The sequence below is a fragment of the Portunus trituberculatus genome, chromosome 46, assembly GCF_017591435.1.
Source record: "Portunus trituberculatus isolate SZX2019 chromosome 46, ASM1759143v1, whole genome shotgun sequence".
Classification (NCBI taxonomy): Eukaryota; Metazoa; Arthropoda; class Malacostraca; order Decapoda; family Portunidae; genus Portunus; species Portunus trituberculatus.
In genome coordinates this window covers 19,525,101-19,669,279 of record NC_059300.1, presented here as the reverse complement: position 1 = coordinate 19,669,279, position 144,179 = coordinate 19,525,101, and the positions used below count along the sequence as shown (strand labels likewise).

Sequence of the window (144,179 nt, the reverse complement as noted above, 5' to 3'; positions counted from 1 at the left end):
TTGTGGTGCAAGAAACAGAAAATTAGAAAATTACTAGAAAAAGTAGATGTAAGAAAGGCAATGGGATGGAGTGTCAGGATGGACACTGATAGAATGTAAAGAATGACTACTGGAACCAATTTGGGATATAATCAACAACTCTCTAATGGAAGGGAAGGTATCAAAGGAGTGGAAAAGAGCAAATATAGTCCCAATATACAAAGGAGGAAGCCCCCAAATTATAGATGAGTGTCACTATCTTGTGGGAAAAATCTGTGAAATTGTTATAAATGAAAAATGGTTGGAATATCTGGAGGGAAATGAAATAATAACTCCCAATTTGGTTTCAGAAAAGGATAATCATGCATAACAAATTTACTAAGCTTTTATACAAGAGTAATAGATGAAGTACAAGGGAGAGATGGATGGGTTTACACGGTGTATGTAGATACAGTATAAACCCCCGATTATCCGAAACGAAAGGGGGGAAGCCTCTTTCGGAAAAGCCGATTTTTTGGATAATCCAGATTGATGATTTTTTACCTAAAAAAAATACTAATTTTTTAGGTAAAAAAAAAAAAAAAATCATAAAAACTACTGTTACGAACAGTTATCTCCCGACACCAGTCTTACCATGCTATATGATAAGGATGACTTTCTTCCTTTTCCCAGTTTCTTTGGGCACCTTAGGCATGGTGATGATGAAAGAAACGAGGTGGAAACACAGGTTGTAGGATGCGACTGGCGAGTGTAAACACAGTGGCGTGACTGTCGATTTTAAACAATGAAAGAAGACAAATGCACGATACGATGAACAAAGCACGATTGAAACGTGTTTATTTTAATTGTTCTTATTAATTTTAAATGTAATTAAAATCAGCTAAAGTAGTTGAAGAGTAAGTTGAAAAGCAAAAGAAAAAAAAGAAAATCACATCAGAATATAGCTCACCTTCCGAAAAGTTTTTTTCCCGGTAATGAAAAGTCTTTAGTTTAAGAGTGTTCCCCTTAGCAAGCTATGATGAAACAAATTAGGCTATCAAATGATAGGACAAGGAAAACAAAAAAGGCTACCAAGTACTGATATACCTTAAATCAAATGAAAAACCAAAGACAAATTACCGACCACGCCCAAATATGCAAAAACGAATTACAGAACCCAAACCGAAGCGACAGAATTACACGAACAGAATTAATCATTTCACTATGAGCAGGCAAAAAAAAAGTTAACGAGGGATGCCAATCAGTCATAATGCATATTCGCCAAATTACAAACTCCAAATATGGAGAAACGAAACAAAGTTCATGAGATAGTTTTAATAATGTGTTGATAGTACATTATGTAGTTATTTTTTTATTTATTTTCATATTTTTTATGTTTTAGAACGTTTTAGTATAGAAAAAAATATGAATTTTAATTGCATTATCCAGATCGATTTCGGATAATCCCGTTTTTCGGATAATCCGCTTTCAGGTAATCGGGTGTTTACTGTATTAAGAAGGCTTTTGACAGAATACCACATAGAAGACTCCTATGGAAAGTAGAACACATGGGAGGAATAAAGGGAAATATCTGAAATTGGATGACAGATTTAGAAAAGAGGAGAATGGTAAGAGACACCCTATCAAGCTGGAGCACTGTTACCAGTGGCTTATCACAGGTTTCGGTGCTGGCTTCTATTATGTTCCAAGTATATATTAACGATATACAAGAGGGTTTGAGTAACTACATAATTGTTTTTGCAGATGATGCGAAACTTTTGAGTGTAATAAGGAACATCGGTGATTGTATGGAATTGCAGAAAAATATTGACAAGATCTGGGAATGGAGTCAAAAGTGGAAAATAAAATTTGATACTAGGAAATGCCATGTAATGGAAATGGGTAAAAATAATAAAAGACTTACGTGGGAATATAAAATGGGAGAAGAGATTATAATGAAAAGGAATGAAGAGAAAAACCTGGGAGTGATTATACAAGACACCCTGACTCCGGAAGGACACATAAATGGATTATTTGCTTTAACATGCAAGGCACTAACTATTGTCAGAGTGTCGTTCAGTTACATGGATAAGAGTATGATGAAAAGATCATAACCATTATGTCTATGATAAGACCTAGACTAGAATATGCAACAGTGGTATGGTCCCCATACAGGCGGAAAGACATCAAGAAACGAAAAAGAATCCAAAATACTGACGGAAATGGAATTACCAATTTGAGGGATAGACGGAAAAGAGGAGACTTAATAACGATGTATGAGTTAGTAAACCATATGGAAAAGATAAATAGGCAAGACTGGTAATACTGATGGAGGATGGAGATAGACGAACAAGAGGACGTTCCAAGATCATGAAAAGTCAGTGTCTCAGGAACATTAAGAAGTTCAATTTTCCATACAGGATGGTGGACATCTGGAGTCGATTGAGTGAAGAGACTGTAACAGCAGAAAGTGTACACAAATTTAAGGAAAAGTTAGATAAATGTAGATATGGAGACAGGTCACTATGAACCAGATTTTTTGGGAACTTGCATTTGAAGTGGGCCTTTTTTTTCTGTTGCGCTTGGCTAGTTTCTGGCTTTTGGTTCACGGCTTAAATATGTTTGAGAATTATCTTGTTCATAGTATAGGGCCAATAGGTCAGGCACCCACACATTGTCGCTGAAATTGTACATATAGCAGTCAGAGGAAAGAGAAGCTGCTGATGTCGCATCACCAACGATTAACATTTATTATTTCAATAATTATAGAATCATCTATACTTTCAGAGAGAGAGAGAGAGAGTATTTTTCCTTCTCATTTATTTGCCTTTTCCAAAAGAAAAAGAAAAGATATTTCATGGAATGACAAAGTTCTTACTCGACAATCTCTCTCTCTCTCTCTCTCTCTCTCTCTCTCTCTCTCTCTCTCTCTCTCTCTCTCTCTCTCTCTCTCTCTCTCTCTCTCACACACACACACACACACACACACACACACACACACACACACGGCGAGGCAAATGGGCATGCCTCTTAATGTGTAGCCCCAGTTCACTTAGCAGTAAATAGGTACGTGATGTAATTTGAGGGGTTGTGGCCTCGCTTTCCCGGTGTGTGGAGTGTGCTGCAGTCTCAGTCCTACCCGAAGATCGGTCTCTGAGCTCTGAGCTCGCTTCGTAATGGGGAAGACTGGCTGGATGACCAGTAGACGACCGTGGTGGTGATTAATTACACTAGCTAAGTTAATTGTTATGGTTGACATCATTTTATTATTATTATTATTATTATTATTATTATTATTGTTGTTGTTGTTGTTGTTGTTGTTGCTGCTGTTGTGGTTGTTGTTCTTATCATTATCGCTACCACCTCAAAACCTTCAATAATTTAATCGTATTATTTTCTCAGTCGCTGGTTTCATGTGATCTCGTTGTTGCAACACGCTAAAGTTAGTACCGTACTTACTTAAGTGCTTCACTCCATTACTGCGATGAAGCTGCTAGCCCGTCACAGTTGTTATAGGTAAGAGTTGCACGTCTCAACTTTTTCTTCAACTCTTCCACAGCCCTTCGTCTGGTGCAGCGTTTCTTAACCTGATTTCAGGTGGAAGAAATTCTGCGTCACCTGTACCATCAAGATCAAGACTGGGAAATGGCGGTAAAATATCACTATTCCTAGCACAGGTGACCAGTACTAAAGAAACACTTTATATATATATATATATATATATATATATATATATATATATATATATATATATATATATATATATATATATATATCCTTGTAGTAACACAATGTTAGCCAAAAATTAAGGGCTACTAGACTGCCTACACATCACTATACATGTAGGGATGCTGAGGTTAGAAATGGTTAAGAAACGCTGGTCTAATAATTGTATTGAGTTATTTATTTCTCTGCTTGACCTGTTGCTCGTGTGTGAATGCATGAGCATGTTATCAGTAACTCCCTAATTTAGCAAACCATACCTTCGTTCCTTTGAATGTCATATTTTTTTTAAACTTGTTCACTCTCACTCTCTCTCTCTCTCTCTCTCTCTCTCTCTCTCTCTCTCTCTCTCTCTCTCTCTCTCTCTCTCTCTCTCTCTCTCTCTCTCTCTCTCTTATTGTAGCATAGAAAAACGTTGCTAATTAAAAGGAAAAAATCTGTGAATTTGAAATTTAATGCAACTCCTGTAGCAGGTCAACACAATCTGTTCTGTCTCGTGGCTTCGTCGAGTACAAACTGCACCTGCAGTCACCAGCGTCCCGCTGCCTTTCCCTTCATGTCATGAATTACATGTTTTACCTCTTTAAAGAAAAAAAAAAAAAAAAAAAGATATTTCCTCGTGATTTTTTTTTTTTTTTTTTTACGGTAAGGCCTATAGCGCCTGTAGGCACACTTGAAGAGTGTATGGGAAGCGCTGTTCAGCTTTCGCCCATTAGTGGCGCAGGCAATTTTATTTATAGTGGTACCTATATTAGGGCCCATATCACCGCCCAAGCTCAACTTGAGTGTAACCACCTAGAACCTGGGTATCATGGTGATATGTAGGTATCTTTGAACCATTCGACAAATGGCAAAATGTTTTTTATTTTAAGGCTGTACGTGGTGGGCTTCGAACCTACGCGTAGACGTCTGTCCGATCCCACGCTCACCACCTTATCCACTATGCCACCGCCTCCCTAGTAGTCAGTGTTGAGTCAAAAGAGAGCTTTAAAAGAAGGTTGGATAAATTCATGGATGGGGGAAGACATATGGAATTAGGTAGATTAAGCACACTGGGACTGCCTCGTATAGGCCTGGCGGCCACTTGCAGCTTCCCTCCTTTCTTATGTTCTTATTCCATCTAGTCATCAGTATAAACAGTGTGTTGTTGCACCGGCAGTGGAGAATAGTTATATATTTAAAGTATATAAACCTACCGGTGAACACACACACACACACACACACACACACCAAGTAGTGTAGCAGTTAACATTCTTGACTCGCAACTGAGAAGAGTTGGGTTCGAGTCTTGGGTGCAGCGAGGCAAATAGGCGAGTCTCTTAATGTGTAGCCCCTATTCACCTAGCAGTAAGTAGGTACAGAATGTAATTCGAGGGGTTGTGGCCTCGCTATCCCAGTGTGTGGTTTGTGGTGTGGTCTCAGTCCTATTCGTAGGTCGGACAGAACGAGCTCTAAGCTCTTTCCGTATGGGAACGACCGTGGTGAATTACCATTTAATATGGATTCAGTGCAAGCTTCAGAAATGAAGGAGGTGGAACAGTAAGTTACGCTACGCTGCGATTGCTCAATGCGATTGGAGATTGCTCTGTGTCGCATGCTTGTCATGTTTCAGTGGAGGATATAGTAGACACTTACCAAAACGATAATTTACTCCCAGCGAAGTCGAATAGTGCTAGTTCTCATCTGGACCTGTTCTGGTCTGGATCAGTTCAGGGGGTGCTGTGAAATCTATGAACGTTTCCCTTTTTGCCTCATAACTCAAGGGGCAGTCACACCCTTCCCTCTAAAGACAACTCGCTCCCTTTACACAAAGCTAAAAGCACTTCCTGCATACACTCATCCTTCACTTAATATTAAAAAATGGTGACTCCTACATCATCCTCGGAGTCACCTTTTGGGAAGGGAACCATAAATGTTCTCAGGTTAGACTGCTTTTTCTTCATTAACTTCTGCAACATTCTTGTCTTATATATGATTTTCACCTCTCCTCTGCTAAGCCTCATCTTCTTTTACTCACCGAAACACAAGTGTCTGAGGCAACTGACAGTGACCTCTTTTTTGTTCCCTCCTACTTTCTCTATTCTCATTTTCGCTTCAAAGCTGGATGTTGCGTCTATGTATGCAATGACTTGACTTGCTCTAGTGGCCACACTCTTGATTCGACTCAAAAGTCACTCTAACTAAATTTTTCTGTGCTGTCTATCTCTTCCCTAACTCCAAAGTGGAGCACATTCTATCCCTCTATCCTTTTGTGGAGATTTCCATCTTAGAGATTTCCGCTAGCTTTGGTTTTCCTCTCCCTTCACTGACCATCCTGGTAAACTAGCCTTCAACTTTGCTATCCTACATGAACTAAAGCAAATGGTGCAACACCATCCTCGTATTCCTGACGGACTTGGAGATACGCCCAACATTTTTTTTCTTTTTCTTGCCTCTAATCCTTCTGCTTATGCTGTTACGTTTTCTTCTCTGTGGGGGTTTTCTGGCCATAATCTCATATCTGCATCTTGTCTCACTTCTCCAGTCCCTCCTCAGGCGGAGGTGCCTCTGGTGTCTTGTCTCTGCCAGTTGGGGGGACCTGAGGAGATATTATACTCATTTTCCCGAGAATGATTACTGTTTCCGTGTCAGAGACCCATCTCTGTGTGATGAACATATAACAGAGGTGATAGTGTCTGCCATGGAGGCATATATTCCTCACTCTTTTTTTCAACCTAAACCCTCTAAACTTTGGTTTAACTCAACCTGTTTCCGTGCTACATAAAAGGTACTTGAGCCTTCCGTCACCTGAGTCTTATGCACTTTATATTTCCGTCTGAAATCATGCTAAGTCCGTTCTTCAACTTGCCTAACACTCCTTTATAAATAGAAAATGTAAAAAAATTTCAAACTCCAACTCCTCTCGAAACTTTTGGCATCTGGCTAAAAACATCTCCAACAACTTTACTTGTTCATCTTTCCCTCTTCTATTTCATCCTGATGTCACCACTGCCATTATTTCTATCACTAAAGCTGAAATCTTCTCTTAAACCTTTGCTAATGGATGATTCTGGATTTGTTCCTCCCTCTCATCTTACCTCTGACTATTTCATGCTATCAATTAAAGTTCTTCATAATGATGTTTTCCTTGTTCTCGCTGGCTTAAACCCTCAGAAGGCTTATGGACCTAATGGAGTTCCTCCTATTGTTCTCAAAAACTTTTTTTCCGTGCTTGCACTCTTTCAACTATGTCTATGGACTTCTACCTTTCCTTCATGCTGGACTTTTCCCTACTTTCAGGCTGTTCCTAAAAAAGGTGACCGTTTTAATCCTTCAAACTCCTGCCTTATAGCTTTAATTTCTTGTTTGTTGTCTAAAGCTTTTTAATCTATCCTCAATAGGAAGATTCTTAAACATCTGTCACTTCACAATCTCCTATCTTATCACCGGTATGGGTTCCGTCAAGGCCAGTCTACTGCTTATCTTCTGTCTTTCCATACTGGGTCATCCTCTTTTAGAGATTTCGGTGAAAATCTTGCTGTCGCATTACATATACCAAAAGCTTTTGATAGAGTCTGGCACAAAGCTTTGGTCTCAAAACTGTCATCCTACGGTTTCACCCATCTCTGCAACTTCATCTCTTATTTCCTCTCCAACCGTTCTATATCTGCTGTGGTAGAGGGCCGCTGTTCTCCTAAATCTATTAACAGTGGTGTTCCTCAGGGTTCTGTCTTGTCACCCACTCTCTTCCTATTATTAATTAATGATCTTCTTAACCAAACTTCTTGCCCTATCCACTCCTACGCTGGTAATACCATCTTACACTTTTCCACGTCTTTTTTCAGAGACGACCAACACTTCAGGAAGTCAACAGATCACGCAGGGACGCCACAGAACGCCTAACTTCTGATCTTTCTAAAATTTTTGATTGGAGCAGAGAAAACCTAGTAGTGTTCAATGCCTCAAAAACTCAATTCCTCCATCTATCAACTCGACACAATCTTCCAGACAACTATCCCCTCTTCTTCAATGACATTCCTCTTCTTCTACATTGAATATCCTTGGCTTATCCTTTACTCATAATCTAAACTAGAAACTTCTTATCTCATCTCTTGCTAAAACAGTTTCTATGAAATTAGGCGTTCTGAGGCGTCTCCGCCAGTTCTTCTCGCCTCCCCAGATGCTAACTATGTACAAGAGTCTTATCCACCCATGTATGGAGTCCTCTTAGCATGTTTTGGGTGGGCCGGTTCCACTCACACAGTTTTATTAGATAGGGTGAAATCAAAAGCTTTTCGTCTCATCATTTCCTCCTCCTCTAAGTGACTGTCTTCAGCCTCTTTCTCACCGCCTGAATGTTGCATCTCTAGTTTCATGCTAACTGCTAGTTTGATCTTGCTAACTGCATGGCTCCCCTCCTCCTGCGGCCTTGCTGCACAAGGCTTTCTTCTTCTCACCCCTATTTTGGATATTCACTGCAGAAGAGGGGGACAGTTGAAAGTCATTAAAGAAGAGGGAATAGTTGTCTGAAAGGTTGAGTAAAAAAATGGAGGCATTGAACACCACTAAGTCTTCTTGATCCCAATCAAAAATTTTAGAGTGATCATACAGAAGTCAAGTGTCCTTTGGCGCCCCTACATTACATCCTGTAGGTATGCTCATCTGTGAAGAGACATGGAAAAGAGTAGGGTGATATCATCAGCATAAGAATTGATAGGACAAGAAGTTTGGTTTAGAAGATCATTGATGAATAATAGGAAGAGAGTGGATAACAGGACAAAAAACCCTAAGTAACACTACTGTTAATAGATTTAGGAGATGAAGTGTGTCAATCTACTACAGCAGAAATAAAACGGTCAGAAAGGAAACTTGTCTCCCTATAAATGCCATAGGTGCATAGTTAGGAAATCAAAGCTTTGTGTCAGATTCTATTAAAAGCTTTAGATATGTCTATGGCAACAGCAAAAGTTTTATCAAAATCTCCAAAACAGGATGACCAAGACTCAGTAAGGAAAGTCAGAAGATCGCCAGTATTAAGTAGCCCTGGTGGACGCCATACTGGTGATCAGATAGAAGATTGTGAAGTGATAGAAGTTTAGGATTCTTCCTATTCAGGAAAGATTCATAGACTAGACAACCAGGAAATCAAAACCATAAGGTAGTATTTTTATGGATTAGAAAGGTAACCTTTTTTTAGGAACACACTGAATGTGTGCAAACATCCATTAAGAAGGAAAGGTAGAGGTCGAAAGATAGAGTTGAAAGAGTTTGACTAGCCAAAGTGCAAACATGAAGACACAGTTTCTAAAAACATTAGGAGAGACTCCACCAGGTTCATATACTTTTGGAGGGTCAAGGCCAGCTATAATTTTTGATTTTTTTTTTTTTTTTTCTTATGAAGGCAAGAGGCAAAAAAAAAAAAAAAAAAGATAAAAAGCCCACCTGAGTGTAGGGAAAAACTTCAGCCAGAATTAGGGAGCAAATGCCTCGAATGTCTTAAAAAGGAGACAAGTCACAGGAAGTTGGAAATACAGATGCAGGAAGGGAGTTCCAGACTTTACCAGTGAAAGGTATGAATGAGTGAGAGTACTGGTTAACTCTTGCATTAAAGAGTTGGACAGAATAGGGATGAGAGGAAAAAGCGAGGCCGCACGAGGAGGGGAGGCATGCAGTTAGCAAGATCAGTAGAACAGTTAGCATGAAAATAGCGATATAAAATAGAGATGCAACATTGCTGAGGTGAGAAAGAGGCTGAAGATAGCTAGTCAGAGGAGGGGAGTTGATGAGACGAAAAGCTTTTGATTCCACCTTATTTAATGAAACTGTGTGACTGGAACCCTCCCAAACATGCGAAGAGTACTCCATACAGGGGCAGATAAGGTCCTTATGTAGAATAAGCAGTTGGAGGGGCAAGAAAAACTGGCGGAGACGCCTCAAAACGCCTAATTTCATAGAAGCTGTTTTAGCAAGAGATGAGATGTGAAGTTTCCAGTTAAGATAATGAGTAAAGGACAGACTGAGGATATTCAGTGTATAGGAGAGAGACAGTTGAGTCTCATTGAAGAAGAGGGGATAGTTGACTGGAAGGTTATGTTGAGTTGATAGATGGAGGAATTAAGTTTTTTAGGCATTGAAAACTGTTAGATTTTCTCTGCCCCAATCAGAAATCTTAGAAAGATCGGAAGTCATGCGTTCTGTGGCGTCCGTGCGTGACCTGTTGACTTCCTGAAGGGTTGGTTGTCTCTGAAAGGACGTGGAACGATGTAGGGTGGTATCATCAGCGTAGGAGTAGATAGGGCAAGAAGTTTGGTTAAGAAGGTTATTAATGAATAATAGAAAGATAGGACAGAAACTTGAGAAACATCTCTGTTAATAAATTTAGGAGAAGAACAGTGGCAGTCTACCACGGCTGCAATAGAACAGTCAGAAAGGAAACTTGAGATAAAATTGCAGTTTTGAAATCAAAGCTTTATGCCAGACTCTATCAAAAGCTTTTGATATATGTCTAACGCTACAGCAAAAGTTTCAGCGAAATATTTAAAAGAGGATGACCAAGACTCAGTAAGGAAAGTCAGAAGATCACTAGTAGAGCGACCTTGACGGAAGCCATAGTGGCGATCAGATAGATTGTGAAGTGACAGATATTTGAGAATCTTCTTATTCAGGATAGATTAAAAAAACTTTAGACAAGCAAGAGATTAAAGCTATAGAACGGTAGTTTGAGGGATTAGAACGATCACCCTTTTTAGGAACAGGCTGAATGTAGGCAAACTTCCAGCAGGAAGGAAAGGTAGAAGTCGTTAGACAAAGTTGAAAGAGTTTGGCCAGTCAAGGTGCAAGCACGGAAGCACAGTTTTTTTAGAACAATAGGAGGGAACCCATCAGGTTCATAAGCCTTCCGAGGGTTTAGTCCAGCGAGGGCATGGAAAACATCATTACAAAGAATTTTGATTGTAGACATGAAATAGTGTGAGGAAAGAGGAGAGTGAGGGACAAGCCCAAAATCATCCAAGATAGAATTATGAGCAAAGGTTTGAGAGAAGAGTTCAGCTTTAGAGACAAAAGAGATGGCAGTGGTGCCATCAAGATGAAATAAAGGAGGGAAAGATGAAGAAGTGAAGTTATTGGAGATGTTTTGGGTAGATGCCAGAAGTCTTGGTGGGAGTTTGAGTTTGAAAGATTTTGACATTTTCTTTTTATGAAGGAGTGTTTGGCAAGTTGAAGAACAGGCTTGGCATGATTCAGGACAGAGATATAAAGTGCATGAGATTCAGGAGATGGAAGGCTCAAGTTCCTTTTGTGAGCAACCTCTCTATCATGTATAGCACGAGAACAGGCCGAGTTAAACCAAGGTTTAGAAGGTTTAGGTTGAGAAAAAGAATGAGAAATGTACGCCTCTATTATGCGTTCAGCACAAAGAGATGGGTATCTGACACGGAAACAGTAATCATTCCAGGGAAAATCAGCATAATACCTCTTCAAGACCCTTCAGCTGGCAGAGACAAAAGAGCCAGAGGGACCTTCACTTTGGGGGATCCTGTGGAGGGATTGGAGAAATAGGACAAGATGAGATTGTATCAGAGGAGCCCAACGGAGATGAAAGAGTGACAGCATAAGCAGAAGGATTATAGGTAAGGAAGAGATCAAGAATGTTGGATGTATCCAAGATGGTCAGGAACACGAGTAGGGTGTTCCATCAGCTGCTCTAGATCATTGAAGATAGCAAAGTTGAAGGCTAGTTCACCAAGATGGTCAGTGAAGGGAGATGAAAACCAAAGCTGGTGGTGAACATTGAAATCTCCAAGAACGGAAATCTCTGCGAAAGGGTAGAGGGACAGAATGTGCTCCACTTTGGAAGTTAACTAGTCGAAGAATTTACCATATTCAGAGGAGTTAGGGGAGAGATAGACAGCACAGATGAATTTAGTTAGAGAGTAACTGTTGAGTCTCAGCCAGATAGTGGAAAACTCAGAAGATTCAAGAGCGTGGGCACGAGAGCAAGTTGCGTACATAGACGCAACATCCAGCTTTGGAACGAAAATGAGAATAGAGAAAGTAGGAGGGAACAGAGAAGGGGTTACTGCTTACGTTATTTCATCTGCTTTCTCATTCCTTTTCTATGAACTCCAAAAATGATATAAAGAGAAGTTTTAGAAGGAAGGCTGTTTTACGCATCAGTTACTACAGCACCGCGTTTTGTTTTAATTTTTTCATGTTTGGGGGTTTTAGGGTTGTTAAGGTTTCCAGTCACTTGACACTAAAGTTATATAGATCCCAAGTCAAATTATCCTTAATGTGAGATTTCTCTTCAACAACAGCAAAGGTCAGGCCACAAGCAGACAAGCCTGCTTTAATGACTTATTGTGTAGTTGGTAAGCATTAAGCTCAACCCTTTCCTTAAGAAAGATCGGCTAAAGTTCAAAGAGGCCTCAAGACGTTTGGTGCTCGAGCCACATGGTCCCCGGACTGAAGGCTTAATAAAGACACACACACACACACACACACACACACACACACACACACACACACACACACACACACACACACACACACAATGTTACGTTCACCGGTTAAACGGGTAAAATTGGCATCGGGGAGCCGGTGAACAATAACAATAAAAAAACACTGCAGGTCCAACTGGTGAGGAAATGCAAAGGGGGCACTTAAGAAGCTATTTAATAACCCAATAACAATGAAACTGACATACACATATAGATATAACGAAACACATGAAACTGACATACACACATATATATAACACACAAATAAATATAACAATAGAGAACCCAACTTAACAATACCTAACAATAATACTGATCCTATATGGAGGCAATGTGGAAAAAAACGGGACGAGGAGAAATGATACTTATGAGGTGTCGCAGTGAAGTGCTGGGTGAGGTGAATCCCACAGTAGTCCAAGAGGCGTTGTGTTCACTGGTTGAGGCCTTGACCTCGACTGACTTCCAGAAATCAGGGGGCTCGCTTAACACTTCCGCTTGAGTCGAATGGGCCCGCGTGAATCCAACTTCGGGACAGTAGCGGGGCTTCATGAGACGGTGACGTGGAAGGTTCATGAGACAGTAACGTGGAGGGAAGGTGAAGAGGTGGCGAACGAGGTAGCAAGCGGAGGAGGTGATGGTAGTGGAGTATGTTACGGGCGAGCCGTAACAACACACACACACACGCACGCACACAAACACAAACACAAACACACACACACCAATATAATGTTCACTGCTTAATATATACCACTTAATTTATATATCCACCGAACCATTTAACCATATCAACCCACTCACATCCTTCCAGCCAGAATCATAACCTCATCTATCTGTCCACCGGGTCACCGTCTCACGCTCATCTACTTATCATCTCCTTTGTGTAACTCACTTGTCTAGCCACCATTTTACTTCATTCATCCATCTACCCACCACAAATTATATATATATATATATATATATATATATATATATATATATATATATATATATATATATATATATATATATTATACTTACAGACCTACTCACCCATCCCCCACCTAGCCACCTATATCCACTTACCAACCCATCCACCTTACCTACATTGACACACTTTCACAGTCACAACCACTCAGTAATCCACCCATTGTCCACAGATCCATCAGTCTACTCACTCATTCGTACTTATCCATCCATCCATCTACTCTTTACTCTCTACCCTCTACCCTGTCCTCCATTCACATAAGGATCTACCGATTTATTTATCTATTCACACATCCAAATATCCATTCACAAACCAATCCATCCACCCACCCATTTTTTTTCACGCACTGACATATCTACCTAAGCTTCCCCGTGTATAGCCAAGGTTTGTGCTATTGTTGCAGCTACTTCCTCCCGAATATCTTGTAAAGAACGCCATTGTTGTCTGGCCAGCGATACTCTCTGTAGCAAGAGTGTGATATACTCTCTCTCTCTCTCTCTCTCTCTCTCTCTCTCTCTCTCTCTCTCTCTCTCTCTCTCTCTCTCTCTCTCTCTCATTTAAATTGCCTTATATTGAATATCTGCTTATTCAAGTTATTCAGCCAGTCAAATCTATTATTGGAATTATTTACAGACCGCCAAATGCAAATTTCAGTGAATTTATTTCTTCAATTAATGATATTTCTGATATTTTAGTTAGAGAAAATTCACCATGCTATTTGATGGGAGATTTAAATGTCAATTTATTACGAAATGATAGGAAAACCTCTGAATGTCTTTTATATTCTTATCTCTTTTTTCCAACAATTACAAAACCCACAAGAGTTACTACACAATCAGTTACTCTAATTGACAATATCTGGACAAATGATTTAGAACACCATCCAGTAAGTGGCATTTATCATATATCTATCAGTGACCATTTCCCAGTTTTCAGTTTCTTTTCCCTAAATTTTAGTCATATTCGATCAGAACATATAAAGATATCAAAAAGATTTTATGATGATTTATCAATGCAAGCATTCAGAAATGATCTGGTAACCATTCATTGGAAATCTGTAATGGTTCAGAATTATACAAACAAAACCTTTGATAATTACATGTCAGGATTTTCATATCTGTATGACAAGCATTTTCCAATAAAGACTTTTACATGTAAAGAGAAACATCATAATAAACTATACATAACTGCCGGTATAAAAAAAAATCAATAAAACATCGTAATAAACTTCAAAAATTATATGCTAAATGGCCTTTTACTTATGGGAAAATTAATTCTATTTTCGGTAAAACCTCTAGAAAGCTTCCTGACTGTATTTTTTTCGAAGACAAAATGTTGAATGACTCAAAGGACATTGCTGAACCATTTAATAATGATTTTTGTAATGTTGCAGAGATATTAGCTGACCAGGTTCAACAATCATCTGTACCATGTACTTCGTTTATGCCAGAACCAATGCCATATTCTTTCTTTCTTCGACTAACTACGCTGTCAGAGATACAAACCATAATTAAGGATCTTAAGATCACTTCACCAGGTTTTGACAATATTAGAATGTTCTAATGAAATTTCCCCCTTTCTTGCCATATAATTAACAGTTCCTTTAAAGAAGGTTCTTTTCCTCAACAATTGCAGATTGCTAAAGTTATCCCTGTTTATAAAAAAGGGGAAAAAACTCTTCACTTAAATTATAGGCCTATATCTATACTTCCAAGTTTCAGTAAAATTTTTGAAAAGGTTGTTGTTGTAAGATTGTTTAATTATATCTCGAATTGTAAAATTCTAACTGATGTTCAGTACAGGTTCCGTCATGGCTATTCCACTGAGCTTGCTGTTTATCAGTTGTGCAAAAATATAAATAATACTATTGATAATAAGGAATTTCAAATCTCGTTATTCTGTGATCTTTCTAAAGCCTTTGATTGTATATCACATTCAATTTTGATAAAGAAACTAAATATTTATGGTTTTCAGGGAATAGCTCTCCAATGGTTTAAAAGTTACCTTGGCTCTCGAAAACAATGTACAGTTGTTAATAATTCTGTGTCATCATTTTCTCCTCTCACCCATGGTGTACCTCAGGGATCAATTTTTGGTCCAATTTTATTTTTATTGTATATAAATGACATAACGCGCACTACTAATAAATTAAAATTTCTTTTGTTTGCCGACGACACCACCATATATATACAAGGTAATAATTTGCATGAATTAAAGAATATCCTAAATTCAGAAATGTTGAAAGTTTTAAATTGGATTAGAAGCAACAAACTAACAATTAATGTTTCCAAAACTCATTATATGATCTCTTCATCATTATTACATCAATCACCACCTATAGAAATATATTTAGATAACGTATTACTAGAGCAAGTGGAACAATGTAAATTTTTAGGAGTAACTATAGACAGCAAGTTGAGCTGGAGTGGTCATGTCAATGAGACCTGTACGAGGCTCAGTAAGATAATTGGTATATTATACAAAATACGCAGGTCTTTAACAGTGGATTGTATTAGGCAAATATACTTAGCTTTAGCATATCCTCATCTTATGTACTGTTGTGCAATTTGGGTGGGACTATAAAAACTAACATTGAAGCCTTATCTATTATTCAAAAAAAAAAATTGCTACGTGTCATGTCCAGCAGTAATAGGTATGCACATACACAACCGCTTTTCGAAAACTTTAATTTGTTAAAACTATGATATCATAACTTTGCAAACGTGTGACTTTATTTATAAATCAGTTCATAATTTTTAAGTTGACTGTGGTTTTCAGTTTATGCCAAATACCTATAATAATTCTCGTAGGACAAATAACTTAATACTACCATTGTATAGAACATCACATGCTCAAAGGTATATAACATATAGAAGAGTGAACCAGTGGAACCAACTTCCCGAAGACGTGAAAGATACCCCTTCTTGTAATGTATTTAAAAATAAGTTAAAGAAAATGTACTTAGAGAACACACTTTAATAGTATTTATTGTAAGTAATTGTAAATTGTGTAATACTTTGTGTATATATATATATATATATATATATATATATATATATATATATATATATATATATATATATATATATATATATATATATATATATATATATATTTTTTTTTTTTTTTTTTTTTTCTTCTTAGTTATTGTTAGAAGGCCCGTTTTGCCCTTGTAGGCTAATGACTCTTAGTATATAATTCAGAAGGTCTGTTTAAGAGCTTAACTCAACAGACCTAGCCCTATGATTTGTATATAATATATTTGTATATAATATGATACTGATACTGATACATTTTATTGGCCCAAGAAAAGAATCATACAATATCAGTATCAGTATCACTATCTCTCTCTCTCTCTCTCTCTCTCTCTCTCTCTCTCTCTCTCTCTCTCTCTCTCTCTCTCTCTCTCTCTCTCCCTGAAGGGTGTGTGGAAGGGTGATTGCGCATGGGTAGGTAGACGCGTAGATTGATTGATTTGTGGATAGTGGGTGGTGTGGAAGTGTGTGGATGGATACTTGGTGAGGTGGAGAGATGATAAAAGCAATGTGTGAATGGGTAGATGCACTGATGGATGGATGGATGGATGAATGGGTGAATGGATTGATGGATGAATGAATTGCACTCATAGCTAGGAATGTAGGCTAATGGATAGATGGGTGGGTCATTGGGTGGGTATGTAGATGAGTGTGTGAATGTTTATGTTGGGTGAGTGGATGGATGAAAAGAGTGGGTGCTGCTCTTCGCTACTGTCACGGTCGCCAATATTGTTATTGTTCACCGGCTCCCCGATGCCAATCTTACCAGTTTAACCGGTGAACGTAACAATTGGCGACCGTGACAGGACCATTATAACCCATGTTCAGTGTTCCATTTTTCCAGTGACTTTTTTTCTGTGATTACATTATTTTTTTGTTTCTGTGGTGTTGTGACTCTGATGTGTGTTTTTTTTTTCTGTGACTTACTCTGCGTGTGGTTTAAATTTACCTTTGTGCGATCAAGTGGCTCCTTTTGGGTTAAACGTGCTTCGTGACTTTCATTGGTATCGCATAGCAGTGGTAGAGCAGGAAACCAGGTAGAAAGGCGTGTTCACCGATAGCACTTATCTCTATTTTTTGCACATAGGCAGGTGTGTAATAAGTGTTATCCAAGTGTTGGGATCATCATATGTTCATGCGAACCCTCAATCCCTCACTTCGCGGATCATTTTTCTCGCTAGTTAGAATCGGCCATTTTAACTAGTCTCTCAGACTAATCCGCCTCCTTATCAATAACAAGTCTCAGTACAATTCGCTCCTCACTCTCAAGTCTCGTAACTAGAGTAATCCGGATCCCTCTTAATGCCGTAACTCTCTAGTTTACCCCTCATTAGTGATTGTACTCATAAGTGTTTACTTAAGTATAATCTAGGTAATTTCCAAGGTTGCCTTTATTATCACTCTGCCAAGTTCCTCACTTAAGTAATTCGCTTATCATTTTTTTTTGTTGTGGTTTAACATCTATTTAATATGGCTTCCGCTCAGTTTAACGTTGAAGATTTTTGTGCCGACCCTTCTCTGGAACAACTTAAAGATGCTAATATCAAGAAGGACCAATGGAAGACCATCGCTAAACATTTTGATGTTCCCATCACGTCTCAGATGACTAAAGAGGTCATTAAGAATGTAGTTGTTGAACATCTAGTGCAAGAAGGTCAGTTGCTAGGAAATGCCATAGAAGAGTTAACTCCCATGTCAGCCTCTATGAGGACTATAATACACAGTCCCCAGGAAGAACAGGATAAGAGTAGGATAAGTCAATGGAAAATTGAGAAGCTTAAACTAGAATACCGGATGCATGAAAAACAAATGCAACTACAGACAGAAAAGAAGCGAAAGAAATGCAATTACAGGCAGAAAAAGAAGCAAAAGAAATGCAACTACAGGCAGAAAAAGAAATGAAAGAAATGCAATTACAGGCAGAAAAAAAGCAAAAGAAATGCAACTACAGGCAGAAAAAGAAGATAAAGAGAGAGAATTTCAGTTACAACTTAGAAGGCAGGAGAAAGAGTTAGAAATTCAGGAGTTAGCCCTACGAAATGACGCTAAGTTTAGAGGGGAAGAAATAGATATAAAGAAACAGTTAGCAAGCTTTAATCCTACTATAGCTGCTCCGCTAGTTCCCCCTTTTGATGAATCTGATGTTGACGGGTCATTTCGCGCTTTTGAGAGCATTGCTAATAGGAATAAATGGCCCAAGGATCAGTGGGTGTCTCTCCTTGTCCCTAAGCTAGTAGAAAAACCTTATAGGGTATACAACGTCCTTAGTGATGAGGTAGAATATGAAGAGATCAAAGGTAACATTCTAGACGCCTACTCTATCACTTCTGATGGATACAGACAGCAGTTTCGAAAGTATGTGAAACCAGAGTCTCACACCTATGTTGAATTCGCTAGTGAGAAACTAAGACAATTTAAGAAATGGTTAGCCGCCCTTAACATTACCACCTTTTCGGAGTTGCTCAATCTAATGGTCCTGGAAGAATGGAAGAACAAGTTACCCTTTAATATTCTGAGGCATGTGGAAGAACGGGAGAGAGTGATCTTATGTCTGCCGCTAAAGTGGCTGATGCGTTTGCTTTGTTGATGGGATCCCTGGGTAGTAGAGGTCGTGGTTCACTATCTAATGTTAGGTCCTCCTTTGGGGAAGGTTTTGGGGCGCGGGTGGTAAGCCAACCGGATTCTCGCCAAATGCATATAATTCCCCCTGGTGTACATACTGTAAGAAGCCAGGTCACACGATCCAAAAATGTAGACACCCAAATTGCAAGGCCTCTCAACGTCAACTTTCTTTTGTGGCCCCTAAACCTAACACATTTGAGAACAAGAAACCAGTGGCCCTAGCTAACCCTGTCAACTCTCCTCTAGAACTTTATGACTCGTACATGTATCAAGGTAAAGTGTCCCTGACTGATGGTAAAGACAAGGCAATAAATATCAAGGTTCTGCGTGATACAGGTGCTGCCCAATCCATCTTAAGGGAAGATGTCATCCCTAACATCAAACAGGCTTTCACTGGGAGAAGGTGATCCTTACAGGTCTCGAATCACAGCTCTCCTATCCCTTGGCTAAAATTAGCTTACAGTGCCCGTTCATTTCAGGAGAGGTTGTGGTAGCCATTAAACCTGGTGAACTGCCAGTACCGGGGGTACATCTTGTACTGGGTAATGATCTTGCGGGTAACTTGGCTGTTCCAAACTTAATTGTTCTTGATTCTCCCTTAACAGAAAGTCCCACTAAGACCCTGGACGAAACATCCCTCACTTCTTCCCAGTGTGTGCAGTCACCAGGTCTCAGTCCAAGTCCCCTGCCCTTTCATCACCTCCTCCACCAATGATTGCCTCTACTGACAACTTGTATAATGACATCATTTCAAAGGAGAATTTGATTAATGCTCAGGAACAGGATCTCACTTTGGCTAAGATCAGACATGTTGCCAGTGAGACAAAGGATATGTCTAAATTGCCTTGTTTTTATTATCAGGAAGGAGTCCTGATGCGTGCCTACAGACCTCCTGAACTGAAACAACTAAACACCTGGTCAGAAACACATCAAGTTGTCATTCCCTTGTCTGTAAGACCAGCCATTATAGAACTAGCTCATGATGGATTGTCAGGTCATCTAGGCATCCAAAAAACCTACAAGAAGGCTCTTCAACATTTTTTTTTTGGCCAGGAATGAAAAAGGATGTGTCACACTATGTAAAAACATGTCACATGTCAAATTGTGGGTAAGCCTAACGAACGCCTTGTGCCAGCTCCTCTGACGCCTATTCCAGTTCAGACGGAGCCCTTCGAAAAGATCATTCTAGACTGCGTAGGGCCCTTACCCAAAACCAAACGAGGGAATCAGTATTTGTTAACCCTCATGGATCCCACTACCAGGTACCCTGAAGCATTCCCTCTTAAGAACATCACATCAAAGACCATTGTAAAACATCTAATACATATTTTCACCTCGGTAGGAATTCCAAAACAAATTCAGTCTGACAAGGGTAGCAATTTCACTAGCCATTTTTTCCAACAGATAGTGAATGAGCTAAACATCGACCATGTTACCTCCTCGGCTTACCACCCCAATCCCAAGGCTGTCTGGAGCGGTTTCACCAAACATTAAAATCCATGATGAAGAAGTATTGCTTGGAGCATCAAGGAGACTGGGATGAAAGTATTTCTTTCCTTCTCTTCGCTTTAAGAGAATCTCCTCAAGATTCTTTAGGTTACTCCCTTTTGAATTACTCTATGGTAGACAGATCAGGGGCCTCTCAAAATATTAAAGGATCAATGGTTTACTCAAAATACTCCTTCAAGCCCCAGTGTGTCTGACTACATCAGTAACCTTAAGAATAAAATCAGTGAAGTCAGATCTTTTGCTAAATCAAACTTCCTCAAATCTCAAACTAAAATGCAACAGAATTCTCTTCCCAAATCTGTCATGAGAAGTTTCAAACCAGGAGACAAGGTTTTACTTTTTCTCCCCACTCCAGGCAATGCTCTTCACAGTAAGTTCATGGGACCTTATGTTGTGGCTCAAAAACTAAGTCCATTAAATTATGTGGTCCACACTCCTGACCGTCGTAAGGATTCCCAACTAGTTCATATTAATCTAATGAAACCTTACCACTCCAGAGAACCAGAGGACGACTTGTCTCGCACTGTACCTGTATGTCTGGTAGGGAAGGAGTCTGGTCCTGTGCCCCCCGAGGAAGAGTCCGACATCGAATTCCTCTTCTCGTCACCTAAAGGACGCCCCTCAAACAGCCAAATCATGTCCAACCTTGATGAGGTGTTTCTTTCCTTAACACCTTCACAACAGTCTGATCTTAAAAAGTTATTGCTAGACTTTTCTGAAATCACAGGTGACCTTCCAGGAGTTTGTAATACTATCCAACATGACATAACATTAATATCTAATGACATCAAGCCTATAAGACAACCAGCCTATCGCATTTCACCCATTAAAAGAGACTTGATGAAAAAAGAGGTAGACTATCTGCTCTGTCATCACCTTGCAGAACCTAGTATATCTCCTGGGCTTCTCCTGCCTGTTAACATCTAAGCCAGATGGTAGTAGTCGATTTTGCACCGACTACAGGAAATTAAATAAAGTGACGGTGCCAGACTCCTACCCATTGCCCTTGATAGAGGATCTTATAGATAGTATAGGAGTAGCCAAATTTGTAACCACTATAGACATACTTAAAGGTTACTACCAGATTCCCCTCTCGGACGAGGCCCAAATAATATCCGCCTTCATCACCCCCTTCGGACTATACCAATACACAGTGATGCCCTTTGGCTTGTCTAATGCTCCCGCCACCTTCCAGAGGGCTATAAATTACATCACTTAGGACTTGGAGGGAACATCTGCATACCTGGACGACCTGGTGGTGACTGCGGACGACTGGGCGACACATCTGACCCGTCTTCGGAGGCTGATGGGTCGGTTGCAGGAAGCCGGGCTTACAATCAACCTGGCCAAGTCCACCTTCGGGAAGTCTACGGTGGTCTACCTGGGACATGTGGTGGGGAACGGCAAGGTTCACCCCAAGAGAGCTAACGTGGAGGCCATCCTTGGCTTCCCTGTCCCTACCACCAGGAAAGCTCTCATGAGGTTCTTGGGGATGGCTGGTTTCTACAGAAGATTCTGTAGGAACTTCTCCACCCTGGCCGCCCCCGTGACGGACCTTATCAGCACTTCCGTCCCCTTCCACTGGACCCCGACCTGTGACCAAGCCTTCCAACACCTCAAGGCGTTTCTCTCCTCGGAACCAGTGGTCTGGACGCTGGATCACTCCCGCCCCTTCCATCTACAAGTGGACGCGAGTGGAGTTGGAGTGGGTGCTGTCCTACTACAAACGGACCCTACAAGCAGCATCCTCCATCCCATCGCCTATCACTCTGCCAAGCTGAAAAAACATCAACTCAACTACTCCACCATCGAGAAGGAAGCTCTGGCACTCGTCCTGGCGCTCCAACGTTTTGAGTGCTATCTTCATCCTGGTCCTCAAACTACGAAGGTCTTCACCGATCACAATCCTCTGGCCTTCCTTCACGCCATGAAGAACCGAAACCAACGCATTCTTAGGTGGGCCTTGTTAACTCAACCCTTCAACTTGGAAGTCCACCATATCAAGGGGGTGGACAATATCATTGCCAACGCCTTATCAAGATCTCCCGTCTCACCACCTTCATGAGCCCATTACGGAGGTCTTAGGGGGGAGGAAATGTTACGGCCCGCCCGTAACATACATTACTACCATCACCTCCTCCGCTTGTTACCTCGTTCGCCCTTCCACGTCACCGTCTCGTGAACCTTCCACGCCACCGTTTCATGAACCCTCCACGTCACCGTTTCATGAAGCCCCGCTACTGTCCCGAAGTTGGATTCACGCGGCCCCATTCGACTCGACCGGAAGTGTTGAGCCAGCTCTTGGTTTTCTGAAAAGCAAGTTGAGATCCAAGCCTCAACCAGTGAACACAACGCCTCTTGGGTCTACCGTGGGATCAACCATCACCCAGCACTTCACCACTGCGACACCGCATAAGTATCACTTCCCCTCGTCCGTGTTTTCCACATTGCCTCCATATAGGATTAGGATTATTGTTAGGTATTAAGTTGGCATTTATTGTTGTATTTATTACTGTGTTATATGTATATGTGTATGTCATTTTCCTGTGTTTCATTTTATATATCTGTGTTTCATGTTTCATGTTATATCTATGTGTGTCAATATCATTATGGGTTATTAAAATAGCTTTTTAAAGTGCCCCCTTTGCACTTCCTCACCAGTTGAACCTGCAGTGTTTTTTTTTATTGTTATTGTTCACCGGCTCCCCGATGCCAATCTTACCAGTTTAACCGGTGAACGTAACACACTCCAAGACACAAAAAATATGTAGCACATCAGTTAGTCGTGCTTAGATCTTCCTACACATGAAAAGGGGAAGAATAATGCACGTACTCTCTCTCTCTCTCTCTCTCTCTCTCTCTCTCTCTCTCTCTCTCTCTCTCTCTCTCTCTCTCTCTCATTAAATTTTCGTAATTATCTCAATATGAAACGAATCTAAACTAGTCCACTGTCATTTTTCCTGCCTTTTCCCTCCTCCATCTTATGGAAAAGCCCCTGCCTGTCATGTCCCCTTTTCCTGCCTTAGCTTCCTTTCCCTTTTCTGCCTTTTTATTTCACTTTTTCCTCCCCCATAGATATTCTTGCACCGTTTCCTGTCGCCTGATGGAAGCCTCACTCTTGCTCTTCCAAACGGCAAAGCGATTCCCCTCCACGCTACCACCGTCCTTCTGTAACACTCACAAAGACCAATTCCCCCGTCATTCTTCGCGAAACCGCTTCCGTGGGAACTTGAAACTTGGTCGAAATATACTTCAGCAGAGAGAGGGAGAAGAAAGAAGACAATTTTTGATGGACATTTTATAGGCCTATAAAAAAAAAAAAACATTGATACTGATGACCTTGTTCACTAGGATGCAGATGGGAGGTGAACGAGAGAGAGAGAGAGAGAGAGAGAGAGAGAGAGAGAGAGAGAGAGAGAGAGAGAGAGAGAGAGAGAGAATACTTTTACACAAGAATGCCTGGCTTCAGTCTTCGGCGCGGCGAGGTATAGATGGCCAAGCCTCCTAATGTACACCAGCATCAAGTAGATACTGGATATGAGCCGAGGAGTTGTGACTTCACTGTCCCAGCTTGTGGCATGTGAGTGTCCTCAGTATACCACTCAAAGATCGGTTGCTATGAGCTCTTTCCGTAGAGGAATAGCTGTATGGGTAACCAGCAGACGACCATAGATGAGTAACACATACACAAATACGCATGTGCCCTCCCTTCCTCCCGCACACACACACACACACACACACACACACACACACACACACACACACACACACACACACACACATACACACACACATTCAAGAGAGAGAGAGAGAGCGAGCATGGGAAAAGGGGGAATTTAATCCGGGCTTTACTGGTGCCTTATAAGGATGGAAGAAGAGGAAGCTAGCGATGCCTATGTATGAAGGAAGCCTCTGAGATAAAAGGAACTGGAAGTGAGTGTCGTGGGATGTACAGTTCATAGAATTTTTATGTAATCTTACTGCAATGACTAGGTGACTATGATGGTTAACAGACTGATTAATTGGAAGGATGAATGATTCGGCGGTTAAACACATGACTGGAAACTTATTGAACAAACTAATCCATTAATTGAATGTCTTACTTATTTACTGACTGATTACCAGACTTTCGTAGAGGTGTAGTGAAGATGCTAAGTTACTAAATGACTGCAGGAAGTGTGTAATTTACTGATAATTAGTTATCGGACTGACCGCCGTATTAATTTAAATAATCACGGAAGGATCACTGATTTGCTGACCACAAAATAGCAATGGTAGATGGTACTTAGTTATCCATGCTTTTTCATTAATTTGAATGAGTTATACTATTGAGGTTCAAAGGAAAAGGACTTAAGTTTTCTAAACGACTTGCTCTTTCATCGGGACACAGATAATTTTCCGGTTTTAATGGGCATCTTTCCTTTGATGATGTGTGAAAAAAAAAGACTTGAAACACTGACAAGTTTAACAGAAGCATGTCAGAAATAAGACCAAATTCCGCCAATTTCTGGTCGCACGATTATTCCATATATGGTGAGATTTGTTGACGATTCCGGCTGTCGGATCCGGCGGTCGAAACGTTTATAGGAACAGGCCTGGGAAACTACATAAGCCGATGGGAACGATAACACCAGCAGGAAGAAGAACCCAATATATTTTTAATATTCATTCTGAACAAAGGCTGCAAAGAAAGTGTTATATTGTTATGTTATATTAGTTATATTAGTGTTTTATTAGTATGTTATATATATTGGTATGTAAACATTGAAATTTATATATCTATTAAATTATTTTTTGTAGTTCTAGCAGTAGTAGTATTAATAGTAGTAATAGTAGTAGTGGTAGTAGTAGTAGTACTAGTAGTAGTAGTAGTAGTAGTAGTAGTAGTACTAGTACTAGTAGTAGTAGTAGTAGTAGCAGTAGAATTAATAGTAGTAGTAGTAGTAATAGTAGTAGCAGTAGAATTAATAGTAGTAGTAGTAATAGTAGTAGTAGTAGTAGTAGTAGTAGAAGTAGTACTACTAGTAGTAGTAGTAGTGGTAGTAGTAGTAAGTAGTAGTAGTAAGTAGTAGTAGTAGTAGCAGTAGTAGTAGCAGAAGAGTTAATAGTAGTAGTAGTAGTAGAAGTAGTAGTAGTGGTGGTGTTAGTAGTAGTAGTAAGAAGTAGTAGTAGTAGTAGCAGTAGTAGTAGTAGTAGTAGAAAATTGAGAAATTTCTTAAAGAGGAAACGGAAAATTGAATAAGATGTGAAAGTATCGAAAAAAAAAAACGGGAAGTTTGATTATGCAGCTTGACAATGCTCTTAAAGTAAAGTGAATATGTTTTATTGGTGGAGAGGAGGAAGGCAGTGTAAGGAGGCAGTAAATGGTGAATGATCTCAGCAGGACCAAAGTGTTAGAAAAAAAGAGAAAAGGCAATCGTGCAATGATATCTCTTCCAAAATTTAATCGTAAAGGACATGAAATGAAGATGGACACATGAAAGAAAAGCAAGATGGATATTGGAAAGAGAGAGAGAGAGAGAGAGAGAGAGAGAGAGAGAGAGAGATAATAAAGATTGACTACTAACAAACTGACGCAGTGCAGACCAGACAAAAAATAAATAAATAAAATAAAATAATAATGCTTGGAATACACTGTGCATGGTGTGTGTGTGTGTGTGTGTGTGTGTGTGTGTGTGATTTACTGTTTGATCTGCTGCAGTCTCTGACGAGACAGCCAGACGTTACCCTACGGAACGAGCTCAGAGCCCATTATTTCCGATCTTCGGATAGGCCTGAGACCAGGCACACACCACACACCGGGACAACAAAGTCACAACTCCTCGATTTACATCCCGTACCTACTCACTGCTAGGTGAACAAGGACTACACGTGAAAAGAGACACACCCAAATATCTCCACTCGGCCGGGGAATCGAACCCCGGTCATCTGGCTTGTGAAGCCTGCGCTCTAACCACTGAGTTACCGGGCGTGTGTGTATTTATCTATTTGTGTATTACAGGGCCCGAGCTAAGCTCTCTGTGTCCTGTCTCCTTGTCCATTCCCGTCATATCTCTCTTTCATCTGATTGACACACACCGCGTGAACGACATGACTGCTCAGTTTATTCCACTTATCAATGCTACGATGCGGGAAACTGTATTTTCTCACGTCATTTAGACAGATGTCCTTTATTAGCTATTTTTCATGTCCTCGGAGATGATTACTTGTGGTCACCTTTATCAACTCTCTATCCAGTATGTTAATCTTGTTCACCAATTTATACATAGTTATCATGTCTCCTCTTGTTCTTCTCTCATCTAATGTGGTCAGCCCCAGCTTCCTCAGTCTTTCCTCATAGTCTAACTCCCTGAGTCCTGGTACCATCCTTGTTGCCAGCCTTTGTAGCCTTTCTATCTTCTTCACATTTTTCTTCATATGCGGTGACCAGACACATGTTGCATATTCTAGCTGGGGTCTTATTAAGGTACATAATATCTTCTTCATCATTCCTTCATCTAGGTAGTAGAATGCAAGGCCAATATTTTGAAGCATGTTGTATGTTTTCCAAAAAATCTTGTTAATGTGTTTCTCCGGTGACAAAGTGTTTTGCACGGTTACTCCTAAGTCTTTCTCCTCATTGGTCTCTTTAATTTTCTCATCACCCAGTCTGTAATCCCAGTTTGGTCTGTATCTACTTCTTCCCATTTTCATAACATGGGTCTTGTCTATATTAAATTCCATCTGCCACTCTTTACTCCACTCATATATTTTATCAAGATCTTCCTGTAACTTGTTACAATCTTCCACATTCTTTACTCTCCTCATAATTTTAGTATCGTCCGCAAACATGTTCATATAACTGTCAATTCCTACTGGCATATCATTAACATAAATCAAAAACATGATGGGACCCAGCACTGACCCTTGTGGAACTCCACTGGTTACCTTCTTCCACTCGGACTTCCTTCCTCTCACCACTGTTCTCATTTTTCTTCCCATTAAGTAATTTTCCATCCATTTTGCTAGTTTATCATTTACTCCTCCAATCTTCTTTAGTTTCCACATCAGTCTATTGTGTGGTACTTTATCAAAGGCCTTTCTCAAGTCCAGGTAGATAGCATCCACCCATCCCTCTCTATGTTGTAGTATGTCAGTCACTCTTGAATAAAAACATTATAAATTGGATACACACGATCTTCCTTTTCTGAAACCAAACTGCCTTTCACTAAGAATGTTTTCACTTTCTAGATACTCACTCCACTTAGTTTTAATTACTTCTTCACATACCTTGCACAATATACTAGTCAACGATACTGGTCTATAATTTAGCGGTTCCATTCTACTACCATTCTTATATATAGGCACAATGTCAGCTCTTTTCCACTCTTTCGGGACTAATCCTGTTCGTATGGAGGTTTCCACAATATCAAATATGGGGTTCAACAATTGATCCTTACATTCCTTTAGCAACCTCCCAGATATGCCATCAGGCCCCATCGATTTATTAATATCCAGATTGTTTATAATTTTCCTTACGTCTTCCTTAGTAACCATGATGTCCTGCATTTGCTTTATTTCCGTAGGCCTTCCTCCCATAAAATGCTTCTCCTTTGTAAACACTTTGCAAAAGTTGTCGTTCAAAATTTCAGCTATCTCTCCAGCATCTTCATATACTTCATATACTTCTCCTCCCTTTTATTTAGTTTTCCATTTATGAATTTGTAAAACATTTTTGGGTCACTATCACAGTTTTTCACCACCCTCTGTTCATATTCCTTCTGTGCTGTTCTCATTACTTCAACATATCTATTCCTTACTGTTTTGTAGCCTTCCCTTGATAATACATCACTGTTTTTCTAAAGTTTCTTCCATGCCTTTTCTTTGTTCTTTTTTGCTTCTTCACAATTTCTATTAAACCACTGTTTATTATTTAAAGTCCCCTTTCTGTAATAAGGCACAAACTTTTTCACAGCAGAGTTATACAAATCCATAAATTTATCGTACTTCAATTGCATATCTCTTTCCTGGTATACCACGGACCAGTCAATTTCATTAAAGAACTCCCTTATATGGTTATAATTTGCCCTAGTATAATTTAATTTTTCCTCCTTGCGTTCCACAATCTTATTCGTGCTTAATTCTGTATCCAGCTCAAAGCTTAGGACATCATGATCGCTTTTCCCCAAGGGACTTTCATGTTCAATTTCCTCTTTTAGAGAGATTCCCCTAATAAATACCAAATCTAACCTTGCTGCAACATCTTGTCCCCTGCACCTTGTTGGTGATCTCACCCACTGTGTCATCAAGTTATTTGTTGCTACCTTTAACAATTCTTCTGCCCACTCACCACCATTCACCACTTCGTAGTCTTCCCACACTATTTCTTTGCAATTAAAGTCTCCAACTATCATCACTCTATCCTTTCTGATGAGTTCTTGCTTCATTCTGTCTAGAGTATTTCTCATCACCATTTGGTACTGTTCATATTCCCAAACACTGGTTCTGGGTGGTATGTATACTGTGTATGTGTGTGTGTGTGTGTGTGTGTGTGTGTGTGTGTGTGTGTGTGTGTGTGTGTGTGTGTGTGTGCGTGCATGTGCATGTTTCAGTCCTAAAAGTAATTTAAGAAAATGTACTATATTTTACCAATTTGTTTTATAAAGTTTACATTCACACGATGTTGAGTTTGCTTTTTACTTGTGTCGTGTGGAAATCTTGGATGAGCGATGGAAAGTCCGCTACTCAGTGATGTAAGACGAATGTAACTGATAATGTGTGTGTGTGTGTGTGTGTGTGTGTGTGTGTGTATGTATGTATGGTATTTACGCTCGCCTGCTATAGTCACCAGCCAGCCTTTCCCACTAAGGAGCGAGCGCTCAAACACCAACATTTGAATAGGACTGAGACCACACCACACTCCACACACCAGGACAATGGGACCACAATTTCTCTATTATATCCTGTACCTTCTTGCTGTTAAGTGAACAGGGGCTACACATTAAGAGGTTAGCTCCCTTGCCTCACCGTGCCCGGGAGTGGAACCCTGGCCTTCTTGGTTGTGAGCCGAGTGCGCTAAACACTATACACTACGCTATGTAATTCACCTAGTTGTAATTTTACAGGGCCTGGGTATCATACTCGTGTGGCCCCGTCTCCATATCTACACACATCCAACTTTCCTTTAAAACTATGCACACTCCTCGCTGATACCACCTCCTCACTCAAACCATTCCACACCTCCACACATCTTTGTGGGAAACTATATTTCTTCACATCCTTCAAGCATATTCCCTTGGCTATCTTTTTACTATGCGATCTCGTAGTTCTATTTAAGTTTTCCTCTCTCAACATCATTTGCTCATTATCCACTTCATCCAATCCGTTCAACAGTTTATAAACCTGTATTAAATCTCCTCTTTCTCTTCTTTGTTCCAAGGTAAGCAAATTCATTTCTTTTAATCTCTCCTCATAGGTCATTTCTGCCAATTCCGGAACCATTTTTGTTGCCATTCTCTGCAATCTCTCCAACTTCCTTATATGCTTCTTTTTATAAGGGGACCAAACCACTCCAGCATATTCCAATCTTGGTCTAATTACCGTACTAATTAATTTCTTCATCATATCTTTATCCATATATTGGAAGGCTAATCCAATATTTCTTATCAAATTATACGTTTCTCCAAACATCTTATCAACATGCGCCTCAAATTGCCCATGGTCTTGTATTATCACTCCCAAATCCTTTTCCTTTTCCACCTTTTTCAACACTACTTCTTCACCCATCTTATATGACCCTCTTGGCCGTCTTCCACTCTTCCCCATCTCCATCACATGACTTTTGCTCAGATTAAATTCCATTTCCCACCTCTTGCTCCACTCCCAAATCTTATCCAGATCTGCCTGTAAAATTTCACAATCTTCTTCACTCTTCACACACCTACACAACTTCGCATCATCCGCAAACAAATTAATATAACTGTTTACTCCTCTGGCATGTCATTAATATATACAAGAAAAGTATTGGTGCCAGCACTGAGCCTTGTGGGACTCCACTCTCCACCACCAACCAGTCCGACTTTGCATCCCTTATTACCGTTCTCATCTCCCTCCATCTCAAGTAGTTTTCCATCCACTTTAACACTCTTCCTTTCAGTCCTCCATAAATCTCTAATTTCCATAGCAGTCTCATGTGAGGTACCTTGTCAAAAGCTTTCTTTAAATCCAAATATACACAGTCCATCCATCCTCTCTCTCTTGTATTTTGTCAACCACTCTTGAATAAAAGCTCAGTAGATTTGTTACACATGACCTCCCTTTCCTAAAGCCAAATTGATGATCCGATAATAACTTATGATCCTCCAGGAACCGTATCCAATATTTCTTTATCACCCTCTCACAAATCTTACCGACCACACTTGTTAGAGACACAGGTCTATAGTTAAGAGGATCTTCCTTACTGCCTCCCTTATAAATGGGCACCACTTCAGCTCTTTTCCACTCCACCGGTACTTCCCCTGTTTCTAATGAGCACCTTATAATATCATATAATGGATCTATCAATTTTTCTCTACACTCCTTCAATAATTTTCCTGAAACTCCATCTGGTCCCATCGCTTTATCATCTTTAAGTTCCTCCAATATTTTATAAAACTCCTTTTTAGGTAACTTAATGTAATCCATGTGCACATTTCCTTGTACATTCTGAGGCTTTACAAACATTGTGTGTGTGTGTGTGTGTGTGTGTCTGTAGGTAATATGAAGAGTATTGCAAGCACTGTTAAGCTTCCATCCTCTAGTGGCGCATGCAATTTTATTTATAGTATTACCCATGTTAGGGCCCATATCACAACCCATGCGCATCTTTGGTGTAACCACCTAGAACTTGGGTATCATGGTGACATATAGGTAACTTTAAACTAGTCGAGAAATGGCAAAGTATCAAGGCGATACGTGGTGGGATTCCAACCTATGCGTGGACGTCTACCCGATCCCACGCTCACCACCTTATCCACTATGTCATCACCTCCCCGATTGTGTAATTCACCTCGGTCGTCTGCTGGTCACCCAACCAGTCTTCCCCATTACGGAGCGAGCTCAGAGCTCATAGACCGATCTTCGGGTAGGACTGAGACCACATCAACACACAACACACCTGGAAAGCGAGGCCACAACCCCTCGAGTTACATCCCGTAGCTATTTACTGCTAGGTGAATAGGGGCCACACATTAAGAGGCTTGCCCATTTGCCTCGCCGCTTACCAGGACTAGAACCCGGCCCTCTCGATTGTGAGTCGAGCGTGCTAACCACTACACTACGCGGTGTGTGTGTGTGTGTGTGTGTGTGTGTGTGTGTCCCTTAACAAAATATCTTACGTTTCCATGTTTTCTTGCTGCTCTGCCCTCATTTATAATCCTTAATTATCTGTGATTGTTGATCTAGTATCTGTTCCACGCAAGACGTGTCCTACTTTGTCCAAACTTATATTCATATTGTATACCGTAAAGATAAGAAAATGCTTGATTTTACAATTGTGTTGGGGGCAACCGTAGCAGGATCAGCGAGGGATTTCCAGATTTAGGCAAGGCGAGGGTAATCGGTAAGAGACAAAATGAATAAGATTGTATTATGAGTATGATATTATAAGGAATGGAAAGACGATGTAAGTATATTATCCACGAGAAAAAAGTTCAGTGTGTTTAGATATATGTCAAGCTTGTTTAGAGAGAGAGAGAGAGAGAGAGAGAGAGAGAGAGAGAGAGAGAGATGTTTCTGATCAGAATTATATTATGAAGACTAGGAAAAGAGAGAGATAGGGGGGAGAAAGATATGTTTCGGATCAGTATTATATTATGGACCAAGAAAACTATACTTTATCATTGGCAAAACCCGACAACCTTTCACATTACTCCTATCCTATCCCTCATCCGGATCTCGCTCTCCGTGCCCTTTCTTGGTTTCCCAGCCGGCCTTCACCAGGGTGACATCCTTACTGATTCTCTTCAGTTAGCTTCAGGATAGGATCAAGGAGAGAGGGTTAAGTATTCCGTCCTTGCTTAAAACAGGTTGGTGGTTCATTATTTGTTTTTGAAGGGTGAACACAACAAGTAATTTAAGGGGAACACACACACACACAAGCACGCACACACACGTAGATAGATAGACATAGTTTATTAACCACAGAAAGCTACATAGTAATGACAATAATAATGATAATAATGATAATATAATAATAATAATAATAATATTAAATGATGATACTAGTACTACTACTACTGCTACTAGTAGTACTACTACTACTACTACTACTACTACTACTACTACTACTACTACTACTACTACTAAAACTACTACTACTATTATTATTATTATTATTATTATTATTATTATTATTATTATCATTATAACAACAATAGTAAGTTCATAGGATCCATGCTCTATTTACAAATTGTAGTGTCCCGATTCATCATACATATGTAGTTTATGTTCTTTGACAAGAAAAATATTTCCATTGCATGTACACAAATACTGGTTGACTTTATTTTTTTTTTCACAAATTGACATTATGTTATGCATTATGTGATAAGTCACGTTAGCTTCAAAAGAGATCTAAGAAAATTAATCCAAATTCGTGAATTCATGTCTCTGATGTGACGTGTAAGTGGACAGTCCTGTACCACATGTTGTTTGTACCGCACCTCACTGACACAGATGCTCTTCCAGCAGTAACGTTCCACGTCTCCGCCTGTCACTCTTGCACACCAATTCTTGCCAAGTCACCCGGAATTTCGTGAAAGAGGTTCTATGTATTAATTATGTGTTTCGTTTTGAATATGTAATACGGAAAACCATCTGGTTGATATTCATGTAAAATTCCTGTCTTGAAAGAGTGACTATTTCTGATGTCTGTTAATATTATTCCTTATTTCCTTGAGGTCTGTTTCATCACTGGTGCAGATCACAGCTGAATCCAGATCTGATCCTCTGCACTCGTACACACTCGAGATAGATTTCGAAACATGATTCATAATGAATAACTACCACCTCGCTTACTGATCACGTAGAATACTCCTATAAGTTATATATCCTATAAGTGTGATTGACAATGGAGTCTTTACCTCATTTGAACTTGTATCATGACAATAAAAAAATTCTTTTACATTGTCATTTTACAATTTAGTTTTCACACCGTTTATATTCCATAATAACACACACACACACAAAGAAATTTATAATGATGGAGTGAATAGATATGTACCGAGACTGAAAATTAAAGATAAATATATAAGGAAGAATGGTTAATAGAAAATGTGAAGAAGCAAGAGATAGAAGGGATAGAACGTGGAAGATATGGAGAAAAGACAAACGTCCAAGGAAGTGGCAAGACTATATCAGAGAAAGGAACAACTATGTTGAAATACGAAGAGAGGAAAAGAAAAACTAAGAGAAAAACATAATAAAAAAATGCAAGGATCAGCCAAAGATCTTTTATAGATATATAAACGGAAAGTTGAAAAACAAACACAAGATAGAGAAACTAGTTTATGAAAATCATGAATACAGCGATGAATTGGAAATGGCTGAAATAATGAACAGACAGACACTTTCAAGAAGTTTTCACAGGAGAAAAAACATAAATTAAGAAGAACTAGGAAATGAATTTCGTGTGATGAGTGACATCATTATTTCGGAGCAGGAAATAATGATACAACTAAGAAATTTAAATGTAAGAAAATCACATGGTCCGGATGGAATTGCAAATTGGATATTGAAAGAGTGAAGAGAAGAGCTGGCAAATAAGGTATACAATATAATAAAATGTTCTTTTGAAAAGAGAAAAGTACCAGAAGACTGGAAAAAAGCCAATATTGTGCCAATATATAAAGGAGGAAATAAAGAGAACCCAACAAATCACAGGTCAGTGTCCCTGACAAATACAATAGCTAAAATATGTGAATGCGTGATCAAAGAAAGATGGACCAAACATTTGGAAGAAAAAAATATATAATTAATGAAAGACAATTTGGCTTTGCATAAGGAAGATCATGCGTAACAAACCTTATATACTTTTACTCTAGAGTCATAGACATAACACAGGAAAGAGATGGATGGGTTGATTGTGTATTTTTAGATTTATTTTTAGATTTAATTTGATAAAATTCCACACGGAACATTAATAAGAAAACTTGAAGATATAGGGGGAATAAAAGGAAAATTGCTGGAATGGATGAAGGATTTCCTAACTGGAAGAACTATGAGAGTGACAGTTAGAGATAAGGAGTCCACCTGGAAGGAAGTCTATAAGTGGGGTTCCGCAAGGATCTGTGTTGGTCTCAATTATGTTTGCGATATATATAAATGACATGGACGAAGGAGTAGAAAGCTATATGAGTTTCTTTTCAGATGACAAAACTTTTGAAGAAAGTTGGGTCGCAAGATGATGGTAGAGCTCTACAGCAGGACTTAGATAGACTATGGGAATGTAGTAAAAGATGGGAGATGGAATTCAACATCAAGAAAATGTGCATTTCTTCTGTTGCTGCTTGTGATTTTAGTAGTAGTATTTTAATTGGTCTCGTTTTTCCTTCTTGATATGGTCCCATTCTGTTTATTTCTTCTACTTCCTCTTCTAAGTTCTGCCTATCTTCGTCATTTAGATTTTTTAGTAGGTCTTTGACTGATTTCATTTCTTCTTTTTTTTTCTTGGTCTATATTTTATATTTTTTTCTTTTATTCCAAATACGATTATACTCTTCTTTTTTTCTGCAATTCCTCTAACTAGATTTTCTTTTGTCTTGAGGACTCCTATCATTTTGTTAGTCATATTTTCTTCTTTTTCTTTTAGTTGTTCTTGAATCACCTTCTGAAAATCAGCCTTATCTTTCTTATCTTGGACTCTCCATGCTTGTACTTCTTTTTCAATCATGTTGTGTACTCTTTCCTCTTCTTTGTTTACTAGATCTTTCAGCTTCTCTTTTTCTTTCTCGGCTTTACCGAGTCCTTCTTCCATCTGCTTCTTGTAGTTAGTGTAGGATATGTTGGGCTCCATCGGCAGCAAGGCATCACCCATCACCCTGTTGGCACCAAGCATCAATAAAGACAGGAAGCACGTCCCGTGTCTCACTTGCCCCTCTTATATGGCGCAGTTTTAGTCTACGGATCTACGCATTTGCCATGGTTGGACGTCGTCCTCGTCTGCCAACTCATACCCCTAAGGTCCAGCCGTCGGTCCCCCCAGGCTCCCACGGCCCTGGGACAAGCACATCAGGTGCTCCTGGCACAGACCGAAGCCATCACGGCCCTGCAACGCCAAGTAGCGGCGAGGCCCATCCACCACTCTTCAGCCCTTCGGTCGTCAGCCCCTGAGAAATGCAACATGGGGACGTCCACTGCAGCCTTCTGATCTTGGAGACACTCGGTGGAGTATTGGCTGGCCCTTAATGGATTCACACCGGCTGGAGCAGTGTTGCATATCGGCCTCCTCTGCTCACCCAACCTGCAACGCTTTCTAGACACCAGGTACTCCACGCAGCAGTGGGAGGCCCTCTCCATTCCAGAAGCCCTGGACGCGGTAGGTTTCATGGCCTTGCAAGTGACCAACCAGGCGGCAGATTGGTGCAAGTTCTTCTCAGCAGTGCAAGGGCCCAGTGAATCCATTTGTGAGTACTTTATGCGCTCAACTCAGCTTGCAGCTGACTGTGAGTTCGAGTGTCCTCAGTGCAAGTCTAGCCTGTCGGAATACATGCTCCTTCGTAAACTAGTGTGTGGTCTACATAGTGTAGTGCTAAAAGAAGTGTTTCGTGAGTGTGAGTCCTTCAGTGATGTGGATTCGTTCCGTAAATTCTGCATTGCCTTAGAGGCCGCCCAAAATGATGCCCGCCACGCCGCCGGGGGCGGGAGCTTTGGGCGGGAAAGTGTGGCTGGGGCAGCAGGGGTGATGTCGCTGCCAGATGAGCAAGCAGACGAGCCCCTTCTTGCTGCTGTAGCCCGCCACCGGCCTGCCCAGCAGCCCCAGGCAGGCCGCCCACCACACCAGATGAAGCGCTGTGGCAACTGGGGCCTGAGACACAAGCTAGGGAGAGGACTGTGTCCCGCGGAGGCCCTGGCCTGCCATAGCTGTGGTAGGGTCGGACACATGCAGAGAATGTGCAGGAGCAAGGGGAAAAATGCAGCAGCAGCAGCAGCCACTGAGGATTTGGAGGCATCTGGCATCGTTATCGCTACCGCAGGTGCAGCCATGTGTCAACCACGCATCTGGGTGACTGTCAGCCACGCCCATGGGGGAAGAAAGTCGGCTAGAATTCAGGCAGTACCGGACACGGGAGCACAGGTGTATGTGGCTGGTCTGGAGCTGCTGGCTGCACTGGATATCAAGACGGCGTTCCTGATACACCGAGGAAGTCTGCGAGACGTGGCAAACATCAACCTGCAACCCCTGGGCTCCGTCTCCTGCCATCTGCAGTATGGTGACAGGTCCACAACACAGGAGGTTTTTATTGAAAGTACAGCAACACAGTGCTATATGTCGTTGTGGGCTTCCAGGAAGCTGGGACTGGTCCACGAACGCTTCCTGCACCACACTGTCATGGCTGGAGCTGCTGCCGCCACCAGTGACACACAATCAGCTGACGCCACACCGCCACGCCCATCTGTTCTGCCATTTCCTGCCCTAGAGGAAATCGTGCCCCGGTTGGAGGAATGGCTTCTCTGTCACTTCTCAGGATCCGCATTCGATACAAACAGGATTCCCCTTCCGGTGATGGCTGGCGAGCCACACACTATACACCTGCTACCAGACGCCAAGCCCTATGCATGTCACACACCGACCTCTGTCATTAAAGAAAGGAGAAAAATTATATTAATAGGAGATTTCAACCGTAAAGAAGTGGACTTGGAAAATTATGAAAGTGGTATGCGGGAAGAAGCCTGGGGAGAAAGATTCCTGAACCTAATGAGAGACAATATGATGAACAAGAAAGTAAAGGAATGCACAAGATTCAGATGAAACGACGAGACGGCGAGATTGGACTTAGTTTTCACAAGGGGTATACAAAGTGCCCATTGGGAAAGAGTGACCATGTAATATTAGAAATGGATATAGAAGAGGGAAAGGAAGATAGAGACGATTCATACAAAGGAGACCGATTAAATTACAGAAAGGCTGATATTGAGAATCTCAAGAACTATTTTAAAAACATAAACTGGGAGGAGATGAAAAACTCAGAGACGATGCAAAAGAAATATAACTTATTTTTGGAAATATACAAAGTAGGAGGCAGGGAATATGTCCCGAAATATAGACCTAAAGAAGAAGGAAAGCAAGATTGGTTTAATGCAAGGTGTGCTAGGGCAAAGGATAAAAGAGATGGAGCATGGAAAAGGTGGAGGAGAAATAGAAATCCAGTAAATAAGGAAAACTTCAAGGCAGTGAGAAATGAATATGTTAAGGTGAGGAAGGAAGAGGAAAAGAACTTTGAAAAGGACATTGTCGAAAAATGTAAGGAGCAACCAAAATTGTTCTACAGATTCATAAATGGAAAAATTAGGCAAAAAGAAACAATAGAAAGGTTAAAAAGAGAAAACGGAATGGTGAAAGACCCAAAAAGTATGGCAGAACTATTAAATAATAAATTCCAGGAGGTCTTTACTGAGGAATCCAAATTTGAAAGGCCACAGGGTAATAGAGAGACAGTCTATATGAAAGAGATTCAAATAACCAAGCTTGAAATAAAAGAGTTAATGAAGGAACTGGATGAAGAGAAGGCAATGGGACCAAATGAAGTCTTAGGCAGAATACTGAAAGAATGTAGGGAAGAACTAGCAAGTCCTATATACATCATAAAATGCTCAATACAAAATGGAACAGTACCAGTAGAATGGAAAAGAGCTGAGGGGGTTCCCATATATAAGAGCGGAAGGAAGGAAGAACCTTTAAATTACAGACCGGTATCACTAACTAGTGTAATATGCAAGATGTGTGAAAGAATAATAAAGAAACAATGGATCGAATTCCTTGAAGACAACAAATTAATATCAAATAGCCAATTTGGTTTTAGAAAAAGATGGTCGTGTGTAACTAATTTATTGAGTTTCTATTCTAGAATAGTTGATATAGTACAAGAGAGAGAGGGATGGGTTGACTGTATTTATTTGGATTTAAAAAAGGCGTTTGACAAAGTGCTACATGCAAGATTACTATGGATGTTAGAGGAGAAGAGTGGCTTAAAAGGAAGCACATTGAGATGGATAGAAAATTATTTGAGGGGGGAGAGAAATAAGGACAGTAATCAAAGATATGAAGTCCAAGTGGAGAGCAGTAGAAAGCGGAGTGCCACAGGGTTCAGTATTGGCACCAATACTTTTCCTAATTTATATTAACAACATGCCAGAAGGTGTGAACAGCTACATTAATCTGTTTGCAGATGATACGAAACAGTGCAGAGATATAAAGCAAAAAGAGAATTGTGAAATATTGCAAGAAGACCTAAATAAGATCTGGGAATGGAGTAAAAAGTGGGAAATGGAATTCAATGTGGGTAAAAGCCATGTCATGGAAATGAGAAAGAGTGAAAGACAACCCTTGGGAATCTATAAAATGGGAGATGGAGTAGAACTGGAGAAAGTAAAAAAGGAAAAGGACTTAGGAGTTAGGATTGAAGAAAACAATCAACCGGTAAGCCATATTGATAGAATTTTTAGAGAGACATAATTTGCTAAGGAATATTGGAGTAGCATTTCACTACATGGACAAAGAAATGATGAAGAAATTGATAAGTACTATAATAAGACCCAGATTGGAATATGCAGGAGTTGTGTGGACCCCTCATAAAAAGAAACACATAAGGAAGTTGGAGAGACTACAAAAAATGGCTACAAGAATGGTTCCAGAATTTGAAGGGATGACATATGGGAGACTAAAGGCTATGGATCTACCAATCCTGGAACAAAGAAGGGAGAGATGAGATCTGATACAAGTTTATAAATTGATCAACGGAATGGACCAAGTAGATAAGGAGAAAGTGATCCTGAGAGAAGAATGTGACATTCGAAGCACAAGATCGCATAGTAAAAAGCTGAGAAAGGGAAGATGCCAGAGAGATGTTAAAAAATATAGTTTCGCGCAAAGATGTATTGAGTCATGGAACAGTTTAAATGAAGAAGTTGTGTCTACAACGAGTGTGCATACTTTTAAAGTAAGATTGGATAAGTGTAGATATGGAGACGGGGCCACACGAGCATAAAGCCCAGGCCCTGTAAAACTACAACTAGGTAAACACACACACACACACACACACACACACACAAAAAAAAAAAAAAAAAAAAAAAAAGGAGTTATATAAAATGTTGGAGGAACTTAAAGATGATAAAGCGATGGGACCAGATGAAGTTTCAGGAAAATTATTGAAGGAGTGTAGAGAAGAATTGATTGATCCATTATATGATATTATAAGGTGCTCATTAGAAACAGGGGAAGTACCAGTAGAGTGGAAGAGAGCTGAAGTGGTGCCCATTTATAAGGGAGGCAGTAAGGAAGAGCCTCTTAACTATAGACATGTGTCTCTAACAAGTGTGGTCGGTAAGATTTGTGAGAGGGTGATAAAGAAATATTGGATACGGTTCCTGGAGGATCATAAGTTATTATTGGATCAATTTGGCTTCAGGAAAGGGAGGTCATGTGTAACAAATCTACTGAGCTTTTATTCAAGAGTGGTTGACAAAATACAGGAGAGAGAGGGATGGATGGACTGTGTATATTTGGATTTAAAGAAAGCTTTTGACAAGGTACCTCACGAGAGACTGTTATGGAAAGTAGAGATTTATGGAGGACTGAAAGGAAAAGTGTTAAAGTGGATGGAAAACTACTTGAGATGGAGGGAGATGAGAACGGTAATAAGGGATGCAAGGTCGGACTGGTTGGTGGTGGAGAGTGGAGTCCCACAAGGCTCAGTGCTGGCACCAATACTTTTCCTGGTATATATAAATGACATGCCAGAGGGAGTAAACAGTTATATTAATTTGTTTGCGGATGATGCGAAGTTGTGTAGGTGTGTGAAGAGTGAAGAAGATTGTGAAATTTTACAGGCAGACCTGGATAAGATTTGGGAGTGGAGCAAGAGGTGGCAAATGGAATTTAATCTGAGCAAAAGTCATGTGATAGAGATGGGAAAGAGTGGAAGACGGCCAAGAGGGTCATATAAGATGGGTGAAGAAGTAGTGTTGAAAAAGGTGGAAAAGGAAAAGGATTTGGGAGTGATAATACAAGACCATGGGCAGTTTGAGGCTCATATTGATAAGATGTTTGGAGAAACGTATAATTTGATAAAAAATATTGGATTAGCCTTCCATTATATGGATAAAGATATGATGAAGAAATTAATTAGTATGGTAATTAGACCAAGATTGGAATATGCTGGAGTGGTTTGGTCCCCTTATAAAAAGAAGCATATAAGGAAGTTAGAGAGATTGCAGAGAATGGCAACAAAAATGGTTCCGGAATTGGCAGAAATGACCTATGAGGAGAGATTAAAAGAAATGAATTTGCCTACCTTGGAACAAAGAAGAGAAAGAGGAGATTTAATACAGGTTTATAAACTGTTGAATGGACTGGATGAAGTGGATAATGAGCAAATGATGTTGAGAGAGGAAAACTTAAGTAGAACTACAAGATCGCATAGTAAAAAGATAGCCAAGGGAATATGCTTGAAGGATGTGAAAAAATATAGTTTCACACATAGTTTCACACAAAGATGTGTGGAGGTGTGGAATGGTTTGAGTGAGGAGGTGGTGTCAGCAAGGAGTGTGCATAGTTTTAAAGGAAAGTTGGATGTGTGTAGATATGGAGACGGGGCCACACGAGTATGATACCCAGGCCCTGTAAAATTACAACTAGGTGAATACACACACACACACACACACACACACACACACACACACACACCTTTGAAAAAAAATGAAGAGAGGACAGAAGAGGAGAAGAAAGAGTTTTTCTGGAGAATCTTGGATATGAGACTGAGGAAGTGGTTCATAACCCAGAAAAGTACAGCAAGAAAGGACTAAAGAAACTTACGTATGAGCGGAATGTAATGTATTCCAACATAAATGGAGTGATATCGGGGATTTTAGAACTCAACGATTACTTGAGGGATAAGAACCCAGATATTGTGGGTCTTACTGAAACAAAACTGAGAGAGGAGAAGACCTGATGATGGTTGGAGAAGGAAATATAATGTTTGGAAAAGAAATAGAGTAGGTAAGATGGGAGGAGGAGTGATGTTGCTGGTTAAAAAGATATAAAGGTGGATCAAGTGAAAGAAGGTATGGGAAAGGCAGAAGTGCTAAAGATCAGAGCAGAAACTAATGAAGGAAAAAGAGGCACTACATAGTGGTGTACGTACCACCTAAGACAAATGCATGGTCAGTACAGGAATATGAAGAAATGATAAGTGATACAGGAACATGTCTGGAAGAAATGTTGGGTGGCTGTGAACGAACTATAATGATGGGAGATTTTAATTGTAAAGAGGTGTGTTGGGAGGACTGGTCAATGGAAGGATCAGAGACAACATGGGAAATACACTATTGACACTGGCAATGGAAAATGTGTTAACTCAGTGGGTCAAAGAAGATACTAGGTTTGGAGGAGAGGAGCATCGTCAAGACTGGACTTGGTCTTTACTACAGAGCCAATGGTCATTGAGGAGATGAGGGTGGAGTGCCCTTTAGCAAAGAGTGATCATGCAGTTTTGGAGTTCAAGGTGATAGATGAAGAGAAATCTAGAAGAAATGAAGAATATAAAGTGGGAAGATGGAATTATGCCAAGACAGATTTTGGAAACCTAAAGAAATTCTTTCAAGAGACAAATTGGATGAAATTCAAGAGTGCTAAGGAGCAAATGAAAAGTGGAAGGAATTTATAAAATATACAAAGAAGGTGAGAAAAATTTGTACCAATAAGACAACATAGAGAAGTTGGAAAGCAGGACTGGTTTAACGATAGATGTGAAAAGGCTAGAACAAGAAAAGAGGATGCATGGAAGAGGTGGAGAAGGAAAAGACGGATTAAGCAGTGGGAAAGTTACAAAAGAGCAAGAAATGAATATGTGTTGATTAGAAGAGAAGAAAGAAAGAAACAAGAAAAGGATATAATTGATAAATGTAAAGACCAACCAAGGCTTTTTACAGACATGTGAACAACAACATCAAAAATAGAGAAAGTATTGAAAGTTTAGAAGTAAATGGAGTATGCAGTGAAGATCCCAGGAAATGGCAGAGGCTATGAATGGATGCTTTCGGAAGGTATTCACAAAGGAGACTGCTTTTGACAAACCACTGGTAATGGAACAGAAAGGGATTATGAAGGAGTTTCAAGTAACTGTGGAGGAGATCAAGAATATGATGGGGAGTTTAGAAGTGAGAAAAGCTGTGGGACCTGATGGGGTATCAGGATGGATTTTAAGAGAATGCAGGAGCAATTGGCAGAAAAAGTTTGTGAAGTAATTGATGCCTCATTAAGGGAAGGTGTAGTGCCCCAAGACTGGAAAAGAGCTAACATTGTCCCAATCTATAAATCAGGTAACAAGAGAGACCCATTGAACTATAGACCAGTGTCACTTACAAGTGTGGTAGCTAAGATGTGTGAGAGGGTGGTGAAGAATAGATGGACAGACTTCTTGGAGAAAAATGACATACTTTGTGAGTGTCAATTTGGTTTTAGAAAAGGGCGTTCATGCACGACAAACCTGATATGTTACTATTCGAGGGTGATAGATGTAATACAGGAAAGAGATGGTTGGGCTGATGGAATATATCTGGATTTAAAAAAGGCCTTTGATAAGGTACCACACCGGAGACTGATCTGGAAACTTGAAATGGTAGGAGGAGTGCATGGCAGTTTACTAAAATGGATGGAAGACTTTTGGTAGGAAGAGAAATGAGAACAATAATTAAGGACAGACCATCAGAATGGGGCTTGGTGGAGAGTGGAGTTCCACAGGGATCAGTGTTGGCACCAGTAATGTTCGCGGTCTACATAAATGACATGGTGGATGGGGTGTCCAGTTATGTGAGCCTATTTGCAGACGATGCAAAATTGTTAAGAAAAGTGAGATGTGACAAAGATTGCGAACTACTCCAGGAAGACTTGGACAGAATATGGAAATGGAGCTGTACATGGCAAATGGAGTTCAACACGACAAAATGCAAGAAAATAGAGTTTGGCAAGAGTGAAAGAAGAATCAGGAGTATGTACAAGATAGGAAATGAAGACATAAAACCAGTCATGAAGAAAAGACCTTGGGGTGACAATTACCAATGACCTATCGCCAGAGAGACATATAAACAAAATAATTGGAGAAGTATTGAACTTATTGAGGAACATAAGAGTGGCGTTCGTATATTTAGATGAAGAAATGATGAAGAAAATAATTACTGCAATGATAAGACCGAGGCTTGAATATGCAACAATACAGTGGGCTCCGAACTTAAAGAAACACATAAGGAAACTAGAGAAAGTACAGAGGGCTGCAACAAAAATGGTGCCTGACTTAAGAGATTTGACTTATGAAGACAGACTGAAAAGAATGCAACTTCCGACCCTGGAAAACAGAAGAGAAAGGGGAGACCTGATAGCAATATACAGAGTGATGAAACTAAAAATGGCCACTTATAGGAGAGATGTGAAAAAATATAGCTTCCCTCATAGAAGGGTGGAAGCATGGAATAGTTTAGACGTGGAAGTGGTCAACGCAAGGAATATTCATTATTTTAAGAAAAAGCTGGACATTAATAGATATGGAGACGGGACAACACGAGCATAGCTCTTTTCCCGTATGTTACAATTAGGTAAATACAATTAGGTAAATACACACACACACACACACACACACACACACACACACACACACACACGGGACATCGTCGATGGCGGATGTGGTCGCTGAGCTCCAGAGCAATCATCTCTAATTCTACAGTTACCATTGCCTAAGAGTAACCAAGGTGGGAAAGGAGCTGGTAATGTTTGTCCCGTCTCCATATAGTCATGTTAACTGTTGATTAGCAAAATAATGTCCAGGGAAGGTAAATATAAACTGTAGCCTGCGTTTGAGCCATCAGCTGGTTTGTTTACATCTGCGCAACATGGCGGCCGTGAACTCGAAAGATGAATCAGACTTCACAGGATTTCAAGGAATAATGGAGAAGAGCGCTTATGTGAAGAAAATTCTGGAGTTGGAAGGTAAAATTGAAAACTGTTTGAAAAGTATGGGGCCTGGAAACGAGTTATGACAATGTAATGAAAGAGTGTGCCGATATGAAGAAGGAAAATGAAGCACTGAAAGAGGAAGTTAAGCTAATTAAAGTGAATTGCGAAAATGTGGAGAATCTCTAGGAAAAGTGATGGAGAAGCAGGCTGAATGGAAAAAAGTCAGGAAGTGGAAAGAAAGGAGGTAAATTACAAAGTTGCAAGTCTGGAAAAGGAAATCAAAGAGTCTGGGAGAAAACTTTGGGCCTTGCTGAAATTATAGATCAACAGATCATAGAAGAGAAGATTGCTGAGAAAGTTGTGAAGGTTATTAAATCAAATGAGACATTGGTGAGGGAAACTGTAGACAAAAAGAGATGTGTGGTGATATTTGGTGTGGAGGAGGATAAGACACCGAGTAAAATGGAGAGAGAGAAAACATAAAAAGGTGATAAATAATATCATTAATGTGGTGCAGGAGGAGGAAAAGACCTAGTACAAGAAATAGAGGACTTCCATAGAATTGGAAAGTTCACAAGAGAAGGTATGAGGCCAATAAGAATCAAACTTAAGTCACAAAAGGATGTAGATGAATTGGTGGAGAAGTCATGGAGGCTAGCCCAGCAGGAAACAACAAGGAAGATTTGGTTGAGAAGAGATCTCGGTGAAAAGGAAAGAGAAATGTTAAATGAGTTGAGAAAGGAGGCTTTGAAAAAAATGAAGAGAGGACAGAAGAGGAGAAGAAAGAGTTTTCTGGAGAATCTTGGATATGAGACTGAGGAAGTGGTTCATAACCCAGAAAAGTACAGTAAGAAAGGACTAAAGAAACTTACGTATGAGCGGAATGTAATGTATTCCAACATAAATGGAGTGATATCGGGATTTTAGAACTCAACGATTACTTGAGGGACAAGAACCCAGATATTGTGGGTCTTACTGAAACAAAACTGAGAGAGGAGAAGACCTGATGATGGTTGGAGAAGGAAATATAATGTTTGGAAAAGAAATAGAGTAGGTAAGATGGGAGGAGGAGTGATGTTGCTGGTTAAAAAGATATAAAGGTGGATCAAGTGAAAGAAGGTATGGGAAAGGCAGAAGTGCTAAAGATCAGAGCAGAAACTAATGAAGGAAAAAGAGGCACTACATAGTGGTGTACGTACCACCTAAGACAAATGCATGGTCAGTACAGGAATATGAAGAAATGATAAGTGATACAGGAACATGTCTGGAAGAAATGTTGGGTGGCTGTGAACGAACTATAATGATGGGAGATTTTAATTGTAAAGAGGTGTGTTGGGAGGACTGGTCAATGGAAGGATCAGAGACAACATGGGGAAATACACTATTGACACTGGCAATGGAAAATGTGTTAACTCAGTGGGTCAAAGAAGATACTAGGTTTGGAGGAGAGGGAGCATCGTCAAGACTGGACTTGGTCTTTAGTACAGAGCCAATGGTCATTGAGGAGATGAGGGTGGAGTGCCCTTTAGCAAAGAGTGATCATGCAGTTTTGGAGTTCAAGGTGATAGATGAAGAGAAATCTAGAAGAAATGAAGAATATAAAGTGGGAAGATGGAATTATGCCAAGACAGATTTTGGAAACCTAAAGAAATTCTTTCAAGAGACAAATTGGATGAAATTCAAGAGTGCTAAGGAGCAAATGAAAAGTGGAAGGAATTTATAAAAATATACAAAGAAGGTGAGAAAAATTTGTACCAATAAGACAACATAGAGAAGTTGGAAAGCAGGACTGGTTTAACGATAGATGTGAAAAGGCTAGAACAAGAAAAGAGGATGCATGGAAGAGGTGGAGAAGGAAAAGACGGATTAAGCAGTGGGAAAGTTACAAAAGAGCAAGAAATGAATATGTGTTGATTAGAAGAGAAGAAAGAAAGAAACAAGAAAAGGATATAATTGATAAATGTAAAGACCAACCAAGGCTTTTTTACAGACATGTGAACAACATCAAAAATAGAGAAAGTATTGAAAGTTTAGAAGTAAATGGAGTATGCAGTGAAGATCCCAGGAAATGGCAGAGGCTATGAATGGATGCTTTCGGAAGGTATTCACAAAGGAGACTGCTTTTGACAAACCACTGGTAATGGAACAGAAAGGGATTATGAAGGAGTTTCAAGTAACTGTGGAGGAGATCAAGAACATGATGGGGAGTTTAGAAGTGAGAAAAGCTGTGGGACCTGATGGGGTATCAGGATGGATTTTAAGAGAATGCAGGGAGCAATTGGCAGAAAAAGTTTGTGAAGTAATTGATGCCTCATTAAGGGAAGGTGTAGTGCCCCAAGACTGGAAAAGAGCTAACATTGTCCCAATCTATAAATCAGGTAACAAGAGAGACCCATTGAACTATAGACCAGTGTCACTTACAAGTGTGGTAGCTAAGATGTGTGAGAGGGTGGTGAAGAATAGATGGACAGACTTCTTGGAGAAAATGACATACTTTGTGAGTGTCAATTTGGTTTTAGAAAAGGGCGTTCATGCACGACAAACCTGATATGTTACTATTCGAGGGTGATAGATGTAATACAGGAAAGAGATGGTTGGGCTGATGGAATATATCTGGATTTAAAAAAGGCCTTTGATAAGGTACCACACCGGAGACTGATCTGGAAACTTGAAATGGTAGGAGGAGTGCATGGCAGTTTACTAAAATGGATGGAAGACTTTTGGTAGGAAGAGAAATGAGAACAATAATTAAGGACAGACCATCAGAATGGGGCTTGGTGGAGAGTGGAGTTCCACAGGGATCAGTGTTGGCACCAGTAATGTTCGCGGTCTACATAAATGACATGGTGGATGGGGTGTCCAGTTATGTGAGCCTATTTGCAGACGATGCAAAATTGTTAAGAAAAGTGAGATGTGACAAAGATTGCGAACTACTCCAGGAAGACTTGGACAGAATATGGAAATGGAGCTGTACATGGCAAATGGAGTTCAACACGACAAAATGCAAGAAAATAGAGTTTGGCAAGAGTGAAAGAAGAATCAGGAGTATGTACAAGATAGGAAATGAAGACATAAAACCAGTCATGAAGAAAAAGACCTTGGGGTGACAATTACCAATGACCTATCGCCAGAGAGACATATAAACAAAATAATTGGAGAAGTATTGAACTTATTGAGGAACATAAGAGTGGCGTTCGTATATTTAGATGAAGAAATGATGAAGAAAATAATTACTGCAATGATAAGACCGAGGCTTGAATATGCAACAATACAGTGGGCTCGAACTTAAAGAAACACATAAGGAAACTAGAGAAAGTACAGAGGGCTGCAACAAAATGGTGCCTGACTTAAGAGATTTGACTTATGAAGACAGACTGAAAAGAATGCAACTTCCGACCCTGGAAAACAGAAGAGAAAGGGAGACCTGATAGCAATATACAGAGTGATGATTGGCATGGAAAAATGGATAGGGAAGATCTGTGTATGTGGAATGAAAGAATGTCGAGAGGGCATGGGAAAAACTAAAATGGCCACTTATAGGAGAGATGTGAAAAAATATAGCTTCCCTCATAGAAGGGTGGAAGCATGGAATAGTTTAGACGTGGAAGTGGTCAACGCAAGGAATATTCATGATTTTAAGAAAAAGCTGGACATTAATAGATATGGAGACGGGACAACACGAGCATAGCTCTTTTCCCGTATGTTACAATTAGGTAAATACAATTAGGTAAATACACACCGGTAGCTCAGTGGTTAGAGTGCTGGCTTCACAAGCCAGAGGACCGGGGTTCGATTCCTTGGCCAGGTGGAGATATTTGGGTGTGTCTCCTTTCATGTGTAGCCCCTGTTCACTAAGCAGTGAGTAGGTACCGGATGTAAATCGAGAAGTTGTGACCTTGTTGTCCCGGTGTGTGGTGTGTGCCTGGTCTCAGGCCTATCCGAAGATCGGAAATAATGAGCTCTGAGCTCATTCCGTAGGGTAACGTCTGGCTGTCTCGTCAGAGACTGCAGCAGATCAAACAGCGAATTACACACACACACACACACACACACACACACACACACACACACACACACACACACACACACACACACACACATTAAACAAAAAGAGGATTGTGAAATACTACAGGAAGACTTAAACAAGATCTGGAAATGGAGTAAAAATGGAGATGGAATTCAATGTGGACAAAAGCCATGTCATGGAAATGGGAAAAAGTGAAAGACGACCAGTGGAATCTATAAGATGGGAGATGGAGTAGAACTAGAAAAAGTAAAAAGGAAAAGGACTTGGGAGTGACAATGGAAGAAAATAATCAACCGGTTAGCCATATTGATAGAATTTTCAGAGAGCGTATAATTTGCTAAGGAATATTGGAGTAGCATTTCACTATATGGACAAGGAAATGATGAAGAAATTGATAAGTACTAAAATAAGACCTAGATTGGAATATGCAGGAGTTGTGTGGACTCATAAAAAAGAAACACATAAGAAAATTAGAGACTACAAAAATGGCTACAAGAATGGTTCCAGAATTTAAAGGGATGGCATATGAGGAGAGACTAAAGGCAATGGATCTACCAACCTTGGAGCAGAGAAGAGAGAGGGATCTGATACAAGTTTATAAATTGATTAACGGAATGGATGAAGTGGATAATGAGAAACTGTTCCTGAGAGAAGAATATGACTTTAGAAGCACAAGATCGCATAGTAAGAAACTAAGGAAGGACGATGTCTGAGAGATGTTAAAAATTTAGTTTCCGCAAAGATGTGTTGAGACTTGGAACAGTTTGAGTGAGGAAGTGGTATCAGCAAAGAGTGTACATAGTTTTAAAGAAAAATTGGATAAGTGTAGATATGGAAACGGGACCACACGAGCATAAAGCCCAGGCCCTGTAAAACTACAACTAGGTAAATACAACTAGGTAAATACACACACACACACACACACACACAGATAGCTCAGTGGTTAGAGCGCTGGCTTCACAAGCCAGAGGACCTGGGTTCGATTCCCCGGCTGGGTGGAGATATTTGGGTGTGTCTCCTTTCACGTGTAGCCCCTGTTCACCTAGCAGTGAGTAGGTACGGGATGTAAATGGAGGAGTTGTGACCTTGTTGTCCCGGTGTGTGTTGTGTGCCTGGTCTTAGGCCTATCCGAAGATCGGAAATAATGAGCTCTGAGCTCGTTCCGTAGGGTAATGTCTGGCTGTCTCGTCAGAGACTGCAGCAGATCAAACAGTGAACACACACACACACACACATAAGGAAACTAGAGAAAGTACAGAGGGCTGCAACAAAAATGGTGCCTGACTTAAGAGATTTGACTTATGAAGACAGACTGAACAGAATGCAACTTCCGACCCTGGAAAACAGAAGAGAAAGGGGAGACCTGATAGCAATATACAGAGTGATGATTGGCGTGGAAAAAATGGATAGGGAAGATCTGTGTATGTGGAATGAAAGAATGTCGAGAGGGCATGGGAAATAACTAAAAATGGCCACTTATAGGAGAGATGTGAAAAAATATAGCTTCCCTCATAGAAGGGTGGAAGCATGGAATAGTTTAGACGTGGAAGTGGTCAACGCAAGGAATATTCATGATTTTAAGAAAAAGCTGGACATTAGTAGATATGGAGACGGGACAGTACGAGCATAGCTCTTTTCCCGTATGTTACAATTAGGTAAATTAGGTAAATACACACACACACACACACACACAAATGTGGATAAGGTTTGGTATGGGAAGAACAACGCAGAAGTGATAAGCATAAGGATAAAAAGTGATGGAAAAGAATTAATAATCATGGTGACCTATGTACCTCCTAAAACAAATTCTTGGACATTAAGGGAATACGACAATATGATCAAGGATACTTTACAGAGTTTGGAAAGTGTATTATCTGGAAAAAGGAAGGTGATACTAGTAGGAGATTTTAATTGTAAGGAGGTGGATTAGGAAAATTTAGTAAGTGGTGTTGGAGAGGAAGCATGGGGAAAGAGATTTCTTAATCTAATGATGGAAAATATGATGGAACAGAGGGTGAAGGAAAATACTAGATATAGAGGAGATGATGAACCGGCTAGACTGGATTTGGTGTTAACAAGAGAAGTGTACCTATGTGGAGATATACAATACAAATGTCCTTTGGGAAAGAGTGATCATGTGGTTATAGAAATGCAGATAGCAACAACACAGTGAAGGAAAGACGAGACATACAGGAGTGGTAGATTGAATTATACAAAGATGGACATAGAAAGTTTGAAAAATTATTTCAGAAAATTAGATTGGGAGTAGATGTTACAAATCAGAGAAGTGCAAAAAAAATATGAGATTTTTATGAAATATTATAAAGAAGGAGTTATGAAATTTGTACCAAAGTATAAACCGAGAGAGGATGGAAGAAAAGATTGGTTTAATGCAACTTGTGTTAAGGCTAAGGAAAAGAGAGATGTGGCTTGGAAAAGATGGAAAAAGAGCAGGAATATACTAAATAAGGAGAATTATAGAGTGGCGAGAAATGAGTATGTGAGGGTAAGGAGGGGAGGAAGAAAGAAAATTTGAAAAAGATATTGTAGACAAGAGTAAGGAACATCCAAAATTGTTTTACAGGTTCATAAATGGTAAACTTAAAAAGAGGGAGTCCATTGAAAGATTAAAAGGAGAGCAAGGGATAGTAGATGACCCTAAGAATATAGCGGAATTGCTAAATAATAGGTTTCTTCAAGTATTTACTAAAGAAACAATGTTTGTAAAGCCTCAGAATGTACGAAGAAATGTGCACATGGATGACATTAAGATACCTAAAAATGAGTTATATAAAATGTTGGAGGAACTTAAAGATGATAAAGCGATGGGACCAGATGAAGTTTCAGGAAAATTACTGAAGGATTGTAGAGAAGAATTGATTGATCCATTGTATGATATTATAAGGTGTTCATTAGAAACAGGGGAAGTACCAGTAGAGTGGAAAAGAGCTGAAGTGGTGCCCATTTATAAGGGAGGCAGTAAGGAAGAGCCTCCTAACTATAGAACTGTGTCTCTAACAAGTGTGGTCGGTAAGATTTGTGAGAGGGTGATAAAAAAATATTGGCTACGGTTCCTGGAGGATCATAAGTTATTATCGGATCATCAATTTGGCTTTAGGAAAGGGAGGTCATGTGTAACAAATCTACTGAGCTCTTATTCAAGAGTGGTTGACAAAATACAAGAGAGAGAGGGATGGATGGACTGTGTATATTTGGATTTAAAGAAAGCTTTTGACAAGGTACCTCACATGAGACTGCTATGGAAATTAGAGATTAATGGAGGACTGAAAGGAAAAGTGTTAAAGTGGATGGAAAACTACTTGAGATGGAGGGAGATGAGAACGGTAATAAGGGATGCAGAGTCGGACTGGTTGGTGGTGGAGAGTAGAGTCCCACAAGGCTCAGTGCTGGCACCAATACTTTTCCTTTTATATATTAATGACATGCCAGAGGGAGTAAACAGTTATATTAATTTGTTTGCGGATGATGCGAAGTTGTGTAGGTGTGTGAAGAGTGAAGAAGATTGTGAAATTTTACAGGCAGATCTGGATAAGATTTGGGAGTGGAGCAAGAGGTGGCAAATGGTAATTTAATCTGAGCAAAAGTCATGTGATGGAGATGGGGAAGAGTGGAAGACGGCCAAGAGGGTCATATAAGATGGGTGAAGAAGTAGTGTTGAAAAAGGTGGAAAAGGAAAAGGATTTGGGAGTGATGATACAAGACCATGGGCAGTTTGAGGCTTATATTGATAAGATGTTTGGAGAAACGTATAATTTGATAAAAAATATTGGATTAGCCTTCCATTATATGGATAAAGATATGATGAAGAAATTAATTAGTACGATAATTAGACCAAGATTGGAATATGCTGGAGTGGTTTGGTCCCCTTATAAAAAGAAGCATATAAGGAAGTTGGAGAGATTGCAGAGAATGGCAACAAAAATGGTTCTGGAATTGGCAGAAATGACTTATGAGGAGAGATTAAAAGAAATGAATTTGCTTACCTTGGAACAAAGAAGAGAAAGAGGAGATTTAATACAGGTTTATAAACTGTTGAACGGACTGGATGAAATGGATAATGAGCAAATGATGTCGAGAGAGGAAAACTTAAATAAAACTACGAGATCGCATAGTAAAAAGATAGCCAAGGGAATATGCTTGAAGGATGTGAAGAAATATAGTTTCCCACAAAGATGTGTGGAGGTGTGGAATGGTTTGAGTGAGGAGGTGGTGTCAGCAAGGAGTGTGCATAGTTTTAAAGGAAAATTGGATGTGTGTGGATATGGAGACGGGGCCACACGAGTATGATACCCAGGCCCTGTAAAATTACAACTAGGTGAATACACACACACACTGCCTAGTGTAGTGGTTAGCATGCTCGACTCACACTCGAGAGGGTCCGGGTTTAGTCCCGGAGGCGGCGAGGCAAATGGGCAAGCCTCTTAATTTGTAGCCCTTGTTCACATAGCAGTAAATAGGTACGAGATGTAACTCAAGGGGTTGTGGTCTCGCTTTCTCGGTGTGTGGAGTGTGTTGTGGTCTCAGTCCTACCCGAAGATCGGTCTATGAGCTCTGAGCTCACTTCGTAATTGGGAAGACTGGCTGGGTGACCAGCAGGCGACCGAGATGAATTACACACACGAACTTCCAATATGCTTGATAACAATCCATCTATGTTAGTACAAGTCACTCTTAATTTATTGCCTCCGACCTCCTTTTTTTTCCTTAGGTACCACTTCTTTAGTCTCTGGATATGAGACTTAAGAAGTGGTACCTAAGGAAAAAAGAGGAGGTCGTGGAGGAGGCAATATGTTAAGAGTGACATACTAACATAGATGGGTTGTTATCAATCATATTGGAAGTTCGGGATTATTTGAAAGAGAAAAGCTGGATGTAATGTGCATCTTTGAAACAAAACTGAAAAAAAAGAGATCCATGTCAACAGGAAGGATAAAGGGGGAGGAGGAGTGCTAATAATGGTTCGTGATAATATATGTGTGGAAGATGTGCAATATGGTGAAGACAAAGGGGAAGTAATGGGAGTAACAATCAGAACGGAAGATTTGAAGAAAAGAAACATTATAGTTATTTATGTTCCACCAAAGACTAATACATAGGGATCAGAAGAACATGAAGATATGTAAAAAGAGGTGATAAAGTGCCTAGATAACATAATAAAAATATATAGAAGAATTCTCTTAGTTGGAGACTTTAACTGTAAAATATTAACTGGAGATGGAAGTAATGGATAATGCTGGGCAGTGAAGCGAAAGTGTTACAGTTGACTATGGTTAATACATTGGATCAGTGGGTGGAGGAGTGAACAAGGTACAAATGAGGGAAAGAAGGAGAACCATCATTGCTTGACCTAGTTTTCACAAAGAAACCAGAGCTCCCTTTCATACAATACCTTAGTCCAATGGGGAAAAGTGATCATGTGATGTTAAAGATGCAAATGCAGGAGGAAGATGAGATAAGTTACAGAGAGGATTATAAAGGAGAGAGATTAGATTATGCAAAAGAGAGTTTTGAAAAATTAAGGATTTATTTTGCTGATATTGAGTGGAATAATATTATGTGCAGAAAGACTATACAAGAGAAATATGATATATTCTTACAGTTCAGAAAAAAAAAATACATGCTTGGTACAATGCCAGATGCATACAAACAAAATAGGCAAAAGATAAAGTGTGGAAGAAACTCTTAAAGTAAGGAAATGACTATAACAGACGGCAGTACAAAGATGCTAGAAATGAATATATTAGAGTAAGGAGAGAGGTAGAAAGAAATTTTGAGAAAGATGTAGTGGATAAAAACAAAGATGAACCCAAACTTTTCTACAAATTTATAAACGACAAAACAAAGAATAAGGAAACAATTGAAAAAATAATCAAAGAAGGGATGACATACTAAACAGAAAAGGAAATGTGTGAAATAATGAATGAGAGCTTTGAAACGGTATTCACTGCAGAAGATGATTTCACAGAACCTAATAGGACATTGGATTGCCATGAATTACCGGAGATTGTATTCCACAAAGAGGATATTGGAAGATTACTGGATAAGTTGGAAGTCAGAAAAGCAATGGAGCCAGATGGTGTATCTGGCTGGGTGTTAAAAGAATGTAGAGAGTAATTACTGGATCCAATTTGGGAAATAATTAAAAGTTCAATAAAAAAGGGAAGGTTCCACTAGAGTGGAAGAGAGCCAACGTAATACTGATATTTAAAGGAGGCAACTGAACCACTAAACTACAGACCAGTGTCACTTACAAGTGTTGTAGGGAAGTTATGTGAAATAACTATAAAAAAGAAATGGGTGAAGTTTCTAGAAGAGGAGCAAGTCATATTGAATAGACAATTTGGGTTCAGGACAGGGCGGTCATGTGTATCAAACTTATTACGCTTCTACTCGAGAGTTATTGCAGAACTTGAAAACAGAGATGGATGGGTAGACACAGTATACCTGGATATTAAAAAAGCTTTTGATAAAGTCCCTCACCAAAGACTTCTTTGGAAACTAGAGAACATAGGAGGACTGCGTGGAACCTTGCTCGAATGGACAAGAGATTATTTGAAGGATAGGGAAATGAGAGCTGTGATCAGAGATACATACTCATCTTGGGGCAAAGTAACTAACGGAGTGCCACAAGGGTCAGTGTTAGCCCCCATTATGTTTCAAGTTTATATAAACGACATTCACATTGGGATAAACAGTTATATAAATTTATACGCTGATGATGCAAAGTTGCTTAGAGTTATCAAAACCAGAGAGGACTGTCTGCTGTTACAGGAAGATTTAAACAAGATCAATGAATGGAGCAAGAAACGGAAATTGGAGTTTAATGCCAAGAAATGCCACATAATTGAGCTAGGAAAGAGTAAGAGAAGACCATTGCAGTATGAAACTATTTGATGGGAGAAAAACAAATAATAAAGACTAAAGAGGAAAAAGATCTTGGAGTGATCATACAAGAAAATCTGAGCCCTGACAAACACATAAGCAAGATATTTGGACTATCTTATAAAATGTTGACTAATATAAGAGTGGCATTTCAATACATGGAGAAAGATATGATGAAAAAAATTATCACAAGCATGGTATGCCCAGGGCTGGAATATGCAGCAGTGGTATGGTGTACAATCTTTAAAAAGGATATAAGAAAACTGGAAAGGATACTGAAGATTGCTACAAAGATGGTGCCGGAATCAAAGGACCTCACATATGAAGAACAATTGAAGGAAATGGGACTGCCAACCTTACAAGATAGAAGAGAATGCGAGGACTTAATAACAATGTATGTATAAGATAGTTAATGATATTGAAAAGATAGACATAGAAGATCTAGTGCTGTTGACGGAAGAAGATGGAAGGACAAGAGGACATGAAAAGAAGATCAAGATGAGGCAGTGTGTGAAGGATTTTGAAAAATACAGTTTTCCACACAGAACGGTAGAAAAAATTGTATAATAGAATTGTCACAGCACATAGTGTGCATAACTTTAAAGAAACACTAGATAAATGTGGAGACAGGACACTATGAACCCCGCTCGAACCCTGTACAGTACAACTAGATATATACACACACACGCACAAGCACAAGCGAGAAGTTTGTTCATTGACTGGTTTACCACTTGTGGCTGCCATAATACGAACAAAGTGTGCTGGTTTTAGTAACTGTGTGAAATCATTAGACATTGTCTGCGCCTAAATGTTCACTACCTCTGATTTTTGTCTAGGCTTGACAGCGGCCAGATTGACACCTTATTGTCACTGATCAGCACTACTTTTGTGTCCGTGGACTTAAGCCTGATTGTGAGCAGTACATGACAATTTATGCTTGATCATGTGGACGACCTTTAAATGTAAAATATTAGGATCTAATAAGAATCCGAATACATAATAGATGGCTACAAAATGCCAGAGGTAACCCTTTGCTTTATTTTCAGAACTGAAACCCACTTATTTACCCCTCTCTCTCTCTCTCTCTCTCTCTCTCTCTCTCTCTCTCTCTCTCTCTCTCTCTCTCTCTCTCTCTCTCTCTCTCCAATGCCTGCTCAAACTGAGGTGTGTCTTATTATAACTCCATCCATCTTACATGCTATTGAATACAGTAATTAAATTGGAACCCACATACAAGGAACCACGTACAAAATTAGTATAACATTGACCATACCATTTGGTGATGATTTCCTCGTGTTGGCTTCATTATGCTAATATTTCAAATTGTTCTTTCAGGTGCTTGCTTCATCCTTTGGAGTTGGCGACACACTTGTATCTAATAGGTCCAAAGTGTGGCCCTACAGGATGGCAAGAGGAACAGTAGCACCACTGTGTTGGGCGTTGCTCTCTGTCGTATGTGAGTCACTTTTCTTTCAAGTTTACATATGTACTTGCTTTTACCTGTGTGTGTGTGTAATTCACCACAGTCGTCTACTGGTCACCCAGCCAGTCTTCCCCATTATGGAGCGAGCTCAGAGCTCATAGACCGATCTTCGGGTAGGACTGAGACCACAACACACACTCCACACACCGGGAAAGCGAGGCCACAACCCTTGAGTTACATCCCGTACCTATTTACTGCTACGTGAACAGGGGCTACACATTAAGAGGCTTGCCCATTTGCCTCACCACTTTCCGGGACTTGAACCTGGACCCTCTCGATTGTGAGTCGAGCGTGCTAACCACTACACTACGCGGTGTAGTGTGTGTGTGTGTGTATTTACCTAATTGTATTTACCTAATTGTAACATACGGGAAAGGAGCTATGCTCGTACTGTCCCGTCTCCATATCTACTAATGTCCAGCTTTTTCTTAAAATCATGAATATTCCTTGCGTTGACCACTTCCACGTCTAAACTATTCCATGCTTCCACCCTTCTATGAGGGAAGCTATATTTTTTCACATCTCTCCTATAAGTGGCCTTTTTTAGTTTTTTCCCATACCCTCTCGACACTCTTTCATTCCACATACACAGATCTTCCCTATCCATTTTTTCCATGCCAATCATCACTCTGTATATTGCTATCAGGTCTCCCCTTTCTCTTCTGTTTTCCAGGGTCGGAAGTTGCATTCTGTTCAGTCTGTCTTCATAAGTCAAATCTCTTAAGTCAGGCACCATTTTGTTGCAGCCCTCTGTACTTTCTCTAGTTTCCTTATGTGTTTCTTTAAGTTCGAGCCCACTGTATTGTTGCATATTCAAGCCTTGGTCTTATCATTGCAGTAATTATTTTCTTCATCATTTCTTCATCTAAATATACGAACGCCACTCTTATGTTCCTCAATAAGTTCAATACTTCTCCAATTATTTTGTTTATATGTCTCTCTGGCGATAGGTCATTGGTAATTGTCACCCCAAGGTCTTTTTCTTCATGACTGGTTTTATGTCTTCATTTCCTATCTTGTACATACTCCTGATTCTTCTTTCACTCTTGCCAAACTCTAATTTCTTGCATTTTGTCGTGTTGAACTCCATTTGCCATGTACAGCTCCATTTCCATATTCTGTCCAAGTCTTCCTGGAGTAGTTCGCAATCTTTGTCACATCTCACTTTTCTTAACAATTTTGCATCGTCTGCAAATAGGCTCACATAACTGGACACCCCATCCACCATGTCATTTATGTAGACCGCAAACATTACTGGTGCCAACACTGATCCCTGTGGAACTCCACTCTCCACCAAGCCCCATTCTGATGGTCTGTCCTTAATTATTGTTCTCATTTCTCTTCCTACCAAAAAGTCTTCCATCCATTTTAGTAAACTGCCATGCACTCCTACCATTTCAAGTTTCCAGATCAGTCTCCGGTGTGGTACCTTATCAAAGGCCTTTTTTAAATCCAGATATATTCCATCAGCCCAACCATCTCTTTCCTGTATTACATCTATCACCCTCGAATAGTAACATATCAGGTTTGTCGTGCATGAACGCCCTTTTCTAAAACCAAATTGACACTCACAAAGTATGTCATTTTTCTCCAAGAAGTCTGTCCATCTATTCTTCACCACCCTCTCACACATCTTAGCTACCACACTTGTAAGTGACACTGGTCTATAGTTCAATGGGTCTCTCTTGTTACCTGATTTATAAATTGGGACAATGTTAGCTCTTTTCCAGTCTTGGGGCACTACACCTTCCCTTAATGAGGCATCAATTACTTCACAAACTTTTTCTGCCAGTTGCTCCCTGCATTCTCTTAAAATCCATCCTGATACCCCATCAGGTCCCACAGCTTTTCTCACTTCTAAACTCCCCATCATATTCTTGATCTCCTCCACAGTTACTTGAAACTCCTTCATAATCCCTTTCTGTTCCATTACCAGTGGTTTGTCAAAAGCAGTCTCCTTTGTGAATACCTTCCGAAAGCATCCATTCATAGCCTCTGCCATTTCCTGGGATCCTCACTGCATACTCCATTTACTTCTAAACTTTCAATACTTTCTCTATTTTTGATGTTGTTGTTCACATGTCTGTAAAAAGCCTTGGTTGGTCTTTACATTTATCAATTATATCCTTTTCTTGTTTCTTTCTTTCTTCTCTTCTAATCAACACATATTCATTTCTTGCTCTTTTGTAACTTTCCCACTGCTTAATCCGTCTTTTCCTTCTCCACCTCTTCCATGCATCCTCTTTTCTTGTTCTAGCCTTTTCACATCTATCGTTAAACCAGTCCTGCTTTCCAACTTCTCTATGTTGTCTTATTGGTACAAATTTTTCTCACCTTCTTTGTATATTTTTATAAATTCCTTCCACTTTTCATTTGCTCCTTAGCACTCTTGAATTTCATCCAATTTGTCTCTTGAAAGAATTTCTTTAGGTTTCCAAAATCTGTCTTGGCATAATTCCATCTTCCCACTTTATATTCTTCATTTCTTCTAGATTTCTCTTCATCTATCACCTTGAACTCCAAAACTGCATGATCACTCTTTGCTAAAGGGCACTCCACCCTCATCTCCTCAATGACCATTGGCTCTGTACTAAAGACCAAGTCCAGTCTTGACGATGCTCCTCTCCTCCAAACCTAGTATCTTCTTTGACCCACTGAGTTAACACATTTTCCATTGCCAGTGTCAATAGTGTATTTCCCCATGTTGTCTCTGATCCTTCCATTGACCAGTCCTCCCAACACACCTCTTTACAATTAAAATCTCCCATCATTATAGTTCGTTCACAGCCACCCAACATTTCTTCCAGACATGTTCCTGTATCTCTTATCATTTCTTCATATTCCTGTACTGACCATGCATTTGTCTTAGGTGGTACGTACACCACTATGTAGTGCCTCTTTTTCCTTCATTAGTTTCTGCTCTGATCTTTAGCACTTCTGCCTTTCCCATACCTTCTTTCACTTGATCCACCTTTATATCTTTTTAACCAGCAACATCACTCCTCCTCCCATCTTACCTACTCTATTTCTTTTCCAAACATTATATTTCCTTCTCCAACCATCATCAGGTCTTCTCCTCTCTCAGTTTTGTTTCAGTAAGACCCACAATATCTGGGTTCTTGTCCTCAAGTAATCGTTGAGTTCTAAAATCCCGATATCACTCCATTTATGTTGGAATACATTACATTCCGCTCATCGTAAGTTTCTTTAGTCCTTTCTTACTGTACTTTTCTGGGTTATGAACCACTTCCTCAGTCTCATATCCAAGATTCTCCAGAAAAACTCTTTCTTCTCCTCTTCTGTCCTCTCTTCATTTTTTTCAAAGCCTCCTTTCTCAACTCATTTAACATTTCTCTTTCCTTTTCACCGAGATCTCTTCTCAACCAAATCTTCCTTGTTGTTTCCTGCTGGGCTAACCTCCATGACTTCTCCACCAATTCATCTACATCCTTTTGTGACTTAAGTTTGATTCTTATTGGCCTCATACCTTCTCCTGTGAACTTTCCAATTCTATGGAAGTCCTCTATTTCTTGTACTAGGTCTTTTCCCTCCTCCTGCACCACATTAATGATATTATTTATCACCTTTTTTATGTTTTTCTCTCTCCATTTTACTCGGTGTCTTATCCTCCTCCACACCAAATATCACCACACATCTCTTTTTGTCTACAGTTTCCCTCACCAATGTCTCATTTGACTTAATAACCTTCACAACTTTCTCAGCAATCTTCTCTTCTATGATCTGTTGATCTATAATTTCAGCAAGGCCCAAAGTTTTCCCCAGACTCTTTGATTTCCTTTTCCAGACTTGCAACTTTGTAATTTACCTCCTTTCTTTCCACTTCCTGACTTTTTTTCCATTCAGCCTGCTTCTCCATCACTTTTCCTAAAGATTCTCCACATTTGTCGCAATTCACTTTAATTAACTTAACTTCCTCTTTCAGTACTGCATTTTTCTCTTCATTTCAGCGCACTCTTTCAGCACATTGTTATGACTCTTTTCCAGTTCGCCATACTTTTCAAATAGTTTTTCAATTTTTCCTTCTAATTCCAGAATTTTCCTGACATATACGCTCTTTTCCATTGTACCTTGAAGCCTGTGAAGTCTAATTTCTCTTCGAATTCGGCCGCCATGTTGCGCAGATGTAAATACTCCCAGCTGATGGTTCCCACGCAGGTTACAGTTAAAATTCACCTTCCTGGACATTATTGCTTCTCAACAGTTAACATATGGAGACGGGACAAACATTACATGCTCCTTACCCACCTTAGTTACTCTTAGGCAACGGCAACAGTAGTAGTAAAGATGATTTCCCAGCTCAGCGACCGCGTCTTCTGTGCATACCATGTGTGTGTGTGTGTGTGTGTGTGTGTGTATTTACCTAATTGTATTTACCTAATTGTAACATACGGGAAAAGAGCTATGCTCGTGTTGTCCCGTCTCCATATCTATTAATGTCCAGCTTTTCTTAAAATCATGAATATTCCTTGCGTTGACCACTTCCACGTCTAAACTATTCCATGCTTCCACCCTTCTATGAGGGAAGCTATATTTTTCACATCTCTCCTATAAGTGGCCATTTTAGTTTTTTCCCATGCCCTCTCGACATTCTTTCATTCCACATACACAGATCTTCCCTATCCATTTTTCCATGCCAATCATCACTCTGTATATTGCTATCAGGTCTCCCTTTCTCTTCTGTTTTCCAGGGTCGGAAGTTGCATTCTTTTCAGTCTGTCTTCATAAGTCAAATCTCTTAAGTCAGGCACCATTTTTGTTGCAGCCCTCTGTACTTTCTCTAGTTTCCTTATGTGTTTCTTTAAGTTCGGAGCCCACTGTATTGTTGCATATTCAAGCCTCGGTCTTATCATTGCAGTAATTATTTTCTTCATCATTTCTTCATCTAAATATACGAACGCCACTCTTATGTTCCTCAATAAGTTCAATACTTCTCCAATTATTTTGTTTATATGTCTCTCTGGCGATAGGTCATTGGTAATTGTCACCCCAAGGTCTTTTTCTTCATGACTGGTTTTATGTCTTCATTTCCTATCTTGTACATACTCCTGATTCTTCTTTCACTCTTGCCAAACTCTATTTTCTTGCATTTTGTCGTGTTGAACTCCATTTGCCATGTACAGCTCCATTTCCATATTCTGTCCAAGTCTTCCTGGAGTAGTTCGCAATCTTTGTCACATCTCACTTTTCTTAACAATTTTGCATCGTCTGCAAATAGGCTCACATAACTGGACACCCCATCCACCATGTCATTTATGTAGACTGCGAACATTACTGGTGCCAACACTGATCCCTGTGGAACTCCACTCTCCACCAAGCCCCATTCTGATGGTCTGTCCTTAATTATTGTTCTCATTTCTCTTCCTACCAAAAGTCTTCCATCCATTTTAGTAAACTGCCATGCACTCCTCCTACCATTTCAAGTTTCCAGATCAGTCTCTGGTGTGGTACCTTATCAAAGGCCTTTTTTAAATCCAGATATATTCCATCAGCCCAACCATCTCTTTCCTGTATTACATCTATCACCCTCGAATAGTAACATATCAGGTTTGTCGTGCATGAACGCCCTTTTCTAAAACCAAATTGACACTCACAAAGTATGTCATTTTCTCCAAGAAGTCTGTCCATCTATTCTTCACCACCCTCTCACACATCTTAGCTACCACACTTGTAAGTGACACTGGTCTATAGTTCAATGGGTCTCTCTTGTTACCTGATTTATAGATTGGGACAATGTTAGCTCTTTTCCAGTCTTGGGGCACTACACCTTCCCTTAATGAGGCATCAATTACTTCACAAACTTTTTCTGCCAGTTGCTCCTGCATTCTCTTAAAATCCATCCTGATACCCCATCAGGTCCCACAGCTTTTCTCACTTCTAAACTCCCCATCATGTTCTTGATCTCCTCCACAGTTACTTGAAACTCCTTCATAATCCCTTTCTGTTCCATTACCAGTGGTTTGTCAAAAGCAGTCTCCTTTGTGAATACCTTCCGAAAGCATCCATTCATAGCCTCTGCCATTTCCTGGGATCTTCACTGCATACTCCATTTACTTCTAAACTTTCAATACTTTCTCTATTTTTGATGTTGTTGTTCACATGTCTGTAAAAAGCCTTGGTTGGTCTTTACATTTATCAATTATATCCTTTTCTTGTTTCTTTCTTTCTTCTCTTCTAATCAACACATATTCATTTCTTGCTCTTTTGTAACTTTCCCACTGCTTAATCCGTCTTTTCCTTCTCCACCTCTTCCATGCATCCTCTTTTCTTGTTCTAGCCTTTTCACATCTATCGTTAAACCAGTCCTGCTTTCCAACTTCTCTATGTTGTCTTATTGGTACAAATTTTTCTCACCTTCTTTGTATATTTTATAAATTCCTTCCACTTTTCATTTGCTCCTTAGCACTCTTGAATTTCATCCAATTTGTCTCTTGAAAGAATTTCTTTAGGTTTCCAAAATCTGTCTTGGCATAATTCCATCTTCCCACTTTATATTCTTCATTTCTTCTAGATTTCTCTTCGTCTATCACCTTGAACTCCAAAACTGCATGATCACTCTTTGCTAAAGGGCACTCCACCCTCATCTCCTCAATGACCATTGGCTCTGTACTAAAGACCAAGTCCAGTCTTGACGATGCTCCCTCTCCTCCAAACCTAGTATCTTCTTTGACCCACTGAGTTAACACATTTTCCATTGCCAGTGTCAATAGTGTATTTCCCATGTTGTCTCTGATCCTTCCATTGACCAGTCCTCCCAACACACCTCTTTACAATTAAAATCTCCCATCATTATAGTTCGTTCACAGCCACCCAACATTTCTTCCAGACATGTTCCTGTATCACTTATCATTTCTTCATATTCCTGTACTGACCATGCATTTGTCTTAGGTGGTACGTACACCACTATGTAGTGCCTCTTTTTTCCTTCATTAGTTTCTGCTCTGATCTTTAGCACTTCTGCCTTTCCCATACCTTCTTTCACTTGATCCACCTTTATATCTTTTTTAACCAGCAACATCACTCCTCCTCCCAAACATTATATTTCCCTTCTCCAACCATCATCAGGTCTTCTCCCTCTCTCAGTTTTGTTTCAGTAAGACCCACAATATCTGGGTTCTTGTCCCTCAAGTAATCATTGAGTTCTAAAATCCCCGATATCACTCCATTTATGTTGGAATACATGTGTGTGTGTGTGTGTGTGTGTGTATTTACCTAGTTGTATTTACCTAGTTGTAGTTTTACAGGGCCTGGGCTTTATGCTTGTGTGGCCCCGTCTCCATATTTACACTTATCCAATCTTACTTTAAAAGTGTGCACACTCGTTGCAGACACTACTTCTTCATCTAAACTGTTCCACGTCTCAATACATCTCTGCGGGAAACTATATTTTTTTATATCTCTCAGACATCTTCCCTTTCTCAGCTTTTTACTATGCGATCTTGTGCTTCGGGTGTCATATTCTTCTCTCAGGTTCAGTTTCTCATTATCCACTTGGTCCATTCCGTTGATCAATTTATAGACTTGTATCAGGTCTCCTCTCTCCTTCTTTGTTCCAAGGTTGGTAGATCCATAGCCTTTAGTCTCTCCTCATATGTCATCCTTCAAGTTCTGGGACCATTCTTGTAGCCATTTTTGTAGCTCTCCAATTTTCTTATGTGTTTCTTTTATGATGGGTCCACACTACTCCTGCATATTCCAATCTGGGTCTTATTATAGTATTTATCAATTTCTTCATCATTTCTTTGTCCATGTAGTGAAATGCTACTCCAATATTCCTTAGCAAATTATATGTTTCTCTAAAATTCTATCAATATGGCTTACTGGTTGATTGTTTTCTTCCATCGTCACTCCTAAGTCCTTTTCCTTTTGACTTTCTCCAGTTCTACTCCATCTCCCATCTTATAGATTCCCACAGGTCGTCTTTCACTCTTTCCCATTTCCATGACATGGCTTTTGTTCACATTGAATTCCATTTCCCATTTCTTACTCCATTCCCAGATCTTATTTAGGTCTTCTTGCAGTATTTCACAATCCTCCTTTTGCTTTATACCTCTGCACAGTTTCGTATCATCCACAAACAAATTTATGTAGCTGTTCACTCCTTCTGGCATGTCGTTACTATAAATGAGGAAAAGTACTGGTGCCAATACTGACCCCTGTGGCACTCCGCTTTCTACTGCTCTCCACTTGGACTTCATATCTTTAACTACCGTCCTTATTTCTGTCCCCCTCAAATAATTTTCTATCCATCTCAATGTGCTTCCTTTTAAGCCACCCTTCTCCTCTAACTTCCACAGTAATCTTGCGTGTGGCACTTTGTCAAACGCCTTTTTTAAATCCAAATAGAAGCAGTCAACCCATCCCTCTCTCTTGTACTCTATCAACTATTCTAGAATAGAAACTCAATAAATTAGTTACACAAGACCGTCCTTTTCTAAAACCAAATTGGCTATTTGATATTAATTTGTTGTCTTCAAGGAACTCAATCCATTGTTTCTTTATTATTCTTTCACACATCTTGCATATTACACTAGTTAGTGATACCGGTCTGTAATTTAAAGGTTCTTCTTTCCTTCCGCTCTTATATATGGTAACCACCTCAGCTCTTTTCCATTCTACTGGCACTATTCCATTTTCTATTGAGCATTTTATGATGTTGTATATAGGACTTGCTAGTTCTTCCCTACATTCTTTCAGTATTCTGCCTGAGACTTCATCCGGTCCCATTGCCTTCTCTTCATCCAGTTCCTTCATTAACTCTTTCATTTCAAGCTTGGTTACTTTAATCTCTTTCATATAGATTGTCTCTCTATTACCCTGTGGCCTCTCAAATTTGGATTCTTTAGTAAAGACCTCCTGGAATTTTTATTTAATAGTTCTGCCATACTTTTGGGTCTTCCACCATCCCGTTCTCTCCTTTTAACCTTTCTATTGTTTCTTTTTGCCTAATTTTTCCATTTATGAATCTATAGAACAATTTTGGTTGCTCCTTACATTTTTCGACAATATCTTTTCAAGTTCTTTTCCTCTTCCTTCCTCACCTTAACATATTCATTTCTCGCTGCCTTGAAGTTTTCCTTGTTTGTTGGATTCCTATTTCTCCTCCACCTTTTCCATGCTCCATCTCTTTTCTCCTTTGCCCTAGCACACCTTGCATTAAACCAATCTTTCTTTCCTTCTTCTTTTGGTCTATATTTTGGGACATATTCCCTGACTCCTGTTTTGTAAATTTCCAAAAATAAGTTATATTTGTCTTGCATTGTCTCTGAGTTTTCCATCTCCTCCCAGTCTATGTTTTTAAAATAGTTCTTGAGATTCTCAATATCAGCCTTTCTGTAATTTAATCGGTCTCCTTTGTATGAATTGTCTCTATCTTCCTTTCCTTCTTCTATATCTATTTCTAATATTGCATGGTCACTCTTTCCCAATGGACACTTATATCTTATATCGTCATTCATTTGTATACCCCTTGTAAAAACTAGGTCCAATCTCGCCAGCTTGTCGTTTCCTCTGAATCTTGTGCATTCCTTTACTCTCTGGTCCATCATATTGTCTATCATTAGGTTCAAGAATCTTTCTCCCCAGGCTTCTTCCCCCATACCACTTTCATAATTTTCCCAGTCCACTTCTTTACAGTTGAAATCTCCTACTAATATCACTTTTCTCCTTTCTTTAACGATTCTCATTAGACTCCTTATTGTGTCATCTATCATGTCTTTATATTCTTGATTGGTCCATGAATTTGTTTTTGGTGGCACACGTGTGTGTGTATTCACCTAGTTGTATTCACCTAGTTGTAATTTTACAGGGCCTGGGTATCATACTCTGGCCCCTCTCCATATCTACACACATCCAACTTTCCTTTAAAACTATGCACACTTCTTGCTGACACCACCTCCTCACTCAAACCATTCCACACCTCCACACATCTTTGTGGGAAACTATATTTTTTCACATCCTTCAAGCATATTCCTTGGCTATCTTTTTACTATGCGATCTTGTAGTTCTACTTAAGTTTTCCTCTCTCAACATCATTTGCTCATTATCCACTTCATCCAGTCCATTCAACAGTTTATAAACCTGTATTAAATCTCTCTTTCTCTTCTTTGTTCCAAGGTACAAATTCATTTCTTTTAATCTCTCCTCATAGGTCATTTCTGCCAATTCCGGAACCATTTTTGTTGCCATTCTCTGCAATCTCTCCAACTACCTTATATGCTTCTTTTTAAGGGGCCTAAACCACTCCAGCATATTCCAATCTTGGTCTAATTACCATACTAATTAATTTCTTCATCATATCTTTATCCATATAATGGAAGGCTAATCCAATATTTTTTATCAAATTATACGTTTCTCCAAACATCTTATCAATATGAGCCTCAAACTGCCCATGGTCTTGTATTATCACTCCCAAATCCTTTTCCTTTTCCACCTTTTTCAACACTACTTCTTCACCCATCTTATATGACCCTCTTGGTCGTCTTCCACTCTTTCCCATCTCCATCACATGACTTTTGCTCAGATTAAATTCCATTTGCCACCTCTTGCTCCACTCCAAAATCTTATCCAGGTCTACCTGTAAAATTTCACAATCTTCTTCACTGTTCACACACCTACACAACTTCACATCATCCACAAACAAATTAATATAACTGTTTACTCCCTCTGGCATGTCATTAATATATACCAGGAAAAGTATTGGTGCCAGCACTGAGCCTGTGTGTTTACCTAGTTGTAGTTTTACGGGGCCTGGGCTTTATGCTCGTGTAGCCCCGTCTCCATGTCTACACTTATCCAATCTTACTTTAAAAGTATGCACACTCGTTGCAGACACTACTTCTTCATTCAAACTGTTCCATGTTTAAATACATCTTTGCGGGAAACTATATTATTTAACATCTCTCAGACATCTTCCCTTTCTCAGCTTTTTGCTATGGGATCTTGTGCTTCGAATATCATATTCTTCTCTCAGGATCAGTTTCTCATTATCCACTTGGTCCATTCTTGATCAATTTGTAAACTTGTATCAGAGCCCCTCTCTCTCTTCTTTGTTCCAGGGTTGGCAGATCCATAGCCTTTAGTCTCTCCTCATATGTCATCCCTTCAAATTCTGGAACCATTGTTGTAGCCATTTTTTGTAGTCTCTCCAACTTCCTTATGTGTTTCTTTTTATGAGGGGTCCACACTACTCCTGCATATTCCAATCTGGGTCTTATTATAGTACTTATCAATTTCTTCATCATTTCTTTATTCATGTAGTGAAATGCTACTCCAATATTCCTTAGCAAATTATATGTCCCCCTAAAAATTCTATCAATATGGCTTACCGGTTGATTGTTTTCTTCCATCATCACTCCTAAATCCCTTTCCTTTTTTACTTTTTCCAGTTCTACTCCCATCTCCCATCTTATAGATTCCCACAGGTCGTCTTTCACTCTTTCCCATTTCCATGACATGGCTTTTGTCCACATTGAATTCCATTTCCCACTTTTTACTCCATTCCCAGATCTTGTTTAGGTCTTCTTGCAGTATTTTACAATCTTTGTGTATTTACCTAGTTGTATTTACCTAGTTGTAGTTTTACAGGGCCTGGGCTTTATGCTCGTGTGGTCCTGTCTCCATATCTACACTTATCCAATTTTTCTTTAAAACTATGTACACTCTTTGCTGACACCACTTCCTCACTCAAACTGTTCCAAGTCTCAACACATCTTTATGGAAACTAAATTTTTAACATCTCTCAGACATCGTCCCTTCCTTAGTTTCTTACTATGCGATCTTGTGCTTCTAAAGTCATATTCTTCTCTCAGGATCAGTTTCTCATTATCCACTTCATCCATTCCGTTAATCAATTTATAAACTTGTATCAGATCCCCTCTCTCTCTTCTCTGCTCCAAGGTTGGTAGATCCATAGCCTTTAGTCTCTCCTCATGTCATCCCTTTAAATTCTGGAACCATTCTTGTAGCCATTTTTTGTAGTCTCTCTAATTTTCTTATGTGTTTCTTTTTATGGGGAGTCCACACAACTCCTGCATATTCCAATCTAGGTCTTATTTTAGTACTTATCAATTTCTTCATCATTTCCTTGTCCATATAGTGAAATGCTACTCCAATATTCCTTAGCAAATTATACGTCTCTCTGAAAATTCTATCAATATGGCTTACCGGTTGATTATTTTCTTCCATTGTCACTCCCAAGTCCTTTTCCTTTTTTACTTTTTCTAGTTCTACTCCATCTCCCATCTTATAGATTCCCACGGGTCGTCTTTCACTTTTTCCCATTTCCATGACATGGCTTTTGTCCACATTGAATTCCATCTCCATTTTTGCTCCATTTCCAGATCTTGTTTAAGTCTTCCCGTATTATTTCACAATCCTCTTTTTGTTTAATGACTATGCACAGTTTCGCTTCATCCGCAAACAGATTTATATAGCTGTTCCCTCCCTCTGGCATGTCATTCATATATACGAAAAAAAGTATTGGTGCCAATACTGACCCCTGTGGCACTCCGCTGTCTACTGTTCTCCACTTGGACTTCATATCTTTAACTATCGTCCTTATTTCTCTCCCTCTTAAGTAATTCTTCATCCATCTCAATGTGCTTCCTAAATTTTAAGCCACCCTTCTCCTCTAACTTCCATAGTAATCTTTCATGTGGCACTTTATCAAAAGCCTTTTTTAGATCTAAATAAATACAGTCAACCCATCCTCTCTCTCTTGTACTTTATCAACTATTCTAGAGTAGAAACTCAATAAATTTGTTACACATGACCGACCTTTTCTAAAACCAAATTGGCTATTTGATAATATTTTGTTGTCTTCAAGAAACTCAATCCATTGCTTCTTTATTACTTTTTCACACATCTTGCATATTACACTAGTTAGTGATACCGGTCTGTAATTTAAAGGTTCTTCCTTCCTTCCGCTCTTATATATGGGAACCACCTCAGCTCTTTTCCACTCCACTGGCACTGTTCCATTTTCAATTGAGCATTTTATGATGTTGTATATAGGACTTGCTAGTTCTTCCCTACATTCTTTCAGTATTCTGCCTAAGACTTCATCCAGTCCCATTGCCTTTTCCTCATCTAGTTCTGTCATCAACTTTTTTATTTCAAGCTTGGTTACTTTAATCTCTTTCATATAGACAGTCTCTATTACCCTGTGGTCTTTCAAATTTGGATTCCTTAGTAAAGACCTCATGAAATTTACTATTTAACAGTTCTGCCATGCTTTTTGGGTCTTCCACCATTCCGTTTTCTCCTTTTAACCTTTCTATTGTTTCTTTTGTCTTATTTTTCCATTTATGAATCTGTAGAACAATTTTGGTTGTTCCTTACATTTTTCGACAATGACCTTTTCATAGTTCCTTTCTTCTTCCTTTCTCACCTTAGCATATTCATTTCTTGCTGTTTTGAAGTTTTCCTTATTTTCTGGATTTTTGTTTCTTCTCCACCTTTTCCATGCTCCATCTCGTTTCTCCTTTGCCCTAGCACACTTTGCCTTAAACCAATCTTTCTTTCCTTCTTCTTTAGGTCTATATTACGGGACATATTCCCTGACCCCAGTTTTGTATATTTCCAAAAATAACTTATATTTCTCTTGAACCGTTAATGAGTTTTCCATCTCCTCCCAGTTTACGTTTTTAAAATAGTTCTTGAGATTCTCAATATCAGCCTTTCTGTAATTTAATCAGTCTCCTTTGTATGATTCATCTCTATCTTCCTTTCCTTCTTCTATATCTATTTCTAATATTACATGGTCACTCTTTCCCAATGGGCACTTGTATCTTATATCATCGTTAATTGGTATATCCTTTGTAAAAACTAGGTCTGATCTTGCCGGCTCATCGTTTCCTCTGAATCTTGTGTTTTCCTTTACTTTGTGTGAGTGTGTGTGTGTATTTACCTATAGTTGAACTTCAGTGACTAAACACCTCCTTTTTTGAACAATTTGATTTCCAAACAATAGTTCGAACTCAATTGCTTCTGTTGTCGTACAATAATTTTCTTCTGAAACAAAGTTATTGATTTTGAATATTTAAAGAGAAGACAAAAGCTGCTATTTACTACTTATTCTATAGATACATATTTGGAGGAGACTCACAGAGTCTAAAGGGGTATCACACTGACCTATGATATGCAGAATGCAGGCCATGGTACTTGGTATGAAACCAGGAACGTTATCACACACAAGCTGTCTGTTTTCTCGATTGGTTCGTTGCTTGCTTACATAAGAACATACGAAAGGAGGGAAGCTGCAAGAGGCCACCAGGCCTATATGAGGCAGTCCCTGTGTGTTTAAGCTACCTAATTCCATCTATCATCGCCATCCATGAACTTATCTAATCTTCTTTGAAGCTCCCTATTCATTCAGCCCTGACTACATGACCACCGAGTCCGTTCCTCTCATCAACCATTCTGTTTGAAAACCAGTTTCTTCACATTTCTTTCCTGAACCTGAATTTGTCAAGTTTAAACACATTATTTCTGGTTCTGACCCCTCCACTGATCCTAAGAACTACATTCATGTCCCCTTTGTTAAAACCCTTATATGTACTACTTAAATACTTCTATCAGGTCTCCTTTTAACCTATGTCTCTCTAAGGAATGGAGATTGAGTTTTTTCAGTCTCGCTTTGTAGGGAATATCCCTCATTCCCTGTGTCATTTTAGTTATCCTTCTTTGCACTGACTCCAACAGAACTATATCATTCCTATAATGTGGGGACCAGAATTGTACCACGTAGTAAAGATGTGGCCTGACCAGCACCAAGTATAATTTTAGTATTACTTCGGGACATTTGCTTTTAACACTTCTAAAAATTAATCCCAATATTCTATTCACCTTATTCCTTGCCTCAATACATTGCTTCCTTGTACCGAGATCTGAGCTAACTCTGACTCCTAAATCTTTCTCATACATGGAACTTCCTAGTGCCTCATTATGTATTGTATACCTATTGCTTGGATTATCTCTACCTACGCTTAGTAGGTACTCTACACTTGTTAATATTGAACTGCATTTGCCATCTATCTGTCCATTCTTTCATCCTATCCAAGTCATCCTGCAAGGCCATGGCATCCGAATCGGACTTAATTAATCTACCTATCTTTGTGTCGTCTGCAAATTTACTAATGTCACTATTAATTCCACTATTCAAATCATTAATATATATTAGAAATAATAATGGCCCTAAAGCTGAGCACCCCACTAACTACTTTCCCCCCACTCGGAAGTAGATCCATTGATTTCTACCCTCTGACGCCTGTCGTCTAAGCATGCTTTTATCCAGCCTAATATTCTATCCTCTGTACCGTGCGCTCTAGCCTTTTTAAGAGCCTCTGATGAGGTACCTTGTCAAAGGCTTTACTGAAATCCAAGTATAAAATGCCATATTTATCACCCTTATATGTGGCCTCATAAACCTTACTATAAAAACTCAACGAAGTTTGTAAATCCATGTTGTGTTTGATTTATCAAGCCATGTTTGTTCAGGTGTTCCTTAATGTTTTTTTTGCTTTTATGGACTCCATTAATTTACCCACAATTGAAGTTAACCTGACAGGGCCTGTAATTAGATGTTAGGGTTTTATCTCCCTTCTTGAATATGGGAACCATGTTAGCTTCTCTCCACATTATTGGTATCTCACCCAGTGACATCCTAAAAAGTACTGCTAAAGGCTCGCTGACAACTTCCTTACATTCCTTTAGAAGCCTTGAATATACTTCATCAGGTCCTGGTGACTTGAATTTCTTTAGTTTATCTATCTCCTGTTCTACCATCACCTTAGTTATATGAATATCTGTCAGTTTTTAACTATCCTCTGCCCTAAATATATGTACGCTATTTGGGATTTCTTGCGTGTTCTCTTGGGTGAAGACAATTAAAAAAATACTCGTTCATAATTCTACTAATCTCGTCCGCAGAACTAACCATCTCCCTACTTGCTGTCTTAGGGACCTATTTCTTCTCTGCTTTTCATCGTGTATAACAGAAAAAATCCCGTGGGGTCCATGTTTGCTTGGCTGGCTACCCTCAACTCATATTAACTTTTAGCCTTCCTCATTAACCTCTTCACTGTTCTTACTGATTCATGGTATAGTGGCCTTACAGCCTCATCTCCTGTCTTTAGCCTCTTATATATATATATATATATATATATATATATATATATATATATATATATATATATATATATATATATATATATATTCTTCTTTTGCCCTATGCAACGCTTTAATTTGTCTGTCATCCACTTAGGGTCGTTACTTTGTGATTTTGTTGTTTTATGTGGAATGTTAGCTATCTGATCCTCATGTATTTTATTTACAAAAGTCGGTATATATCTCACTAACCCTCAGCTGACCGGGATTCCCCTTATGTCCTAATCCAGATCCCCCCACTGCCTCACTCTCTCTCTGCCCTGCTCTGACTTCACACCTCACCACCCTTCTCTGATCCTGCCTTCCTTCTACCCTTACCTGACTATCTCTGCCTTCCCCTTGCCGGACGACTCCTTGGAAAAACCCCCTTTATCTCTCAAAATTAGCCTTCCTGAAGTTCGTCAGGTACTTTCTTATTGTTCTTTTATCTAAAAGTTTCATGCCATTTCAATGTATACTGTATTTCTTTGTGATCATTGTTACCTAGCTTCCCACCAACCTCCACCTGTGTAGCTGCCTCCTCCCTGTTTGTCAAAATTAAATCTAGCATATTATTTCCCTGTGTGGGTTCTAAGATGACTTGCTTTAAAAGATTATCCTGAATGAATTTCAGAAATTCTTCTGCTTTCCTGCTACCCACCATCAAGCTCCAATCAACACTAATATAGTTAAAATCCCCTTCCACACATACCTTACTGTATCTGGCTGCTCTATTTATATCCTCCCATAGGGAAGAGTTTATTTGGTTTGAAGCATTAGGTGGCCTGTATACTAAACCCACTACTATTGATTGAGACACGCCCTCAGTATCTACCCATAGAGACTCTGTTTTGCTATCTGTCTTATTTCTGCTGTTTATGTAACATTGCAGTGTGTCCTTGACGTACAAAGCCACTCCTCCCTCTTTTCTGCTTTCCCTATCCTTATGAAAAAGTGTATAATCATCAATTTTTACCTTGCTTGCTAGGGAAACGGCCCAGCAACTAAGACTAAACCACATCCAAAGAAACCAGAGCAAAATCATGCCACTAATACCTTAACCTGTTCTTCATGCTGGAATTGCACATGCACCTGTTATTATTGAAGAAGATGAAGCTAGAGAAGAACCAAGAGGTGAGCAATGGAGACTTTGGAGTCAAGGATGGTTGCTATGAGCACAAACTATCGACATGATATATGTATATGTATATATATATATATATATATATATATATATATATATATATATATATATATATATATATATATATATATATATATATATATGGTGGATGGGTGGTGAGAAAAAACTCAGAAGTAGCAGGAGTACTTTATTTCCCTAACGTTTCGCCCATAGGGCATCCTCAGAGAAAATGATACAGGCAAATTCAAATTCAGTTCAAATTTTTATTAGAAAAGTGGGGATACAAAGGAGTAGGGGGGTGGGATAGGGAGAGTAGGACTTATAAAGAAGGTGAAATATTGAAGTATAGTAGAAGAGTAAAAGCTTCCGGGCAGTCCAGGAGGCTATTTTTAATAGTGTTGAAGTTAAACAGATAAGATATTTGACATATATAAGATTACAATAATGATGATTTAATGAGACAATTTTGTGTTTACAAGTTAATGAGATTGATAGCTAATGATATATATATATATATATATATATATATATATATATATATATATATATATATATATATATATATATATATATATATATATATATATATATATACACACACACACATATACATATATACACATACATACACATACACACATACATACACATACACACACATGTCTGAGAGATATTAAAAAATATAGTTTCCCACAGAGATGTATTGAGACGTGGAACAGTTTAGATGAAGAAGTAGTGTCTGCAACGAGTGTGCACACTTTTAAAGTAAGATTGGATAAGTGTAGATATGGAGACGGGGCCACACGAGCATAAAGCCCAGGCCCTGTAAAACTACAACTAGGTAAATACAACTTGGTAAATACATATACATATACATATACATACACATACACTCGCACACACACATACACATATATATACATATATATATATATATATATATATATATATATATATATATATATATATATATATATATATATATATATATATATACACATACACATACACACACATATACATACACACACATGTGGGGAAGGAAAAGCAGAAGTATTGTATATTAAGATGCATATTAATAAAAAAGAGATAACAATCATTGTAACATATGTGCCACCAAAAACAAATTCATGGACCAATCAAGAATATAAAGACATGATAGATGACACAATAAAGAGTCTAACGAGAATCGTTAAAGAAAGGAGAAAGTGATATTAGTAGGAGATTTCAACTGTAAAGAAGTGGACTGGGAAAATTATGAAAGTGGTATGGGGGAAGAAGCCTGGGAAGAAAGATTCTTGAACCTAATGATAGACAATATGATGGACCAGAGAGTAAAGGAATGCACAAGATTCAGAGGAAACGACGAGCCGGCGAGATTGGACCTAGTTTTTACAAGGGGTATACAAATGAATGACAATATAAGATATAAGTGCCCATTGGGAAAGAGTGACCATGCAATATTAGAAATAGATATAGAAGAAGGAAAGGAAGATAGAGACGATTCATACAAAGGAGACCGATTAAATTACAGAAAGGCTGATATTGAGAATCTCAAGAACTATTTTAAAACGTAGACTGGGAGGAGATGGAAAACTCAGAGACAATGCAAGACAAATATAACTTATTTTTGGAAATATACAAAACAGGAGTCAGGGAATATGTCCCAAAATATAGACCAAAAGAAGAAGGAAAGAAAGATTGGTTTAATGCAAGGTGTGCTAGGGCAAAGGAGAAAAGAGATGGAGCATGGAAAAGGTGGAGGAGAAATAGGAATCCAACAAACAAGGAAAACTTCAAGGCAGCGAGAAATGAATATGTTAAGGTGAGGAAGGAAGAGGAAAAGAACTTGAAAAGATATTGTCGAAAAATGTAAGGAGCAACCAAAATTGTTCTATAGATTCATAAATGGAAAAATTAGGCAAAAAGAAACAATAGAAAGGTTAAAAGGAGAGAACGGGATGGTGGAAGACCCAAAAGTATGGCAGAACTATTAAATAAAAATTCCAGGAGGTCTTTACTAAAGAATCCAAATTTGAGAGGCCACAGGGTAATAGAGAGACAATCTATATGAAAGAGATTAAAGTAACCAAGCTTGAAATAAAAGAGTTAATGAAGGAACTGGATGAAGAGAAGGCAATGGGACCAGATGAAGTCTCAGGCAGAATACTGAAAGAATGTAGGGAAGAACTAGCAAGTCCTATATACAACATCATAAAATGCTCAATAGAAAATGGAACAGTGCCAGTAGAATGGAAAAGAGCTGAGGTGGTTCCCATATATAAGAGCGGAAGGAAAGAAGAACCTTTAAATTACAGACCGGTATCACTAACTAGTGTAATATGCAAGATGTGTGAAAGAATAATAAAGAAACAATGGATTGAGTTCCTTGAAGACAACAAATTAATATCAAATAGCCAATTTGGTTTTAGAAAAGGACGGTCTTGTGTAACTAATTTATTGAGTTTCTATTCTAGAATAGTTGATAGAGTACAAGAGAGAGAGGATGGGTTGACTGCATCTATTTGGATTTAAAAAAGGCGTTTGACAAAGTGCCACACGCAAGATTACTGTGGAAGTTAGAGGAGAAGGGTGGCTTAAAAGGAAGCACATTGAGATGGATAGAAAATTATTTGAGGGGGAGAGAAATAAGGACGGTAGTTAAAGATATGAAGTCCAAGTGGAGAGCAGTAGAAAGCGGAGTGCCACAGGGGTCAGTATTGGCACCAATACTTTTCCTCATTTATATTAATGACATGCCAGAAGGAGTGAACAGCTACATAAATTTGTTTGCGGATGATACGAAACTGTGCAGAGTTATAAAGCAAAAGGAGGATTGTGAAATACTGCAAGAAGACCTAAATAAGATCTGGGAATGGAGTAAGAAGTGGAAATGGAATTCAATGTGAACAAAAGCCATGTCATGGAAATGGGAAAGAGTGAAAGACGACCTGTGGGAATCTATAAGATGGGAGATTGAGTAGAACTGGAGAAAGTCAAAAGGAAAAGGACTTAGGAGTGACGATGGAAGAAAACAATCAACCAGTAAGCCATATTGATAGAATTTTAGAGAAACATATAATTTGCTAAGGAATATTGGAGTAGCATTTCACTACATGGACAAAGAAATGATGAAGAAATTGATAAATACTATAATAAGACCCAGATTGGAATATGCAGGAGTAGTGTGGACCCCTCATAAAAAGAAACACATAAGAAAATTGGAGAGGCTACAAAAAAATGGCTACAAGAATGGTCCCAGAACTTGAAGGGATGACATATGAGGAGAGACTAAAGGCTATGGATCTACCAACCTTGGAACAAAGAAGGCAGAGAAGAGACCTGATACAAGTCTATAAATTGATCAACGGAATGGACCAAGTGGATAATGAGAAACTGATCCTGAGAGAAGAATATGACACCCGAAGCACAAGATCGCATAGTAAAAAGCTGAGAAAGGGAAGATGTTTGAGAGATATAAAAAAATATAGTTTCCCGCAGAGATGTATTGAGACGTGGAACATTTTAGATGAAGAAGTAGTGTCTGCAACGAGTGTGCACACTTTTAAAGTAAGATTGGATAAGTGTAGATATGGAGACGGGGCCACACGAGCATAAAGCCCAGGCCCTGTAAAACTACAATTAGGTAAATACAACTAGGTAAATACATATAGTGAGAGGGGTTTGGAAATTACTGGGGAAAAGGGGGTTATAAGGAGGAAGTGATAAAGATTGGATGTGGAGTTTGGAGAGGTTGTGAGAGTAGGAATAGGAGTAGAAACAAAAGGAAGGGGGGAAAATACAGATATGTTAGAAGAGGCAAGAGGAAGAGGTTTGCTTACATTAGAATATGGTACAATTAAATATATAAAATGGGCATATATACAATAATCATTGTGCACAATGGTGTACACGATTGTCTTTCACGCGCTTGCTCATCTACCGGTATCGGGGCTTCGGGTCAGGGTCTCGTTCTAGTGCTAGCAGGCTCCACGGAAACCATGCATATTGCTGCTGAGGGACATGTTGGTGCAACTCCTGGAGGGAGTTGTATTGCTCCCAGCCCAGGTCTTGCAGACATTGCCAGACTCCGACCGCAAGATCATGCAGTCAGACATTAAGGGCTGGGACAGAGGCCTCGATGTGCATGGCTTCCACCGTACAGAAGTCTTCCCATCAGATGTCCAAGACGAACCGTAGTGCTGCGTTCTGTACTCTTTGGAGCCTACTGATGGCGACTCTGCTGAGAGCGTGGGTGGGGACAGGGGGTACATCAGTACCGGGAGCACCAGAGTCTTGACAAGGTGGAGTTTTAACCTGGGGTCCAAGTCCTGGAACCTGTAGAGGGACCCCAGGGCATGCCTGGCTTGGCGTACCCTACTGATAATGTGGGAGGAGTAGCCTCTTCCCGAGACTTCGAGGGCCAGGAACCTCCCACAGAGGCTGAAGTCAACCAGCTCCTCTTCGACCAGCAGGGGTGTCGGGTTGCAAGTGGCCAAGGCTATGACGGCGAATTTGTGCTGATTGGTTTTAATCTGCCATTCAGCCCTGTAGGTGTTGACTCTGGCAATTTCTCTCCCAGTCCTGGAGTTTAGCATCCTGGAGGACCTACCCAGGTTGTACACGAGCTGGCTGACGTTGTCTGCATACTGAACATTGAGTCTAGCAGCAGACTCAGGGCAGTCCCAGGTATAGATGGTGTACAGTGTAGGGGAGAGTACACTCCCCTGGGGGACGCTGGAGCAGAGAGGAAATGGCCGTCCAGCATAGCCACCCACCTTGATGCTGGCCGTCCTATCCTCCAGGAAGTCACAAAGCAGGCGCTCTACGGGGCCCGGGAGCCCCAGGTGTAGGATCTTGTACTTGATGCCGAGATGCCACACTTTGTCAAATGCTTTGCTGACATCACGGAGGATGAGGTTGCATCGGCTGCCCGATGCCTCCTGGACCGCCAGAGTCTCGGTGACGACTGCGATAGCATGGGTCGTCCCCACCCCTCTCCGGAATCCATACTGCCCTGGACTGTAGGTGCCAGCTCCCTCCAGGTGGCCTCGCAGTCGCCTCGTGACCACTCTCTCCAGCACCTTTCCTGGGGTCTCCAGGAGCGAGATGGGGCGACAGCTATCTGGCTGGGTAGGGTCCTTCCCAGACTTGGCGATCATCCGCATCTCGGCCCCCTTGAAACCATCAGGGAAATAGCCAGCAGAGAGAGCGGCGTTGAGGATATCCCGAAACCTTCCCACAGCCTGATCCGGTAGATGAGACAGCATGTGTTTGTTGATTGAGCTGCTGCCGGGGCAGGTGGCCTTGCTGTTCCTGATGGCTGTGCGAATTTCTTCTGAGGAGATAAGGCAGTCGAGAGCCGTGGCCCCGGTCAGCCTTGAAGAGTCAGCCGTGTCGTACGGCGTCAGTCTGTCGCTGTTTTGTTGGAGGTAATTCAACACCGTGTCATTGTCTTCAAAGTCATCCTCGTCATTTTGGAAGACTGGCTCCCATATGTCGGTCAATAGTCTGGCTTTGTCCTCAGAAGAGTAATGTTTTTGTCCATATCCGTCTGTCATAAAAGTACGGGAGAGTCCTGTTGAGCGTCCTGAGTCTCTTGACGTCCTTCCAGAAGGTCCTTGGGTCCTTTTAGGAGGAGGCGAGGTATGCGAGGGTGCGAGCCCAGCAATTGTTCGCCTCCTCACGTCTCTTGTCCATTAAGGTCTGTCTTAGCTGTCTATAGTGAACTTATCTGTCATATGCCCACCCTGTACGTCTTGACTGGTCTAGTAGGACCTGGAATTGAATTCGAGTCATTTGTGTCGTCCTAGTGGGTCGGGGGCAAGGGATCGTCCTGTGTGCTGTCATGGGGATGTGTCTGTTGGCTACTATTCGTACTGTAGTCATCCAGTCTTCAAGGGCAGTGTCAATCTCTTCAAGGCCTGCATGAGAGATGTCGGGGAGGGTAGTCATGTTCAGTTGGTCATCGCCACTGAAGGTGTCCCAGCCGACAGAGCAGAAGGAGAAGCGAGGGGGTGGTGGAGATGAGCTTTGTCTATGATGAGTGGCAGTTGATCACTGGAGGTGAGGAGGCCTGGGGATATGGAGTGAGCAAAGGGGTTGTAGGGGTTGATTAGGATGATGTCGGGAGATGAGGAATGATGGTTGAAGAATGTTGGAAAAAAAAGGTCCTATATGTCTGGCAGTCTGGTGTCTGAGAAGATTGGAAAGTCCGCGTCCAACAGTGTTAGTTGTTGTGTGGCCTAGTGTGGGGTGTCTGGCGTTTAGATCCCCACAAATGATACAGGGGAACGCCTTCGGAAAATGCGGAGAAAGTCAGGGAGAGGAAGGAAAAGGCGTCTTGGGGGAAGCTAGGATGTGGCGACAGTGAGGGGACCATCTGCGGTTTCTATGTCAATGGCTAGTGTCTCTGAGAGGAAGTCGTCTTCTAGTCTTGTATATTTTAGTCTAGTCTTGAGAGGAATGGCTACTCCGTTGTTGTGTTCATTGGTGGTGTTATGTTGAATAAGTCTGTAGCCAGGTATCTTAATTTTGTCTCCATCTGTGAGTCCGTGGGTGTTAATAGGGATAATGTCTGGGTCGAGGGGTCTGTATGTGTTACACAGGTCATATTTACGTCTGTAGCCAGGTATCTTAATTTTGTCTCCATCTGTGAGTCCGTGGGGTGTTAATAAGGATAACGTCTGGTTCGAGGGGTCTGTATGTGTTACACAGGTCATATTTACGTCTATTCCAGGCCAATATGTTGTGTTGAATTACCCGTAGTCGAGTCATCGTCCTGTCTTGTGGGTCCTGCGGGTACCCTGCTGCGTCCTTCTGGAGACCCGTATTTGTGGTGTAGGGGATCCTTCGTACTGGGGATTGGAACGGAGACCTGAAGGCATTGGAGGGGATTGCCGATGGTGACGGTGGGGGGAAGGAGAGGGGGAACTCCTGCGGCAGAAGTGTGTTACTGAACCTGAATCACTCACTGCCTCCACCTCAACCTCCTCGTTCTCTGTGGCCAAATCCTCGTCCTCGTCCTCCACTGCTGGCCCGTCAGCGGTCTTGGGTCAGGAGTGCACTCTTTAGTAGAACTCCTGTTCTGGTTGCCCTGCACCGGGCCCAACTTGCCGGTGATGGCACTTATGATCGGCTGGGGGGGGAGGATGACAACTTCACGTCTGGAAGCCCGTTCATGGCCAGGCTGGCCGAGAGCATGGTCTGGAATGAGCCTGGCTCCGCACAATTGACCATATGTGCGTGCATGACGCACACCAGGCCAGTGAGGTTCAGCCCCGCACTTCCCTCATTGGCAAGGAGAGAGGCAGCCTGAGCGTACGTTGTGTTGGTGACTCTTGCCGACTCTCTACGTGCTGTTGCCTCCTTTTCTTTCAGCGCTTGCTTTCTGAGCGGGCAGCGCATAGCCATACAGCTATGTGCCTGACTGCAGTGGAGGCAGTGCTTAGACAGGGAGGTACACTCACGAAAAGTGTGGTCTCTGCTGCCGCACTCTGAGCACACCTTATACCCCTGAGGACAAGGGCACTGGCGTGTGGAGTGGTTCTCGACGGCATAGCAGATGTTGCACTTTAGTAGGGGAGTGTATGTTTCTTCCCGGATCTGGTGCAGAGGGATGGACACGGAGAAGAGGAGGAGGCCCTCTGAGCACGCCCGCCTGGCCATCTCGCTGGAGCAGAAGGTGATCTTGACAGTGTTTGATGTGGGAAATTTATATACTTCTTGTATTTTGGCCCAGTCCTGCACCCACTCCACCTCCTCTCTGAGCTCCTCTACCTCATGCCGGTAGACGAAGTCGTCCAGCTGGAAGCAAAGAACCGTCCTCCGAGACCTCAGTTCTGGTGGAAGGATGGCAGTGAAGTGCTCAAAAGAAAGCTTCTGCAGCACCTCTTCCTGAAAGATGCCAAGCAGCCAGGCAGGCAGAGCAGTATATATACAAGACAGGTGGATCACGTCGCGGTGTGCTGGAAAATGGAGCGTGCTGGTTAGTCCTTTCCAGGCAGCCTCTCAGTCGCTGCTATGGTGAGCTGCGCCGCTGCGCGTGACAGGCATACAAATCCCTCTCTGTGGTTGGTAGTTTTCTCCGTTGTAATGTATGCTGCCTCAACTGTTTTCCTTTCCTTCTTTTTTAGTCCTTTTTGCAGGTTCGTCACTTCTTTCCAGTCTGACAGGTGTCCTTTGTCCCTGGCATGCACCACTAGTGAGTTGGAGGTTCTGTGGTGGCGCATGTCGTTTTCGTGTTCGTAGATCCTTTTCTTTAATCCCCGTCCTGTTTCGCCAATATATGCTGATGAGCATCCACTGCACGGTATTTTATAGATGTGGATGCTCATCAACAAATATTGGCGAAACAGGACGGAGATTAAAGAAAAGGATCTACGAGCACAAAAACGACATGCGCCACCACAGAACCTCCAATTCACTAGTGGTGCATGCCAGGGACAAAGGACACCTGCCAAACTGGAAAGAAGTGACGGCCCTGCAAAAAGGACTAAAAAAGAAGGAAAGGAAAACAGTTGAGGCAGCATACATTACAACGGAGAAAACTACCAACCACAGAGAGGGATTTGTATGCCTGTCACGCGCAGCGGCACAGCTCACATAGCAATGACTGGGAGGCTGCCTGGAAAGGACTAACCAGCACACTCCATTTTCCAGCACACCGCGACGTGATCCACCTGTCTTGTATATATACTGCTCTGCCTGCCTGCCTGTACCATTCTCTCTGAGGAAGCCCTATGGGCGAAACGTTAGGGAAATAAAGTACTCCTGCTACTTCTGAGTTTCTTCTCACCATCCATCCACCAACCTGTTCTACATTGTTACAATATATATATATATATATATATATATATATATATATATATATATATATATATATATATATATATATTGTTATGCCACCACTCCCCTTGACTTCTGTCTCCCACACACACGGCAAGGCATGGGAGGCCAGAGGAGAGCACACGCAACACTTATACCCACGTGAACCACACGAGGCCTGGCGCAGGATGTAATCCTGGGTCCTCCTGTAGACTGCCAGTGAGGAGATGCTCCTGTTGTAGCTCCTGAATGGCGTGCTGTGCCCCCCTTGCCCTACTGCATCCTCATGGCGGGGTGGGGGAAGGCTGTCTGCAGCCTAGACTCTGGCAACATCCCTAGCTAGAAGACTGTCCAGACTAAAGTCAAAACTCTATAACTTATAATTTATAGGTGGCACCTTGACGAGAAATGAATGTAAACAAACAGATACCCGCTGTGGTTGCTCTTTTTTTGGCATACTGGAAGAGTCAACAGAAAAGAAAATACCTGTGGCTAAATCCCTGGCTAAATAGAAAGAAAGAAAAGAGTGTCTACCACACACTAATGTTAAGAAGACTATGCACAATTGTGATCAAATTAGATCTTAACAAGTCTTCAATTCTCGCCTCCAACAACACCTTACATTGAGGGAAACAGTTCTTGGAGAGTGGCAGCTATTTCATCAAACAACGATTTGCGCTAGCTTTTTTTTTCTTTTTTACTATATAATTCATTACTGAGGTCCCAGCTAAATGCATTCTTTTTTCTTCACCAACTCCAAAATCTTCTTTACACCACCTACAGGTGGTGGATGGATTCTATCCAAGTGAGGAGTGAGTGCCCTCTACATCCTATAGTTCAGTGCCCTTCTGTTTCTGCTGTCTTTGTCTCCTTTTCTGTCTTTTCCTGGACAGCCAGGATACCAGTGTCCCTCTCCAAGGCTGCCCTAGCTGGTTGGGGTGGGGCTTGCAACCCCTCCGTATAAAAAAGTCCACAGCTGCTACGAGAGTTAGAGGTAGAGGCTTTAGGCACGGGCAAGCCTTTAGTTACAATCCCGATCCGATGTTGCTGGGGGGTCCGACCATGCGAACCCCTCAGGTGCCAAGACACCAGAGGGGCTTGCCTACCCATGTGATGAATGCAGGGGAAAGCTTGCGAGATCCCTGTGTCTTGAGAGGGACGGGAGGATCCCCTCGCCCTAATCTTTACTTTGGGAGTGCCAGTGGGGTTGCAGACATGGCGCCTGCCCGTCAGACCATTCCTGTGGTAAACATTCAGAGGGTTCTACATGTAGGCTCCTGGAACATCCTGATCCTTTCAGAGCATCAACAACTGCCTCATCTATCGGATGAGCTCAGTAGACTGACACAAGGAGGCCTGGCAGTGGCAAGACCAGTAGCAAGGGTTTTACTTACTTTTGGACCAACATGAGCAATGGTCACCATGTCAAAAGGGTAGCCATAGGTGTCTCCAGCAGACTGCATTCGTCCATTGTAGAGGTTACTCTGGTTGATGAATGTATAATGCAACTAAGGCTGAGGCACAGTCTAAGTTTCATGTCTGTTGTTGCAGTATACGCTCCTACCAAGTGGTGCGAAACTGATGAGGAGACATTCGAATCTGTACTGGACTAGTATCCCTGTTGTGACGCACTTATTGTCTTGGGCGACTCTAATGCTGTCACTGGCACTGAGAGAGCCGGCTACAAGTTATGTGTTGGTCCCCATGGCTCTGGTACCAGGAACAACAACAGCTCTTTCCTTCTGAATTTTGCAAGATCCAGAAGGTTGAGAATTCCAGGTTCGTGATATCAGAGACCAGCGCTGCACCGCTGGACTTGGTATAGCAATGCTGAAGGGGTAGCGAAGGAGATCGATCATATCCTTGTTAGTACTCGTTGGAGGACTCTTCAGAACTGCAGGGTTTTTCGGAGTGTCGAGTTCTTTGCGATTGATCACAGGTTTGTTGTTGCTACACTCAAGCTGCATGTCAAGTCCAGAAAGCCTCCAAGGTGTGATCACACTGTGTTTCATCTTGAGAAACTGAAAGACTTGATATGTGCCCAGGAGTATGCAGTGACAGTCTCCAATCCGTTTGGAGTGCTTGACACCATCAAAGACCCAGTAGAACCATGGGATACCTTCAAACGTGAGAATCTTGGGGCTACCAAGGAATGCCTTGGGGAGCGCCCAAGATCACGGAGTGGCTTTGCCTCGGTAGAGACGTAGGACAATATTGAGGAGAGTCGCACTGCCAGACTTGCTGGGAACTGTGCCCAGTACAGGGCGCTGTCACCTAGGACTAGAGCTCTCCTGAGAAGAGACAAAGAAAGGTATGTCAGGGGTCTTGCTGAGTATGTAGAGTGTCATTTAAATGCTAATGACCTCCAACCTGCCTATCAAGCCCTGAAAAAACTCCACACTAAGTCTACATCTGAGGCGAGTGCTATCCAAACAGCAGAGTCACCTTGTTTCGGACACAGATGGGCAGATAGCTCATTGGGCTGAGTACTTTGAGCAGCTGTTCATGGTGGATCCTGCAAATGGACAGCTCCAAACTCCAGGGTTACAGATGTTGGATACTGATCCACTCATTGACAAACTGCACTCTCCATTGATGGTGTCAAAGAGGTTATGGCAAAATTGAGGGGTGGAAAGGCAGCTGGCATCTGTAAGATCAGTGCGGAGCTGCTCAATGCGGGGAGTGAGGCCATGATCCGTGGGTTGCATGCTGTCTTGACTGCTGTATGGCATTCAGGTACCATTCACCCTGACTGGAAAAAGTGATTGGTCATCCCTATCTGGAAGAGGAAAGGGGACCATCGGGAATGCAACAACTACTGCGGTATAACACTGCTAAGCATACCAGGCAAGGTGCTTGCCCATTTGCTGTTGATGCGTATCTGCAGTCATCTTCTAAAACACCAGAGACCTGAACAGCCTGGGTTCATGCCCAGTAAGTCAACAACTGACCAGATCCTAGTGTTTCATGTACTGGTGGAGTGCTGACGTGAGTTCTGGCAAGGAATGCTTGCAGCCTATGTTGATTTCAAGAAGGAGTTTGATTCAGTGCATCAAGAGACACTCTGGGATCTTCTGTATCTCCATGGGATTCCTGCAAGGATTGTTGGTCTATTAACTGGCCTTTACTCTGGGACTGTGAGTGTTGTGAAGTGTGGAGGGGGTGTGTCCAGTTTCTTCTCTGTGAATACGGGAGTGAAGCTTGTTCCATCACTTTTCAACATTTGCATGGACTGGGCACTAGGCAGAGTTGTAGACCAAAGTTATTGTGGAATATCTGTCGGCAATACTGAGATTACAGACTTTGTTTTTGCCAATGATGCAATGATCTTTACTGAATCACTGGAGGTTTTGGTAATGGCTCTAGAGGCTCTGCACAAGGAGGGGAAGCCCTGGTCCAGGTGTTTGGAGGCTTACTGGATGAAGGGCATTGAGATCTTGGAAAATTTCACTTACCTTGGTAGTGTAGTGTGTAATGACAGTGGGTTGATGCAGGAAATTGTACAGCGGATTGGCCCATGACATTATGGACTCACTCAACATGAGTATTTGGCGTTGTCGGTAATCTGTGCAGACTTGCAAAGATTTGGTTGTTCAAGTTGCTGGTGATCCCTGTCTTACTCTACAGTTGTGAGACATGGACGCTGAACACTGATCTGAAGAGGCGAATTGATGTCTTTAGTAAGATGCCTTCACAGGATCATGGGGTACCGCTGGTATGACTTTGTGTCAAATCAGTGATTGCTCCGTGAGACTGATTCAAGGCCAATTACCAGTATAGTCCATCAACGCCAACTGCGACTATATGAACATGTGGCACGCTACATGCAAGCTGATCCTGCATATCAGGTTGTTTCTGAAAGGGATAACCCACCATTGAGGAGACCAATAGGACGTCCACAGAACTCATGGTTGCAGCAAGTCGATGCCTGTTGCTGGGAGTTACTTCTCATGGGAAGGGAGCCTGCATGGAGACTCACGAGGTGTGACTGTCTGGAGTGGCGCCATAGGATAGCAAAGTTATGCACCTTCCTTATATGCCCCCCATGATTGATTGATTGACATCAACACCACATTTTCAAAGCTTACTCTGTGATGTCACAAAGTAAATAAAGTCACAAATCAAGTGAACAAGACCAACATGTTGATCTTGTTTTGTGACTAGTTTCTTAGTTGCTATGGTCTGACCATTTTGTGAAGATCTTTTAGGCGTTAGCTTTTTCGGGGATTTCCCAACCTGCGGCGTTATCACACTTGTACCAAAACACACCTTAAGTCAGGTACTTAATGCTTCGTAATTCAATAGTGTTGTAGTACATATACATTGTGATGTTCTAAAGAGGCAAGTTAAAATAGTTTGTGTTTATTTTTAGATATATTTTGCATTGTTTTTGCAAACACAATACAGTAATACTCCACTTAACGAACACGATAGGGGGTGTCAAAGCTGTTCGTAGAGCGAAAATTCGTTAAGAGGACGTAATTTTCCCATAGCAAATAATGGAAATAGGGGGGATGTGTTCTGGGCTTGTCCCCAACATACCACATGGGTTAAAAAAAAAAAAAATTTATATATACATTTGGCAGCATATTGGGCCACCGGTGTACCACTACTTTTATGATGTCATATGAGTCATTGGAATTTAGAGGAGCTACGTACAAATTCTTTCACTTTCTCGCATTTATGTTCACAAAACAACATTACAAACCTTGCCCCCAAAGAAAGGATTGTTTTGTAATGCATAAACTGAAATCTTACGTGGAATACCAAAAGATAAAACAGAGATGAGATGAACCACAGACGAAGCGGGAGACTCGCGGCGACTCGGCCGCTTCTTCTTCTTCTTGTGACCCTTTTAGCCTGCGTGTTGTCTTTCCCTATAATATTTGTTTCCACTCCTCTATTACCTGCTATAATGGATATCATATCTTAGTACATATTCATATATGCTCATGCCATGAGGATAACCACAACTCCATGGCATTGAGTGATAGTGAATTATTAATGAAATACCGCGGTATTTCATTAGTAATTCACTATCACTCAGTGCCACGGAGTCAAGGTTATCCTCGTGGTATGAGCGTATATGAATACTAAGATATGACATCCATTATAGCAGGCAATAGAGGAGTGAAAACATAAACATCCTGATGAAAGTAACTTGCAGGCAAAAGAGTCACAAGAAGAAGAAGCGGCCTAGTGGCCGCGAGTCTCCAGCTTCGTCTGTAGCTCATCTCATCTCTGCTTTATTTTTTGGTATTCCATGTAAGGTTTCACTTTATGCATTACAAAACAATCCTTTCTTGGAGACAAGGTTTGTAAAAAGCTAATAAAAATGTTGTTTTGTGAACATAAATGCATATATAAGACAGTAACACCGTAACACCACCTGGAGAGGTGGTGTTCCCAGCAACCTCAGAGCAACCTGATAGTAACCTTGTCACTGTCCCTCCAAGCGTTCATGGATGCCATTTCGCTGCAAGAGGTTGCTCTGACGTTGTTAAGGAATCTTGAATCCAGCTCCAGGAGCGCTAGAGCAGTGGCGGCTCGTGACTGTTACTGATGGGAGGGCTGTCTCATATTCAGACAAATAAAATCTTAAATGCTTTTATTGTTATTGTTTAACATACCATTGATTGATAGATTATAAAGATAGATAATTATTTAATTCTTTAGGTCTTATCCTAACAGTAAATGCTTGACTTCCTTAGTGCTGGCTTAGGCTATTTGAAAAGGAAGTCCATTTTCCTGTTCCTGTTTTGTGCAAACAGATCAATAACTTTTTCATTTAAACCTGGCATATTATTCATAGAAATCTTCTCTATTGAAATCATGGCAAGTGCATTTAGCCTCTCCTGCTTCATAGTGCTCCTTAAGAAAGTTTTGACCCTCTTCAGGGTTGAAAAACAACGTTTGGGCTCTGCTGCAGTCATTGGAAATGTCAAAAGAATTTTTATAAGTTTTGTCAATTCACAGACTACATCACCTAAGTTATTTTCATTCACAATTTTTAATAGTTCACTCAATTTAGAAAATTCATGCAAATCACTTCTGTCATAGAATGCTCTATGTTCAGTCAAAAGTCTTTCTTTTGCAATCATGGGGTAAGCTTCAGTGGCTACTTCAACTTCTTCTAAAGTCACTTTTTGCTTGAAGTTAGTGAAACAGTCTTTGTTGAACAATTTAGCAGCTACTAATTGTTTAGTGAAAGAAAATTTATCAGCCATATATCAGCACACACACAGTCACACACTTCTTTTGCTTCAGCCATGAGTGTTTTTGTGGAATTTTCACAGTATTTTGAATTTCTTATTTCAGAAATGGCCCTTTTGAAGTTTGTAATAAACTCATGTGCTTTAGTCACATCAATGTCTCTACACTGCATTTGGTGAAAAATCACTTCTACATGAGGCATTATCTGGTGGAAAAGCTCCAACCAAAACTTAAAACTTTCATCATTCAGGGTGTTCAAAATACCTGTTGCTTCTTGTATGGTTATAGTAGCATTTGATGTACTCTGTAATTCCTCCATGCATTTTTTTAAGGGTTCAAAATGTTTATAAACCTTGTTGACAGTGTGAAAGTTCCACCTTGTAGAAGACGGGCGTGGAATGCGGCTAGTCATGTGCTTTGTAAGAACATTTAAACGTAGAGGTGACCTTGAAAAAAATGCTGCTATGCCCGAAGGGTTAGAGAAAAATATTCGTGAACCCCGTGTAACACTTGCAGCATTTTGCATAATAAGATTAAGTTGGTGGGCATAACAGTGAATGAAGTGGGCGTTATTGTAGACTGATTTTATTTTAGCCTGAACACTCCTCTTCTTACCTTTCATAACACTTGCACCATCAAATGTTTGAGCTATCAGTTTCTCTGCATTCCCTTCAAGGATTGTGTTTAACTGACCAAGGATGCATTTCGACAACCCATCCGCTGTTTGATTTTCTGGAGTGAAAAATCCTCAGAATCTCTCAACAACCTCTTCACCTAACAAGTACCTTAGAACAATAACCATTTGAGTGTATTCTGAAACATCTGTAGTGTCGTCTGCCATAACAGCAACAAAGGGAGCTTCTTTAATTTCTTTTCTGATCTGATCACGATATATTTGCAGCAGACAATTGAGAATTTCATTCTGAATAGTCTTGGAGACACCTTTGAAGACGGCATTACTTTCTAAATGGGCCCGTAAGTCTGGATCTAATTGTGATGCATGATTTATAAGTCCTCTTAATACACCTAGATTAGCAGAGTCATCAGTTTCATCATGTCCACGCAAAGGTAGCTCAAAGTGTCCACAAAATTTTATGCAGTCTATAATCTTGGACAAAATTTCACGATTCTTGGTAACATTCTTATTATGTGCATTCACTGAAAGTCTGTATGCCTCACTAAGTTTTTCTTTGATATTTACACTTCCAAGAACAGATAGAGAAATTACATTATCAATATGCTTCCTAGAATTCTCATGTTTCTCGGTTTTTTCTTTCAAGTTCTCTATGCATGCAAAACCATCTTTGGACCATACTGAATCGCCTCCAAACAACAGACATGGAAAGCAAAATAGTGCATTCTTAACTTCACATCCACAGAGCCATGTTTTCCTTTGGTACCAATCACAATTAAAACTGCGAATATACTTCTTGTTGTGGCTTACTTCTTCTTGCACAATTTTTAATGTCTGGTAATGGGCGACCTGCTTGTTTAATTGCTATCTTCTCTTGAAGTTCTCATGAAGTGTTAACTGTGAAAAATTGAGTTCTTTCAATGCAGAAACCGTCTTTGTTTCTTGTGCCATTTTGCAAAATACTGCTAGGTCTACCTAGGAAAAGAAAAAAATACTATTTTATACGATGTTTCTATGATTTTACACCATCTATGATAATCAAGATTGAGCACAAACCATCACTTATCAATATTATTTTAAAATCATCCCTGACAAATTGAAAAACACGATCGAAAATAAGACCGACGCAAAAACACTCACCTAGCCACAACAACGGCCGAGACAAGACTGCGCTGGACGCAGTCCACACTCGCTATTCCGCCCGGGAAGCCTCCCCGCCATTTCTTCCCGCTTTCGTATCATTAAACAGTAAATAATTTACGTACTTCCTCATTGTTTTGCAGTATTTTTTTTTTATATAAACATATGAGAATTGGTGTTTTCATGTGAATTATAGTAAACATAAATAAATTAACATTATTCTTGTGAATCCTAGAAATCCACTGGGGGGGCTGCAGTCTCGCAGTCCCTATTGACAAGCCGCCACTGCGCTAGAGACAGAGGCGGGGAGCCAGCCAATCACAGCAAAGCTACCGCGTTCAGTCCCTCACCCGGCAAATTCAAACCCAAAAAAATACGCTAAAACTGATGTGGTTGTACGTTATGCGGACTGTTTGGTCTAACTTTATATAGTACGTTAAACTGGAAATTCGTTAAACGAACGTTCGTTAAGCGGAGTATTACTGTACTTGACAACGTTTCCTCTGAGCGTTGTCACATCCCTTTGGGTGACTAAGTGAGGTCACAGGTCAGTGACCGTGTTTATCCAAGGGTCACTTCCTCTCCCGCTACCAGCCAGGATGGAAGAGAGAGAGAGAGAGAGAGAGAGAGAGAGAGAGAGAGAGAGAGAGAGAGAGAGAGAGGAGGGGGGCAGCTTGACTGACTGACAGGCAGATTCTTTTCTCAAATCTTAATAATTTATAAGCAAGTATAAATCTCTGATAGAAATATATTTGCATGTTGTTTTGCACATTTATCTCTTCCTTTATGCTAGCCATTTATGAGTATGATGCAACTTAAAACCTATCCCTGACAAAGCATTCCTCAACATTGTTTACATCATACTTCAGTAGAATTACACATCCCAGTTAAGGTTTTATACTATGATTAATTCTTTATGTTATATGGTTGGAATTTAATGCCCAGAAATTTACTTGTTTTTTCATTCATATAACCATGCAGGGTGATTCGTTGAAACATTCCATTTCCATCATCATCAAGCAACTAAATAATCATGTACTGAAAATCTCTCTAACCTATCATTACAAATCATAACTCGGTCTCATATTGTGACTCTTTGTATTTAATGGCATATATTCTAAAGGTATTGAAATATAAAAGCCAGATCAGTGCAAACATTTCAGGGCACAGCTTTCATTCATACATACTCTAGTGCAGTGGTTCCCAATATGTGATACACATACCACTAGTGGTAAATGAAGGTCTTCCAGGTGGTACATGACCACTTTCAGAATCATATGCAATTTATAGTTACATAGAGTTTGTTCATTTCTCAGAAAAAAATATTATTGCCTTCTACAAGATAGTTTGGTATCAATCAGCTGATGGTGTAGAAACATGTGCATCCCTCACATTAAATTGAGTTAATTGTGTTCCTGGTTGTTTTTTCATTTTTGTATTCTACTTGTGAATAATTTAATATTTGTTAAAAAAAATTTCTGGAACTAAGTGGTAGCCTACACATGGACTGTAAGAGACCTCCAAGTGGTGCTCGCTTAGAAAAGGTTTGGGAACCACTGTGTAGTGTCATCATTATTGGGTAGCACTATTTGATACTAGAATCAGCAAGGACTGTAAAATGCTCATTTGTCACTATTTATTTGGATCTTTCTGTTTCAGTTAAAAAGATATTCTGCATTGATCAAACTGCATTCATTTCAGCTGCTGAGACTAAGAGCAACACCGAAGTCTGCAAGATTTTCAGCAGTCTCAAAATCAGTCATGGCCAGAATGTGACCTATTGGTAAGTTCGCATTCAGACAAATTTTTCATGACTGCATGCCTCCTTCAAGAACTGAGCAAGAGTAAAATTGACTGGGTATGCTATTAGTCACTTATAGAGTAATGTATGTGCAGACATCCACACATAGGTTCAAATCCCACCATGTATTACCTTGATACTTTGCCATTTGTCGAGTGATTAAAAGTTATCTATATGTCACCATGATACACAAGTTCTAGGTTGTTACACCAAAGATGCACTTGGGTGGTGATATGGGCCCTAATATGGGTACCACTATAAATAAGACTGTTTGCGCCACTAATGGTTGGAAGCTTAACAGCACTTCCAATACTCTTCAAGTTACCTACAGGTGCTATAGGCCAGGACGTAATAAAAAAAAAAATGTATTTACCTAGTTGTGGTTTATGGTAGGAAAGTAATCTCATAATACCCCATCTTTGTATCCATTATCCACTCTCTTTTTAAAATCATGAACAATTTTTTTATTCACAATCTCACAAAGCTTTTCCATTTGTTTATTTTCATAACAGTAATTAAAGTCTTGTGTCCAAATTGTCAATTGCCAAACAAACCGTTCTTCTACAAAGATGTTTTTTGTTTCATAGAGATCTAACACTTTTAGCTAATGGACAGTGTCCATCCTGATCATTTATTATTAATCTAAAGACTTTCGCAAGACACAGCTTAGGAACACAGTGATGAAAGCACTGCAGTATCCTCTGGCTATTTTGGTTATGGTGATAGATTTTCATTTTCCTCATAAAACAAAGAAAATGCTCTTAACTTTCCTTGTGGAACATTAACCTCTGCAGAGTGGAGGTGAAATGTATGGTATAGTTTTGTGATATATTAAGGTCTCTAAAATTGATAAGCTTGGTACACCAGGCAACTATATTTTCCTCTATATATAATAACAATATTAGGTATATAAGCTCTAGTAACTATTACAAGAGAAAAATATTGAAAAGAGGAAAATAATAGTAAATCAATAGATAGATGGTAATATAGTGTTTAGAGACGACTACTCTGTACTGCTGGATAATGCTAACCAACTTCTGAATTAAACCAACTGGCGAATCCTGAAAACTTAACAATTTAGTTCCTCTCCTATACTGGCTTATGTTGGCTCAAAACATCGTTTTACACAATATCTTTTACATCTAGATAATTCTTTACATTACAGAATGTTTTTTATCATCTTTGTCATATAATATAGGGACCACAGTTCTACAATACGCAATATAAGATAAATTCATATCTACACAGTGCAAGAATAGGCTCTGCCCACTTGCTGCCAGGAATTGAGCTGGGACATGCTTTGCCTGCCCCCGTTGGTGCCCCACCCTCTGGGTGATGCAACTCCTATCTAGTCGTCCCGAGATTTTTCCAGGCCCTTTTGTCACAATGATATATATATATATATATATATATATATATATATATATATATATATATATATATATATATATATATATATATATATATATATATATATATATATATATATATATATATATATATATATATATATATATATATATATATATATATATATATATATATATATATATATATATATATATATATATATATATATATATATATATATATATATATATATATATATATATATATATATATATATATATATATATATATATGTGTGTATTTACCTAATTGTATTTACCTAATTGTAACATACGGAAAAGAGCTATGCTCGTGTTGTCCCGTCTCCATATCTATTAATGTCCAGCTTTTTCTTAAAATCATGAATATTCCTTGCGTTGACCACTTCCACGTCTAAACTATTCCATGCTTCCACCCTTCTATGAGGAAGCTATATTTTTCACATCTCTCCTATAAGTGGCCATTTTAGTTTTTCCCATGCCCTCTCGACATTCTTCCATTCCACATACACAGATCTTCCCTATCCATTTTTCCATGCCAATCATCACTCTGTATATTGCTATCAGGTCTCCCTTTCTCTTCTGTTTTCCAGGGTTGGAAGTTGCATTCTTTTCAGTCTGTCTTCATAAGTCAAATCTCTTAAGTCAGGCACCATTTTCGTTGCAGCCCTCTGTACTTTCTCTAGTTTCCTTATGTGTTTCTTTAAGTTCGGAGCCCACTGTATTGTTGCATATTCAAGCCTCGGTCTTATCATTGCAGTAATTATTTTCTTCATCATTTCTTCATCTAGATATACGAACGCCACTCTTATGTTCCTCAATAAGTTCAATACTTCTCCAATTATTTTGTTTATATGTCTCTCTGGCGATAGGTCATTGGTAATTGTCACCCCAAGGTCTTTTTCTTCATGACTGGTTTTATGTCTTCATTTCCTATCTTGTACATACTCCTGATTCTTCTTTCACTCTTGCCAAACTCTATTTTCTTGCATTTTGTCGTGTTGAACTCCATTTGCCATGTACAGCTCCATTTCCATATTCTGTCCAAGTCTTCCTGGAGTAGTTCGCAATCTTTGTCACATCTCACTTTTCGTAACAATTTTGCATCGTCTGCAAATAGGCTCACATAACTGGACACCCCATCCACCATGTCATTTATGTAGACTGCGAACATTACTGGTGCCAACACTGATCCCTGTGGAACTCCACTCTCCACCAATCCCCATTCTGATGGTCTGTCCTTAATTATTGTTCTCATTTCTCTTCCTACCAAAAGTCTTCCATCCATTTTAGTAAACTGCCATGCACTCCTCCTACCATTTCAAGTTTCCAGATCAGTCTCTGGTGTGGTACCTTATCAAAGGCCTTTTTTAAATCCAGATATATTCCATCAGCCCAACCATCTCTTTCCTGTATTACATCTATCACCCTCGAATAGTAACATATCAGGTTTGTCGTGCATGAACGCCCTTTCCTAAAACCAAATTGACACTCACAAAGTATGTCATTTTCTCCAAGAAGTCTGTCCATCTAGTCTTCACCACCCTCTCACACATCTTAGCTACCACACTTGTAAGTGACACTGGTCTATAGTTCAATGGGTCTCTCTTGTTACCTGATTTATAGATTGGGACAATGTTAGCTCTTTTCCAGTCTTGGGGCACTACACCTTCCCTTAATGAGGCATCAATTACTTCACAAACTTTTTCTGCCAATTGCTCCCTGCATTCTCTTAAAATCCATCCTGATACCCCATCAGGTCCCACAGCTTTTCTCACTTCTAAACTCCCCATCATGTTCTTGATCTCCTCCACCGTTACTTGAAACTCCTTCATAATCCCTTTCTGTTCCATTACCAGTGGTTTGTCAAAAGCAGTCTCCTTTGTGAATACCTTCCGAAAGCATCCATTCATAGCCTCTGCCATTTCCTGGGATCTTCACTGCATACTCCATTTACTTCTAAACTTTCAATACTTTCTCTATTTTTGATGTTGTTGTTCACATGTCTGTAAAAAAGCCTTGGTTGGTCTTTACATTTATCAATTATATCCTTTTCTTGTTTCTTTCTTTCTTCTCTTCTAATCAACACATATTCATTTCTTGCTCTTTTGTAACTTTCCCACTGCTTAATCCGTCTTTTCCTTCTCCACCTCTTCCATGCATCCTCTTTTCTTGTTCTAGCCTTTTCACATCTATCGTTAAACCAGTCCTGCTTTCCAACTTCTCTATGTTGTCTTATTGGTACAAATTTTTCTCACCTTCTTTGTATATTTTTATAAATTCCTTCCACTTTTCATTTGCTCCTTAGCACTCTTGAATTTCATCCAATTTGTCTCTTGAAAGAATTTCTTTAGGTTTCCAAAATCTGTCTTGGCATAATTCCATCTTCCCACTTTATATTCTTCATTTCTTCTAGATTTCTCTTCGTCTATCACCTTGAACTCCAAAACTGCATGATCACTCTTTGCTAAAGGGCACTCCACCCTCATCTCCTCAATGACCATTGGCTCTGTACTAAAGACCAAGTCCAGTCTTGACGATGCTCCCTCTCCTCCAAACCTAGTATCTTCTTTGACCCACTGAGTTAACACATTTTCCATTGCCAGTGTCAATAGTGTATTTCCCATGTTGTCTCTGATCCTTCCATTGACCAGTCCTCCCAACACACCTCTTTACAATTAAAATCTCCCATCATTATAGTTCGTTCACAGCCACCCAACATTTCTTCCAGACATGTTCCTGTATCACTTATCATTTCTTCATATTCCTGTACTGACCATGCATTTGTCTTAGGTGGTACGTACACCACTATGTAGTGCCTCTTTTTTCCTTCATTAGTTTCTGCTCTGATCTTTAGCACTTCTGCCTTTCCCATACCTTTTTTCACTTGATCCACCTTTATATCTGTGTGTGTGTGTGTGTGTGTGTGTTGTTGCGGCAGTGCGGGTGGGGTGGGGGGTGGTGGTAGTGGTAAGTAGTGAAGATGGAGTGAGGTGGTATTGCTGAGAGATAGGAAGAAGGAGGACCGGAAGTGATAGACACGCAGGTGGATAAAATAGCAGTGATTGGCCCAGAGGCAAGCCAACCTCAGTGTTGCAAAAAGGGGGAGGGATATTTAAGCTGGCCGTATCTGCCTGCACGAGTCAGTTGCAGATGTCTTGCCCCGCTGTCCTGCCCTGCTCTCTGATCTCGTAGCTCGCATTCACCCTGTGTAATACCTTAGAGTTCCTGCTGTATTGTGTTACCTTCTAAGTAAACGTAAGAAGCTGTATTAAGTGTCTCCTGCTAGTCCTGCCTATCTTAGTGAATGCCTGTTTATGAGTTGTGTGCCTCACATTCTTTGCTAGCCATGGACCCGTCGTCAACTTATCCCTATGCCACTCCCGGCCTGAATGCTGTCCTGTCTCCACCACTGCGAGTACACTCAACCCTCGATTTGCCGGACCTCCATTTGCCGGATTTCGGATTTGCCGGACAAGAGTCTGTGGGAAAAAAAAAAAAAAAAAAAAAAAAAAAAAGTCCGGGACAAGTCGATTTCAAACTACCGCGCCAGACAAAGTTCGCAAATCGGGCACTATAGATGGCAGCGCGGGCGGACATACACGTCTAGTACTGGACTGTAAACAAGTCTGCCGCGTCACAAGAGTGTTGTGCTAATAAAAAAAACAGTACAGATGTGTGTCGGCGGCATTGGCATGTGTTACGGCCCCACGTGGTGAGATGATGATGATGATGATTATGATGGTCGTCGGAGGTTTTGCCTTTGCCTCGGCACCTCCTGTTACTTCTATTCTTCCTGATACTGCCTTTCTTTTATTTTTCTTTCTCTTGTCTTCCACATCTGGTGCAAAGTCTCTTTCTTCTCCCTCAGTTTTGTTTTTCTGAACAAAAAACGTCTGATTTATTTTCCAACTTCCTGGTACAGCTGGTGCAGGTGCCGAAATGCCGTTAAAGACAACACTATGTTCCCACCGGAAATTTTTGCCGTTAAACACGGGATTCCGGTAAATCGCGTGCCGTTAAAGCGGGGTTCAACCTGTATAGGGTAAAGTCCGGCAAGGGGGTAGACCCCCGGACATTTTCCATTGCCGGACATTTGCCATTCCCGGACAAGCCTTCCCCCCTTTTAGTCCGGCAAATCGAGGGTTGAGTGTAAGTGGTTTACAGTTGTGGCGTTGGAAGCTGAAGTAAGGACCTTTGGGTGTCCTGCCTTGCCCAGTGGATGCGGGTGTGGGTGGCCCTGATGTGTTGTGTGGGCGGCGGTTTGTAACAAGTGGTGTCAGGAGTTTTGGGATAAAGTTTGGCTAAGCGAGGTTGCCGGGTACGCGTGGACAATGGTAGACTCAGACGTGAAAAGCAGCGAGATGACGGAAGGCAGTGAGCCAAACGAGAAAAGTCTGAGAGAATTGGTCGTTGGATTGGTACAGGCAATGAGTGAAATGAAACAAGACATAAATTCGCGAATGGACAAAACGGCACAAGAAACGAATGCGCAGATGGACAAAATGGCAAGTGACATAAATTTGCAAATGGACAAAACGGCACAAGAAACAAGTGTGCGGATAGACAAAATGGAACAGAAAAAGTCAAGTGAAATGAAACAGGAAACGAGTGCAGTAGTAATGCGAATGTACCTGATATGAGAGGAGATGCTAATTGCTGTCGGGGAAGCAAAACAGTTCACTGTGGAACACAGCAAGAGGCTGCGCCAGGACCTAACGAAAGAGTTCAGGGAGGAACTGGTAGCAGTGAGACAGCAGTGCGAGGGACGCAGTGAAGTCGTCAAGACCAAGGTGGAGGAAATGCGGGAGGAGGTGACAAGACTGCGACGTTCCTTGGAGAAGCAGTCTCTTGGCGCTTGGGGACGGTCTGAGTATCCTGAGCCAGCAGGACAGGGCCGTCCCTACACATCTTTGGAGACTGGTGATGTCAGCTGTTGTGGCGGTAGGACACAGTCAACACACCTGTGGTACACACCTGCACCCGAAGATGACGCTATCACCCCGCCACAACCTCCACCGCCACCATCTGTCACTGGATTCGCCCAGTATGTAGGAGGAAGCTCTGTCCAGCGTAAACCAGCTGAGTTTGGCGGGCAGATGGCATACCAGGCACAGTTTGAGCTGCTCGCTCAAGGACAGGGATGGGGCGACTAGGAAAAAAGCACTGCAGCTCGTGGCCAGTTTGCGCGGGACAGCACTGGAAATTCTGGCACACATGACGGCGAGCCAACGATTAACATACACCACAGTGGCTGAGGCATTAAGAAGGCGCTTTGGGAGTGTGTTCCAAGCCGAGGTGTACAGGGAGCAGCTGAAGGGCAGAACACGTCAGTAGGGTGAATTTCTTCCACAGCTAGCTCAGGCGGTGGAGTCACTGGTGCATCATGTGTACCCAGTGGCCCCAGAAGAGATGGTGATGGTACTGTCTCAGGATGCTTTCGTAGACGCACTGGAGGATCGGCAGGTGCAAATCTACATAAAGCAGGCGCACCCAGCAGATGTACAGCAGGCGCTGGCGAGGGCCATGGAATTTGAGGCTTTCCTGTACACTACTGTCGCCACTGTGACGCCACACCACCACTTTGCCGCCCAGAAGCCACCGCTCTGCCACCTACCAGTTCGCCATACACAAGTCCAGCAGGGGAAGATGAGGCGCACAAGCTTAGGTGAGTTTAGTGGCTTCTGCTGGAAGTGTGGCAAACGTTATCATCGTTGCAGTGACTGCCGCATTGAACGGAGGACACACTCCCTGGAAGATGTGTGAGCACGTTCTTCCACCAAGGCTTGCTGCGAGAACTTTGGACGGTGGGGCCATCACCGTGCTGCCTGCTCGCAGCTAAAGGACGTCATGATGGTGGGGGGAAACAAAAGCAGGCTGGGAGTTGGGACCATTGTTCAACCAAGTTGTTCCCGGGCCCTGTCTGTGTAAAGTGCCGCAGCGATGCTACTGCGCTGGCGGTTCGAGTGTCAGGCGCAGTGGACAGCCACCCGTGTCCCCTGGTGGTGGACACTGGAGCAGCAAGAACCTTTATCAAGAAAGAAGTAGTGGCAAGTCAAGATTTCCCTGTGTCAGACCAGCAGCTGTACAATGCTACAAGGCCCCATGATGTCTACGATCACAGTGGGTGACATGGAAGAGAAGCTACCAGTATTCGTGGCCGACATGAAAGAACCCTGTCTGCTGGGGCTGGATTTCCTGGTTCAAAGTGAAGCATGTGTGGACCTCGGAAGGATGCAGATGCAGGTACGAGGACAATGGGTACCGCTGATCCTTGAAGATGCTGTTGAACAGGTGGAGAGCCCCGTGACGAGTTCAGATGTCGAGGACGAGAGGCTGGAGCTGCACTGCCGAGTCGTGAGGGAAAGTGAGACTGCAGACGCCACTGTGATAGCCCGTGAACGCCTGACATCGGTGCGCAGCTGCGGAGGTGAGATAGACGGAGATGCGGGTGAGACGATCCCCGTACTATCTACACACGTGGTGGATTTGGCGGTACATAGCGCTACCACGCTGATTCCTGAACAGGTGGTGAAGCTGGGGAAACTGCTGATGGAGCACGAGGACATTTTCAGCCGAGATGCTCAAGACCTTGGCTGCACGTCTTTAGTACAGCACTCCATCAACATGGCAGACAGTTCGCCGATAATGCAGCCACATCACCGTGTCCTGCTGGCCAAGAGAGAAGAGATACAGCGCATGGTGGGGGAGATGGCTGCGCAGGGGTTAGTGGAGTGCTCTGACAGCCCATGGTCGTCGCCAGTAGTCCTGGTAAATAAAAAGGATGGCACCAAACGCTTCTGTGGAAGAGAGTGGGTGATAGGACAAGACCTTGAGGAATACCACTGTTAATAGATTTAGGAGAAGAACAGTGGCCATCTGCCACAACAGCAATAAAAAGGTTGAAGAGGAAACTTGAGATAAAGTTGCAGAGGAGAGAAATCATAAGAAGGTAGTTCACAGATCAAAACTTTGTGCCTGACTCTGTCAAAGGCTTTTGATTGTATAAGGCAACAACAAGAGTTTCACCAAAATCTCAAGTCCATAAGTATTCTGAGGGTTTAGGCCAGCAAGGGCATGGAAAACATCATTACGAAGTATTCCAATTGATAGCATGAAATAGGCAAAGGGAGGAGGAAGAGAGGGAGGGACAAGCCCAGAATCATTCAAAGTAGAGTTGCTAGCTAATGTTGAGAGAAGAGCTCAGATTTAGAGACATGTGATGGCAGTGCTGCCTGCCATCAGGGTAAAATAAAAGAGGAAAAGATGATGAAGTAAAGTTATTGAAGTGGTTTTTGGCCAGATGCCAGAAAAGTTGAGGGGAGTTGAAGTTTGAAAGACTGACATTTTCTATATATGAGAGAGTGTTTGATAAGTTGAAGAATAGAGCTGGTATGATTCTATGCAGAAATATGAAGCACAAGAAATTCAAGTTATGGAAGGCTCAATGAAGTACCTTTTGTGGGCAACTTCTCTATCATGTACAGTGCAAGAACAAGCTGTATTAAACCAAGGTTTGGAAGGTTTAAATTCAGAAAACGAGTGAAGAGTGTATGCGTCCATACCAGACACTATCACCTCTGTTATGCGCTCAGCAAACTGAGATAGATCTCTGACCCAAAAACAGTAATCATTCCAGGAAGAATCAGATGAAATGCAAGAGATGCCTCTGCTTTTGAAGATCCTGACATGGATTGGAGAAATAGGAGAAGATACAGATATGAGATTGTGATCAGAAAAGTGTAGTGGAGGAAATAGGGTAATGGCATGATCAGAAGGATTAAAGGTAAGAAAAAGATCAAGAATGTTGGGCATATCTCTAAGACGGTCAGGAATATGAGTAGAGTATTGAATCAGTTGCTTAGGTCATGGAAGATACCAAAGTTGAAAGCTATTTCATCAGAATGGTCAGTGAAGGGAGAGAGAAGCCAAAGCTGGTGGTGTACATTGAAATCTCCAAGGATGGAGATCTCTACAAAAGGATCAACAAACAGAATGTGCTCTACCTTGGAAGTTAAATAGTCAAAGAATTTCTTACAGAAGTTAGAGAGAGGTAGAGAACAGCGCCCGAGCGCGGGATACTCGTGCAAGCTTGTCATACTTGTCGTCTTTGTGTATATGCTGCTATTTTTTAGTTACTATATCGCCTTCGAAGAGGAAAGTGGACGCTTCTCTCTTCGGAGAGAGAGAGAGAGAGAGAGAGAGAGAGAGAGAGAGAGAGAGAGAGAGAGAGAGAGAGAGAGAGAGAGTGACATTTGCTAATATTTTAGACACAAGTGGGACGCATGTAGCTTATCTTTCGAGAGGAAGAGGGGAAGGGAGGGAAGGAGAGGAAACGAGGAGGGAGAGAGAGAGAGAGAGAGAGAGAGAGAGAGAGAGAGAGAATATTAGAAAATTTGTTGTTTTTGTATTTGTGTGTGTGTGTGTGTGTTTTCACGAATGTTACATGTAACTTATCTTTCGATAGGGAGATGGGGAGGGAGGAAAGAGAGAGAGAGAGAGAGAGAGAGAGAGAGAGAGAGAGAGAGAGAGAGAGAGAGAGATGGGAACAGTCTATGCCATTGGGTAATTTTAGACACAAGGCGGGACGCATGTAGCTTATCTTTAGTGATTGGTGGAAACAAGGATGGTGGGAGGAGCACTAGGATTTCAAGGACAGCATACGGCGTGTGTAGTTGATATCCAACACACTATACGGGACAACTGAACTGAAGAAAGCTCAGAAATTAAATATGACGCCTACGTAGGCGTCACCGTATATGCTACTGGGGCTTCATGACGCCTACATAGGCATCACCGTATTGAAGGGGTTAAGAAGGCTGGTAAGATCGTATCTTCCTTGGAAGCTACAAGAACCACCTGAACTCGTGACTCTACAATGGATAAAATGGAAAGCCGATTGCGGAAATGTGGTACATAAGTTTTGTATATGGTACAATGATGTGGCCTTTGTTTACATTCTACAGGTTGCCAGTTAGTGCCTTTCCTGTTTCACTCTCCCTCCCTTCATAAATTTAAGATCATCAACATTATAAAGTTACGTACATACATACATTAGTGTACATTATAATGACTGATTAAACTGCCTAAATGTTTAACTTTATAATTTTTACTTTCATTAAACCTTTCACTGTATTATGATGCATTGTCGCTTTGTTTACTCTCAATGGAAGTTCAAGTCAGGGGTTAAACTTGTTATAATCGGTTCGCTTAACGAAGTTTCGCTTAACGAAGTGTTTTTTTAAGAACGTAACCCCTTCGTTAAGCGGGGGTTGCCTATATATATATATATATATATATATATATATATATATATATATATATATATATGTTAAGATGAGTTCTTAGTCCACTATTGTTATTGTGATAGATCATTGGAATTTCTGAAGGAGTCTGTGACAGACATGTTCATATCCCAAGATAGGAGGAGAGAAAGATGACTCAATTAGGTTTTATTACACTTGCAGGTGCCCAGCAGAAGAGTGCTCAAATGGAAAGGTGATTGGAACTGATATATACCATGAGGTGAGTAGTCACATATACAGGTAACTTGACAATATTCCTTGAGATTTCAAAGACTCCATGATGCTCCATTGCTTTTCATCATCACAAATGAACTCTCTCCTTCTGCCCACCTCATATTCTTTCCATCCTCCACCTCCTGAACCTCCATTTGGTAAAAAAAACCACATGGTGAAAAGATAATTTACTCTCAATGAGGTCTGATAACACTTGATCTAATCTGAACTAGTTCTGGTGTAGACCAATTTAGGGGGTGCTGTGAACTCACTGAATGTCTCCCTGTTTGTTTCACAACTTAAGGGGGCATTCACAGCCTGCTCTTTAAAGGCCACTATCCCCCTTCACATAAAGCTACATGTTTTTACTATGCATACAAACCCTTCACTTCAAATTAAAAAATGGCGACTCCTACACCAGCCTCGAAGTACCCTTCTGGGGAGGGACCATAAATGTCCCCAGGTCAGACTGCTCTCTCGGTATCAAGCATAAATGTCTTGACACCTCTCTCAACTTTTTATTTGTCAACTTCTGCAACTTTCGCAGTCTTAGATCTAATTTTCAATCTGTAGAACACTTCTCTGCTAAACCTCTTCTTTTCCTCACAAAGGTGTCCAGCTGAAGCAACTATTAGTCCCTTTTCATTTCCCTGCTACTTTCTCTATCCTCATTTTTGTTCCAAAGCTGGGTGTTGCATCTATTTGCACAACAGCTTGGCTTACTTTTGTACCCATGTTTTTGTATCTTCAGATTTTTTCATCATCTGGCTTTGACTCAAAAGTCACTCCCTTACTAAATTTATTGCTGTTCTCTACCTCTCTCTAACTTCTGTAAGAAATTCTTTGACTATTTAACTTCCAAGGTAGAGCACATTCTGTTTGTTGATCCTTTTGCAGAGATCTCCATCCTTGGAGATTTCAATGTACACCACCAGCTTTGGCTTCTCTCAACCTTCACTGACCATTCTGATGAAATAGCTTTCAACTTTGGTATCTTCCATGACCTAAGCAACTGATTCAATACTCTACTCATATTCCTGACCGTCTTAGAGATATGCCCAACATTCTTGATCTTTTTCTTACCTTTAATCCTTCTGATCATGCCATTACCCTATTTCCTCCACTACACTTTTCTGATCACAATCTCATATCTGTATCTTCTCCTATTTCTCCAATCCATGTCAGGATCTTCAAAAGCAGAGGCATCTCTTGCATTTCATCTGATTCTTCCTGGAATGATTACTGTTTTTGGGTCAGAGATCTATCTCAGTTTGCTGAGCGCATAACAGAGGTGATAGTGTCTGGTATGGACGCATACACTCTTCACTCGTTTTCTGAATTTAAACCTTCCAAACCTTGGTTTAATACAGCTTGTTCTTGCACTGTACATGATAGAGAAGTTGCCCACAAAAGGTACTTCATTGAGCCTTCCATAACTTGAATTTCTTGTGCTTCATATTTCTGCATAGAATCATACCAGCTCTATTCTTCAACTTATCAAACACTCTGTCATATATAGAAAATGTCAAAGTCTTTCAAACTTCAACTCCCTCAACTTTTCTGGCATCTGGCCAAAAACCACTTCAATAACTTTACTTCATCATCTTTTCCTCTTTTATTTTACCCTGATGGCAGGCAGCACTGCCATCACATGTCTCTAAATCTGAGCTCTTCTCTCAACATTAGCTAGCAACTCTACTTTGAATGATTCTGGGCTTGTCCCTCCCTCTCTTCCTCCTCCCTTTGCCTATTTCATGCTATCAATTGGAATTCTTCGTAATGATGTTTTCCATGCCCTTGCTGGCCTAAACCCTCAGAATACTTATGGACTTGAGATTTTGGTGAAACTCTTGTTGTTGCCTTATACAATCAAAAGCCTTTGACAGAGTCAGGCACAAAGTTTTGATCTGCAAACTACCTTCTTACGATTTCTCTCCTCTGCAACTTTATCTCAAGTTTCCTCTTCAACCTTTTTATTGCTGTTGTGGCAGATGGCCACTGTTCTTCTCCTAAATCTATTAACAGTGGTATTCCTCAAGGTCTTGTCCTATCACCCACTCTCTTCCTATTATTCATCAATGACCTTCTAAACCAGGGATTCTCTACCTTTTGTTGTTAAGAATCTCTGAAGTTATAAGACCATCTACCCTAACTTCCAGTAATCTGACATGAAACAGAATGTTAATTTAGTGACTGACACTTATTTGATATGCAGTGATATTGCAAAGGATATTATTAGATCAGCCATCTAAAGTACCCCTCTATGTCGGGAAGAGCAGAGTGGGGAAGAGGGAGCAGGCGAGCCAGACGGGGAAAGATAGTAGTCAGGATGGGCAGAGATGGCAGGTTGCGAGGGGAAGGAAAGCGGAGGCAGTTAGGGAGGATAGGACTAAACCTGTTGAGTGTGAAAATAGGTTCGGTTTGTTGGAGGGGAGGGAGAGTGAAAGAGTGGAGTGAATGAAGTGGTTGTGGTGAGTGAAAGGAGAAAGAAGGGGTAGAGGAGAGGAGGAGGATGGTTGTGCTAGCACACCTCAGGTGTGTGTGGTGGGTGACTCTCAGGTTAGGTATTTAGATAGCACTTTCTGTGGGAAAGACAGGGATAGGAGGACGAACGTGTGTATGCCTGGTGCAGGTGTGAAGGCAGTGAGTGAGGAGGTGCAGAAGAGGGTTGGGGGATGGAGAGGAGGGTGTAGTAGTTTTGCACGTAGGTGGGAACGATGTCAGAGCAGGTGGGTCGGAGGAGTTAGTGGCAAGATTTCGGGAAATGTTAGGCAAGATAAGGGAGAGTGGTAGGAGGTGTGTAGTGTCAGGAATCTTGCCTCGTGTGTATGTTAGCAGGAATGGTTGTCTAGAGCCATTGGTGTGAATGATCGGGTAAAAGGGATGTGTAAGGATGTGGGTGTCAGCTTTGTGGATGTATGGGATAGGTTCTATGGGCGAAGGGATTTGTATGCTAGGGATGGTGTGCATCTGAGTAGGAAGGGTGTGGATGTGCTGAGTGGATGTCTGGAGGGGAGTTGGGATGGAGTGTAGGGGTGAGGTAGCAAATGCATTCCAGAAGAAAGATGCTAGACATAAATTAGATAGGATAAACAGAGATAGTGAAAAGATTAGGAAAGATTTCCAGGTGCAAATAGGAGAGAATAAGATTAGGATTCCAAATAAGGAGACAGCATCTAGGAAGGTAGCAGGACTTAAATGTTTTTATGTAAATGCCAGGAGTCTTAGGAACAAGAAGGACGAGTTATCTAGTTATATAGTTGAGGAGGACTTAGATGTTGTATGTGTCACAGAGGCATGGGTAAATGAGGAAAAGTTTAGGGAAAATAGGAAAGAATATGAAGTAGATGGATACATTATGTATTTACACCAGAGAATTGGTAGGATAGGTGGAGGAGTAGTTATTTATGTAAAAAAATCCTTCATTTCCAGTCAGGTTAATGGTATTAAGTAGAGTCCTTATGGCTGGATGTTAGAGTAAACAAAAGTAAGGTTATTAGAGTAGGAGCTTTTTATAGACCACCTAACCAGTCAGCAGATGTAGACAACCTTATGGTAGATGAGATAAATAGGGGGTGTACTAGTCAGACAATTATCTTAGGGGATTTTAATCTTAAGTCAGTAAACTGGGAGAGGATGGTAGGAGATACTAGTGAAAATAAGTTTATGGAAAGTTTTCAGGATAACTATTTAGTGCAGATGGTAGATAAACCTACTAGGGGGAGGAAGGTTTTAGACATAGTACTAACAAATATTGAGCATTGTTTAAAGGAAGTTGAGGTAGGAGAGACTTTAGCAAACAGTGACCATCATATAATTAGATTTATCATTAATTCCAGTAGGGATAATATAGTGAATAAGACTAGAGTCCCAAACTATCAGAAAGGCAATTATGGTAGGTTACGTCAGTTATTAGGAGAGGTAAACTGGGAAGATAGTTTTGGAAATAAAACTGCACAGGAGATGTGGGATATTTTAAGGTTGTAGTAAAGGGTATAGTGATGCAGTGTATCCCTTACAAAGATATAAGGCAGAGAAACAGGAAGCCATTATGGTGGACTCATGAGATAGGTAGCCAGATCAGAGAGAAGAAGAGGGCATACAGAGAGTTGCAGAAAAGTGGGAAGATGTAGATTTGATTAGGTACAGACAGGTCAGAGATGATTTGAGTAAGGTTATAAAAAAAGTAAAAGGCAGGCAGAGATAAAACTAGCTAGAGCTGGGAGTAAAGATCCCAAAAATTATATAGTTATTACAAGGTCAGTGATAAAAGAAATAAGGATAGGATTGGACCACTCAGAAAAGATGGTGTAGTAGTGGATCAAAATGAAGACATAGTAGAATTATTGAATGAACAATTTTCTTCAGTATTTACTAGGAAAGAATAGGAAATCCTGTTACAAACAGTGCGACGAGTAGTTTAAGAGCTTTAGAAAATATTGATATAAAACCGGGAATTATTAGGAAATTTATTCTTGAACTAGACGATAGGAAAGCTAGTGGTCCTGATGAGCTACATGCCAGAGTACTTAGGGAGGGTGTAGACAGTATTTCTGAAGCACTTAAGTTAATCTTTGAAAGATCACTTAGGTTTGCTGAGATACCTCAGGACTGGAAGTTAGCTAATGTTACTCCAATATTTAAAAAAGGTAGGAAGGATGATGCAAATAATTATAGACCGATCAGTTTAACTAGTATAGTATGTAAGATACTAGAGAAAATCATTAAGGGTAGTATTTGGGAGCATTTAAATGAGAATAGATTAATTAGAGATACCCAACATGGCTTTAGATCAGGGAGGTCCTGTCTTACAAATTTGCTCGATATCTTAGAATATATTACCAAGGAGTTAGATGATGGAAATAGCATAGATGTTATATATCTAGATTTTAGCAAGGCGTTTGATAAGGTACCGCATAGGAGGCTAGTGTACAAATTGAGACTACATGGGATAGGGGGTAGGTTAGTTGATTGGATTAGTGAATGGCTTTCTGATAGGAAACAGAGAGTAGTATTAAATGGGGCAATGTCTGAGTGGAAGGAAGTGGTTAGTGGGTACCCCAAGGATCAGTGCTAGGACCTCTTCTTTTCTTGGTGTACATTAACGATTTAGATATAGGAATTAGTAGCAAAGTATCAAAGTTTGCAGATGATACTAAGATAGCATGTGCAGTACAGGGTGAAAAGGACAATTACAGAATACAACGAGACCTGGACAGGCTGATAGCATGGGCAGACAGGTGGCAGATGGAGTTTAATTCTAAAAGTGTCAGGTTATGCATTTAGGTAAAGACAACACAAACTTTAACTATGAGATGGAGGGATGTTGGCTAGAGGCAGTAGAGGAAGGAAAGGATTTAGGAGTAGTGATAGACAGGACTATGAAATTTTCAAAGCAATGTTTAGAAGCAAGAAATAGGGCAAATAGGATCCTGGGTTTTATAAATAGAAATGTTAGTTATAAAAGTAAGGAAGTGGTGCGTAGCTTATATAATTCCTATGTTAGGCCCCATTTAGAGTATTGCATACAGGCCTGGTCACCCCACTATAGGCAGGATATCAACATGTTAGAAGCAGTTCAGAGAAGAGCAACTAGGATGATACCAGCATTAAAGTGCCTGGAGTATAGAGATAGATTAAAGGAATTAAACATGTTTTCATTTGAGAGGAGATGTATAAGAGGGATATGATAGAGTTATTTAAAATGTTCTCAGATACAAACTACATAGATGTGAGATCTTTCTTTACCTTAGAGGAGGGAAGTAGGACTAGAAATCATGGCAGGAAGATTAGAAAGCAAGGCTGCAGGTTAGATATAAGAAAATATTTCTTTAGTCATAGGGTGGTAGACTTCTGGAATGCATTGCCAGAGACGGTTGTAAATAGCACTAGTTTGACAATGTTTAAAAACAGATTAGATAAGCACTTAAATTTATTAGATTTATAATTATGTATAGCGCTGCATGATAGTTTTTATAAGAAATTTACTATAGTTAAACAAGACATGATCCCCATGTATGGGGATCACAGATTGTAGAGGAATTTGCTGCAGGACTTAGCCCTGTTAATGGGCCAAATATTTAGAATTAGTATATAATGTATTGTGTACTTGTAAGTGTATCTTTAAGTACTGATGACGAGGTCGCTGTGCGACTGATACAGGATAACCTAGATGGGCCCTGGTGGCCCTTTGTTATCCTATTATTTATGTTGTTATGTTATGTCACATTTATAAATGGTCGAATTGTCTCAGATGTGAATACCAGCCTCAAAACTGTTCCAAACTCATAGTACCCAAACTCTTTCATTGAGAACTCTTCATTAAAGCTGGCAGTTGGAACAGGGATTCAACAATAGTCAAGCCTCTCAAAATTACAGTCCCTGACTACTCGAAGGCCACTGGAACATACATAATGCAACACCCTGGAAATCTTCTTGGTGTTAATTTAATGACTGACACTAATCCAATAATGCAAAGGATATTATTAGATAAGTTATCTAAGTACCTCTGGAAATCTTGTGAACCCCTGGAGCTTTTCAAACCCCATGTTGAGAACCCCTGTTCTAAATCAGACCTTTTTGCTCTATCCATTCTTATGCTGATAATAAATAACACACTTCACTTTTCCATGTTTTTTTTTTTTTTCCAGAGACAACTAATCCTTTAATAAGTTAACAGACCCCTTAGAGACTCCAAAGAATCTCTAACTTCTGATATCTCTCAGATTGGGGCAGAGAAAACTTAGTAGAATTCAATGCCTCAAAAACTCAATTCCTCCAGTTATCAACTTGACACAACCTTCTAGATAACTATCCTCTATTCTTCAATGACACTAAAATGTCCTATTCTTCTACCCTGAATATCGTCAGTCTGTCCCTTACTTAAAATTTAAACAAGAAACTTTACTTCTCATCTCTTGCTAAAACCGCTTCTATAAAGTTAGATGTTTTCAGTCAAGGTTTTTACCAGCTTTTCTTATACCCACAACTGCTAAATCAATACAAGGCCTTTATCTGCCCATGTATGGAGTATTCTTCACATGTATGGAGGGTTCCACTCACAGTTTTATTAGATAGAGTAAAATCAAAAGTTTTTCATCTCATCAACGCTCCTCCTCTGACTGTTTTACTGATCTTGCTAACTGCATGCCTCCTCTCCTCCTGCGGCCTCGCTGCACAAGGCTTTCTTCTTCCTCTCATCCTTATTCTGTCCAATTCTCTAAAGCAAGAGTTAACCAGTACTTTTGGTCGTTCATACCTTTCACTGGTAAACTCTGGAACTCCCTCTCTGCATCTCTATTTCTGACTTCCTACAACTTCTCTTCTTTTAAGAGGGAGGTATTGTGGCATTTGCTCCCTGATTTTGGCTGACGCTTTTCCTCTTTGCAGAGAGCCAGTGCTCAAGTGGGCCTTTTTATTTATTTTTTTTCCCTTGGCTAGCCCTCTTCCCTACATAAAAAAATCAAATGTTTTCATTACCTTTTTCACTGTCTGAATGTTACATCTTCTGATGTCTTCTACCACTATTTTTATGCTAACTGCTCATATAATCTTGCTAACTATATGCCTTCTCTCCTCCTGTGGTCTTTCTGTACAACGCTTTCTTCTCACTTAATTTTATATGCAGAGGAAACTGAAGACAAGTGGAATATTTTGATGGAGAAGTATAATAAAGGAATAATGAAACATGTGACAATCAAGAAAATAGACAATTCTAGACACAAGGAGTGGTTTAACAAAAGATTTGGGTTAGCAAGGACGAAAAGAGAAAGAGCTTGGAACAGATGGAGAAGAAATATAAGACTATGCCCAGAAAAGAAACGTATGTCAAGATTTGGAGAGTGGAACTGAAAAACTACAAGGATGCAGTGAATAAATGTAAGGACCAGCCAAAATTGTTTTACAGATATGTAAGCTGCAAGGTGAAAAACAATGGAGAAATAAGCAAACTAAAATACAATAATGAAATGTATGAAGACCCAGAAGATATGGCAGGAGTGATGAACAACGGCTTCCAGTCAGTCTTACCCAGAGAAAGCAACTTTAAATGTCAAACCCCAGTGGAATTAAGTGATGGTGTTCGTGAAATACAAGTGTCAGCAGAAGTAAGTAAAATAATGGAAGAACGAGATGTAAGGAAAACCTCAGGTCCCAATGGAGTGTCAAACTGGATTGTAAAGAAATATAATCACCAGTTAGTAGACAAAGTCCACAGAATCATAATAAGTTCCTTAACAGAGGGTAAAGTACCAACAGATTAAAAAAGAGTGGATACTGTGCCCATATTCAAAGGGAAAAATAAGGAGGATCCATTAAACTACAGACCAGTGTCATTGATCAGTGTAATAGAAATTAATAGAATATCTGGAGGAGAAAGGTACTTTGACAGATAGACAGTATGGATTCAGAAGAGGACAATCATGTGTCACAAATTTAATAGGCTTCTTCTCAAGAGTGGTTGACATAGTACAAGAAAGGAATGGATGGGTGGATTGCATATTCTTAGCTCTAAAGAAGGCATTTGACAATATTCTGCACAGAAAGTTACTGTGGAAACTTGAACAAAATGGAGGACTTCTGAAATGGATGGCTGACTTTCTAAAAGACAGAGAAAGGAGAACAATTATAAGAGATAAAAAATCGGTCTGGAAGAGAGTCATAAGTGGAGTTCCACAGGGATAGATATTAGTACCAATAATGTTTGCAGTATATGTGAATGAAAGAAAACAGGATTTTTTTTAATGTAAAATCCATTTTTATCTACATACTTACTCATAATTACTAATTTCCCATAGGCTGTGCTGTCCAACAGCTTGACGTCATGCATGACGTCATGCTGGTAGTCTGGCACCAAGAATTCTAGAAGGATATATGGGTTCAATGAGAGTTGTAGAGAATGTTAGATGTTGTGGATGGATATGGGAGAGACTTTGGAGTTAGGTTTAGTAATGAAAAAAAGTAAGGTGATAGTGAATAGGTCTGAGGATGAAAACAATGCAGTATGGAGAATTGGAGAGAATGAGATGAATCAGGCATGAGAATATAAGTACTTGAGGATGTGGGTGAGTCCAAGTGGGGTGTGAAAAGACAAAGAATGAAAAGTTAGGCTTAGTGAATCTGTGGGTTGGATGATTGGGGAGTGCAGCAAAAATGAGAGCAAGCAAATATGATGTGCTGAGAGAAGTGTGGAAGAGTGTGGCTGTGCCCAGCATAATGTATGGTATGGATGTGATTGCATGGAATGAAAGTGAAATTGGCAAACTAGAAGTGGGAGAGAATAGAAAAGGTAGAATGACACTGAATGCACTGAGGTACATAGCAATAGAAGCTTTGAGAGGTGATATGGGATGGAGCACTTTTAGGGAAAGACTAGTTAAAGCCACACTTAGGTTTTACGTAGGGAAGAGGGCCAGCCAAGAGCAAAAAAAAAAAGAAAGTAAAAAAAGGCCCACTTGAGTGCTGGCTCTCTAAAAAGTGTAAAAAGTGCCAAAACCGGCAGTCAGAATTAGGGGAGCAAATGCCTTGATACCTCCCTCTTAAAAGAAGACAAGTTGTAGGAATTCGGAAATACAGATACAGGGAGGAAGTTCCAGAGTTTACCAGTGAAAAGGATGAATGATTTCTTTTAAATTTTGATTTGAAGTGAAGGGTGTATGTGTGGTAAGTGCATGTAGTTTTGTGTGAAGGAGAGTTGTCTTTAAAGGGTAGGCTTTGACTGCCCCCTTGAGTTGTGAGACACAAAGGGAAACATTCCGCGAGATCACAACTAGCTTTAATGGAAGGTTCACAGTACTCCCTCAACTAGTGCTATTAGATCTCACTGGGAGTAAGTTATTGTTTCGGTAGGTGTTTACTAACTCCTCCTGTAAAGTTAGGTGCAAAGTTAGGTTGGAAAGAATGAATGATGAAAGAATAGTGAAGAAAGTGTACCTGTGGAATGAAAGTGGGAGCCAATGGAGGAAGAGGTGCATGAGAATGACAGAGAGGAGTGGATTACAAGTGGTATGGGGGATGAGAATGGCTGGGAGGAATCAAAATGAGTGTGAATGGATCGTGACAAGAGAAGGCAGAGTAGGAACGGAATGGTATGCGAAGAAATGGAAGAGTGAGATAGACAGAGAGGTGAAGTGTGTGGGACTGAATATAAGGAAGAATGAGATGGAACGAAAGAGTACTCTGGAATGGTACAAGGAAGAGGAAGCCCCAATGTATGAAAGGTGGTATGATGGCGGCCTCTTCCAAGCGAGGGCACAGTGTATGAATGTGAATGCAAGGAACTACAGGTGGTCTGAGTCCGGCAGCAGAGTGTGCCAGATGTGTGACATGGGGGAGGACGAGGCGGTGAAGCATGTCATGCTGGAGTGTGAGAAGTATGAGACAGGCATGAGATGATGCAAGTGATCTTGAGTGAATAAGGACATAATAGGGATGAAAAGGTGGAGAAGACAGGAAGGGAATGGATGGTGTTGCTTCTGGCACTGTGTAGAGTGATGAGTGAAGGGATGATGGAGGCTGTGAGGGAGTATCTGGAGAAAATGTGGCGAGTGAGGTGTAGGGATGATTAGTCAACAGAATACTGTTCTTTAATAAAGTTATGTACATAAATACATTAGTGTACATTATAATGACTTAAATTAAACTGCCTAAATGTTCAACTTTATAATTTTTACTTTTATTAAACCGTTCACTGTACTAAGATGCACTCTCGCTTTGTTTACTCTCAATGAAAGTTCAAGTCAGGGGTTAAACTTGTTATAATCGGTTCGTTTAACGAAGTTTCACTTAACGAAGTTTTTTTTTTTTTTTAGGAATGTAACCCCCTTCATTAAGCGGGGTTTGGCTGTATATATATATATATATATATATATATATATATATATATATATATATATATATATATATATATATATATATATATATATATATATATATATATATATATATATATATATATATATATATATATATATATATATATATATATATATATATATATATATATATATATATATATATATATATATATATATATATATATATATATATATATATATATATATATATATATATATATATATATATATATATATATATATATATATATATATATATATATATATATATATATATTTCTTGCTTTTGCTACAAAGACAACAACTGCTGTGGCTTGCTTTGTTGTTGTTGTTGATGTTAAGGCCATGAAGATCTTTGGATCCTTATGAGCCTTGTGGTAGTTCTGTGTGGGTATCACAGGCATGGTAGCTGACTGGTCTTCCTCATGAAGGCACAGGTAAGGTGAAGGACAGCAGGTTGCTGGGAGGGGTGGATGCCTGAGGCTGCCAGGAGGGTGGGCAGATCGAGTGTTGTGATGGCCAGGGCGGAGAGCCTTGAGCGTAGTGCAATGTGGTGGATGTGGAAGCGTGGGCAGTGGAGCAGGAAATGTTCAATGGTCTCAGGGATAGTCCTACACCAAGGTAGAAGGGATCAGGAGACAGACATAGGCGGTGCAAGTGAGACCTGAGTGCGGGATGGCCCAGGCAAATGTAGGCAATGGCTGCTCTGGCTTGCGTTTCTTCTCATGACTGACTGACTGTTTGAATCTTGTAGTGGCACATGTCCTTCCCCCTCACCCCATTACTACCTGCCACCCACCCACTCACTCATGACCACCACATCATCTGCATAAAGGACCACCCCTATCTTCTCATTCCCAACTCTCACTCCTACATTCATTCTTCTCAATCTGGCTGCTAACTTTTCTGTTTACAAACTGAAAAGGGTTGGTAACAAAATACATCCTTGCCTAACTCCTCTCTCACTCTTCACCCAGTCTGTCTCTATATCTTCTAGTCTCTATTTAGCTTTGGTGTCAATATACATGCTATGCACTATATGTTGATTATTTTTTCACTCAACCCAATCTTTCCTAAGATTCTGACTAACATTTCCCTATCCACCCTATCATAAGCTTTTTCTGTATCCAAAAAACCTAAATACAATTTACCTCCCTCCTTTCTTTTTTTCTCAATCATTTCATTCACCACAAACAAGTTATCCTCAGCCCTCATGTCCACACAGGACATTCTGTTCCTCACCTAATACTCCAGCTCACTCAATCCATTTACACAATCTTTCATTCAGCATTCCACTAAATACTTTACCTACTGTATTTAATAATGCAGTCGGCCTATAGTTCTTCAGCTCATTCTTACTTGTACTGAGTAGCAGTACTGGATTATTACCCAATATTAGGGTATTTATTTAGTCCAAATCCTCATCTTCTCTTCATGTATGTAGCTAGGAATTCTTATATAGGGAGTCCCTGTAGGGGGAGAAGGGAGATGACGCCTTATAAGGTGAGCGTGGTGGCGCCCTCCAGCAGGAGTAGACAAGATCATCATGGCTACCGCCTTATAAGGTGAGGCAAATTACCGCGTGGAGGCGGTTATCATACCAATTCCAAAGCCACGAGAAAACAACAAGTTCAGACCGATTTCCTCTTGAGCTGCCTGGGAAGACAGCGGAAAAATGGTACTGAACCGGCTACATTGGCAGGTGGGGCGCTCCACCCGCACACCTACGCCTATACAAAAATTAAAGGAACCAAGGACTGCATCCTGAACATGCTCACGACCATTAAAGGAAGAACGGCAGTAGTGGTCTTCATGGACCTCGAGAAAGCTTTCGAGATGGCCAACAAGGAAGCCATCTTAGAGAGTTTAACTAAGAAAGGCGTGGCAGGAAAACTCTTGCTATGGACGAAGGATTTCCTGACAAACCGAATAGCAAAGGTATCATTTCAAGGGCGAGTGTCAGACACAAGAAGCTTTGAAAACGGTACCCCACAGGGGAGCATCCTCAGCCCCTTCTTATTCAACGTTCTAGCTGAAAACTTGATCACGTTGAGACTGGGGACAGACACCAAGATACTTTGCTACGCTGACGACATAGCCATCATATCCACAGGAGCATGGGCAATGAAGAAAGCCCAGAAAGCTTTAAACTCAGTCGTCAACAAATGCAGGGATATAGGCCTAAAAATAAATACGGACAAGACACGAGCCACCTTCTTCGGAGGAAATCACCCGCCACATCCTCTCCTAATCAACGAGACAGCTGTAACCTGGACACACAGTCACACCTACCTTGGAATAAATTTTGACAACAAACTCTGCTTTAAGTCCCACATAATGTCTATCAAAAACAGAGCAGAGGCACGCCTCAAGGTCATGAGAGCAATCACGAGACCTAACCGGGGAGCCTCACCTACAGTGCTACGTATGTTTTACATGCAGGCAATAAGAGCCATCTTCGAATATGCCGCACCCTGCATAACAACGGCAAGCAGCTCCAAGATACAAAGCCTCGAAGTAATACAAAACAAGGCACTACGGCTGATATTGGGAGCCCCACCGTGGACGAGAGTATGTACCATGCAGCTAGAGGCCAATCTCCCCCCTCTGCGCAACAGATTACAAGCTATGAGCACGACACATCTCATCAAATACATGAGAAAAGAAAACTCAAACCTCCACGTAAGAGTTATGCAAAGCTTGAACCAGGACCCACAGCTTTTCCTCAAGAGGACGTGGGCAAGCCAAGCAGCGGATGGGATCAGAGAACTAGGCGTCCAAAACACCTTTGAGAAATTTGAGATGGATCCTCCAGCAGTGACTTTCACCACCTATCCACCATGGCAAGAAAATGCCATCACCACCACAACACACAAACTCAAGAAAGCAAAGAAACAGCTCAACAACCAAGAATTACAGGAAAACGCAACAGCAGCTCTCCAGACACCCCAAAGAGAAGACAGCAGCGAATATTTTACTGACGGCTCTGTTGAAGCACAATCCGGCAGAGCAGCAGCAGCTTTCATATGCGACACAGGGACTCCCACGCGGTACAGACTCAACAACGGGGCCAGCATCCTACAGGCAGAACTCGTGGCCATAGGAGGAGCTCTAAGGCATGCTCAGGAACGGGGAAGGTCTGCACTCATCCACACTGACTCACTGGCAGCACTGCAAACTCTCAAGAAATGCCAGATAACAGATAACGTGGGACTGGTCACTGGCATCTGGGCCACGGCACAAGAAATGCAGAGGAGAGGCCTGAAGGCACATATCAACTGGGTGCCAAGTCACGTTGGCATCCCAGGCAACGAGAGAGCGGACGCAGAAGCAGGACGAGCCCTCCGAATAAACACCATCACCACATCTGTGCCAACCAGTTTGAGCACACAGGCATCCGAATTCAAGAAAGCCAGCCGAAGAAAAGCAGAACGATCACTTGAACGCTGGACACAAGATAACTCTCCAACTGCTTCCTGGTACAACACCACTAGGGAGAACAACACACCACTACCTATGCACACCAACAGGAAAACACAAACAGACATACACAGACTCAGACTCGGTTACCACTGCAGGGCCGAGATCTTCAATGAGCTTCCATGTACATGTGAGCACTGCAACACAGACACATTTGCACCACTAGAACATTACCTAAAACACTGCACAAAAACAAGAAACTACCTACATAGAAGAAACAGAACGGCGGCAGAGGTGGTCCAACACACTCCTCACCAAATCCTAGAGGAAATGGTGAAAGCCTTCCCACCACCAAGATAAACTTGGGAAATAATCTCTGAACAGGCGGTATGGTGTATCTAACACAGGCTATACGCATGTAAGTTAGACTCCCTACCGTCTAGGAGAATACTCCCATCGACGTCACCTCCCTTCAAACTTCGAGACCACCACGAAAACAAACAACACTTACTACATTATCCAAAGCAGGAGTTAAATCCGAACTGGCACTGAGGTGTATCTAACACACAGCTATATGCTGGTAAGTTAGACTCCCCACTGCCTAGGAACAAGCTCCTGCAACAAAGATCACACTTACAAAAGAAAACACTTGTGGGCGAGCCATAAAAGGCAACATGCCCAGGCTATCCTCTTGGATGGCAATCTCAAAAAAAAAAAAAAAAAAAAAAGGCATCGCCCTCAGAACATCACTCGCTCTCGTCTCGAGGTACACTCTCCAACCAACTCCAGGAAGAGCTACCATACGCCACGTGGTCTGATAAGAACAACTCATGAGATAATCCTTATGATTACAGCACCGTCCCTGTGGAACCCTCTGCCACTTCCACCACAGCAGGCCCAACCTGGCAGAGAGAGAGAGAGAGAGAGAGAGAGAGAGAAGCAGGATGCCGTGAGGGACGGGCCGCCATTTTTACCTCTCGGGACGCCACCACACGCACCCTCACCTTATAAGGCGGCAGCCATGATGACTGCGCACGCAGCCACACGTTATCTCCCTTCTCCTCCCACAGGGACTCCCTATATAAGAATTCCTAGCTACATATATGAAGAGAAGATGAGGATTTGGACTAAACAAATACCCTAATATTGGGTAATAATCCCAATCAAATACTGCTACTCGGTACATTACTCTTGTGTCCTCCCTTATGCAACAGTTACCCTGCATTCATTCCACATTCTTGGCACCCTCTCTTCCTCCCACACCTGGTTAAATACAGTGCTTACTCCAATTTTGCGAGTTCAAATTTTGCGATACGCCAATTTTGCGACCAAGGACCAAAAATTGCCATTTTTAAAATTTCCCCATCTTGATCCTTTCTCCCGGTATTGCGAGTGGTAATGGGAGAGAGAGAGCGTTCCCGCAAATTATATATTACTGTATCATATAAGCAATATTTTATTTATTTATTCATATTTATCATATTATACTTTATTATTATTATATATATATATATATATATATATATATATATATATATATATATATATATATATATATATATATATATATATATATATATATATTATATTTATCATAGTTTGGTGGTTTTTGGCCAGTTTTCATAAAAATCTGGCAGTAATTCAATGAAGCTCATCTTGCAACACTGCCCCGCTCCCTCCCGCCTTCCATTTGTTTACGTACACCTCCATGGAGTTCTCTCTGCATTCTGCAAATTTGGAGGAAAATTTGTGCTCAACTTTGTGCGACATGGCGTCACCAACTAAGAAAAACATTAGGCTAACTTTGGAGCAGAAGATGAAGATAATTAAGATGAAAAGAGATGGAAAAAGGAACTGATATTTCCAGAGAGTTTGGTGTGGGAGAATCAACTGTGAGAATGGTGTTTAAAAACAGTGAGAAAATTGAAAAAGCTGTAAAAAAGCTATGGTGGACAGATTTTTTATTCTCGTAGCCATTGTACAAACACTGATCATTAATATGGAAAGATGCCTGGCTCAATATATATGTGATATAAATATGGGCAAAATATTAGGAAAATATTGAAAAATTAGGCGACCATGGAAGAGGGGTCCACCATATTCAATTTTTCGCATAGGAATAATGCTTCCAATTTTGCGATTTCCAAATTTGGAACTCACAATGCCGCCCCATTTCTCACAAAATTGGAGTAAGCACTGTACCTCAGTCATCCTGTCAATAACAACCTCCCCACCAATTTTATACATCTCATACGGTATCCCGTCTAGCCCTGGTGCCTTCCCATTCTTCTGCCTTTTCACACATCTCTCTACCTCCTCCTTGCTGATTCTCTCGTTCAGTTCATCTGCATTCTTCCTCTCCAGAGTCAACATCCTTCTCTCACACCAAACACTTCACCTACACCACCCACCTCTTCCCAGAACTGTCTAATTGTCTCCCTGATCTCATTCTTCTTCTCTGTTACAACTTACCCATTCACTTTCACACCAACATTCTCTGACATATTATCACCTATCATGAACTTGTACCATTCACGACCACCTTCCATGCCTTTCTTTCTTAAAGATTCAATCATACTTCTTTCACACTTCACTTTAGCCTTCATTATATATCATTCACTTTGTGAGTCTCTGTTGTTTCACATACGCTGCCCATGCATTCACGTACAGGTAACTCTCGATTCATGCGATAGATGTGGTCCAAGAGGCATTGCGTATGTCAAAATTTGTATAAAACAAACTTGTAATTCTCATAAGAAACAATAGATAATAGGGGGGATGTGGGATGTGGTCCAAAAAAATTTGTACAAAATACTCTATTTATTTGGCTAAATTAACATGTTTTTATTATTTACCATTCTCAATACTAGAAGTGTATTTAAAGTAAAGGGAAAAGCAAGAAATGATAAGAGAAAGCAAAAAATAAGAGAAAACAACAAAACAAATAACACGTAAACACAACTCTCACTGCGTCACTGCCTTCACCACTGACCACAGTTAGTCACCATCTTCCTTTGAGCTTTTCCACTTTATCAGAAATCCACATATCAAAAATAACCTCACATTATAAAAGTGAACACTAGTAAAAAAAATAAACACAGGCCACCAATGTCTTCACCCCTCATAAGCACTCGCCATCGCTGTCCACTCTCTGGCGTGCAGTTTGAAATTGCATCTGGCGCTCAGTTTGAAAATGCGGTTGGGCCAAATCGCATATTAGCAAACCAATTGCACAAATTTAATTAATTATAATATTTTTTTCGGGTTGTGTATTAACAAAAACTTGCAAATTAAACACGCGTAAATCAAGAGTTACCTGTACTCACTCTCTGCCTCATCGCTTTCATGTCTCTTTTTCCTCAACCATCTACACTGTCTACTCATTCTCTTTCGCTCCTTCCTGGCCTCTCTGATTTCATTGTTCCACCATGCTTTGCATACTCTCTTTCTCCTACCTACTCTCACATACCCTATCTGATTCTCAGCAGCACTCTGCACATTCTCAACCAGTCTTTCATTCAGGTGCTCCACATCATATACACTTACATCATCATCCCATCTTCTCTCACTCAGATCTACCTGAAAGTTCTCCCACCCTACATCTATCAGTCTCCACCTCCTTTCCTTACCTGCCACTTTCACCTCATTCTCACTCTGCACTCACTCTCAATCCATAACCAGCATATTGTGGTCAGACACAATATCCACCATACCATCCTTATCTATCCACATGTGTGACACAATCTCACGCATTCTTTCATTCACCAGCAAGTAGTCAATCGCTGATTCATGCTCCCTTGCATTCCAAGTCACCCGCCCCTCAGCCAAGGTAACATTCAGATTCTCAAGCTCCATTTCATCCACAAACTCTTCAAGCATTTCACCATTCCTGTTCATTCATTCACCTAGTAACCCTATGAGTGCATTTATGTCACCCTTAACAAGCACTCTTTCCTTCCTATGCTCTCTCACAACTCTCCTCAGTATATCATACTTCCTCCTATTCTCCCTATCAGCTCTTTCTCCCATAACAATCATATACTACCACCACCACCATCTTCTCTGTTCTGCCACCTTTATTCTTACATTCCACTCTCACCGCTATCACATCTTCACTGCTTTCACATCTCCCCACATCTATTTCCTCTACTTTCAGTCCTTTTCTTTTTTTTGTAGAGTAAGGCTGTGGCTCCTCCCAGTGTCTCCTTTGTCCTATGCCCCTTCCCTATCATGACATACTCACATCCCTCAATTTGCACGTCATCTCTCAGGTCCTCTCCACTCCTCAAGTTCCTTACATACATCCTCAAACTTCCCCACACCCCATCCTCTCACCCATTTGTTTCAATATTGATCTTGACCTGGATGTTACAGGTGACTTGGGATTGCTCCTGAGTCAGGCCTTTGTAACGGCCACTCCTGTAAGGAAAAAGAGAAAAACACAAACAGAAAACAATCACCAAAATTCACCTTATTGATTCATATGTCTAGCATGCCACATTTTTCTCCAGGAATTCCTTCACGGCTTCAATCATCATGTCATTCGTGTCTCCACACAGTCCCAGCAGCAACACCATCCATTCCTTTTCTGTCATCTCCAGTCTGGCATTGCCCGATTCCCTCAGCACCACTTGCATCATTTCATTCCTGTCTCTAGCATACTTCAAACACTCCAGCACCACATGTTCCACCATCTCATCCTCTCCCATGTCACATATCTGGCACACCTTGCTGCAAGACTCAGACCACCTGTAACTCCTTGCATTCACATCCATACACTGTGCCCTCACTCGGGGTCTCTTTCTCTCTGTACCACTCCAAAGTACTCTTCTGTTCCATCGTATTCTTCCATTAACTCAATCCCACATGTTTCACTACTCTGTCAATCTCACTCTTCCACTTTCTTACATCCCACTCTCTGCCTTCCCCATTTCTAATACCCATGCTCCAGTTACTCTCAACATGCCTCCCCTCAATCCACTGAAAAGCCCAACTAGTTTCCAAGCCACTCTTTACTGCCATTGTGACACACTTCTTCCCTCACCTGCTACTCCTGAAATTCCATAGAAGCACCTTTCTTACTAGTCTTGCATCGTCCATTTGCTCTAATCTAGCCATGTACCTCAGCATTGCCTTTACATGTCTCTCTCTAAAATAATCCAGCCCATGTCTCCCCTCAGAGCTTCTATCACTGCATACCTTGGTGCATTCAGTGCCATTCTTGCTACTCTATTCTGTCCTACTTCTAACTTCTCCAGTTCATTTTCATTCCACACACTCACATCCATACCATACAAAATGCTTGGAACAACTACGCTCTTCCAGACTTCTCACAGCACATCATATTTACTAGCTTTCATCCTTGCTGCACTTCCTAGTCGACCCACCCACTGGTTTACCATGCTTATCTTTTCATAATGTTTTTGTGGCTGAGCATCTTGGAGGCTTTCAGCCCCACACAAGCTGTGTGGAACCACAACTCATTCACCTCATGCTCTACGCCACTACATCTGGTCGTTACACTCTCCTCACACACCTTGCAAACCTCTACTGCCATCCTGGTTCTACTGTGTTGAGAAATCCAGGAAATAGCTTAAAAAAAATACAGAAGTGGAGTCACAAGCGTCCTCTCTCATTGCAGGTGAAGATATTCAGCAACATGGCAAGCCTCAAACTTGTCATGTTGCTGATCTTAATCTTGCTGCAGCAGGTGACATGATTGCCTCAGAGCCAGTGGATTCCCAAGTTAATGTGGGATCATTTACTAGTTCACAGGAATTGTCTTTGCTTTCCTGAATTTGCTAGACCACCACATAGGTTTATTGTCCGTGACTAGGAACAGCTTTTAATGCTAATGATGCTTATGGCCCAGTGTTACAGAGGTTTTGTCCAAAGACACCAGGGCTCATTTACACATGAAGAAAAGTGGACATACTCTTCCAGGTTCCTGCCTGGAGAATGGCAGAAATACTCTCAATCTTCTTAAACAAAGCACTTGTTGCCACTGCTCTAACTTCATGTGCCTTCACCCAAACCAAGAGCATGTCCTCCTCAGAAACATCCTTATGTGCATGCTGGATAACCTGGATAACCTGACATATCCAGTGAGAAACAGTATGTGGGTGCACCACATGTCGAGGCTCAGTAACTACCACAAAAGGCGAGAGCATCTCGACAATCCATGGTCCTATGAAGGTACTCCCTGATGGCTCTGACTGGGCATAAAAGCCGATCCCCCTCTGAGTTACCACCATACTCCGTAAGAGCAGGAATGGTGGTCAGACTGAGATTCATCACCTGGAAGCTGAATCTTCACTAGAAAATCAGGGACTAAAGAAAATTCATAGAAGACCAACCCATAGAGTGACAAACTTCCACCGAAAGTCAATTAAGTTCTCTAACCCAACGAGAAGACACTAAAGCCAAAAGAAACGAAGGGTTTAGTGCAACATCCTCCAATGAAGCCAAATGAAGAGGCTCATAAGGGGGGCTTCATTACATAACATAAAACTAAAGACAAATCCCAAGCAGGCATGTGTGGCAAATGGGGAGGAGCCAACTTGGCAAGTCCCCAAAACAGAGCTGACAGATCCAAATCCTGTGGGACTAAAGGTGAACAATACCTTCTAATGGATGGCAAGGACAAGTGCTTTCTGTCCCAAAGAAAAAGAAAAAAAATCCAATAAGTTCATCACAAAGGCTGAGAGAGGATGACAACCCCTTGACTCACACCAACCACAGAAGACAGATCACTTTGCCTGATAAACTCTAGCAGAGGACTGTCTGACCAGAAGGGGCATAAATCTAGCAAGCTTCTTTCAGAAGAGATGCTAGAGAGTCTCCACGCATGAAGGTGAAGTGCCCTTGGAGACTTGTACTTGTGAAAGAGGTAGCAATGAGGCTGGCAGAGCAGAGAGGCCCATGGAGGCAACACTCAAGGATGGTCCACTAGCAGACTCAGAAGCAGAGAAAACCATTCTACCTGATGCCACCTTGAGACAATCAAAGTCACACGAACACAAGCAGACCCTTTGTATGTGTGATAACAAATAGACAGTTACATCAGTCTGTTTGGTGCTGATGCTAGATTAATGAGGAGGGTGAACAGAAATGAAGATTGTGAGGCACTACAACAAAACTTGGATAAAATAGCAAAATGGTCACTCACATGGGAAATAGAATTTAATGCAAAAAAGTGCAGCATATTAGAATTTGGAGTGATCAAAAGAAGGCCAAAGGGAGTTTACTCAATGGGGGATGAAGAAATCAAGAAGTCTGAAAAAAAAAAGAAAGACCTAGGAGTAACTACTGCAGATAATGGGCCAAATATTTAGAATTAGTATATAATGTATTGTGTACTTGTAAGTGTATCTTTAAGTACGGATAACGAGGTCGCTGTGCGACTGATACAGGATAACCTAGATGGGCCCTGGTGGCCCTTTGTTATCTTATTATTTATGTTATGTTATGTTATGTTATGTGACCAGAAAAGCACATACAGTCAACCCTCGGCTATCGCGACTTCAGCTATCGCGTTTTATTGCTATCACGCACCCATGAAAAGCTGCTAAAATTTCATTATCGCGACCTCAGATGCCTGCTATCACGCGCCCAGCCATGACGTCATGGGGTACCTGAGCGCTCATTGGCCAAAACCGATACCAGAATTTTGGCTGATTCCGATACCGATACTACTATCGATACCGATACCACCAATACCGATACTACTACTTATAGTGGTTACTGCACTGGACACCAGGATGAGTTGGTGGACGGCGATCGTTATCAGATGGGAGGCTTTGTTTTGGGGGATGCTGTAAGTCTTCTGAGAATGTTTGTGAAATAGGAGCAATTCTAGAAGCTTTTTGAAGCCATTTGCAAAGGTAAATTACTCAGTAATCAATATCTTATATTGAATATATCACTTAGTAGTAAACTCCTTTTAGGTATCGTAAGTATCGGCATAAAACAAGCCGATACCGATACCCAAAAAATGGGCCGATACCGCCGATTCCGATACCGATACCGATGCATCGGTACATCTCTAGTAAATACAATGAGCTGATGTAATTTTTTTTTTATGTTATAACCTTAACATGTACCAATGGATTATACAGTAATTTAAAAAGAAGTAAAAATGAGGGATATTAGGAGTAAAATTTGTGGTTTCGGTACCAATAACAATTTTCACCATTAGTTGTTCAATTCGGCTATCGCGTTTTCGGCTATAGCGCGGCTATTTCAGCCCCAATTGGGCGCGATAGTCGAGGGATAAGTGTAAATAGAATTACAGGAAGTGCCTATGAACTTTTAAGAAATATAAAGGTGGCATTCACTTATATAGATGAAGATGTGACAAAAAAAATTGTTAACTACTCTAATACACCTAAAATTGTTGAAGTACATGAGACATACTGCAGGTCAGTTGAAATGTGCTTTGGATTTTATGATGCAAATCACCTCTACCAGCAGGGAGCTTTCATATGATATACACCATGCTGCCTCGCCACGTTAGACTTTAAAGTGTACGATCACCCACATGATAATAAAGAACTCAAAGCAAACCAACGTAACTGTCCAAGTATGTGACACCCTATAGCGTAGGGAGGGAGCGGAGGGCATATGAAAGCTCCCTGCTGGCAGAGGTGATTTGCATCATAAAATCCGAAGCACATTTCAAATGACCTGCGGTAGGTCTCATATACTTCAACAGTTTTATGTCTGCAAGTCACTCCTCTGCCACCACTCACTTTCCTATGAGATTTTGAAGCCATGTGGGTGGAGTACAGAAACATAAGGAAACGAGGATGTGCAATGGGAAAAGAAAACATACGAGAAACAAAATAACATGTAGTGATGAAGTTACATAATCAGTACATATGTATGTAGCCAACCAAAACTGAACTGTGCAATCAAAGGGGGTACACACTAACCCAGTACCCCATCTTGGAAAGTGTCAATGTCCCCAAGAACCTCTTTGTCGTAATGCCTGGCAAGAGTGGCTTCCCTTGACCACCCAGCCTTTGCCAAGATATGTGCAATTGGCACTGCCATGGCCTTTGCCCTCGACGCTGCAGCCTGCCTAACACTGCCAGCTGAATACATCCTGGTGTCCACACTCGACCTGTGCAGCATAATCCTAACCCACATAGCAATAGTGTCTCTAGTGATAGGTTTATGGGGTCTCACAATACTAAAGAATAAAGGACTGTCCATCTGATCCACACCAGTCCAAAACTGGGCGGTCTTCTCAATGTACACTTTCAATGTCTCACAAACACATAGCCTCCTATCAGTAGCATATGCTGTAAAGTCCACAAATTTTACATTGAATTTTGGGCGACACTGCTTGATGTTGTCTCCTAATGATACACAAATAGAGGTTTCCCCAATGTGAATATTTTTCAACACTAACAAATGCAACGTTTGCACTCTGGCAGCTTGCATGAGTGCCATCAGCATTACTAATTTCAATGTGAGTTCTCTTAGCGTAAGGGTGCATAACGGTTCCAGAGTACGCAGCTGTTCCAGCACCAACTTGACATCCCAGGTCTGTGTGTAACTGGGCATAGGAGGTCTCAGGTTGAAGACTCCCCTCAGAAACCTGTTAACAAGAGGGTGATTCCCAGCTCTACATCCATCCACCAGACAGTGTTGACGCAGTCATAAGCAACACCCCTGTGGAAGGTGTCGGATAAAAAATGTATGACATCTGTTAAATTGGGTGTAAGGGGATTGATGTGCCCTCTGTCACAAAACTGTATCCATCTGGTGACATGTGTGACATGTGACATACTATCTCTGTGTCGCTGGTCTCCAGGAGGCCATGAGGATGTCCGTACCTGCTGTTGAAATGCCTCTTGCTCGCAGGTGTCGCCAGACAAGAGACATGCCATCAACTGGGTGTGCTTCATGATTGGGTGTTCCTCCTCTGAAGACGGATGTCACAGAATGTCCTTCCTCCACATGATTAGCCGGGGCTCCCTGATGAGCATCTTCAGGAGGGTTCCCATCCAAATTTGCAAAGGCCATAAGGGCACAATGAGCCACCCTCTCGCCATCCCTGCACGCATCTTTTGAAGGCATCTGGCAATCAGAGCAAAGGGGGGAAAAATGTAGACCAGAGGAAACTGTGACCAAGTTATGGAAAAGGCATCAAAGTGTTCTGCCTCTGGGTCAGGATGCCAAGAACAAAAACGAGGAACCTGGTTATTTAACCTAGAAGCAAACAGATCAATGCTGGGGACACCAAAGATGTTGCAAAGCTCTCTAAAAATTCCCACATTAATTTCCATTCACGTCTATCATTAAACTGTCGTGAAGTTGCATCTGCCATAGAATTACCACTTCCTGGGATGTGAGAACACATAATCCAAACATTGTTTCCTGCACACCAACCCCAGAGGTCCCAACAGATGTCATTACAGGAAGATGATTTCGTGCCCCCCATTTGATTGACATAAGCTACTGCTGTTGCACTATCGCAAAACACCTTAACGTGCTTTCCTCTGATCAAATGGGCAAAGGACTTCACAGTAAATAGGATGGCTTTTAGTTCCTTCGAGTTTATATACAACTCCACTTCAGTCGCGGACCATCTGCCATTAATACATTGGTCATAAAGGCATCCACCCCAATCCAAGCTGGAGGCATCAGAGTACAGGTCTAACTCTGTGCCAGGTCTAAAAATTTTCCTGTCCTGCACTGCAACATTAGTGATCCACCAAAGGAGATCTTTTTTCATGTCAGCCGTGATGTCCATCCACTTGTCAAAGTTACCACCTGTCCACTGCAATGCTGAGATTTTTGCCATCTCCAGCTTCCTACATATAATGCAGTTTCCCCATTTCTACTGCGGGAACTGCAGCAACCATGACTGGTGAAAAAGGCGTGTGCAGCTTTGAACTATTTTCTCTCTCCTCCTGTCAGGTAATGTAACTGTCATTGATACAGAGTCTATGGTGTCCCCCAAATACTCCAAACGCTGCGTGAGCACAAAGACAGATTTCTTTACCTTAATACAAAAACCCACCTGCTGAAGTAACTCAAGCGTTGAATTAATACTCTCATAGCATCCTTCAACCGAACTGTGGGTAATAAGAGTGTCATCTATGTAACTTGTGATGGTGTAGCCTCTCTGTCTCAAAGTAGCAAAAACAGGTTTCATTAGCTTAGTGAATAGGCAAGGCCCTTCAGAAACCCCATTTGGAAGGCAGGTAAATTGATAGATCTTGCCTTGCCACCGAAAACAAAGAAATTTCTGTTGCTCCTCAGCTATCTTGATAGAGTAGTAAACGTGTCTTAGGTCCACAGAGGCCATGTAATCCCCCCTGTTAACAAGGCGAACCGCCTGCTCGAAGTTTTCCATTTTAAAATGTTTGTAATCAATGTGCCAGTTTAGTTTTTCCAAGTTTAGTATCATCCTAAAACCACCATCCTTATTCTGACGTAGAAAAACAGGGGATAAAATCTGTCCCTCCTGTCTTTGTGTCAGCTTTATAACCCCAAGGTCTAAAAGCTTGTTAACCTCCTGAGTGACAATGCACCTTTCCTCCTCACTAAAAACATAAGTAATATCCTCAGAAAATAATTGACTGATATCATCTACATTAATATCCAAATGACAATGTGCTACAATGTCAAGAATATGAGGATCACTTGTCAATTTTTGCCACATGCACAAAATGTTGAAGCCTGCCTGCTTCAAAGTCAAGTCGTACCTCAGTTATTGCCAGGGGTTGTTGGGACCCCCGCCCCTGGAGTTTTTCGCCTCCAAAGCCTGCTGTGGGAAGGCCTGTCTGTGGTCTAGCCTTTGGCTAGAAGTGCAGTGGCAATAGGGTTGGTACCTAGATGAAACACCCCGTGAGGGCCCTCTCCCAAAGGAGCCTCTGCCTCGTCCAGCACTGAACTTCCAAGTAGGTAATTGTTTCTTGGCCGTAAACTTAGACTTTAGTCTCTCAGACTCCTCGATGGTTCTGGCAGACTGAGAAACATCATCCCCTAAGAGGAAATCTAGTCATTGAAGCCTTATCAGAGCACAAATGAGCATATTTCTGATTGATCTCCTGCTTAATGATGAATCTCCGTGTCAAGTTGTTCCTGTGGTTAGCATGGCCAAGTAAAGCCAGAGCACCATTAAGCATATGTATCTCGTTGGCCACCTCTGGGCGACCCTCCTGGGCAACCTTATCCAAAACAGTGAGTGACTTGGTGGCAGCCTTAACTATGTCCTTACTGACCTCTTTCATATGAAAGTCAGCCTTCCTTGCATCTGTTTTCAGCGCATCCAACACCTGAGTGTTACACTCAACAGGTGCCAAAGCCGGACACTTGCTTGGCCTCTTCACAACATCAGCCTCTATAATCTCCTTGTACTCGTCCTCATGCATGCCACAGTCAAACACATGATTGACCATGTCAGCAACATGCTTGTCAATCCCATCTGAAATTTCATCCACTGGGCCATAAGACTTAGCACACTGCCTGAGGACACTATCCGTGGGTAAATCATCCTGAGAATCACTGTTCGAGTCAACCTGCCATACAGAGGGAAACCCAGAAAAACTTGGGGTGGCACCGCCTCCGACTCTCACCGAGGGAGGTGTGTTGACAACATGGCTGACGACTCCACCGCCACCTGGCGCCTTGTTTCTCTCCTCTTCAGTTCCTCCAAATTCCAACGTAATTCAGCCAAAACCTCCATAACCATATTCCAGGGTGGAGCATGGGCCTCTTCCCGAGAAGTAGAAGGCCTAGAAACAGTAGGGGAAGGCAGATAGACATCTCTTCCCTCCGAGCCGCTGGTAACGCCACATGGAAGTTCTCGACCCGAACTTTCCCGGCGGGTAGAGCTCATTCCAGTCCTTGAGGAGTCCTTTCTAGAGGTTCCTTTGCCTTTATGCTGCCCGTAAGTGGGTGCAGCCCTCAAGCTCAGTGACGGCACGTCGAACAAAGCCTCCTGGACATCAGACATGTTGGCGGGTGGTAGGCAAGAGCGGAACTGTTTGTTTGACAAGGAGAATGAGTCGTAAACTCTCTTCTCAGTGCATCAAAATGGGCGCTCCCCTGCTCCTGTATGGATAACAGGGTGATGTTGCAGCCAGCTCCTAAACGGATAACAGGCTGAGGCAAAGCCTTTCCGCTCCAAACAAGGATAACGGGAAGAAGGCTGCCTGTACTTGAAGTCCAGGTCCTGGTGGAGCATAGATGTCTAACCGTGACGACAACAACACAAGCACTGACGTGGCGAGGCAGCATGGTGTATCTCATAGGAAAGGGAGCGGTGGCAGAGGAGTGATTTGCAGACATAAAATTAGAATATGCAACTACAGTGTGGTCACTGAACAAAAAGAAATGCATAAGGAAACTAGAGAGAATAAAGAGGCAGCAACGAATTTTAAGCTTCTCCCAAGTTTAAGTGAATGGTTATATGAAGAAAGGCTACGAATACTAGGTTCTACAACCTTAGAACAGAGAAGGGAAAGAGGAGATCTAATAACAGTGTACAGAGCAACAAATGGACTAAAAAAATTAGATAGAGAAAACTTACTAATCTGGGACAACAGTGACACAAGAGGACATAGAAAGAAATTAAGAATGGACAACTACAGGAGAGATATCAAGAGGTTCAGCTTTCCACAAAGATGTGTAGAGGTGTGGAATGGTTTAGATAAGAGAGTCGTTGAAGCAAAGACAATCAATAAGTTCAAAGAAATGTTGGATTTTCATAGATATGGAGATTGGACAGCACAAGCATAGCTCTTTTCCTGTATGTTATGATTAGGTAAATAGAACTAGATAAATACACATCATAAACACTGGTGGATAAATAATATGAGGCTTACTTCATTTTATTTGTTATGAAAACCCAGGCTTGGAGTCCTCTTCTGGTGAGGGGACCAGAAATGTCCCCAGGTTGGACTGCCCTCTCATTAGCGACCCAAAATGTCCTGACACCTCCCTAAACTTTTTCTACATTAATTTCTACAACATTCGTAGTCTTAGATCAAATTTTCAATCTATGGAACACCACCTCTCTACTAAACATCATCATCTCATCAAAACACAGTTCTCTAAGGCAACTCACAGTAGCCCCTTCTCTGTTCCTCCTACTTTCTCTATTCTCACTTTCGTTCTAAAGCTGGATGTTGCATCTATGTGTGCAATGACTTAACTTGCTCTTGTGTCCACGCTCTTGAGTCTTCTGAGTTTTCCACCATCTGGCTTAGACTCAACAGTCACTCTTGAACTAAATTTATCTGTGCTGTATATCTTTCCCCTAACTCCTCTGACTATAGTAAATTCTTTGACTATTTAACTTCCAAAGTGGAACACATTCTGTCCCTCTCCCCTTTGGTGGAGATCTCCATCCTTGGAGATTTCAATGTTCATCAGCAACTTTTGGCTTTCCCCTCCCTTCACTGACCATCCTGGTGAACTATTCTTTCTTTATTCTTTGTCATTACATTCAGACCCTGCTCCACCAACTAGTGGCGCTCTGCAGAGCCTCTATTCTAGAGTAATTAAATATAAAATACAAATATGAACAATACCTAGCAGAGTACTATATAAAATATTGTAAAAACTGATCACACACACACACACACACACATACGTGTTAAAATCTAGCTATACATGTAATGTAGTTTAAGTAATCAAAACATAAAAATTGCACATTAAAATCTTACACAGTATAATGTTGAGTGACAGTCATATCTGACATATCATAGGCATCCCTGAATAAATATGTCTTTAGTCTTTTCTTAAAAAGTTCAGTGCTATTGCTTGCCTTAACCTGCACTGGAAGCCTATTGTACAGTCTTGGAGCACACACTTGAAAGGCTATGAAACCCGTATCTGAGTTACATCTTGGCTCATTTAGCCTGTACTCATCTGCTGCATGCCTTACTACATTTGTCATAAACTCAAATGGATGCAATAACTTTCTTGAATAAACAGGTTTTCCAGTAGTCATGACTTGATAAGTTAACACACAAATTTTATAAGCAATACGAGCCTTTATCGGTAACCAATGCAACTCAATGAGTACAGGCGTTATTCTGTCGCGAGGTGAAACATATTTTATCATTCTGGCAGCCCTATTCATTGTCAGTTGTAATTTTCTTAATTGATAATTTGGCAGGTTATAATACAAGGAGTTGCAGTAGTCCAGCTTGGCTATTACATGATAGAATATTCATCCAAATATCTCCTTATGAAAGCAATGTTCCTCAGATTATACCTTGCCACTCTCACAGCCTCATTTATTTGATCATTTAAGTTTAAATACTTATCAACTATGACTCCCAAATCCTTAACCCTCTCAGATAAATAAATATTTGTACCATTTACATATAAACTTTGCACTTCGTTAAACCTCCTAAGGCCACTCTTTTTTCCAATAAACAAACATTCAGTTTTCTCTACATTTAATTTCAATTGTTTTTTATTCATCCATCCCTTAATAAAAGCCATAACTCTTGTCAATGTATTTTCTGTATCTAAAATATTGTTAACTGTTAAGTAAAACTGAGTATCATCAGCATAGAGAGCAAAGGTTACATCAAATTCCTCCAAAATGAAAGACAATTCTATAGTATAAACACTAAATAATACCGGTCCCAGCACACTGCCTTGGGGAACACCTCTGTTGAGCTGATAGTGCTCAGAAAAGGAGCTCCCCACTTGGACACAATAACTCCTATTTACAAGGTAGCAGTGCACATTCTGTAACACCTATGATCTGCAGATCTTCTAACAGAACATCATGCACTACAGTATCAAAGGCAGCACTCATATCTAACAATATTAAAACACCACACTTTCCCTCATCCATCATACACAAAAGATCATTAGTGACACTACACAATGCTGTTTCAGTTGAGTATAACTTCCTATACGCAGACTGATTGTCAGGCAATACATGAATAGTAGATAAATAATCCATTAGCTGAACATGAATCACACTTTCAATAATCTTTGATAGGAATGATAGGTTTGAAACTGGTCGGTATGAAGAAAGGCACTGCTGATCAAGTTTACTCTTTAGAGTAGATTTAACAATAGCAAGTTTCTTACTTCCTGGAAAAACACACTCATGTATGCTCAAGTTGACAATTTTTAAGAGAATACTTGTGAGCTTCAGAAAGTCTTCCCCATTGGTTACATCTGACATAGAAAATGGATCTCGAACACAATAAGTCTTTTTAACATTTTTTAACAATGTTTGTAGAGTATCTATACTGACCTCACTGAAAGAGGCCAGACCAACATAGAGTATGTTGGGCATATATGTGACATGGTGAGCCTGTTCCTCCTCTTCCAGGCTACTAACAATATTTCCAATTTTCTATCAAAATGTCTCATGAAATTGTTTGCCAGGTCTATATCTGAGAGCCCATCAGGAAGCTTCTTGACATTACTCTTACCAGTTAGAGTGTTAAGAACAGAGTACAGTCTCCTAGCATCAGTTCCTGCCTCAGTAATCTTTTGCTTGTAATATATACATTTATGTTTTCTTATTAGTTTATTTACAATATTCTTAGCACAAACATACTCTCTGCGGGATTGTTCTGTCCGAACACGACGCCAAGTTTTCTCCTTATGTTTTCTGACTTTAATGGCGTTCAAAATCTCGGTATTAAACCACGGAGCATTATCTTTCTCAACAATGACTTTTTGAACAACTGGACACATATTTTCATACTCACTTCTAAGGGTGTTGGTATATAAAGGAACAAGACAACTTAGGCACTCATCAATTTTCCACACTGTCAGGTGCATGAAAGCAATTATCATTAATTTCACTAGAAATCTTAGCCATTACGGTGTCAATTTAAATTGAAGAGTCAAGATTAGTTTTATTTCTGTAAGTAATAGTTTTCCTGGTCTTCCTGTTTCTCTGCACCTCAATCATGAATGTAATAAGTTTATGACAAGGAGAAGTGGCAAAGTCTGGCTCAACCACAAGGTGATGAATTCTTGCCAACACACTGTCACAAAATACTAAGTCCAGTATATGTCCTGAAAGAGAGGTGGGTTCATCAACTTTATTTAAGAATTGCTGAGCCGACATCATGTCCATGAAATTTTTTGAGTGTTGATCATGTATGTCATCAATTCTAAGATTGAAATCTCCACAAATATAGATATTATCATTTGTATCATGAAAATATTCGAGGTAGGTTGTAAATTCCTCAATAAAAGCAACACTACTTGTCTGTGGAAATCTGTATACAACAACAAAAATATGTTTATGGTTGCAGTTAACCAAAAAACTAGCTGTCAATGATTCAAACGTATTAAATGTGTGAGAAGCATGTAATTTTATCTGTGGAAATTAATTACTTATAAATATACCAACCCCTCCACCTTTCCTGTTTGCTCTGGGAACATGTAGAAAGGTGTGAGTGCTTGATGTCATTTCATGTATTTTGGCCTTGTCGTTTACATTCAACCATGTTTCAGCAATAGCAAGAATGTCAAACGATTCCTTCAACTTTGATATTCTCCATGACCTAGAGCAACTGGTGCAACACCCTACTCGTATTCCTGACCGTCTTGGAGATACACCCAACATTCTTGATCTCTTCCTTACCTCTAATCCTTCTACTTATGCTGCTACCCTATTATCTCCGTTGGGCTCCTCTGATCACAATCTCTTTTCTGTATCTTGCCCTATTTCTCCAATCCCTCCCCAGGGTCTCTCTAAGCGTAGGTGCCTCTGGCATTTTGCCTCTGCCAGTTGGGGGTACCTGAGGAGGTATTACACTGATTTTCCCTGGAATGATTACTGTTTCCATGTCAGAGACCCATCTCTGTATGCTGAATGCATAACAGAGGTGATAGTGTCTGCCATGGAGGTGTACATTCTTCATTCTTTTTCTCAACTTAAACCTTCTAAACCTTGGTTTAACACAGCCTGTTCTCATGATATACATGATAGAGAGGTTGTCCTCAAAAGGTACTTGAACATTCCATCTCCTGAATTTCATGTACTTTATATTTCTACCCAGAATCATGCCAAGTCTGTTCTTCAATTTGCCAAAACATTCCTTCATAAATGAAAAAATTGTCAAAATCTTTCAAACTCTAATTCCCCTCATGATTTCTGGCATCTGGCCAAAAACATCTCCAATAACCTTACTTCTTCATATTTCCCTCCTTTATTTCATCCTGATGGCACCACTGCCATCTCATCAGTTTCTAAAGCTGAACTCTTCTCTCAAACCTTTGCTAACAACACCTTGAATGATTCTGGGCTTATCTCTCCCTCTCCTCCTCTCTCTGACTATTTCATGTCTTCAGTCAAAATTTTTCGTAATGATGTTTTCCATGCCTCTAGATTTCCATCTTCCTATGGCTTAACTTCTTTTAAGAGAGAGGTGTCGAGATATTTGTCCCTGAATTTTGACTAATTCTTTTGATTCTTTTATGGAGACTAAATCACGTGGGGCTTTTTTTTCTAATATTCTTTTTTTTTGTTTTGCCCTTGGTAGTTCTCCATCTTACATAAAAAAGTAAATAAAAAAATAATAAAGTATGCTTGTCAGTGGGTCGTATCACAGAGAAGTCATAGATTTTTCATAGATTTTTCACCCACTGGTGGGCAAACACTTTGAGGTTGCCAGTTCGTTTGAGTGTTCTCCCAGACAACACTGCCCTTCTCATTTTGCTAGCTTGACTGGCACTAACATGACAACGATTTCTTTGTATCACAGTGTGGGAGAGCTCAATGGGAACGTGTTAATATTCAAAAGACAAAATGAAAGGCTTTTAAAGAAAGAACCACTCTTACACATATGCACACCTGCAAAAAAAAAAAAAAAAAAAAAAAATGCTCACAATATTATTTGGTATTTTTATTACTTTTTCTTTCAAATTTATTAACATTTATGGAGCTGCATGCCATAGTTTATTCACAGCTGTTTTGGACATTTTGGTTTGCATTGATTCTAATACACTTATATCCTTATAATATGGGGACCAGAACTTTACAGCATAATCTACATGCAATCTGAATAGCACCAAATATAACTTTAATAATATTACTTTGGGACTTTTGCTTTTAACATCCCTGAAAATTCATCCTAGTATCCTGTTTACCTTATTTTTAACCTCTATTCATTGTTTTCTTAGATTAAGATCAGAGCTAACTATAACTATAAAATCTCTATCATATTTTCAACCTACCATGGCTTCGTTATTTTATTTTGTACCTATTGTGTGGCTTTCCTCTCCTTATGCTAAGTACCTATTTTGCATTTGTTAATGTTAAACTGCATTTGCCATTTGTCTGTCTATTCATTCATCCTGTCTAAACTTACCTGCAGGGCAATAGCATCTGAATCTAGCTTAATTAATCTATTTATCATTGGGTCTTCTACAGATTTACTAGTATTGCTTTTAATTTCTTTATCCAAATCTTTGATGTAGTATATTAGAAATAACAGTGACCCTAAAACAGATCCCTGTGACACACCGTTAATTACTTGACCCCACTCAGAATTATTAAAGCCATTTATTTCAGTTCTCTCGCCTACAGTATTGCCTACCATGACCTTATCCAGCCTAATATTTTTCCTTCTATCCTGTCCAACCTAACCTTTCTCAAAAGCTTCTGGTGTGGTACCCTATCAGACACTTTACCAAAATCTAGGCATCATATGTCATAATTAATAAAGTACACGACTTACCTTGGTCAGTTGAAGTGTGCTTCTAATTTTACGAGGCAAGTCACCTCTGCTGGAGGGGAGCTTTCACATGAGATACGCTTTGCCACGTCGCACAGTCAGACTTCGAAGTAAACAACCACCCACATGATAGAGAATTAAAAGTACTAGGCATCATCAAAACCCAATAAGCAGGGAGGGAGTTGTGGGCATGTGAAAGCTCCCCTCCAGCAGAGGTGACTTGCCTCATAAAATTACAAGCACACTTCAACTGACCAAGGTAAGTCTCATGTACTTTATCAATTTTACTTCACCAAGTCACCTTCTGTGGAGTTGAGCTTTCCCATGAGGCTTTGAAGCCATGTGGGTGTTGTGTTCCAATGATGAATAGATGTAGAAGGAAAAAAAAATATATACAAGTCCAACCATGAACAGAGTTTTAATGAAAGAAAAGTCACACACAGAACATACACATGAAGGCCATGTGATCAACAGGACCACAGAGAAACACAAACAAGAAAATGGACAGGTAGGACATACCACAGACCTACTAATGCTGCCTGGTAACAGAAGATCCCTTGAAATGCAAGGCTAAGACACATGTCACCAACCCCTGCCTATTGAAAGACCGCATCCTGAAATAGATCAGAATTCATTATAATTGGCTTATCATAAAATTTTGCAAACGTGGCAGCCCTTTTTGCATGATGCATGTCAGGGGCACTGCCATAGCCTTAGCTTTTGATGCCGCAGCTGGCCGTACACTACCCACCTTGAAGACATTGGTGTCCACACCAGACATACTAAGCATGGACTTGACCCATCGGGCAATAGTGTCCTTAGATACAGCAGTGTGTGGTTTATGAAAACTGAGAAACAATTTGGAAGCACTATGCTTATCACCATGCCTAAATTCCTTGGTCCTTGCTATGTACTCTAACAATGTTTGACAAACACACAATCTATCATCCTGAGGGTAGGCCCGAAATGTCAGCCTGGCAATATTAAAGTTAGGTCTAGATTGCTTAACAGTTCCCCCTAGCGAAATGGAAATATGATCCTCATTAACATCCATACCCTGAAGCATTAACAAATGTAACGTTTGGACTCTGGCCGCTTGAGTGATCGCCATCAACATGACAAGCTTTAGGGTAAGATCTTTCAATGATAAGTCCCGCAAAGGGTGCATAGATCGAAGCTTTTGTAAGACTGGCTTTACATCCCATGTCGCCATGTACCTAGGTGTGGGTGGTCTGAGGTTGAAGACCCCTTTCATGAATCTACAAATCAGAGGGTGATTTCGTGCCGTGCAGCCATCAATTACAGTTCCTAGTGAAGAAATAGCCCCCCTTGCAGTGTTCACGCTGTCATATCCCACATTTCGATGAAACGTCTCGGTCAAGAAGTTAATGACGTAATGGGCAGAGGGACTAAGGGGATTGATGCCCCGTCAAGAACAAAACTGTTGCCACCTAGCGACATGCGGGCGGTATTGTTTAGCCGTGCTCAGCTTCCATGACGCAAGCAAGATGTCCGTGCCTGCCACAGAAACACCTTGTTCTCGGAAGACCTCCCGGATATTAAGCATGCCATGAGCTGAGTGTGTCGCATGACCGGATGTGCCCCGACTTGAGATGGATGTGTCAGGATATCGGCCCTGCTCGGAAGGAGCCTGGGGTAATCTATCAACAGCCCTAGAAGAGCTCCCATCCAGGGTTGAGATGGCCAAATGGACACCACTGGCCTGTTCTGCACGGATCTTCTGGAGGCACCTAGCAATTAGAGAGAATGGGGGAAAAAGATAAGAGAGATCAAACTGTGCCCAGTTGAAAGTAAATGCATCAAAAAATGTTGCCTCTGGATCTGATTTCCAGGAACAGAACGTAGCCACTTGCTTATTTAGTCTGGATGCAAATAAGTCAATGGAAGGGGCACCAAAAACCAAAGAAATTCTACGAAAAATATCAACATCAAGTTGCCACTCATGTCGATCATTAAAGGTGCGAGAGGCACAATCCGCTACAATATTCACACTGCCTGGAATGTGTGAGCAAATAACCCATGCCTGACTCTTCACACACCAGTCCCAAATCAAAGTGGCAAGATAGTTACACATAAGTGATTTTGTACCACCCATCTCATTCACGTAGTTAACAGCAGTAGTATTGTCACAAAACACTAACATTTTTCCCACAGAGCTCACCAGTGCATGCTTGAAGAATAAATAGAATAGCTTTGAGTTCTAAAGCATTAATATGCAGCAATTTCTCCTCGGAGGACCAACTGCCCCCCGCAGTCATGTGGTGGAATTGGCCACCCCAACCTGTATTGGAAGCATCTGTAAATAATTGAACGTCAGCAGCTGCCCTGGAGAATCTTCCTATACTGTACAGACACGTTATTAAGCCACCAGTCAAGATCCAATTTCATGTCCTCCGTAATCTCCATAAATTGATCAAAGTCACCATGGGCATGACGCAATTCTGCAATTTTAGCTGCCTCCAATTTCCGGGAGTGAAGTTTCCCTAACTCAACAGCAGAGGTAGCCGCCACCAGCAGTCCCGTGAACCGTGCCACCTCCCGGATTTTTTGCCTTACTCTTACACCTAATTGCCTGACAACTGTTGAGTATGGTAACCACCCTGCGCTCTGGTAAGGAAATAGTCATAGTCTCTGTGTCAAGGATGTTGCCCAAGTATTCAATTTGCTTAGAGGGGACCAAGACCAACTTTTCTACATTAATAAAGAAGCCCAACAGACTCATTGCAGCAAGAGTGTTCTTTATGGCAGGAAGGCAACCCTGCTGAGAACTGTTGCAAATGAGAGAATCATCAATATAGCTAGTAATGGTAACACCCCTTTCTCTCAAAGCTGCAAAAACAGGTTTCATTAATTTTGTGAAAAGCCTAGGGCCCTCAGCAATACCATTAAGCAGGCATGTAAACTGATAAACTTTACCTTGCCAAGTGAAATACAAAAAACGTTGATGCTCATCTGCAATCCTGACAGAATAATAGGCATGCCTAAGGTCAATGGAAGCCAAAAAATCCCCTTCATTAATGAGCCGGATAGCCTGCTCAAAATTTTCCATTTTAAAATGTATGTATGGTATGTGTTTGTTCAGTTTTTCCAAATTGAGCACCATTCTATGTTCACCGTTTTTCTTTTGTCTCAAAAATATAGGTGAAATAAACTGGCCCTCCATGTGCTGTGTAACTCTAATAACCTTAAGTTGAAGGAGCCTGTCAATTTCTACAGAAATTATACCTGTCTCAATGGCATTGAATTTATACTCTAAATTACCTGCAAATAAATGGTCAATGTCCTCCACCTTAATATTGAGGTGACAACCGGTAACAATATCTAGAATGGCCGGGTCACTGGTAATTTTCCGCCATTCATGAATAAAGTAGCTAAGCCTGCCAGCTTCAAAATCCTTACTAACCTCTACTGCAGCCAGGGCCTGTGCTGGCCCGGCTCCTGCCGTTTTTTGGAACGGAGTCCAGGCGTGTGTTGTAGGCCCATGGAGCACCTCTTGTCCCATACCATGGCTGACCATAAGGCTGGAACCTGCTGGAGAAACCTTGATGCGAAGCCGAGCCCCAGTAGCCTCTGGTCCTGGTCCCGTGAAAGACCACGGAGAGGAGAACTTCTTGGGAGTGATCTTGCTCTTCAGTTTCTCGGATTCTTCAATCTGTTTTGCAGATTGGGACACATCATCCCCAAAGAGGAAGCGAGTCACAGGCACCTTGCTGGAACAGAGGTGTGTGTACTTGTGGTTAATTTCGCGTTTCATGGCGAAACGCCGCGCCATGTTGTTCCTACAAGTAGCATTTCCCAGCAATGCTAATGCTCCATTCAGCATGTCCACTTCCCGAGCGACCTCGGGCAGCTCAGTGTCTTGGGCAACCTTTTCCAGTGCCAGAAGGGACTTGGTGACAATTGTTGCCGCACGCAGCACATCCTTACTCACATCCTGCAAGCGATGATCCGTCTTCTTGGCATCACCCCTAAGTGCTTCCAAGATCTCCGGATTGCAATCCACCGCAGTAAGTGTATGGCAATTCTTTGGACGCTTAGTAACATCATCATCGCAGAGAAGCTTGTAGTCTTCAGTAAATAAGCCGTCGGTAAACAGGAAGTTTACCATGTCAGCCACCTGTTGGTCAATGTCAGCTGACACTGTATCCTGAGGCCCAAACATCTTGGCGTTGTGCATTAACACACTGTCATTAAGGTTCTGCTCCAAGAGAACACTAGTGTCACAGGTTGGATCAGAAAACCCAGAGAAACTGTGAGCAGGTGAACCACCGTACCGCGTACCTTGAGAAGTACTCGCTCCCACATTCACTCCGCCCAGCCTGGGGGCCGGCGGCTGACGGTCCTTTTTTAACTTGTCTACCTCACCCCGTAACTCCGTCAAAGCTGTTAGAATCACGTCCCAAGGGGCTACATCCTGTGAGGTGGGCAGGTGTGGCGAAGTAGGGCTGTTGTCGACAGCTGCAGGTCCATGCATCCCACGTCCCGGTGACCGGTGAGCCTCCCGCAAACTTCCAGAATTTCCAGGCCGAGGGGAGGTGCAGGCTGCAGCCCCTCCCTGAACAACACTGTGGGCATTCCTGCTGCTCCTGTAACCTGAGGGGAAACCCAAGGAAGGGCCAGCTGACTCCTCACCAGAGGAAGACATGTCCGCCACTCTGCGAGACAACAACACAGCCGTAAGCCCGGTATAACTGCCACACAATGAGATTATATCGCCACTTGAATGGGTCTACCTGCTCCAAGGATTGGATAATGGGTAGAAGGCACTGTCCTCGCGTGACGAGCGACGTGGCCTTACCTGAAAAGTGGAGAAACACCAAACCAATGTTCACCACAACGAACGTCTGCCCAGCACGACGGCGCACAAGCTACTGACTGTGCGACGTGGCAAAGCGTATCTCATGGGAAAGCTCAGCTCCGCAGAAGGTGACTTGGTGAAGTAAAATTCTCACCATTATCTGCCACCTCATAAACTTTACTCTAAAAACTCAACAAGTTTGTAATGCATAACTTTCCCTTTGTAAAGCCATGCTGAGAGTGATTTCTCAAGTTATGTTTGCCTAGATGTCTCTTAATGTTCTTTGCTATTAGTGACTTGATTAATTTACTTACAATTGACAGGTTTATAATTAGATAGCAGAGTTTTATATCCTTTTATAAATATAAGTGTACAACGTTAACTTACTTCTACATTATTAGTACCTCACATGATGAGTCTAGTGACATCCTAAGGACTGATGAACAAGATGAGTTGCATTGTCAAGTTTCTCTTTCTCAAGCCCTAGTATGTACTCTTCAAAATAACTTAACTTCTTGGTGTCTTGCTGTATGTGTTGCATGTTAAGTTTCCCTTTCAGCCCTTGTAATGCTGCTATGCCTTATCAATTTCAGGATTCAGACATATGCTTGGCAGCATTGCATGCAGGGGTTATTACCAATCTAGGCACCAAAATAACCATCACACGTCAAGAGGACTTTACTAATGATCTGTTTGGCACTGCCAAGAATCGAATAGTCTCAGAAGATAAAAGACTAAGGTGACATTAAAATTATTGAAGTTTGTATTCTGCAGCTTAAAGGATAAAATAAGAGAGTTATTGAAATGTGTTTGAATTGAATTGTATATCAAACTTACTTACTTTCCATTTCTTTCATTCATTTAAATAAATTTCTATGATGTAGTGCTTCATTACATTTCTTTTAATGCAACCCACCTTTTCTTAATACTCTTTTCCATTGTAAAAATCATCTCTGTTAAATTGGTTTGTTTATCTACCACAGTGATGAATCATTCAAAGTCTACAAAGTGGAGAGTACAGAAAAGGTAGAAGGTAAGTTTGATTCTGGCTTTTATAAGTACTGTTTGAAGTAGCTGTTTACATACATGATGCATCACATCTATGATTGTCAAAGCAAATGTTTCATTATATATATATATATATATATATATATATATATATATATATATATATATATATATATATATATATATATACACACAGGCAACCCCCGCTTAACAAAGGTTCACACAACGAAATTTCACTACAACGAAGGTTTCATTTTACTACCATCTGCTCATTTAACGAACACCAAACTCTCTTTAATGAAGTTTTATCCAGGTAATTATTTCCAAGTTTGAAATCCAGGCAGTATCACGCAAGTCGAAAGGCTTTTGAATACACCAGTGCCTCTATTGGACAATATGTGCACCATTCACTCCCCCTGTTCAAAACAATTACAGCGTCAGCAACAGCTTGTCTTCCCTCACTCAACTTACCACCAAAACGCCCTGTAATGTCGCCTAGCATTGCTATGAAGACCAGGAAGTCTCTTACTTTGGAAGTGAAGCTGGATATTATACACAGACACGAGAGGCGAGAAAACTAATAGCAATGCTGGCCACCATCTTGACTCCATCTACTGTCCCTACTATTTTCAAGTCAGCAGACTCTATTAAGACTGTATCTTCCTTGCAAGCTATAAG

The 144,179-nt window shown here is 40.8% G+C and overlaps 2 protein-coding genes across 7 annotated transcripts; both read left to right on the top strand.

Moving 5' to 3' along the window:
- The first annotated feature begins 32,212 nt into the window (after positions 1-32,212).
- Positions 32,213-143,602, top strand: LOC123519880. Of its 6 annotated transcripts, XM_045281509.1 has the most exons (8): positions 32,213-32,335; positions 56,735-56,855; positions 74,035-74,180; positions 92,705-92,786; positions 103,660-103,717; positions 111,617-111,815; positions 143,087-143,232; positions 143,477-143,602. In XM_045281509.1, the coding sequence occupies exons 5-8, from the start codon at positions 103,713-103,715 to the stop codon at positions 143,565-143,567; spliced, it is 441 nt and encodes a 146-aa protein (XP_045137444.1). In that variant the 5' UTR covers positions 32,213-32,335; positions 56,735-56,855; positions 74,035-74,180; positions 92,705-92,786; positions 103,660-103,712; the 3' UTR covers positions 143,568-143,602. The 6 variants fall into 6 exon arrangements, with proteins under 6 accessions (XP_045137444.1, XP_045137441.1, XP_045137446.1 ...); XM_045281506.1 differs by lacking the exon at positions 74,035-74,180; XM_045281507.1 differs by lacking the exon at positions 74,035-74,180 and having other exon boundaries at positions 32,219-32,306.
- On the top strand, positions 100,325-101,044 carry LOC123519753. The gene has a single exon (XM_045281257.1). It carries the CDS (start codon positions 100,325-100,327, stop codon positions 101,042-101,044), a length of 720 nt encoding a protein of 239 aa, XP_045137192.1.
- Positions 143,603-144,179: the final 577 nt, after the last annotated feature.

What these genes read in the sequence shown, in the direction of transcription:
- LOC123519753 (XM_045281257.1), top strand. Translation starts at nt 100,325, where the DNA reads ATGGAAGAGAAGCTACCAGTATTCGTGGCCGACATGAAAGAACCCTGT.
- LOC123519880 (XM_045281511.1), top strand. An exon ending in AAATACAAGTGTCAGCAGAA is followed by an intron (nt 111,816 to 143,086) that starts GTAAGTAAAATA and finishes TATCAATTTCAG; the next exon opens with GATTCAGACATATGCTTGGC. An exon ending in TCAGAAGATAAAAGACTAAG is followed by an intron (nt 143,233 to 143,476) that starts GTGACATTAAAA and finishes TATCTACCACAG; the next exon opens with TGATGAATCATTCAAAGTCT.